This window comes from Rhinoraja longicauda, chromosome 9 (genome assembly GCF_053455715.1).
Source record: "Rhinoraja longicauda isolate Sanriku21f chromosome 9, sRhiLon1.1, whole genome shotgun sequence".
NCBI classification, from domain to species: domain Eukaryota; kingdom Metazoa; phylum Chordata; class Chondrichthyes; order Rajiformes; family Arhynchobatidae; genus Rhinoraja; species Rhinoraja longicauda.
The window spans coordinates 36,184,728-36,308,496 of NC_135961.1; the positions used below are offsets into that span (position 1 = coordinate 36,184,728).

A 123,769-nucleotide genomic window follows, 5' to 3' on the forward strand; every position below is an offset into this window, starting at 1 on the left:
AGGGATCATCATTTGCCCAGGAGACCATGTGGCGGCAAATGAGGCACCTGTGAAACCCTAGTCTTGCCCAGAAGGAGAAGGTACCTTGTGGGATACTCCTGTTTATTCACAAAATGCTGGAGTAACTCAGCAGGTCAGGCAGCATCTCGGGAGAGAAGGAATGGGTGACGTTTCGGGTCGAGACCCTTCTTCAGACTGATGTCGGGGGTGGGACAAAGGAAGGAAAGAGGTGGAGACAGGAAGATAGAGGGAGATCTGGGAAGGGAGGGACAGAGGAGCTATCTGAAGTTGGAGAAGTCGACGTTCATACCACCGGGCTGCAAACTGCCCAGGCGAAATATGAGGTGCTGCTCCTCCAATTTCCGGCGGGCCTCACTATGGCACTGGAGGAGGCCCATGACAGAGAGGTCAGACTGGGAATGGGAGGGGGAGTTAAAGTGCTGGGCCACCGGGAGATCAGTTGCGTTAATGCGGACCGAGCGCCGAGCCTGCGCTTGGTTTCGCCGATATAAATAAGTTGACATCTAGAGCAGCGGATGCAATAGATGAGGTTGGAGGAGGTGCAGGTGAACCTCTGTCTCACCTGGAAAGACTGGGTCCTTTGATGGAGTTGAGGGGGGAGGTAAAGGGACAGGTGTTGCATCTCGTGCGGTTGCAAGGGAAAGTGCCCGGGGTTGGGGTGGTTTGGGTAGGGAGGGACGAGTGGACCAGGGAGTTACGGAGGGAACGGTCTCTGCAGAACGCAGAGAGGGGAGGGATGGGAAGATATGGCCAGTGGTGGGGTCCCGTTGTAGGTGACGGAAATGTTGGTGGATGATATGTTGGATCCGCTGGCTGGTGGGGTGGAAGGTGAGAACGAGTGGGATCCTGTCCTTGTTGCGAGTGGGGGGAGGGGGAGCAAGAGCGGAGCTGCGGGATGTAGAAGAGACCCTAGTGAGAGACTCATCTATAATGGAGGAGGGGAAGCCCCGTTTTCTGAAGAACGAGCACATCTCGGAAGCCCTAGTCTGAAACACCTCATCCCGGGCGCAGATGCGGCGTAGACGGAGGAATTGGGAGTAGGGGATAGACTTTTTGCAGGGGACCGGGTGGGAAGAAGTGTAGTCCAGATAGCTGTGCGAGTCGGTGGGCTTGTAGTAAATGTCCGTCACTAGTCTGTCTCCTGTGATGGAGATGGTGAGGTCCAGAAACGGGAGGGAGATGTCAGAGATAGTCCAGGTATATTTAAGGGCAGGATGGAAATTGGAGGTGAAGTGTACGAAGTCAGTGAGTTCTGCATGGGTGCAAGAGGTAGCACCAATGCAGTCGTCGATGTAGCGGAGGTAGAGTTCGGGGATGGGGCCAGTGTACGTCTGGAACAGGATACTCCTGTTGTCATCGATGGTCTTCCCTCTGGTCTCCCGAGTGCAAGGACTGGACAAATGGCAGAGCAAAGGCAATTGCTGAGCAAAAACATCATGACAGTTCTGGGGTTTGATGGAACGCTGCACACTCCTTGTCACAACACATCAGCAGAATGTTGATGGCTTTGGTTCCTTTGGCGTTTGTGGTTCGCTGCAATTGATACAGGAGTGTGGATTGCCACGTGTGCACACTTTTTTTCTGGGCCTGCAGGAGGGCCAACCAGAGGCAAAAGCCCAAGATGAGTGCATAACATTAAGTTGGAAAGAGTGCAGAGAAGATTTACGAGAATTGCCAGGAATTGTGAGCCTGGGCTATAGGGAGAGGCTGGGCATTGGAGCGCCTGCTGCTAAACGGGTCCTGTTGCTAAAGGTTCAGTAGAGATCTTAGAAGATGTGGAGGGAGGACCTGCAGATGCTACTAGCTGTAGTAACTCGGCGGGTCAGGCAGCATCTCTGGAGAAAACGAGAGAAAAGAAATCTAAAATAAATATGTGAAGATCATGAGTGGAATAGAGAGAGTAATTGCAGAATCTTTTACCGAGAGTAGGGGACTACAAGGTTTACGGTTAACGTTGCTGTTGCACATGTCCCGGGAGAGTGCATATTACGTCAGATGTGCGACAGTGGCTGAGGTGGGGGACGGAGTGTACAGCTGGCAGGAAGCTCCTGTCAATCGTCGCCATCCCGTGGGCGTGGGCGGGACCAGAGCAGAGCCCGCAGAGCTAGCGATGGTTGGCGTGACGAGGCCCGAGCTTCCACCAATCACCACGCAGAGCAGTTTGTGGGTGGGACCAGGCCCGCGCTTCGTCCAATCATGTCGCTCGGAGGCGCAGCAGGGTCTGCTTCAGCCAATCAACTAACGCAGAGTCGGGTGGGGCAGGACCACGTCTGCGACGTAGCCAATCAGATCGCTGGGATGTGGATGGGGGCGGGAGCAGGCCGCGGTCGCTGACCAATGGTGAGGCGGGAGGGTGTCCGTGCGGGCCAGGCGGAGAGACCCCGTGAATCGAGGCGGAGCAGCGGCGGCGCGCGGGGGCTGCGGGAACCGCCATTTTGTGCAGCTCAGCGCCAGCGAAGGGGGGCCGAGTGGGCAGCGCGGCCGCACGCCCGGAGCCAGGTCAGCGTCTCTGCCGGTGTCCCGCTCATTGCCGGAGCCGCGGGCCGGGCTGAGAGAGGAAGAAGCAGGGAGGAATGGCTTAGAGGATAGTGGCCGCCCGGTTGGGTTTGGGGGGATAACAGCGCGAAACTCGAGGCGTGTCAGGGCGCAGTACTAGGCCGCGAGCCAGGCCTGCAGCCCCGGGGTGAGGGCACGGAGCCCCCGGCAGCGGGCCACTGTCCGGGGGTTGAAATGTGGCCTGGCCCGACCTCTGGGCCAGGCGAGTCCCGGCGCCAGAGGAGGGGTCGGGCTGCATCTGGGCCCGGAGCCCTGGCCGGTACCCTGTCACCTGCTCGGACTGGGCGTGGCCCGTGGGCCCGGGGCCGCAGCACCCTACAACATAGGGCGGGAAGGTCTGGCTTCCTTCCCGGCCGGGCCAAGGGGCTGCGGACAGAGCCAGCCGGTAGGGAGGGTGCGGGTTGGGGGGTACCTCGGGCCGGGGTAGGGAGTTGCGGGCAAGGAGGGGTGGTTGCGGGCAGGGCCGGGCTGCAGGAAGGGGTGGGGGGTGTTGGTGGGAGGCCGGTGTGTGCAGCTGGCAGCCGGCCGCGCCGCCTCCACGTGTTCTGACTCGCCTCTGTCTGTGTGTGTACGCGTGTTACAGATGTCCGCTGAAGCAATGGCTACCGAGCACATGAATGGCAATGGTATAGAGGAATCCATGGAAACTTCCACTGCCCTCGTTCGGTCTGAACACTACCAGACACTACTCACCGCCGGCTTACCGCGAAAGGTAGCGGATAAACTAGATGAAATTTATTTAGCAGGTATGGATTGTAGACTCTCAAAGCTATTTCATATATTATCAGTTAATTTTTCATCAGTAATAAGGAAAGTCTTGCCCCCCAACGGATGAGAAATATGCGTCTAATTACAGACAGATCTGTAAATACTGTAGGAAAATAACTGCAGATGTTGGTACAAATCGAAGGTATCACAAAATGCTGGAGTAACTCAGCGTGTCAGGCAGCATCTCTGGAGAGAAGGAATGGGTGATGTTTCGGGTCGAGACCCTTCTTCAGACTGATCTGAGCCAGATAAATGAAGTTCCAGTATTCCCAGTCTTGTACACACCTGGTCTTCACCTGAAGCACAAACAGTTTAGTTAGATGAAAAGTTGAAAATTCACCACGTGGCCCGATAATGCAGCTTTTAAATTACAGTGTAAAGCAATACAAACCGTATTTCGGTTCTTCATTTGTCAGCTGAATAGTCGTGGCCAGTGTGTAGCTGAGTCATGATCACCATCCTCAGCCTGATGGGAAAAGAGGCAGTGGGATGTTCGTGTCTGCTGTGATCCCTGTCGGTGTTCTGTGCCGGCTGTTCAAAGCTTAATCTCACGACGTGATCACTGGCTAAAGTTGCAGCAAAAATAATAGTGAATGTCATTCCAGTGGAAAGAAAAGTTTGAGCAAATTTTATATTAACTGTTAGCTATTTTTACATTGTTAACAATGCCACTCCTATTTGAGTAATTTTTATTAATTCAGTGCCTGTGAACGTAAGAGCACTCGATTTCCAAAAAGTCACCAATATATTCAGTGCCACAGACTGCGATGGAGGCCAAGTCTTGGGTATTCAAAAACCATTTGAAGCAATTTTGTCCTTTGGTCAAATAGAGCTGCGGTTTCTTGATTCTCATTGAAGATAGACACAAAATGCTGAAGTTACTCAGCAGGTCAGCTGAACGTCTCTGGAGAAAAGGAATAGGTGACGTTTTGGGTCGAGACCCTCTTCAGATGATTCTCATTGTATTGCGTTTCCAACCTGATGTCAGTAAGTTCGATAGACTCCTCCCGTTCTGGGGTTTTGGAAATACCTTGCTACTTATTTTTCTAAATTTAAGATTATTGTTCTGACTTCTATGACAAACTTGGTTGTGCGTGAATAATGCCTTGTGTTGCTCTTTGTCTAATTATGCTTGGTGTGATGATTTGGAGCACAAGGTGTTTCTACTGCAATATTTGCGTTCTTATGCCTTGGCCCGTGTAAATATCAGGCATCTCAACCTCATCGGGACTTCCACGGCCGATAGGTGGGTTGAATTTGCGGCGGGGCTCTGGAACTCCAGCCCAGCTGGAGCCAGCACATCTATCCCCATAAACCGACTTCTTTGGCCGGCTGGATAAACCAGCAAAGCTCTGAAACCAAGAGTGCCAGAAAATCAGTGGTGGAACTGTGATGAGTAAATATTAAATTTAAGTGTAAGATTATATAACTAAATTAATTAAGACGGGGGTTAAAATATAAAACACAGCAGAAAAGCCAATCACCATCTTTTTGGGCTGATTATCAATTAACTTGCGAATTCACTTCAAAATGTTATTAGCATACAGTGACATATTCACATTATTTTGTAATGTCCCTTGTTTGAAATGCACTAAAAGAGGTTTGAAACTAGTAATTTTGTGTGTATATTTTCAAAAAAGTCCCGTTTTTTTAAACCTCTGCTGTACGCCTCGCGCAAGCGCTTGGCTCTTTTTCTCTTTTTTTTCCTCACTCACATGCCTGAAATATCTTGCTTGGGGCTGCGATTCAGAATCAGGCCTTAGTACATTTGATCCAGTTGCTGCGGTCACTCGTCTGCAAGAACCTGGATTAAAAATTACTGCAATGAGTGTTTGATCATTCGGAAGTGTTTTTTCCTTTGTTAATGGAGCAAACATTTAAGCTAGATGAATTCCAGTGGCAGGGAGCTCAGTAGCTTTTTGACTGTTACTGGGGATGTTGCTTTTGAGAGCTTACTGTGTCTTATTCCAACACTATTAGCATTGTTTAACTGTGTGGGTAGTATCTGTGAAGAAAGGCTATAAATACCGTCTCATCAAATCAGTTTTCATTTGAAATGGGAATATGGCAGGGCTAGGTCATATGGCCCTTAAAGAATACTTTGCCAACCTGTATAATCAAGGCTGATCCTGTATTTCAATACCATATTCCCACTATACTTAAATACTTAGTCTCCATAGCTTTCAGTGGAAGAGAATTCCAGAGCTTAAAGTAATTTCTCCTAAACTTAGAGTTGAAGGTGTCATTTTGTGTACTGAGATTGCCATCCCTCCACCCAGAGGAATCAAGTTGGAAACTAGCATGTCCAGTTGTCAGGTTTTAAAAAAACATTTTGTCAAGATTTTCACATTCTTAAGCTCGAGTGAATACAGGCCTATTTGACCCAATCACTCACTGGCAATTGTCATCACAGGAATCAGTTTGATGACATTTTACACTACCCCAAGTACATCCTTCATATGTTTGGCGATCCACATTGGCCACAGTACTACAGAGTGGTCCTATATAATTGTAACAAGGCATTCTTGCTCCTGTAGATATAGCCTCCTGCAGTGAAGGTCAGTGTAGCCTTTGCCTTACAATGCACTACAAGAAACTGATCAGTGTTAGAAAGATTCTTCATTATAGGTCGTGTGGCGATAAAAATATTTTTAGCGGGTATATATTTCAAACACAGCTGAAAATCTCATAATGTGCAGCAATATCTGCTTAAGGTGAACAAAGTTGAACTGAGATTATAAAGAGGATGTCACTAAACTACGTCTCTTTTCTGTAGGCTTAGTGTCTCATAGTGATTTAGATGAAAGAGCACTTGATGCTTTGAGGGAGTTCAATGAAGAAGGTGCATTGTCGGTGCTACAGCAATTTAAGGAAAGTGATCTTTCACATGTTCAGGTAATTGTTCTCCAACAAATCTGAATGATGGTGATGGAGAAATTAAAATTGTATATATGTTAATGCAATTGTACTGTTCCTGGGAAGTTTTTGGAAATGCAATATGGAAACAGCCCCTTCGGCCCACCAAGTCCACGCTGACCATTCAAATCTGTTCAAACTAGTTCTATATCATCCAACTTTTGCATCTACTCGCTACACACTAGGGACAATTTACAGAGGCCAATTAACCTATCAGCACGCACATCTTCGGAATGTGGAAGGAAGCCCGCATGGTCACAGGGAGAATGTGCAAACTCCACACGGTCATAGTTGAACCTAGGTCTCTGGCATTATGAGGCACCAGCTCTACCATTGTGCTGCCCTGTTGTGCAAAACCATCTGATCCTTTTTTGGGGAAAAACTTTCGCATTCAACTTTGTTTATCTCAGATGATAGCTATGGAATATGTAGAGGGAACACTCATATTTTCAGAGGCCAATCCTTTGTAGCCACAAAACTATTTCTGAAATGTTATTCATTTTTGTGACTATAGGTTAGGTTTTTTGTTCAATGTTACAAAATGGCAGCCAATATTATCAAAGACCCACATCACGGCCATAGCCTTGTTTCGCACCTACCATTGGGAAGGTACAAGAGCCTGAAACCGTAACTTCCAGGTTCAGGAATAGAAACATAGAAAATAGGAGCAGGAGTAGGCCATTCGGCCCTTCGAGCCAGCACCGCCATTCAATATGATCATGGCTGATCATCCAAAATCAGCACCCAGTTTCTGCTTTTTCCCCATATCCCTTGATTCCGTTAGCCCTAAGCTCCACTGCCTACTGTGGCAAAGAATTCCACAGATTGCACAACTCTGGGTGAAAATGTTTTTCCTCATCTCAGTCCTAAATGGCCTACCCCTTATTCTTAAAGTGTGACCCCCGGTTCTGGAATCTCCCAACATGGGGAGCATTTTTCCTGCATCTAGCCTGTCCAATCCCCCAAGATTCCCTTATGGAATATGTTTCCATAAGATCCCCTCTCATCTGTCTAAATTTCAGTGAATACAAGCACAATCGACCCATTCTATGTCAGTCCCGTCATCCCGGGAATAAACCCGGTGAACCGACACTGCACTCCCATAATTGCAAGAATGTCCTTCCTCAAATTAGACCAAAACTGCACACAATACTGTAGGTGTGGTCTCATCAGGGCTCTGTGTACTATAGTAGGACCTCCTTGCTCTTAAACTCAAATCCCCTTGCAATGATGGCCAATATGCCATTAGCTTTCTTCACTGCCTGCTGTACCTGCATGCTTACTTTCAGTGATTGATGTACAAGGAATAGCTTCTTCCAAGCAACCATCAGGCTCTTGAACTCCACGCAACATTGACCTCAGCAGCTATAAACTTCTTTGGACCGTGTTTGGTTATATGAAGAGCCTCTTTTTTTTTGTAGCATTATGGTTATTAATTGAATTAATCTATTTGCGCTCATGTGAGTACGAATTTATGGCACTGTTATCAGTACATATGACGATTAAACACTTTTGATCTGGTTGTTGGGCATTATTTCAGTCATTGGGTGCCAGCAACTCTTTATTGACAAAAAATTATATTTCTGAGAGGACATCTGTATGATCCTTTAATGCTAGTTGTTGATGTATTATAATATCAGCAATAGATAATTTTAAATCCATGAGTTGAAAAAATGATTGTAGTTTTTGAAAGGTAAACCTTGCGTGCCAAAAGTGAGTCTGAGAAAAAAAATGTCTTAAGGGCTTTGGTTTAATTTATTGATTTTTTTCCCCTGAAGAATAAAAGTGCCTTTCTATGTGGTGTAATGAAGACCTACAGACAGAGAGAAAAGCAAGGATCTAAGGTGACAGATGCTAATAAAGGACCTGATGAGACCAGAATTAAGGTAGGGATCCAACATTAACAATGGGCATAGTACATGTTAGCTCAATTATTTTTTAATATTTTGGCATTTCTCTGTTTGGAAAGAGTGCTGCTTTTAGCAACATTATAATTTGGGGAGGGGGAAGACAGTCATCTTTGTTTTGGAGACTGATGGCTTTCAGAGGTGCTGAAAGTTCTCCACTGCCTTTGGTACCTCAGTAGTCTCAACTCATTAGCCAAAGTCATTTTGCAGTTTGCAAAAAAAGATTGTTGGGAGACAGTGAGGCTAAAAGGATTTTGTTGGCGATGAGCGCTATGGGGCATTGACCTGGTCAGACTGCTTTGGGTGAAGTTGGTTAATGTAGATCAGGACACAAATGAAAAACATTGCTTGTCTAGTCCTTTCAAATGTTAGCCAGGATTCTAATTTGTTAAGAAGCATCTTGACTGCCTTTACTCATGAGGATCCAAAGTCTTCGTAAGTAGATAAATGCTGCTAGATATTTGGCCATTCGGGGGATTGTACCAAATTATTCCTTCCAAATCAACAGCCCTTTACCTGAGTTAAAGATTAACCTAATTTTTGTTGTCCTTAATGGGGTGAAGTAGTTTTCTGCAACTATTATTAAGTTTCTTAATTGTAATTGCTGAGTTACGAAGGCTAAACTTGTTTGTGTTTACTTAGGCTCTCTTAGAAAGGACAGGCTATACGCTCGATGTTACCACAGGGCAGCGGAAGTACGGTGGTCCCCCGCCTGATGCTGTGCATTCGGGTCCTCAACCTAACATTGGTACTGAGGTGAGTTATAGTGTTTACCAAGTGGACCCGTTGGGCCCAAACCTTTCCTGCATTGGTGCAACACCCTCTTCCCTCCCTCCCTCTACTCCCCCACACTCCATCCCCCTCAGCACCCCTTATCCTCCCTAGGAGATAGATTTAAACTTTAAAATGTGAATAACTTAAAAAATATAACACCAATTTCAATGAAACTTCTTCCATTAGCACCAAAGGGATGACGGTGAATAAGGTTGGCCTAAAATTGTTGCGCTATCGTGTACCGTTTTGGCTATACTTCAGGAACAAACAAATGAGAGTTTTAGTATGTAGATTGTTAGTGATAATGTTCCTAAGTCATAGGAGCATAAATCGACCATTCGGCCCATCGAGTCTACTCCGCCATTCATTCATGACTGATCTATCGTTCCCTCGCAAGCCCATTCTGCCTTCTCCCCATAACCCTTAAGGCACTGTCCCACTTACGCGTTTTTTAAGGCGACTGTCAAAGTCGTAGCAGATCGCTGAAATTTTCTTTTACCCCACGACAATGCCGAGTCAGGTCGATACAAGTTACTTTTTTTGTGAAACTAGCACCTGGCTAAGAGATTACACCGTCTTCGGAAACATCGCAAAATTCCCACACTTACCTGACCGTTCAACTGTCGCCTCCAATGTACCTGTCAAACGTCCTGACGGTAAATAAATTGGTTAAACAAAACTATCTTCTGGTATCTTTTCTTAATTTAATATTACGTGCTTCTAAATGCATTTGCGACAACCTAGCAAACCTGGGGACAGCATGCGACAGCGCCCGCAATAAGCTATGATACCTGGCGACAAGCCAGCTGTCGCCGAGAATTTTCCATCTGGAAAATATTTCCGTGACGCGCCGAGTTCCGCTACGATTCATTGAAGACTCCTCACGATCATGCCCGCGACACCCCGCCGAACGTTCGGCGACATCCTAGTCGCCCGCAGTCACCTTAAAATCGCCTAAGTGGGACAGGCCCTTTATCAATCAAGTATCTGTCAACCTCTGCCTTAAAAATGCCCAATGGCCTCCATAGCTGTCTGTAGCAATGAATTCCAAAGATTCACCACCCTCTGACTAAAGAAATTCCTCTTCATCTCCTTTCTAATGGTATGTCATTTTATTCTGAGGCTATGTCCTCTGGTTCCCAGACCTTTCCACTAGTGGAAACATCCTCTCCACAACCACTCTATAATGCATGGGGTTTCAAGAAATTAATAATAAATGTGATTTATTCACAAAATGCTGGAGTAACTCAGCAGGTCAGGCAGCATCTCGGGAGAGAAGGAATGGGTGACGTTTCGGGTCGAGACCCTTCTTCAGACTGATGTCGGGGGTGGGACAAAGGAAGGATATAGGTGGAGACAGGAAGATAGAGGGAGATCTGGGAAGGAGGAGGGGAAGGGAGGGACAGAGGAGCTATCTGAAGTTGGAGAAGTCGACGTTCATACCACCGGGCCGCAAACTGCCCAGGCGAAATATGAGGTGCTGCTCCTCCAATTTCCGGCGGGCCTCACTATGGCACTGGAGGAGGCCCATGACAGAGAGGTCAGACTGGGAATGGGAGGGGGAGTTGAAGTGCTGGGCCACCGGGAGATCAGTGGCGTTAATGCGGACCGAGCGCAGGTGTTCAGCGAAGCGATCGCCGAGCCTGCGCTTGGTTTCGCCGATATAGATGAGTTGACATCTAGAGCAGCGGATGCAATAGATGAGGTTGGAGGAGGTGCAGGTGAACCTCTGTCTCACCTGGAAAGAATGTTTGGGTCCTTTGATGGAGTTGAGGGGGGAGGTAAAGGGACAGGTGTTGCATCTCGTGCGGTTGCAAGGGAAAGTGCCCGGGGTTAGGGTGGTTTGGGTAGGAAGGGACGAGTGGACCAGGGAGTTGCGGAGGGAACGGTCTCTGCGGAATGCAGAGAGGGGAGGGGATGGGAAGATATGGCCAGTGGTGGGGTCCTGTTGTAGGTGACGGAAATGTTGGTGGATGATATGTTGGATCCGCTGGCTGGTGGGGTGGAAGGTGAGAACGAGGGGGATCCTGTCCTTGTTGCGAGTGGGGGGATGGGGAGCAAGAGCGGAGCTGCGGGATGTAGAAGAGATCTACATCCCGCAGCTCCGCTCTTGCTCCCCATCCCCCCACTCGCAACAAGGACAGGATCCCCCTCGTTCTCACCTTCCACCCCACCAGCCAGCGGATCCAACATATCATCCACCAACATTTCCGTCACCTACAACAGGACCCCACCACTGGCCATATCTTCCCATCCCCTCCCCTCTCTGCATTCCGCAGAGACCGTTCCCTCCGCAACTCCCTGGTCCACTCGTCCCTTCCTACCCAAACCACCCTAACCCCGGGCACTTTCCCTTGCAACCGCACGAGATGCAACACCTGTCCCTTTACCTCCCCCCTCAACTCCATCAAAGGACCCAAACATTCTTTCCAGGTGAGACAGAGGTTCACCTGCACCTCCTCCAACCTCATCTATTGCATCCGCTGCTCTAGATGTCAACTCATCTATATCGGCGAAACCAAGCGCAGGCTCGGCGATCGCTTCGCTGAACACCTGCGCTCGGTCCGCATTAACGCCACTGATCTCCCGGTGGCCCAGCACTTCAACTCCCCCTCCCATTCCCAGTCTGACCTCTCTGTCATGGGCCTCCTCCAGTGCCATAGTGAGGCCCGCCGGAAATTGGAGGAGCAGCACCTCATATTTCGCCTGGGCAGTTTGCGGCCCGGTGGTATGAACGTCGACTTCTCCAACTTCAGATAGCTCCTCTGTCCCTCCCTTCCCCTCCTCCTTCCCAGATCTCCCTCTATCTTCCTGTCTCCACCTATATCCTTCCTTTGTCCCACCCCCGACATCAGTCTGAAGAAGGGTCTCGACCCGAAACGTCACCCATTCCTTCTCTCCCGAGATGCTGCCTGACCTGCTGAGTTACTCCAGCATTTTGTGAATAAATCGATTTGTACCAGCATCTGCAGTTATTTTCTTATAATAATAAATGTGACTTGGGGTAAGTTCTTAAATGTGTTTGGTTGGTTGAGAAGATATAAAGAGGTGATGTACACAATTAAATATATGCATAATGTATTGAATTTGACCATTGATTATTTCAGTCATTAGTAGAGATTACATATGCTAATTTGTTTTAGAACATCCCACTGATAGTTGGTGTTGAGAAACATTTCTACCAATTCCTTGACCTTGAAAGTTCACGTCGTTGCATATTTGATTTTTTTTTAATCAGTCCAATTTTGTCATAGATATTTGTAGGAAAAATACCAAGGGATCTCTTTGAAGATGAACTTGTTCCCCTTTTTGAAAAAGCTGGGCCAATTTGGGATTTGCGTCTAATGATGGATCCTCTAACTGGCTTAAATCGAGGGTATGCTTTCGTCACATTTTGCTCCAAAGATTCAGCGCAGGAGGCTGTCAAATTGGTGAGATTTTGCAATCGTTACATATACTGTAATCTATTCCTTTAATTAGGGTTCATAAACTGACTCAGTTGTCAAATTTTCAGTGCGATAACCATGAAATTCGGCCTGGTAAACACATTGGTGTTTGCATTTCTGTGGCAAACAACAGACTTTTCGTGGGATCCATTCCAAAAAGCAAGACAAAAGAACAAATAATGGAAGAATTTGGAAAAGTCACAGGTAAAATTGCCTTGTCTTCATACTGTTGGCCTAGTTTACGCATACTGTTAATTATGTGATCACGCGTGGTGGTGACAATGGTACAGTTTTCACTGTGATTTGAAGTTGGAAGGAGCAGGTAAACAGGTTGTTGAGTTAATTTGATAGTTCCACTGCAAATAACTTAATTTCCTAAGCTTTTAATTTGCATTTTAGACTGAAGAAGTTTAGTAAGTTCCCATATCTTCTGGTGTTTTGACAGTTTGTAAAATGTTGGGATAGCAAATGAAGCTACGTTTTATGGAATTACCAGTGGTTTGGGTTGCCTGTTTATTTCCGTTAACCACTTGTATTCATTCTGTCAAGGAAGATGCAATTTGTGATGTAGCTAGATTTGGGATTAACATAAATTTTTGAAATATCGTCCCATTTTCACTGATAACTATAAGATAAGCTTGCTCATTCTATCCGTTAATAGTGCTAGTCAATTATTCTCTTATCCTGAATTGTAAAATGTTGGCTTTGCAGGTCTCCCCTCCATCTCCGGCATTCCAGAGAAAACAATCCAAGTCTGTCCAAACTCCCAACATCTAATGCCGCCATCATTCTGGTAAACCTCCCAAAGCCTCCATGTCCTGTAATGTACACTACACTCCAAATGCGGACTTACTAAAGTCCTACGAAGCTATGTTGTCACTTCATGACTCCTCATTTTCCTGACCTGTGAGCCTTTGCCGCCTTTACCACTTTATCTACTTGAGTTGCCACTTTCAGGGAGCTGTGGACTTGGATTCCCTCTGTTCATCAATGCTGTTGAGGGTTTTACTATTAACTATATCCTTTCCCATTACATTTAATCTCCTACAACACCTCACACTTGCTTGGATTGAACTCTATCTGTCATTTCTCCACCCATACCTGTAGCTGATCTACATCCTGCTGTATACTTTTGACAGCCTTCCACATTGTGTGCAGTTCCACCAATTTTGGTGGTGTCTGCAAACTTAGTAACCAACTAATCTACATTTACGTCCAAGTCATTTATATCTATCTCTCAGACAGAGGTCTCAGCACATCCATGCAGAACACCACAGACAAATAGCCAGAATTACTCCCTTCCAGCACAATCCTTCGTCTTCTGTGGGTAGGCCAGTTCTGGCAACATCCTCATAAATCCTCTCTGTGACCAAAACTGAATAATACTCCAAATGTGGCCTTGACTCTGATCTTTACTTTGTTTCAAAATTATTCAAATAATCTGCTTCCATAGTCTTGAGCAAGAGTTCCAAATGCTCACCAACCGGGAGAGAGGAAAAGAATTGCCTCATCTGGCGTGAGTGCCCCCAAGATTCCTCTGTACATCAATACCTTTGGTCATGCCATACCTTGGTTAATGCTATTTTCTGGCTGGGCACTCAAGCTCCAGTCTACATACGTTGTGTTCTTCCTGAACACTGGTGCCTTTCACTCTACATAGATTCTGCCCTACATCACATTGGGGCAAACCTTCCACTGACAACAAGATCATCTGTGCGGTCTTTCATTGAGAACAGCTTCCTGCTGATCATAGACGGTGCAGTATCTCTTCCCAGCATAAGTGACCAGTTGCACTCCCTGAAGTTGAATGTTTTCGTAAGTCATAGGAGCTGAATTAAGCCATTCGGCTCATTGAATCTACTCCGCCATTCATTCATGGCTGACCTATCTTTCCCTCTCAACCCCATTCTCCTGCCTTCTCCCCATAGCACTTGACACACTAATCACAAATTTGTCAATCTCCTTAAAAATACCCATCGGCATCCACTCTATCCAGGCCTTTCATTATTTCGTGAGTTTCAATGAGATCCCCCCATATCATTCTAAACTCAAGCGAGTACAGGCCTAGTGCTGTCAAATGCTTATCATAAGTTAACCAAATCATCCTCCTGAACCTCTGGAAGTTTGACATTCATAGCCAAGATTTGGAAACTTGAAAAATTATATTAAAATGCAACATGAAAGAACCATAAACATGAAATCTGTTTATTTTGTCTGTTTATTCCAGTTCATTTTATTTTAGGCTGCTGTTCTTGCACCATTAAGGTGTAGGCTCTGACAGATTTTTGTTGCCCAAGAGCGAGGAAATTTGCCATTGAGGTTCAGTTGAACTGAAGGCTACATTCCATCAAATGCTTGAAAATCCCAAGCTGCTCTGTTGATTGCTTAAACAAAGACTTTTAAACAGTGACCAGATCAATTTTTACAATGTTCAGGCAATCCTGTTCCCAGCTAAATTTCAGTTTGTAAGAGAAGCCTTACTTTTGAAGTCCAGTAGACTCCTTGATAGATATGCAGTGGAATAGAGCCCGATCTTGCCAGTAAAGGTAACAGGAAAGAAGTAAACTCAGAACAAAATATCCCTTTTGCAGCACAATGTCACGTTCAGCAATCCCTTCTATGAACTTTTGCCTGATCAAGTTGTAGCATAATTAGTTTCTTTGTATCCCCTTGAGGCAGGAGAAATTTGGGGAATGTTGCTGTTATTGTACCTTTATTTCATGTATCTCAAAAAATGTATACACTTTACATAATCTCTGAGAGAATCTGCTTTATCATTTAGATAAATGTGGAGAGAGCAGTGGAATTACTTTTTTTTTGCATTTTATTTTGCCAGAGGGGCTCACAGATGTGATATTGTATCACCAACCGGATGATAAGAAGAAGAATAGGGGTTTCTGCTTCTTGGAGTTTGAGGATCATAAATCTGCAGCCCAGGCTAGACGCAGGCTTATGAGTGGGAAAGTGAAGGTGTGGGGTAACGTTGTAACGGTGGAATGGGCAGACCCCATCGAGGATCCCGATCCTGAGGTCATGTCAAAGGTACTAATCCTTGTGCATTGTTTCAGTTGTGACGTGGGCTTAGTGGTATTGTCAAATTTTAAATCCTTGCATTTGTTCACTCTATGAAAGTCGATCATTGTTGTCATCACTTCTGGCGATTATTATTGGGAACCCTAAATACACTTTCCTTCCCTTGATCTAGGATGTTTACTCAGACTGAATGCCATCGTGAAATACCCTTTAGATCCAAGTCTCGGTCTTGTTCTAATTTGCACTGCACTTGCCATGTATATGTAGTGGCTTCATTCAGTGGTGAGTGGCTCTTCAGTATCTTCAGCCAAGAGTTCCGTTGCATAATCTCCATTTGGTGTAACTTCAACAGTTGAAAGGTTTGATGCTTTCGGGAGAAAACTGTATTTAAGTAGCATTCCCCATATTTGCCTAAATATCAAATGTTCCCGATTCTCCCTTTATTTTACCAGCTTTCTAGCATGCACCATATAAAGATTGCATTTATGCAACCCTTTTATAGACACAAAATGCTGGAGTAACTCAATAGGTCAGGTAGGATATTTGGAGAAAAGGAATAGGTGACGTTTCAGGTCGAAACCCTTCAGACCCCTTTGGTGAGACAGAACTATGATTGATTGGTTGAAAGATAGAGCATGGAAACTGGCCCACTGGGTCCATGATATCCATCACCTGTTCGCACTAGTTCTGTTATCTCACATATCCACTCCCCGCATATTCAGGACAATTTAGACAGGCCAATTAATCTACAAGCCTGCACGTCTTTGGGATATAGGATATGTTTTTTTTGTTTTTTTTTAACTCGGAGGAATCCCAAACGATCACGGCGAATATGCAAACTCCATACAGGCTGCACCCAAGGTCAGCGTTGAGCTTGGGGGTATCTGGCACTGAGATGCAGCACCTAGAAGATAATAAGTAATTTCACAGAGAATGTCTGAAACTGCAGGGATCAAGTCCTTGATAACGTTTACTTTTGGGCTAATGAGCTTTTATTTGCACCAATACACCACATATTCATAGAATTTAGTTGGCAATGTTAACTCCAAAGTATCCATTGTCAACATGAGGCTTGTCTTCTTACAGCATCCAGGACAAAGTGGCATTACATGGATGACCATAAACATGCACGCACACCATAACAGGGTGGCACTGTGGCACAGCGATAGAGTTGCTGCCTTCCACCGTGGCGCCACCAGTTATGGCTGCCTCACCAACAGACTGTCCTTTCTTCTGTTTTGTTATTTTAAGTATGTGTTAAAAGTATGTTTTAGTGTTCCTTGGTCTGTTTTATGGTGGGGGGGGGGGGGAGAGTTGGGGGAAACATTTTTTTCAATCTCTTACCTCGACGGGGATGCGTTTTTTTCTGTTTTGTATCTCCGTCTCCACTGCGGCCTAACATCGCGGAACTGCTGACCTTTTGCCGGGGATCGACTGGAGAGCTCCAACCACGAGGCCTGTGGACTTTAACATCCTGAAGCCTGCGGTCTGGTAAGAGGCCGACTCGGAAGGTCCATGCCTTGGAGAGAGCTTCAACAGCCCCGACGCGGGAGTTTCAGTCATCCCGATGCGAGGGCTTCGGACTGTCGGCTGCGGGGGCGTTGATCGGGGGCCCTGACTGCAGATGGTTCAACAGTCCCGACCACGGGAGAACAAAGAGGAAGAATATTGAACTTTATTACCTTCCATCACAGTGAGGAATGTGGAATGAATGAATTAATTAATGGTTTTTTGGCCAAGTATGTGCATGTACAAGGAATGTGCCTTGATGCTCCGCTCACAAATGACAACACAAACATAAAGTTAACAATTAAGAATAAAGCATAAACACATCAAAACAATAAGGATACAACATTACGGTCTAAACATGTGGGTGAAAATAATCCAGAGCAAAAAAGAGGCTACAGACTGGTTATTGAGTAGAGCTACTACTTGTAGAAAAACAGCTGTTTTTATGCCTGTGGCTGTTTTGACAGTCCCGAGTCGCCTTCCCGAGGGAAGTGCTTCAAAGATATTGTGGCCAGGGTGAGAGGGGTCAGAGATGATCTTGCCCGCTCGCTTCCTGGCCCTTGCAGTGTACAGTTCGTCAGTGGGGGGAAGGTTGCAGTCAACAACTTTCTCAGCTGATCGAACGATCCTTTGCAGCCTCCGGATGTCGTGCTTGGTGGCTGAGCCAGACCATGATGGAGAAGGTGGATGTTTATGTTAAATTTAATTTTATGTCAAATTTAATTTTATGTGTGTTGTTGCTTTTCACTTAGTATGGCTGTATGGTAACTCAAAACTCACTGTCTTAATTAGTACATGTAACAATAAATTGATCTTGTTACATGTTACAATCCTGATTATGGGTGTTGTCTGTACAGGGTTTGTACGTTCTCCCTGTGACCATGTGGGTTTTCCCTGGATGCTACTGTTTCCTCCTACACAAGACGTACAGATTTGTAGGTTGATTGGCTTCAGTAAAAATAGTAAATTGTCCCTAGTCTGTAGAATAGTGCTAATGTACGGTGATTACTGGTTGGTGCAGATTAGTGGGCGAAGGACCTGTTTCCGCACTGTATCTCTAAACTAAACTTTAAGGCCAACCTGCCTCAGATTCTGAAACAGCGCTCCCGGTCTCAAGTAGGGTGTGCCTATGAGTATCATTCTCATGTACTCACCCCATCTTAGATTTGAAACACATTGCCAGCTTCATTGTTGCTTCAGCTTCATGCGCTCTTTGCTGATTAGCACTGTGGGGGTACCCACCCTCACCTTTTGGACAATGGTTCAAGAAGTCTGCTCATCTGCTCCAAAGGCAACTAGCAATATTGGCCTTCCAAGCAGTGACCACATGGTGGGAATAAACTAGGCAGGAGAAAGTAAAAGTTGAATCCTAAAACTGTCACAACATTGTTTTTTTATGTGCCTCATGACTAACTTCCATCTTCGAGCATGTACTTGGGTACTGCAATGTTGCTTGTTACTTTTTACTGTTACTAATGCTGATCAATAGAATGTTTTTCTTTGGATATAACTCATCTAAAAACATCTAATTTGCAGGTGAAAGTGCTGTTTGTTCGTAATTTGGCCAGTACAGTAACGGAAGAATTACTAGAAAAAACCTTCAGTCACTTTGGCAAATTGGAACGGGTGAAGAAACTCAAAGATTATGCTTTTGTTCACTTTGATGAAAGAGACGGCGCAGTAAAGGTAAAGATTCAGTAGAAAGCAGCATCAAATGAAAGGTTGGACTTTGCTATATTCCATGCAGCTGTTTGACTAGGCTTGTTAATCTTTTTTAATTGCTTATTTCCAATGGTATATACATCTGTAAAGCAGTTCCATCCAATTGCACATTGCAGGCAATGAATGAAATGAATGGGAAAGACTTGGAAGGTGAAAATATTGAAATTGTTCTTGCTAAGCCACCGGACAAGAAGAAGAAGGAACGCCAGGCTCAGAGGCAAGCTGCTAGATCTCAGCTGTAAGTACATCTGATGGATCGGCCGTTCAATTGTAGCAGTCGGTTTTTTGAAGAACTCCGTTAAAATGTAGTGGCTGTGGTGAAGCCTCAGATGGTCCAGTGGTAAATCCTGTTGCCAAGTCAGAGGTTGGTTGGTGGTATATCAGCAGCTGTTTTTAATAATTTACTGACAGCACTTGTCAGCATGTTACAAGCGTGAATCCTTTCTGCGCAAACTTGCACTTCAGTTGCTGATTTTGCCCGTTGAAATTAGAAACACTAATTTTGCTCAGTCTAGCAAATACTTTGGCCTGCAGGTGGAAGTGCTTTGGTTATTAACTGGTATGATTTTTAGCTTCAGTACAAGATGAAATTGTGTAGTAAATCTACAGGTGAACTCCTCATTCCTATTCCTTGAAATTTGGGTGCACAAAAGAACAGAAAGCTGAATTATTCTTCTATTGTGCTCTCAGTTAACTGTAGGAGAATGGAAACTTTCGCCTATTTAATATTTACTGACTTTCCCTGTGGTAGATTTGGTGGGCTTTAAATTAGCATTAATTTCATAGAAACATAGAAAACAGGTGCAGGAGGAGGCCCTTCGAACCAGCACCGTAATTCATTGTGATCATGGCCGATCATCCACAATCAGTAACCTGTGCCTGCCTTCTCCACATATCCCTTGATTCCACTAGCCCCAAGAGCTGTATCTAACTCTTAAATTCATCCAGTGATTTGGCCTCCACTGCCCTCTGGCAGAGAATTCTACAAATTCACAACTCTTTGGGTGAAAAAGTTCCTTCGTACCTCAGTTTTAAATGACCCCTTTATTCTAAGACTGGCCCCTGGTTCTGGACTCCCCCAACATTGGGAACATTTTTCCTGCACCTAGCTTGTCCAGTCCTTTTATAATTTTATATGTCTCTATAAGATCCCCTCTCATCCTTCTAACTCCAGTGAATATAAGACTAGTCTATACAACTACAGAAGAACCTATACTGAAATCCTCTCGTTATGAAGGCCAACATGCCATTAGCTTTCTTCACTGCCTGCTGTGCCTGCACGCCAACTTTCAGTGATTGGTGTACAAGGACACCCAGGTCTTGCTGCACATCCCCTTTACCTAACCTGACACCATTGAGATAATAATCTGCCTCCTTGTTTTTGCCGCCAAAGTGGATAACCTCACATTTATCTATATTGTACTGCATCTGCCAAATCATTAATATATATAGTAAATAGTTGAGGCCCCAACACCAAGCCTTGCAGCACTCCACTCGCCAAGGCCCGTCATTCTGATAAGGACATGTTTACTCCTACTCTTTGCTTCCTGTCTGCCAACCAATTCTCTAACTTTCTCTTTCAAATTAAGGATGGGGGGTGGGGGGAGATATGCCATTCATACTCTTGAGAGTTGTGCCATTTAGTTGGATCCTGGCTGATTCTGCCTCAATTCATTTGACGCGGCTTTTCTCCATGTGTCTTGCTGCATGGTGAACTGATGTGCAATAGCTAATCCATTAACCCATCCTGTTGGCTGGAGCCTAGTGAGTAGAGAGTCATCCTAAAACTATATAATCGGTGGAGATACCCCCCGCCCCCCCTGCTGCAATTGTGGTCAATCTGCTATCAAGGCCCATTGTCTTTACTAGAGATGCTGAGTCCAAAGCTGAAAGTAGTTTTCACAGCTGCAAGGCTATGTTTTTTCTGTCTTGTCCCATTCTCACTTCTGTACCCTAACCCTTGAAATGATTACGTTTTGTACCCCTGCTCTTTGAGCAATTTTTTTTGTGTAAAGTATCATCGTGCCTAATGTTGATTACTCCAGGAGATGTGTGGATATCAATGTTAAACATTATGGTAGCTCTTGAATCCATGCTGGTAGTACTTGAAGGATAGTGAGAAATACAACTAAGTGAATTTTGTCCCAACGGTGCCAACCTTTTTGTCTAAGAAAAATAATTGAACTCCATCTGCCAGTTTCACCTGCTTGTTTAGTGTATCTTGTACATGTGTAACTGCCCTGATAAAGAAATTCACACTGCAATTTGATTTTCTTGATAGCATTTATTATATTTGTGTAGTTAGATTTCCATATCTGCTGCATATACCTGTTAAATGATGAAAGTATACATCAGATGTGATTATTGCAGGAGATGTGTGGTTATCAATGTTAGGCATTATGGTAATTCTTGGATCCATTGTGGTAGTTCTTGAAGGATAGTGAGAAATGAGTACACCACTCAAACTGTTTACTTCCAGCTTGAGTACCATTCGCTATCTATGTGAACTTTATGTTATAATTTAGGAAGTTATGAATTTATACCCTGTGCTTTTAATTAAAAATTGCTTGCCTATTAATCATGCCTTCTACAAATCAAGTATCTTTTTAACTCCAGGTATGAGGATTACTATTACTACCCTCCACCCCGAATGCCCCCTCCGACACGAAACAGAAATCGTGGAGCCAGAGGAGGTTACAGTTATCCACTAGATTACTATAGTTATGAAGATTATTATGATTATTATGGCTACGATTACCATGATTATCGTGGAGGATATGAAGATCCATATTATGGTTATGATGATTATCAAACAACTGCTATAGGAAGAAGTGGCAGAAGTGGAAGAGGTGCACCTCCTGCTAGAGGTCGTGGAGTTTCCCAACCACGAAGATCTGGATTCTCACAACGTGGTCAAATGGCAGGGAGAGGTGCTCGTGGTGCAAGAGGGGGTCCCCAGGCACAGCAGAGAGCCCGCGGGGTACGTGGTGTGAGAGGTAGCCGCGGTGGAAATTTAGGAGGCAAACGGAAAGCTGATGGGTACAACCAGCCAGATTCGAAGCGGCGCCAGACCAATAATCAAAACTGGGGCTCCCAACCTATTGCTCAGCAACCTCTCCAAGGTGGTGATTATTCTGGTAACTATGGTTACAAATCTGAGAACGACCACAGGTTTTATCAGGATACTTATGGGCAACAGTGGAAATAGACCACTAGGGTTCAGTAAAATGACTGACAGATTGTCTGTACTGACTTTAAAACACAGATTAGCTTTAAATCTGATTGGCTGCCGCTTGTTAATTGGTGACATCTGGCAAGATACCCCAATGTGCAGATATGTATACTTTAAAAAATCACTTGCAGTCTGCAATGATTGCACCTGTCTGGGAATGACTTTCTTTTTGAAATTTGGCTTTTTAAATGCATTCCAGCTAGTTTAGCTGAAGTCAGACATAATTCATCATGATTTTGCCAAAAAATTGTTTTTTTGAAATCTGGCTTACTACTAAACATATATTAAGCTTCAGTGTATATATATTACTGGTAGTCCTGTTTATGTGGCTTTAAAATGCAACATTTTCAAATCGCTTGTTGCTTTTTTCCCCCCTTGAATTTCTTGTATTTGAAGTACCAACAAAACTATGTTACTAACTTGCATTCCCAGAAGCAGGCAAGTCGACCTAAATAAATTTGTTTCATGTTGAATCATTTCAAATTACTACCAGTTCTTGGTTTGACTATTCCAGAAATGAGTTTGCCAAGTTTATTCTACTATTCTCTATCTACTGTTCATGTCTATGTCAATAAAATTTCAAAACTATCAAACAGCATGAATTTAACTAAATTCCATTTTGTTCCATAAATTTTCCTTTGACAAATCATTTATTTTTACCAAAACTGATCCAAATTCTCCAATGAATTTCTAATGGAAAACCTTGGACAGTGGTATTACAAGGAAGTATTAGAAATATGTTAACATTTGCACAGTTTATTTCATTTTTGATATTGTGTATCTGAATGATATGTAACATTGAGATGAATCTTTAAGGCAGCATGTGATTTATCAATGGCTATGTCTTGCAAAATAATTTGGGGTAATTAACAAGGACACATATTAATGAATGCATATGTGAATTAAGTTTGAATTGCTGCCTTGCTGTTTTGACTATAATCTGAATCTAACAAGCACTGATCTTTTATGCCATGACAGAACTCTGCAAATGACACCAAATGGTACTTAAACTTACTTGTTCTTTGTGGTTTGTTTCATTTTTGGCATTTTTAAAGATAAAATTAAATATTCCTCAGGATAAATTTTTGAACTTTTCACAAAACATTTCTAGAATACAAATCGCAAAAAACAGATGCTATTAATTTTCAGCCCTAAATGCTTAGTGTGTTCCTTGCCTAACCTCTTAATATCTGTTTTATATGTGCATTATGAAATAACTGAAGTTTGTATAACCAATCTGTTCAAATTTGTTCTCAAAATATAAAGTGACATATTTTGATAGAATTCTCTTTGGAAACGGGAGTGTACCATTTCTTACACGTATGCTAGGAGTGATGTTCTGAAATTCAAATTAACTTCAAACACAATTTATGCACCTTGGACCCTATCCAAACAATTGCTGTAAATGGAGTTTTGGTTTTACACTGGAAACTTAAATTGAATAATGTGTCCATTCTTGGTGTGTATGTACATTAATATAAATAAGCATTGAAAGTTGTTCTTGAGTTTCAAAATCTTGCAGCATATATAAATGAAATGGTATGCTCAGTTTTTAAGATGAACTCACCTGGGCTGTACCAGTAGCTCAGTTTATTGTCTCAGAATTTAATATAAAATGCTGAAGCATTAAATTCTGCATTATTGGACCAGTAACATTATTAAAACCAGTAATATTTTCTTATCTAATTCAGTTTTAGATTTTAATTTAATGGCTTCCTTTTGTTGCCTGGCTAGCAGGAAAACGAGGTCGAGGCCGGTCCTGACCTGTTTTGATGACGACTGACTTGCAGAGGTTACACTGGAAGCTGCTAAAGGAGATGATGGTAAGACTCCAGACCAGGACGCCAAATGGAGACCAGGAACGTCAAGGAAAAGAGCTTCAGATGTCAACGTATATGGACTGTAATTTTTAAATTTTGTATAGCAAATTTACCTTTTTTTGTAATATACAGGGGTAGTGGTGGGTGATGACCATTGTTTTGTGTCAGATGGTTTCATAATGGTCACAATATTCACAAAATACCAGACTTGCGCAGAAAACTTAAAAACCATGTCCAAGCCATTGCATTCACGTCCAGCTGATTGTAGTTCTCGTGTTATTGCTCATCACTACCTCACCCTGCAGTTCAATAACTCATTATTCCTGAAGAGGACTGCTTGCAGATGGAAGTGTAATCATCAATATTTCAGGTAGTTGAGCATTCCAGAAGAATGGTTCTTTTCTGAACCTAACTTTAAAAAAAAGAGGGTTGTTAAACTCTCCTCACTAGCAGAGGAGTGGATTACCCTTTGTGTACTGTATATATAGAGAACTAAACAAGAGCAAGGCTTGTTTTCCTATATTTGCCACAAAGAAAATCTGTTATATTTTATTGCTGGCTTAGTTTTTTGTTTTAACATGTTTTACCCTTATTATTTCTGGCCAAATTAGGGTATTGGAAAATCATTAGTGGCACCCTATCTTTATTACAAATGACTGTAAACAAACCTTGCTCTTGTCTCTATTAAACTGAAACTGCTATCTTGCTTTTTCAGATACTATAGTTAACCTTAGGTTGTATGATAGTTGAAGGAGTTGTTACTCTTAAGTGCTGAAATGTTGGAAATTGGAAATTCGATACGACAAAAAACTACAATTTAAAATAAAGTACAATATCCCTTTTGATAGTTTTGTATGGGCTAGTCTTACAATTTATGAAATTGCACATATCTTTGTGTTCTAATGAAGTTGATACAAATCAGGTTCTCTAATCCACTTTGTTTGGATTTGATGTGTGTACGCTTAAGTGAGCACACTTTTTGTTACATTGCCCTGCTGACTCGGTGGCAATTTATTTTTGTAAAAGCCTTTCACAAATGTAATCTTTTGACCTAGAAGTTTTTCCAATTTATTTTCTCTGGTTCCTAAAGTCAGATGGAGTAGCCCCACAAATGTCGGTTATAAACAGGATAGGATGCTGATATACAACTATAGAAATTGAATGCATATAATTACACTTTTATTCCCCCAGGAAGTTTATCTGGTATAAAATTAGAATATGGACTCTTGGCAGGTTAGATACTTTGAGTAATGTGGAATAACGCTTTAGAAAAGGCTAAATCGTTTTTGAACATGAGTTAATAGCAAGCTTAAATTGGCGAAGATGCATAATTCATACAAAATTAGCTTTTGTAAATATCCTTGAGTCACTTGCTTTTATTACACATTTAAAAAGTTTGTACCATCCTAGTTTAATGGATACTTGTGCATTGAAGCATTATGGTTGATGCGTCAGACTTAGAAAAAGTGGCTATGGTTTTCAGCACCTGAGGATTAACCTAGTACCATGGTGACTTGTTTTTGTTCTGAATTGAACATTGTTTGAGAGGATATATTCTACATCTTAAGCCATTTTAACAGCTGAGTTTATCGGGGTAGCTGAACCATGTGGAAAATTGTACTTCATCTTTGTTTTGTGCTGGTTTCATTTGGGGTTGCAGTCCTTTGCAGCTGTGGATCAGGAGTGGAAAATCAATAGGGCTCCTCTGAAATGTAGTTTTATAGTCAATTAACATGTCTGCCTTCACTGAGGTTTGAATATTTGTCATGTAGTTTTGTGCTAAAGGATGTGAGTAACTGTGCCTTGACCAGCAATTCATAGTTTCTGGAGAAATGGGAAGAAAGTTGGTTCGGATATTTAAGAAGAAAATGCTTCTAGAAATAACGATATGAATGCTGAGGCATCAGATTTTAAAGTGAAAGATGGCTGTATTTGCATCAGTCCTACTGTACTTGCATCAGTGTAACTGAGATCTGGGAGGTTTCATGATCTTTTGTACTGATGCATTTTATCCAGTACTCATTCTGTGTTGGGATGTGAATGCTGCATTTCTGTAAATTGCTATAATCATGTAACACTGACACAGTAAATAAGAATAGCCTTGTAGTTTATTTTGCATTTGTAAATGTGCAAGGGACATGAGGATGAGTTACTACCTATACAATGGCATGGATATTTTGCCTTGTTCTGACCAGGATTTGTGGAAAATTCTTAAGTGGATCAGGACCACGTGGATGAATGGGGCCAAGAAAATGGAACAAAGGTCTAGGTAAAATTCTGAACAGAACGTGAGAGGATTTTTTTTTTTTTTTTTTTTTTTTTTTTTTTTTTAACAATTCAGATCTGCCTATTAAAAAAGGGATATTGTAGTTTAAAGTCTACCCCAAAGTTTGCAAATAGATGATGAAAGGTTAAAATCTGGATGTGAATCAATAACACTCAAGGATAAAACTACCTGATCAATCATTGCTTTCGTCCGTCTATGGAACTGGAGATGTTACTTGTCCTGAAAGGACCTTGCTGCCAAGTACAGCAAGAATTCATTGGCATTGACCATCATTGTTTCATTCCTGCAGATAAACATTGTTTTATACTGTAAGCTGGAGGTGAGTGTAACTTATTTTTGTAATAAAGATTTTGATTTTTAACCATGTTTTTCCAAATGGAGGTTTTCTTTGGTTGTCCCTGTGGTCAATTTATCTTTTAACAGAACAAGCATCCTATTGGGGAAGAAAACAGTGGTCAGGTAACTCAGCGGGTCAGTCAGCATCTGGGGAATGTGGATAGGTGACGTTTCAGGTTGTGGCTCTTCAGACTGATTCCGCAGGGTTTAGGGCGGCGCAGTTGCTGCCTTAAAGCGCTAGAGACCTGGGTTCATTGCTGACTGGGTGGAGTCTGTGCAGTGTTTGTACACTTTGTGACCGCGTAGGTTTTCTCGGGGTTTTCCGGTTTCATCCCACACTTCAAAGAAGTACAGGTTTGTAGGTTAACTGGCTTCGGTAACATTGTAAATTGTCCCTAGTGTGTAGGATAGTGCTGGTGTATGGGGTAATCAATGATCGGTGTAGTCTCGGTGAAGGGTCTGTTTCTGCGCTTTATCTCGAAGGTCTACTTCAACCCTGATCCACCGAGTTACTCTCAACACGTATTTTTGTCAACCAGCACCTGCAGTTCCTTGTGTCTCCAAGCTAACTATTGGTTTATAAATACTCAGTGAAGCGGAGGCCTCTATCCATACAGTATCAGGTGGCAACATGGATGTTGTCAGTTTCTTCTAGAAAGAAGACTTCTTTAGTGGTCAGTGAATACTTTTTTCTTGCCAGTATTTTTTTGCCCAAAGGACCTGTTAATCAGGATTCTTACGTGTGGTAATCTTTAAAAAAGGTTGTTGAATTGGTGCCATTGTAATGTTAGATATTTTGCTGACCCAGGTATCCTGTACATCCTTTCATTAGCAATCTACTGGAGAGGAGATTTGATATCTATTTTTTCCCATTTTGAACTTGCACAATTTTTCCATCACCCTAAGACACTAAAACTAAACGTAAAAGTTACTGAGTCATACAGCGTGGAAACAGACCCTTTGGCCCAACAGGCCCACGCCAACCAACATGTCCCATCGACACTAGTCGCTCCTGCTTGAGTCTGGCCCATGTCCCTCTAAACCTACCCTATCTACCTCTTATTCTTAAGCCCTTTGCTCCGCTGGGGAGCATAGGCCATTGCCAAATGTCCTCCACCTCACTCGGTTGTTGGCGGTTCTTTCGAGATCTCCCCAGTTGAGCCCACTCCCAGACATTTCTGCCTGGACACCTCTTCTCCAGCTGTTCCAGGGGTGACCCCTTTTCCTTTTTCCCTTATCTATGCACCTGTCCAAACGTTTTTTAAACGGGGCTCATGCGGTCCCTGAAAGTCCTGGAATTTGAAAGTGTTTTTCAAGGTCTTGAAAGTACTTGGATATATCATAGGTCCTTGAAAGTCCTTGAAAATTGCACCTTTTATTTTAAAAGTATTAATTCATGCAGATTAATGTGGCGTTTTTTCATCGTTTATAATGCGTATTTTTATTAAAAGTCGGGAGACATTGTTCGACTTGTCTTTGTCGCCTATTCTTCCCTCCTGGCTGCCGGCGCTCACCCTGAGGCTTCTGAACAACAACTAGAACACTTGTGCACTAGAACACTTCTTATTGAGTCGTGAATGTATAAAGTTATGGCAAAAAGATATAGTGCATGACATGAATATAGATTAGAAATGTCAAACATCAGAAGGCAAAGAGGAGCAATGAAACATGGGGATAGAGCATTTTAACAATAAACTATTGATTATGCTTGGGTATTTACTGCAGCATAGAACAGGAATACATCATATTGGATGTTGAAATGTGTGCATTAAATAGAAAAAATATATTGAATGAATCAAAATCAGGATAAAAAACACCTGGTCTACATTTGTATAATAGTGTTAATGTGCAGGAATCGCTGGTCGTTACAAACTCACGCCAACTGGCCTGTTTCCGTGCTGTATCTCTAAACTAAACCATGAGAGGAATAGATAGAGTAAATCCAGTCTTTTACCCCAGAGACAGGGAGTCAAGAACTAGAGGACATAGGTTTAAGGTGAGGGGGGGAAATTTTAATAGGAACCCAAGGGATTACTTTTTTCCACAAAGGATGGTAGCAAAATGGAATGAGCTGCCAGAGGAGATAGTTGAGGCCAGTAGTATCACATTTAGAAGGACATGGTCCAAACACAGGCAGGTGGGATTAGTATATGGGGCATGTTGGTCGGCTTAGGCAAGTTGGGCCTAAGGGCCTGTTTTCACACTGACTAATATTTACTAGGATGTATCCAGGACTCGAGCTACAGGGAGAGGTTGGGCAAACTTGGAGTGCACCTCTTTTCTGTACATTCTCTGATCATAAATATCAGTACTTTGCCACCACATCTCTTCCATCAACTTCACTCTAAACTCAAACGTAAAATATTGTAGCTACTGGAAATTTGAAATAACAGAATGGTGGAAACACTCAGCAGGCCAGGCAACATAGTTGTAGAAACACAGTTACCTTTCGGGTTAATCACAGAATGGCTTCTCATACTCATTTCTGGGTAGTCTACAATCCAAATGCAAGAACATTGAGTTTGAGTTTAGCTTATTGTCACATGTACCGACCTACAGTGAAAAGCTTTTGTTGTGTGCTAACCATCAGCAGAAAGATTACATGGTCACAATCGAGCTATCCAGTGTACAGATGCATGATAAAGGAAAGGTTAGGTAAGGGAAGTGCAGCGAGACTTGGGTGTCCATGTACACCAGTCACTGAAAGTTGGCGTGCAGGTACAGCAGGCAGTGAAGAAAGAAAGTTGGCCTTCATGACGAGAGGATTTCAGTATAGGAGCAAAGAGGTTCTGCAGTTGTATAGGGCTCTGGTAAGACCACATCTGGAGTGTTGTGTACAGTTTTGGTCTAATTTGAGGAAGGACATTCTTGTAAGTGAGGCAGTGCAGTGTAGATTCACGAGATTGATCCCTGGGATGGCAGGACTATCATATGAGGAAAGATTGAAAAGACTAGGCTCGTATTCACTGGAGTTTAGAAGGATGAGGGGATCTTATAGAAACATATAACATTATAAAAGGAATGGACAAGCTAGATGTTCCCAATGTTGGGCGAGTCCAGAACCAAGGGCCACAGTCTTAGAATGAAGGGGAGGCCATTTAAAACCGAGGTGAGAAGCAACTTTTTCACCCAGAGTTGTAAATTTGTGGAATTCTCTGCCAGAGGGCAGTGGAGGCCAAATCACTGGATGAATTTAAGAGAGAGTTAGATAGAGCTCTGAGGGCCAGTGGAATCAAGGGATTTGGGGAGAAGGCAGGCACGGGTTATTGATTATAGATGATCAGCCATGATCACAATGAATGGCCTCCTCCTGCACCTATTTCCTATGTTTCTATGAAATAACATGAAACCGAAGACCTGGGCGATAATGCTCGTGGTCACAGGGAAAGCGTGCAAAATCTGTACAGACTGGACTGCGGCCTGGAAGGCCACCAAGGCAGCCTCTGCTTGTCCTCTGAAGACCAGAGGCAGCGGTGAAGATATTGGAAGCAACAGGCGAGGAGTAAGGATAAGAGAGGGAACCCGGATCTGGCCTTGATGTTCAGCTGCGGGAGGCGGCCCTGGGACACAAAGGCGGATGGGAGAGGAAAGGCGACGGCTGGAAGCCCGCAACAGCCTGGGCTTGTTTGGATCGGGCACTATTTCTGTACACTTGCTTATCAGGAATGTGGCAATGACTAGGATGAAAATTTCACTGTGTGTTAACACTTTGCACATGTGACCATAAAAGCACCTTTATTTCAATTGCAAAGCATTTTTAATGAACCTAGAAACAGACATAGAAAGTAGGTGCAGGAGGAAGCCATTCGGCCCTTCGAGCCTGCACTGCCATTCAATATGATCATGGCTGATTATCCAACTCAGTATCCTGTACCTACCTTCTCTCCATACCCCCTGATCCCTTTAGCCACAATGGCCACATCTAACTCCCTCTTAAATATAGCCAATGAACTGGCCTCAACTACCTTCTGTGGCAGAGAATTCCACAGATTCACCACTCTCTGAAAAAAAACTTTCTCATCTTGGTCCTAAAAGACTTCCCCCTTATCCTTAAACTGTGACCCCTTGATCTGGACTTCCCCAACATCGGGAACAATCTTCCTGCATCTAGCCTGACCAACCCCTTAAGAATTCTGTAAGTTTCTATAAGATCCACTGGAATTTAGAAGGATGAGAGGGGATCTTATCGAAACGTATAAGATTATTAGGGGGTTGGACACATTAGAGGCAGGAAACAAGTTCCCAATGTTGGGGGAGTCCAGAACCAGGGGCCACAGTTTAAGAATAAGGGGTAGGCCATTTAGAACAGAGATGAGGATAAACTTTTTCAGTCAGAGAGTTGTGAATCTGTGGAATTCTCTGCCTCAGAGGGCAGTGGAGGCCAATTCTCTGAATACATTCAAGAGAGAGCTAGATAGAGCTCAGGGTTATGGGGAGAAAGAAGGAACGGGGTACTGATTGAGAATGATCAGCCATGATCACATTGAATGGCGGTGCTGGCTCGAAGGGCCGAATGGCCTACTCCTGCACCTATTGTCTATCCCCCCCTCAATCTTCTAAATTCCAGCGAGTACAAGCCGAGTCTATCCAGTCTTTCTTCATATGAAAGTCCTGCCATCCCAGGAATCAATCTGGTGAACCTTCTCTGTATTCCCTCTATGGCAAGAATGTCTTTCCTCAGATTAGTAGACCAAAACTGTACGCAATACTCCAGGTGTGGTCTCACCAATGCCCTGTACAACTGCAGAACCTCCCTGCTCCTATACTCAAATCCTTTTGCTATGAATGCTAACATACCATTCGCTTTCTTCACTGCCTGCTGCACCTGCATGCCTACTTTCAATGACTGGTGTACCACGACACCCAGGTCTCGTTGCATCTCCCCTTTTCCTAATCGGCCACCATTCAGATAATACTCTGCTTTCCTGTTCTTGCCACCAAAGTGGATAACCTCGCATTTAACCACATTATACTGCATCTGCCATGCATTTGCCTACTCACCTAACCTATCCAAGTCACCTTGCAGCCTCCGAGCATCCCCCTCACAGCTAACATTGCCCCCCAGCTTCGTGTCATCCGCAAACTTGGAGATGTTGCATTCAATTCCCTCGTCCAAATCATTAATATATATTGTAAATAGCTGGGGTCCCAGCACTGAGCCTTGCGGTACCCCACTAGTCACTGCCTGCCATTCTGAAAAGGACCCGTTTATTCCTGTTCTTTGCTTCCTGTCTGCCAGCCAGTTCTCTATCCACATCAATACTGAACCCACAATATCGTGTGCTTTAAGTTTGCATACTAATCTCTTATGTGGGACCTTGTCGAAAGCCTTCTGGAAGTCCAGATATAACACATCCACTGGTTCTCCCTTATCCACTCAACTAGTTACATCCTCGAAAAATTCTATAAGATTCGTCAGACATGATTTACCTTTCATAAATCCATGCTGACTTTGTCCAATGATTTCACCACTTTCCAAATGTGCTGCTATCCCATCTTTAATAACTGACTCTAGCATTTTCCCCACTACCGTTACATTAGCTACCCTCCAATCCTCAGGAACTACTCCAGAACTGGTCTGTAATTCCCCATTTTCTCTCTCCCTCTCTTTTTGAAAAGTGGGGTTACATTAGCTACCCTCCAATCCTCAGGAACTACTTCAGAATCTAAAGAGTTTTGAAAAATTATCACTAGAGTTGCTGCTTTACAGCGAATGCAGCGCCGGAGACTCAGGTTCGATCCTGACTACGGGTGCTGCACTGTAAGGAGTTTGTACGTTCTCCCCGTGACCTGCGTGGGTTTTCTCCGAGATCTTCGGTTTCCTCCCACACTCCAAAGACGTACAGGTATGTAGGTTAATTGGCTGGGTAAATGTAAAAATTGTCCCTAGTGGGTGTAGGATGGTGTTAATGTACGGGGATCGCTGGGCGGCACGGACTTGGTGGGCCGAAAAGGCCTGTTTCCGGCTGTATATATATGATATGATATGATAATGCATCCACTATTTCTGGGGCTACCTTCTTAAGCACTCTGGGATGCAGCCTATCTGAACCCTCCCAGTGAAGGACAACCTTGCAGCGCTCATTGGTTCCTCCCGGGCCGGGCGGCGGAAGTGACGGATAACGGAGGGCGGAGGAGAGTGACGAGTGACGGAGAGCGAGGGAGAGGGGGCGGTGACGGAGAGCGGGGGAGAGGGGGCGGAGACGGAGAGGGGGCGGTGACGAGTGACCGAGGGAGAGGGGCGGTGACGAGTGACGGAGGTCGGGGGGAGGTGACGGAGGGCGGGGGAGAGGGAGCGGTGACGAGGGGAGAGGGGGCGGTGACGGAGAGCGGGGGAGAGGGGGCGGTGACGAGTGGCCGAGGGAGAGGGGACGGTGACGGGGGGCGGTGCGAGGAGGTGCCGGGATCGGGTGCCCGTGGGCCACGGCTCCGACATGGTGGCCGTACGCCGGGCGCTGCGGCAGCTGGGCCTCAGGCTGCGGCTTCACCTGCTCCGCGACGTCGGCCGCCAGTACCCGGTCTTCTGCTGCATCCTCCTGCTGCTCGCCTCCTGCACCCTGCTACTCAACCGGTGAGGCGGAGGGGACCAGGGCCTCGGTCACCGAGATCAGTTCTCCCCACCTTCTCTCGCTTCCTTCCTACCCCCTCCAGTCCTCTCTCTCCCTCCCTCCCCTTCGGGGGGTGACATGGGGGTGAGAGGGGACTGTGGGGGTGAGAGGTGGGGTAGTGGGTGAGAATATGTAAACGTTCTCCAAATTAGTATGGATTGAACCTGGGTCACTGGCGTAATGAGGCTGTCCAAGCTGCGCCACTATGTCACCTGCAAAGTTACCTTGTAGATTTCAGTAATAGGTGTCAAAGACTGCAATATACCAGGGAGAAAATGAGATGCTGCTTTTTAAGGTAGTGTTATATTGGTGTAGATAGGTTAGAGAGAGATGAAGAATTGCCCTCTCCCGTCAGGCAAGAGGTACAGAAGTGTGGAAAACACACCTCCAGATTCAGGGACAGTTTCTTACCAGCTGTTATCAGGCAACTGAACCATCCTATCAACAACTAGAGAGCGGTCCCGACCTACCATCTACCTCATTGGAGACCCTTGGACGATCTTTAATTGGACTCAACTGGACTTTATCTTGCACTAAACGTTATTCCCTTTAAAGAGATGGCAGAGGAGTTGAATAATGTTTTTGCATCAGTCTTCACAGTGGAAGACACCAGCAACGTGTCTGAAATTCAAGAGAGTCAGGGGTTGGAAGTTAGTGGAATGGCTATTACTAGGCAGAAGGTGCTTGGAAAGCTAAAGGGCGGAGGTGGATAAGTCACCTGGACCGGATGGACTGCACCCTCAGGTTCTGAAAGAGGTGGCTTTAGAGATTGTGGAGACATTGACAGTGATATTTCAAGAATCACCGGAGATAGGAGACGTCCCAGATGATTGAAAAATTGCCAATATTACACCGCTGCACAAGGCCGGTTAGTCTAACTTTGGTTGTTGGTACGTTTTTAGAGCCCATTATAAAGGATGAGGGTTGCGGAGTACTTAGATGTTCACGATAAAATAGGCCGAAGTCAGCATGGCTTTGTGAAGGGTAGGTCTTGCTTGACAAATTTGCTGGAATTCTTTGAAGAAGTAAATAGCAGGACAGACAAAGGAGAGTCAGTAGATGGTGTTTACTTAGATTTTCAAAAAGCCTTTGCTAAAGTGCCACACATGAGGCTGCTAAGGAAGGTGAGAGCCCATGGTATCAAACGGCAGATACTAGCATGGATAAAAGGTTGGCTGGATGGCAGAAGACAAAGAGTGGCAAAAAAGGGCCTTTTTCTGGTTGGCTGCCAGTGACTAGCAGAGTTCCATAAGGATCGGTGCTGGGGCCGCAACTCTTCACGTTGTATATTAATGATTTGGATGGAGTTGAGGGGGGAGGTAAAGGGACTACACTTCTTCCCACCCTGTCTCCTGCAAAAAGTCTATCCTCTACTCCCAATTCCTCCATCTACGCCGCATCTGCGCCCGGGATGAGGTGTTCCACACTAAGGCATCAGAGATGTCCTCATTCTTCAGGAAACGGGGCTTCCCCTCTTCTATTAGAGATGAGGCTCTCACTAGGGTCTCTTCTATATCCTGCAGCTCCGCTCTTGCTCCCCCTCCCCCCATTCGTAACAAGGACAGAATCCCCCTTGTCCTCACCTTCCACCCCACCAGCCAGCGTATCCAACAAATCATCCGCCAACATTTCCGTCACCTACAACGGGACCCCACCACTGGCCACATCTGCCCATCCCCTCCCCTTTCTACGTTCCGCAGAGACCGCTCCCTCCGTAACTCCCTGGTCCACTCGTCCCTTCCTACCCAAACCACCCCATCCCCGGGCACTTTCCCCTGCAACCGCAGGAGATGCAACACCTGTCCCTTTACCTCCCCCCTCAACTCCATCCAAGGACCCAAACAGTCTTTCCAGGTGAGACAGAGGTTCACCTGCACCTCCTCCAACCTCATCTATTGCATCCGCTGCTCTAGATGTCAACTTCTGTACATCGGCAAAACCAAACGCAGGCTCGGCGATCGTTTCGCTCAACACCTTCGCTCAGTCCGCCTTAACCAACCTGATCTCCCGGTGGCTGAGCACTTCAACTCCCCCTCCCACTCCCAGTCTGACCTTTCTGTCATGGGCCTCCTCCAGTGCCATAGTGAGGCCCACCGCAAATTGGAGGAACAGCACCTCATATTTCGCTTGGGCAGCCTGCAGCCCAGCGGTATGAACATTGACTTCTCCAACTTTAGATAGTTCCTCTGTCCCTCTCTTCCCCTCCCCCTTCCCAGTTCTCCCTCTATCTTCCTGTCTCCACCTATATCCTTCCTTTGTCCTGCCCCCCTGACATCAGTCTGAAGAAGGGTCTCGACCCGAAACATCACCCATTCCTTCTCTCCGGAGATGCTGCCTGACTTGCTGAGTTACTCCAGCATTTTGTGCAACAAAAGCTGTTCAGTATACCTCATGATAATAAACTGAACAACTAAATTCAGGCACTGGGTAACTGGATGATCACTGTGCCTCCTGTGAATTGATCATGATCACACTGCAAAACAATCAGCTAAGATGCATTGGCTTCTCCTGCCAATGAGGAGGACATCAGGTGCAGTAATCTAGTTTGCAGAAATGCAGTTGTATCACTGCTTCACCTGGATGGAGAGATTAGTGGCATTTAAGAAGCTTTCGGAAGTGCAGGCAGATGAGATTAGTTTAACTGGGCATCACGTTTGGCACAGGAGCTTTGAGCTGAAGTGCTTATTCCTGTGCTGTACTGTTCTATGTTCTGGCATATGTCACAAGCAGAAAGACTGAAAGGACACAAAGTGCTGGAGTCATTCAGTGTGTCTGGAAGCATCTCTGGAGAACAAGGAATAGGTGACACTTCGGGTTGGAACCTTTCTTCAGACTGGGGTAAAAGGTTATGACTGTCTACCTCGTCTATGCCTCTCGTTTGCAGTTTGAGTACAACCCAATGATTCCTACGATAACTCTGTTTTCTGTCTATAGGTACTTGCATATTCTTATGATCTTCTGGTCATTCCTTGCTGGAGTTGTCACCTTCTACTGCTCACTCGGACCGGCATCACTCCTACCCAATATTCTCTTCACTGTTGAGCGAAAACCAAAGGTAAATACAATTTTTAAAATTATTATTATTTTTCAAATGTATATTCATTTCCGTGATTTGAGCTTTGCTGGCAAGGTCAGCCATCTTTCTGAAAAACTCATGTCTTGGTGTCCCGTGGCGGAAGTCTTCCCGAGATACCGTGGCCGCGATCCACGGAACATGACGGCGCCTGCATGTGTAAATATGCAAAACGAATTTCACTGTGCAGTTGCACATATGACCAATAAAGCGCCATTGATCGTCCACAGTTTAAGGACTTTGCCCAGAGACAGTCAAGAAGCGATGATGGATAGTGCATGATTTGGGATGATTCGGTGGTGCCTCAGCAAACTGAGGCTTTATGCTGGAAGACATGATCGTGAAGAATTCTTGCAGTGCTGTTCAGGGACTGGGACAATCACTCCATGGCTCCTCTGAACCAGTCTGACTTTGTTGTGTGCCATTGATCCTTCATGTTACCTCTAACCTCATGGGCTAGGGTGTTTCAAGAAACTGTTCATTGCATGGGCCATTGGAAATGCTGGCAAAATCGTGGCCTTGTCAGTTGGGCTTATGTCCTGGGCCTATTACATTAACATTAAGAAATCTTTTTTATTTAGTTTTTCTTTTAAGCACCAATTGCTTTAATTCTCAGCATAGTAAACCAATGAAATAAGAGTCAAGAAGAGAGAGTGAAGAATGTTTTATTGTTAATTGTCCCGAAACAGAACAATGAAATTCTTACAGATATCTAAACAAGTGTGGGATGGAACAGCAGAAGCTGGTTTAAACCGAAGATAGACACAAAAAGCTGGAGTAACTCAGCGGGACAGGCAGTATCTCTGGAGAAAAGGAATGGGTGACGTCTGGGTTGAAACCTGTCTTCAGACTAGAGTACTCTGTAAACACCATAAAAGTGCAAAGGTAAAACCAATGCCCCCCAGTCTATGTAGTTCTGAGGTTATTTGAAGGTTGTAGTGTTTATGGCCTGATGGTTGTAGGGAGGAAGCTGCTCCTGAACCTGGACATTACGGTTTTGATGCTCCAAAACGTTCTTCCCGATAGCAGGAGTGAAATAAGAGTGTGGCCAGGGTGGTGTGGGTCTCTGACGATGTTGAGTTTTGAGTATCCAAGTACATTAGATGTTATGTTTTACGCTTCTGCTCATTTTACTTTCTTTATTCACAACAGGTGGAACAGCAAGAACTCTTTCCCCAAGGCCATAGCTGTGCTGTCTGTGGAAAAGTCAAATGTAAACGACACAAGTAAGTTAATTGGTACTCAAAGAACGTTTAACCCCAAAAGGGAAACGTGATTTTTAGATTTTTAGATTTAGAGATACAGCGCAGAAACAGGCCCTTCGGCCCACCGGGTCCGCGCCGCCCAGCAATCCCCGCACACTAACGCTATCCTACACCCACTAGGGACAATTTTTACATTTGCCCAGCCAATTAACCTACAGCCTGTACGTCTGTACAGGCCAGTGAGTGCAGAGGAGAAGGCCACTATTTAATGGCTAAATAGTCAATTGTGTAAACTCTCTGTATTCCCTTAACAAGGCTTTGCAGAAACTGCAAGGCCTAATAGTTACGTTAGGAAGACTGCAGGTGCTGATTTACAACAAAAGACACAAAAGTGCTGGACTAACAGCAGGTCAGGCAGCAGCTCTGGAGAATATGGATAGATAATGTTTTGGGTCGGGGCCCTTCTTCAGTAGTTCTTTCAATGGCTTTTACTGGGTCCTGCCTTCTATAAAGTTAATCCAGTTGGTGTGCATGAATGAAACTTGTAAGATTGCTCTGCCCTTTTTTTATACCAAACTGTCCTCTGCTAAGACTGATTGCAGTGAGGCAGACAGACGGCGGCTTGGATAACTTGGCAATAAAGCAAAATGCTTCAGTATCTGTGGGTGTTAAAATTGTTTAATTGAATTGGGCCTCCATTTTGGGAGTTGGTGTGTTTTTTTTTCTGTGCACTGAATTTTGTCAGCATGTGGATGAAGGGAAGACAGGTGGCACAGTGACGCAGCTGGTAGAGCCTCTGCCTCACAGCACCAGAGACTCGGGTGCTGTCTGTACGGAGTTTGTACGGTCTCCCTATGACCGTGTGGGTTTTCTCCGCATGCTCCTGTTTCCTCCCACATTCCAAAGATGTTCAGGTTGACAGGATAATTGGCTTTAGACTTTAGAGATACAGCGCGGAAGCAGGCCCTTCGGTCCACTGAGTCCGCGCCGACCAGCGATCACCCCGTGCACTAACACTATCCGACAAACAAGGGACAATTTACAATTTGATGTAAGCCAATTAACCTGCAAACTGTACGTCTTTGGTGTGTGGGAGGAAACCGGAGCACTTGGAGAAAACCCACACGGTCACAGGGAGAACGTACAAACTCCGTACAGACAACACCCATAGTCAGGATCGAACCTGGCCAAGTCTGTGCTGCCCAAGCCTCGGGCTTCTGTAAATTGCTCCAGTGTGTAGGATGCAAAGGTGGGAAACAGAAGTAGTGTGAACGGATGATTGATGGTCAGTGTGGACTTGGTGGGCCAAAGGGCCTGTTTCCATGCTAAATCACTGAACTAAAGTACCCAGTTATGCAGTTTAAATATCAAGCTTAATTCATAATGCTGAAAATTCTTCTTCTTGGCACCAAAATTGTCTTAGAGGGAGCAATCAGTAGGAGCTATTCAGTTTTATCTTCTGCACACCCTCTCAAAAAAGAAATATAAGACAAATGTGTAAAATTTGAAAAATGTAAGAGATATTTCTTTCGAGCATGTATTTTATCTGTTGTCAGGGCTACATTGTTGCTGGAAAACTACCAACCTTGGCTGGGTTTGACAATTAGTTCAAAGGTGGATGCATCTTTGTCCGAAGTAAGTTGTTCCATCTTTGCTTATGTTCCTCAGAAATGGTCTGGGCTTCTTTGATAACTGTCTTTCTCAGACTTGATTAGCACAGAAAGAGGCCCTTCAGCCCACTGAGTCTGTGCCGACCAGCAATCACCCCATATATTAGCACTATCCAACACACAAGGGACAATTTACAATCTTCCAGAATCCAATTATGTGACAAACAGCCCTTCTGTGCCACACCTTCTGTCCTCCCTTCCGTGGACTCCATTTGCACTTCACGCTGCCTTTGGCAAGGCCACCAGCATAATTAAGAACAAGTCTCACCCCGGACGGACACTCTCCCATTAGTGTGAAAACGCATACCTCCAGACTCGAGGGGAGTTTTTGCACAGTTGTTATCAGGCAACTGAACCAACCTGTCAACAACAATCTACCTCATTGGAGACCGTCGGATTATCTTTAATCGGACTTTACTGAACTCTATCTTGCACTAAACGTCATTCCCTTTATCCTGTATTTGTACACTGTGGATGGCTTGATTATAATCATGTATCGTCTGTCCATGGACTGGATAGTACGCAACAAAAAGGCTTTTCACTGTACCTCTGTACACCTGACAATAAACTAAACTGTGCCCCTCTCACCTTAAAGCTATGCCATCTCGTCTTTGACATTTCCAGTCTGTGGGGGAAAAAGTTCTGACTGCCTACCCTATATCTATGCCTCTCATTTTATATACTTGTATCAGGTCTCCCCTCAACCTCAGGTGCTCCAGAGAAAACAATTCCAAGTCTGTCGAACCTCTCCTTGTACTTAAGTCCTCCCTGGGCTTGTAACTATCCCCAGGAGCAGAGCCAGACTTTGCTCTTTCCCAGGGTTTTCTCATCAAAAACACACGCACAGAGGGGATGTTTTCATCCAGGGCTCTTTCTGCACATAGCTGATCTGATTGTAGTTGAAGGAAGGAGGAATGATGATGACAGCATTGATAATCCTGTGTACTGACCCCTAGGTGTGCATCAGATGTGAATTTAATCAACGTGTAAGAAAAGGCACAGCCTCAAACTCTCCATTCCCTTTGCAGTATGAAATTGCAGTTGAATAATTTCATAGTTTCTACTAAATATTGTTTGATAACCCCAATGATATACTGCTATCTACATGTTTAGTTTTCATGTGTTTGTTAGCAAGTAGATAGCTTATTACGGAATATGAAGTTAGTTATAGGTAGACACAAAATGCTGGAGTAACTCAACGGGGCAGGCATCATCTCTGGAGGGAAGGAATGGGTGACATTTCGGGTCGAGACCCTTCTTCAGACTATGGTCCTATAGCATAAGTGTGCATAGGTAGTTTAGATACTATTTTGGCATTGGGCTTGGTTTTCTTGGTTTTCTTGGTTGAGCGCTTATCCTGGTGTTGTAGTACGTACCTCGTGTTTTAACAGTAAATCTTGTGTATGTATAAATGTATCCCGTTAAATGTAAAGCATTGAACAATGAACAGTAGTTCATAGTTATTATTTTAATAAAGTGGACGTCGTCTGTTTTGTGCTTACCATAGAATATTTCCTTTTGTAGATCCTGGAGTTAGTGATTGAAAACTTTGTGCACCCTTGGTACAGGTGAGATATGGGCTCACTTTCAATATCTAAAAGCAAAATATTGCAAGTGCCGGAAAAGAAATAATAGTGGAAAATGCCAGAAATATCTGGCAAGTCAGGCAGCGTCTGCGGGGGGAGAGAAAATTAGTCTATATTTAGGTCAGTAACCTGTCATTACATGAAAGGCCTATGATCTGAAATGTGATCTGTTTTTCTCTCACCACAGATGCTGCTCCCCAATTTTTTGCATTGATTTTTATTTTACTAGATTTTTGAGAATGAAGCTGTTCTGATGATTACAGAATACCTTTTTATGATTCAATAAAACATATTTATCTTTCATGACCCTAATACACACACACACGCACATACATACAAATAAATACATCTGTGGTATTGGTACTGTTAGACATTAACTTTGTAGGAGCTTGATATATGCTCGGACTATTTTAGAGATGGCCAAGAATTGAAGTCTGATTATTGCAGAAATGGGAATGGAATAATTGGCTGAGATACATGTAGTGGCTTCCTGATTTTCAACTCCATTTCTGCTACAGATTGTTCTAAATGCGAGGAGGGAGAAGTACCTGCTATTGCTGTCTGAAAGTTTAATGTGTTGTTTGAGTAAGAAAATTCAGCATGTACAATATACACACTGTTTTTCGGCACAGTGGTAGAGCTGCTGCCTTACAATGCCAGAGACTCGGGTTCAATCCTGATTTCGGGTGTTGCCTGTTCGGAGTTTGTATGTTCTCCCTGTGACTGCATGCTTTTTCTGCTTTGGTTTTGGTAAGTTGCAAGTTGTAAAATTGTCCCTGGCGTGTGTAGGTCCGTAATTGCTGATCAGCACAGACTCGATAGGCCAAAGAGTCTGTTTCTGTGCTGTATCTTTAAAGTCCAAAGGCTGTCCCTTCCCTCATTACCCCTTTTGTGCACTTGGTCTCTTGTAAACATCAACTCACCGCACCGACCAACAGTCACCCCATACTCTAGTTCTATCCCACACCAGGTATAATTTACAGAAGCCAATTGACCTACAAATCAGTACGTCTTTGGAGTGTGGGAGGAAACTGGAGCACCAGGAGGAAACCCACCCGGTCACGGGGAGAATGTGCAAACTCTGTACAGATAGTTAGGATTGAACCTGGGTCTCTGGCGCTGTGAGGCAGCGACTCTACCGCTGCACCACTGTATGGCCATGCAGGTCCTCTCCAACTACTGAGCAGAATTGGATCCAGCTCACCAGCCTTCCATGCATCCAACGAGCTTTCGCTCTTCTGATCAATGTTTAATTTAAACCTTCCATTGCATTGGAATATTTGAGTGCATCCTTTATTGATTTTTCCAGGGACTTAACTGATGATGAAGCCTTCATTGATGAACTCAGAGCGACTTTACACTTTTTTGCAGCTGTTTTAGTCCGGAGAGCTCAGAAGGTAAGAAGGAAATAGTCATAGCTTCACACAGAAACTGGCCCTTCAACCCAACTTATCCATGCTGACCAAGATGCCAATCTACACTAGTCACAACCACCTGCGTTTGGCCCACGGGCGTCTCTGGCAATGAATTCCACAGATTCATCACTCTTTGACTAAACAAAATTCCTCCTCATCTTCTTTCTAAAGGTACTTCCTTTTATTCTGAGGCTGCGGCCTCTGGTTCTGGACTCTCCCACTTGTGGAAACATCCTCTCCAAATCCACTCTATCCAGGCCTTTCACTGTTTGCTACCTCCTGTTTTTCATTGTTCACTGCCCTCAACAGAAGTTTGTATTTTCATATTTACGCTATCATTCCAATCTCCATCACTGCTGCCCATTTGTTGGGCCCTTTCCCTGACTCGCAGAACTCGATGAACGTGCATTTCATCCCTGTGAATGCCAGGAACACCAACGGCACTTTCTGTGATAGTCGTCGCAAACTCGCTGTTCGACACACAAAGTGCAAGAGGAACTGTGGGTCAGGCAGCATCTGTGGAGGGAATTGGACAGGCAGGGGGGGGGAGTTAAAGTGCTGAGCAACCGGGAGATCAGGTAGGTTAAGGTGGACTGAGCGGAGGTGTTCAGCGAAACTCAGCACTTTCACTCCTCCTTCCATTCCCAATCTGATCTTTCTGTCCTGGGCCTCCTCCATTGTCAGAGTGAGTCCTGGCACAAATTGGAGGAACAGCACGTCATATTTTGCTTGGGTAGTTTACACCCCAGTGGTATGAACAATGACTTCTCTAACTTCAAGTAGCCCTTGCTTTCCCGCTCTCTCCATCCCCTTCCCAGTTCTCCCACCAGTCTTACTGTCTCCGTCTACATTTTATCTCTGTACTGCCCATTCCCCTGACATCAGTCTGAAGAAGGGTTTTGGCCCATTCCTTCTCTCCAGAGATGCTGCCTGACGCCCTGTATTACTGCAGTTCTTTCCTAGACAAGTTTTCGTAGTTAGGATTGAACCCTGGTCTCTGGTACTGAAACGCAGCAACTATACCGCTGCGCCACTGTGCCGCCCATGGTGCATTAATTAAGATTAATATTTGCTAAATCCAAGCTGCTTCAACATCAGTTATCTTTCTCTTTTTGTTAGATTGATGTTCCAGTCATGGTAAACCGGAAATTGTTAAATGCAGCAGTGAAGCATATAGAGGTCATATCAAAAGCAAGGCAAAAAGGTATGAAAAAAAGTGTGTGTGAATGGGGGGGAAAAAATGCAGATTGTTAAGTGCATGCAATAATTTAGATTAGTTTATTATTACCACGTGTACAGTGAAAAGCTTTTGTTTGCATGCTATCCAATCAACAAAGATTATACCTCGTGGGTATTGACCTCCCCACCGTCGAAGCGATCTACAAGAGTCGCTGCCTCAAATAGGCAGCCTGCATCGTCAGAGACCCACACCACTGGCCACACTCTCATTTCACCCCTGCCATCGGGAAGGTGGTATTGGAGCCTGAAAACTACATAGATGGGGGGTGGGGTGCATTACGTCTGTGTGTTTAAAATACATAGAGAAACATTATGCATTGGAATAGAAGCATGGTTTATGCTGGAATCTTTAGTAAGAAGCAAACTGCCGGAGAAGTGTAGCAGGTCAGATGCCATCTATCGAGAGAATGGACAGACGACGTTTTGTTCGGGTCCCTTTTTCAGACTGACGTGTGTGAAATGTTGACTGTCCATGAACCTCTGCAGATTCCACCTGACGCCCTGAGTCCTTGTATCGACCTGTTACATATGTGCTCCTTTGCACATTGTGATGGTATTCTTGAGCTGGGCAGTAATCGCTGTACAAAGTTGGAGACAATAACGTTTGGCCATTTTACATACATTTTAGGTATTTCAGTTTATTACTTAGTTGTGAGCATGCCTGTCAATGGGGGTGAAAGATAGCAGCATCGAAAGATGGAGTGTTGTTAATCATGGGAAGCCGTTGCCAGTATCAAAGCTCTGAGAGGTTTTAAGTAGTTAGAGCTTGCACTGGTGTAACCAAGGCAGTTTGCAGTTTGGAGATAATAAAAAGGAATTACAGATGCTGGTTTATACCAAAGATAATAATTTGGAGTTTAGTTGGAGTTCTTAGCAATGACTCAGCAGAGCGGAATTAGACAAGACACAGCCAGCTTTAACCAACACATCATCCTTTTGTTGCACAGCAGCAAATTAGTTCAGGAAAATATTTATATATATCGCTTTGAACGCTGTAAAAATAACAGCGGTATTAAGTCAACAATGTAGTCACTTTTGCAGTTGCAGGAAACGGGCACACAAGCTCCCACATACATCATGAGGACAAAACTGTTTTTTAATTTATCCATTGTTTTAAAGTTGTGGCCACTGCAGCCAAGGCTAAAATTCCTCTTCTCCCCTCATTCATTAGGCAAGAGGGTGAAAACACACCACTCTTGATTTAGGGACAGTTTCTTCCCAACTGTTATCAGGAAACTGAACCATCCTATTAACAACCCGAGAGCGGTCCTGAGTTACCATCTACCTCATTGGAGACCCTCGGACTATCTTTAATCGGACTTTACTGGACTTTATCTTGCACTAAATGTTATTCCTGTTATCCTGTATCTGTACACTGTGGACGGCTTGATTGTAACCATGTATAGTATTTCCGCTGACTGGATAGCACGCAACAAAAAGCGTTTCACTATACCTCGGTACATGTGACAATAAACTAAACTAATAAACTGAACCTTTTAAAGAGACCGTGAAAGATGCTGTTTATAATATATTTATGTATGTATATATATTATATATTTATATATATATATATATATATATATGTGTGTGTGTGTATATATATATATGTGTGTGTGCATTTATAATTGTTTTAGTCTCCAGCTTGAAACATCCCTAGTGTGTGTAGGATAGTGTTAGTGTACGGGGATCGCTTGGTCGGCGCGGACTCGGTGAACCGCACTGTATCTCTAAGCTAAACTAAAGTGTAGTATTCCTGGATTGTTTTATCTGAAGTCCAGCTTTAGCATTGGAATAATCTGAACGTGTATTTGAGTGACTGACGTAAGCTGTTTCTTTTCTCTCCAGTAAAGCATAGTGAATATTTACAGCAGGCTGCATTGGAAGAGTATGGGCCGGACGTACACTTGGCTGTGAGAAGCCGCAGAGATGAGCTGCAGTATCTCAGGAAGTTGACCGAGCTGCTCTTCCCGTATATATCGCCCCCAAAGGCCACAGAGTGCAGGTAATGCATCATTTTCTATTGCATGCATTGCAAAAGATAGCATGACCATGACAGCTAGCCTTTTTTTGTTAAAAGACACTGTCAACAGTTTACCTTTACCTTTAGAAAGGAATTTATTTAGTCAGAGGGTGGTGAATCTGTGGAATTCATTACCACAGATGGGTGTGGAGGCCAAGTCAGTGGATATTCTTACAGTGGAGATTGACAGATTCTTGATTAGTAAAGGTGTTGGGGCTTATGGGGAGAAGACAGGAGAATGGGGTTAGGAGGGAAAGATAGATCAGCCATGATTGAATGGCGGAGTAGACTTGATGGGCCGAATGGCCTAATTCTGCTCCTAGAACTTATGAAAAGACTTATGAAGCTGGTATTTGTTTTACTTGTGATGATTTTAATTTTTGCAGCACTTAAGTTTTCTCTTTAAATTATGATTAAACATATATATTGCTGTGATCAGCTATTCCTTTTGGTCATTCCACAGTGTAATAAATTGTTCCGAAAGAGGCATAGATAGGATCGCCAGTCCGAGCCTTTTTCTCAGGATGGAAAAATGGAATAGGTTTATGGTGTGCGGAGCGATGTTTAACAGAGATGTGTAGGGCCAATTTTTTTACACAGAGGGTGGTGGGTGCCTGGAAGGCGCGTGGTGGTGGAGGCAGAGATGATAGCGGCATTTAGGAGACTTTTGGAGAAATACCAGTTTAATGCTGACCAACTGGCCATACCAGTTTACGTTTGCCACCAAAATTTCCTTTTTAAAAATCTTTTGTGCTCTGTGCTATTGCGGTAAATGCAGTGTAATGATCTGTGATGATTCATTTGTAACTCTGATAGCTTTATGGTCCCTGAGTCTTGCCCCTCATGATGAGGCTGTGGAAAGATGGTTACCAGAATGATGTTTGGATTAGTGCGTATTAGCTGCAGGGAGAGGTTGGACAGTCTTAGATTGCTTTCTCTGGAATACCGAAGGTTGAGGGAGACCTGATAGAAGTGTATAGAATTATGTAAAGCTCAGATAGGATAGACTATTACTGGGATTTACATAGAAACATAGAAAATAGCTATACATTTGAAATGGAATTACACACACTATATATTGACTAGCCTCGCTATCCAGAACTTGCAATCTTCAGTTGGAGATATACAAACAAAATGTTCTTTACTTGCATTTCCAAAATTCCCTTAACTAAGTGCACATGTTGCTCACTACCATGTCCGAGACACAGTTCTGTAGCCTGACATATTGTGGTCGTCCAGTCAGGTAGTTGGTGATCCAGATCCACCCACATCTTCAGCCTGAAGAAGGGTTTCGACTGAAATGTCACCCATTCCTTCTCTCCAGAGATGTGGCTTGTCCCGCTGAGTTACTGCAGCATTTTGTGTCTATAGACTGTCAGAACGTTTTTCTCCCCGGATGGAAACATCAAATACTATATGGTATAGCTTTATGGTGTGCGTTTAAAGGAAATGTGCGGGGCAATTTTTTTACTCAGAGGGTGGCAGGTACCTGGAATGTGCTACTGTGGAGGTGGAGGCAGATACGCTAGCAGCATTTAAGAGACTTTTGGATAGACATTGGATATGGAGGGATATGGGTTATGCGCAGTCAGATAAGAGTTGTGTTTTGGCATCATGTTCGTCACAGACATTGTGGACCGAAGGGCTTGTTCTTGTACTGTACTGTTCTATGTAAGTCTCTGGAATATTTTCCTAAATCCCCCCATCCTCTTTGACCTCACCACCACCTTTAAGATTCTCATTTTGCTCACATCCTGTATTTGCTACTGATTAGTAAAGATGCAGTATAAATTGCTGGAAGAAGGATTCTTGAATGGTTTGCCTTGGTTTGCTGGTGGGAGTGCTGCAATAATCAGTTTTATCATGCGCTTCATTGTTATAATTGCACCTTTGGGCTTATACTGGCGAGAATGTGATGATGAGTAATGGTAACAACCTAACATTTGAAAATAAATCATCTATTCTCTTTTCATTAATATATTTAATCCCTTTGCTGGAATATTGGACCATGTTGCTATCAACAAAAAATTCAACTAATGAGATAATAGCTTAATACTTTTAAGTTCTCGGATATATTGGGAAAAGAAATAGCATATTATGCAAGTACTTTGGCAGTGATTTTTCAGATCTAGATTCCACATAATATAAATAAATCTACACAGAATGTTCTACGAGTGCATTACCATCTCTTTTGTGTTATCTAGATCATTAACTCTGTTGATTCAAGAAATTCTGGCTGGCTCTGTGTTCCTTCCCTCCCTTGACTTCTTGGCTGATCCAGTAAGTACCATATTTCCTTGAAGTTGTTTACTCTCATTTTTAAATGTGCATGCAAGTTATTTAAACAGTTGAATGTATATCAGGTTGAGTCTGCAAATAAGTTGGTGCAAATCTTGCAGGCCTGCTTGACCCCAGTTTCTCAGAATCATCGCCCGTACATAAGTTTAGTTTAGGGATATGGTGTGGAGGCAGGCCATTTGGCCCACCGAGTCCATGCAGACCAGCGATCCCCGTACACTAGCACTAACCTACACCAACCAGGGCCATTTTACAATTTTTTCCAAACCAATTTAGCCGTCAAACCTGTGCGTGTTCGGAGTGTGGAAACCCGGAAAAAACCCATGCAGGTCACAGGGAGAATGTACAAACTCCATACAGATAGCACCCATGGTCAGGATCGAACCCAGGTCCCTGGCATTGTAAGGCACCAACTCTACCGCTGCGCCACCGCGCCGCTCTCCACATGTGGACCAGTTCTCTTTCTGACTGAAGCAGTGTGGTCTGGTGGGCAACTGGGTTTTTGGTGGCACAGTGAGTAAATCCCATTCCAAAACTGTACCTTTAACCCCTCCACAGCCTCATTGACCTCACATATGTTAACGTATGATGAGCGTTTGACGACACTGGGTTTGTACTCGAAGGTTAGAATGATGGAGGGGGGGACTCATCGAAACTTACTTAGTGAAAGGCTTGATAGAGTGGATGCAGAGAGGATGTTTCCACTCGTGTGAGTGTCTAGGGCCAGAGGGCACAGCCTCAGAATAACAGGATGCACATTTAGAAAGGGGATCAGCATCTGCGGATCCTTTTTATTGCATTCAGTTTAGTCGTTTAGTTTAATCTATTTCCAGGGATACAGTGAAATGCTTGTTCTGCATGCTAGACAGTTAAATCGCACCATACGTGAGAACCAATGCATCCTCTTCTGCAACAGCATGTGGAGAGTTGCTACATTACACCAGCACTTTGTCTTTTTTATAACATGTATAACATTTGTGTTTTCCATTTTAATAGGATACTGTGAACCGTTTGTTGCTGATTTTCATAGACAACAGTCCAGTGAGTATTACTGATTTAGAAAGATAATTTTCCAGAAAAAGTCTGGGACTCAAAATCATTAATTAGGATTTAGTATTCCAACTATTTGCGATCAGCCGTCCATATGGCTGTGAGCTTGTGCTTACACCAGGTAACATATTTGAAGTGTTGTAGGGCGGCACAGTGGTGCAGTGGTAGAGTTGCTGCCTTACAGCACCAGAGACCCAGGTTCGATCCTGATTCAGGTGCTGTCTGTACGGAGTTTGTACATTCTCCATGTGACCGCGTGGGTTTTCTCCAGGAGCTCCAGTTTCCTCCCACACTCCAAAGACGTGCAGGTTTGTAGATTAATTGGTTTTGGTGAATTATAAATTATAAATTGCCCTTAGTATGTAGGGTAGTGCTAGCATAAGGGTGATCAATGGTCGGCGAGGTCTCAGTGGGCCGAAGGGCCTGTTCCCACACTGTGTCTCGAAAGGAAACTAAACTAAAGCTGCTGCTACTGTTATTTTACACAAATAATGTTGTATATCTCAGGTGTTTGAGGGTCATAGTGCAGGTCTTTGAGTGCAGGTCGGGCAAAGCAGCAGCGAGAACGACCGTTGGCTGGACGGTGAGTCTTGAGTGCAGGTTTAAAAAGAGGGCAAACAGCAGGTTAGCAGTCTTTGTGTGCAGGTCGGGCAAAGCGGCAGCGAGAATGACCATTGGCTGGACTTGGTGAGTCACAGGTAGAGCAGCTATAAAAAGGGTGCAAGCGGCACTTTGTGTGCAGGTCGGGCAAAGCACATACCTTCAAGCTCATCAGAGAAAGGAAGGTCAGGAGTGAGTGTGGGAATTGGCTGAACAATAAGATCGGTAAATTGGACAATTAGTCAATTTAGCATCTGGTATAAGCAAGGCTTGCTCGAGGGGTGCGACCCTGTCTAGGAGTGCCCTGTGAGTAAAGTGCAAGTCTTTGGCTGCGAGTCTTCAGGGAGGAGGCTGAGGGAGGACGCCACACCTAACATTGCAGAGGGTGATGCAAGAAGAAAATGCCACGCAAGCTGATTCAGTGTGCTGCTTGCAGGATGTGGGAGGTCAAGGACACTGCTGGTGCCTCTGGCTGCTACAAGTGCAAGAAGTGTATCCAGCTACAGCTCCTGAAGGACCGTGTTGGGGAACTGGAGAAGCAAATGGATGACCTCAGGTTTTTTCGAGAAACAGAGAGAAAACGGGGAATTACAGACCAGTTAGCCTGACTTCGGTGGTGGGAAAGATGCTGGAGTCAATTATTAAGGAGGTAATAACGGCACCTTTGGATAGCAGTAAAAGGATGTCCAAGTCAGCATAGATTTATGAAAGGGAAATCGTGCTTGACTAATCTTTTGGAATTTTTTGAGGACGTGACAAGTAAAATGGATGAAGGGGAGCCAGTGGATGTAGTGTATCTAGATTTTCAGAAAGCCTTTGATAAGGTCCCACACAGGAGATTGGTGACTAAAATGAGAGCACATGGTATTGGGGGTAGGGTTTTGACTTGGATAGAAAATTGGTTGGCAGACAGGAAGCAAAGAGTAGGAGTAAACTGGTCCTTTTCAGAATGGCAGGCAGTGGCGAGTGGAGTGCCGCAAGGTTCGGTGTTGGGGCCTCAACTGTTTACCATATATATTAATGATTTGGAAGAGGGAATTAGAAGCAACCCTAGCAAGTTTGCGGATGACACAAAGCTGGGTGGCAGTGTAAATTGTGAAGAGGATGTTAGGAGGTTGCAGGGTGACCTGGACAGGTTGAGTGAGTGGGCAGATGCGTGGCAGATGCAGTATAATAATATAGATAAATGTGAGGTTATCCACTTTGGCGGCAGAAACAAGGAGGCAGATTATTATCTCAATGGGGTTAGGTAAGGGGGAGGTGCAGCGAGACCTGGGTGTCCTTGTACAGGCCCTTCGGCCCAATGTCCATGCCGACAAAGTTGACAGACTGGGGTTGTCGGATTTGCCTGCATTTATCCCATGTCCCTCTCAGCAACTTCCTATCCATACTGATCAAGCTGAAACGGGTGCAGTGAAGATTTACTAGGATGTTGCCAGGACTCAAGGGCCTGAGCTATAGGAAGTGGTTGGGCTGGTTAAGACTTTATTCCTGACCAGTTTGAAGAAGGGTCTCGACCCGAAACGTCACCCATTCCTTCTCTCCAGAGATGCTGCCTGTCCCTCTGATTTACTCCAGCTTTTTGTGTCTTATTTCTTGGAGTACAGGAGGATGAGGGGTGATCTTTTAGAGGTGTATAAAATCATGGGGGAATAGAAAAGGTAAAAGCACAGTGTTTTACCCAGGGTAGGGGGATTCAGTCTGTCATGTATAGCCACCAATTAATCAGGTCAGGGTTTGTACTTGACAGATCAGACCAGCATATCAATGAGAGAAGTGTCATTCTTGATTGGATGATAAGAATGTTAAAAATTAAGAGCTGTACCTTCTGGTAATTCTGATTCATTTCTGTTTTTAGCCAGAGCCTGCAACTGAACCCCCCTCTCCGCAGGTTCCCTTCCTGCAGAGATATGCTGTTCCAAGAAATAAAACTCAGTCGGTGAGAAAGTATAATCTTTGTTTTAATACGTGTTTTGTGGCTTGTATCGATTGCATTTTGCGCTGTCTATCATTTGCTTTTCTACTGGTGTACAGTTTGTGCACTTGTCACACTTGAATAATGTTTGGACCCACTTGACATTTTAATTGAAGCCTAGATCAAATTGTTAAGCAACTCAAACGAGCAGGAATATAGGAGATTACAAAAAGTGGTGGGCACTGCCCAGTCCATCATGGGTACTGACCTCCTTATCATTGAAGGGATCTGTAGGAGATGCTGTCTCAACAAGGCAGCCACTATCATCAAGGACCCACACTAGCTTGACCACGCTCTCATACACCACTACCATCGGGAAGAAGGCATCAGAGTCTGAAAACTGTGACCTCCAGGTTCAGGAACAGCTTCATCCCAACAAAGGGGCAGCACAGTGGCACAGCAGTAGAGTTGCTGTCTTACAGTGCCAGAGACTCGGGTTTGATCATGATCACGGGTACTGTCAGTACGGAATTAGTACGTTCTCCCTCTAACCCCATGGGGTTTCTCCGGTTTCCTCCCATACTCCAAAGACGTACTGGTTTGTAGGTTAATCGACTTCTCTAAATTATAAATTGTCCCTAGTGTGTAGGATAGTGCTAGTTGGGGACTCGTTAACCTGAAGGGCCTGTCTCCGCGCTGTGTCTCTAAAGTACTAAAGTAAATCATTAAGCTGTTGAACACGACAAAAATGAACTAAACCGAACTACGAATGGAATTGGTTGCCCTAGTGGTCTGATCTTAGGATTTCCCTCGTGTGAGTGATTTGATTATAAGGATCCACATCACCTAACAATGTTCTCCAGGGACCATGTTCCCGCTGATCTGCTGAGTTACTCCAGCACTTTGTGTCCTTTTGTGTAAGTTTGCAACTGCAGTTTATTGTTCCTACATTATCTCACACTTGTCTTCCATCTCCCACTACTCAGCCCAACTTCCCAGATGATCTAGGTCCCTCTCTGTCCTGAAGTTGATTCATTGAATATCTCCAAACTGATCCATATCAGGGATTGTTTTTGAAGGGTGCAAAATACTTAATCTGAAGAAGGGTCTCGACCCGAAACATCACCCATTCCTTCTCTCCAGAGATATTGCCTGTCCCGCTGAGTTACTCCAACATTTTGTGTCTACCTTCAATATACTTAGCCGATTGGCTAGCAGGGCTGAAAATATGATCACTTCCAATTATTCCATATCTTGCATTTTGAATAGTGCTGATAAACAATATGATTTCTGCAATGTATTTAGGTATATTAAATATATTTAATTACCCTGAAGATAAAGCTATTCCCATACCCATGCCAAAAGTGTTTAAAACCAAACTTCTCTTGTACCTGTTTAAGTGCTGAGATAATGAAATACTGGGTGCACGCTTTTTATCTGCTAGGCCCTCAAACTTGAGCTGAAAGAAATCAGAAGCCAGCAGGACCTGCTCTTCGGGTTCATGAACTTACTGAAGCAGGAGAGTGCCGTGCACGTACTGCAGTTCTGTCTCGCCGTGGGTAAGGTTGAGAAATTTTGAGGCAAAGTTTATGATAGTTTTACAAGAATTATTCCAAGAATGATTGGATTAACGTGCGATGAGTGTTTGACATCACTGGGGCTGTACTCGCTGGAGTTTAGATGGATGAGAGGGGACATCGTTGAAACTTACCGAACAATGAAAGGCCAGGATAGAGTGGATGTGGAGAGGATGTTTCCAGTAGTGGGAGAGTCTAGGACCAGAGGCCATAGCCTCAGAACAATAATGTACTCGTGAACAAAACAAAAATAGTGCCTGTTCTGATGAAAGTTCCACGATGCATTCAAGTTTTTAAACTGATTTTTTAATATATTGTTGCATCAGTGAGATCTTTCCCACACTTCTTGCTCCACCATCCCCATCTCTTCCCTTTAAAATGGTAGAACAGGCATCCACATTGTTGACTGCCTGCCTACTCCTCTGTCAGCATCTTTCACATGCAATACATTGTGGAACAGGAAGGGCTACAAATTACATGACAAATAGATGGTTGGATCAATGGTATTTGTGTTTAACCTGATTGTATTCATGTATGGTATACCTGATCTGTTTGGATAGTATGCAAAAGAAGACCACCATTTTAGTTTTAGAGATACAGCATGGAAACAGGCCTTCGGCCCACCAAATACACGATGATCAGACAGGAATGGCACAGTGGCGTAGTGATAGAGTTGCTGCTTTACAGCACCAGAAACTCGGGTTCAATCCTGACTACGGGTGCTGTCTGTACGGAGTTTGTATATTCTCCCTGTGACCGTGTGGGTTTTCTCTGGGTGCTCCGGTTTCCTACCACATTTCACAGACGCACAGGTATGTAGATTAATTGGCTTCTGTAAGATTGTAAATTGTCCCTAGGGTGTAGGATATTGCTAGTGTAAGTTGATCGGCGCGGACTCGGTGGGCCGAAGGGCCAGTTTCTGCACTGATCTCTAAAGACTAAAGTAAAGTCGATCACCCCATACACTAGTTCTATCCTGCACACTAGGGGTGATTTGCAGAAGTCATTTAACCTACAAATCTGCATGTCTTTGGAATGTGGGAGGAAACTGGAGCACCTAGACAAACCCATGTGGTCACAGGGAGAACGTACAAACCCCGGACAGATAGCGTCCGTCAGGATTAAATCCGGGTCACTGGCGCTAAAAGGCAGCAAGTCTACCACTGTGCCTTGTGCCTTGTGCCTTGGTAAGCATGACAATAATAAACTTTAACTTAGACAGATGAAAGAAATTCCTACATAGGCATTCAAAATCTGTGGGTATATGTACACCTACATTCAAGGTACAGCCTGTGATTGTAATTTTTGAAGGGATTCTGTGTGTTCTTACAGCTGTAAAACTTTGTACCAACAGAGGAATTCAATGACAAGATCCTTCGGCCCGAGCTGACTGATGACGAGAAGCAGTTTCTTCACAAGGAAGTGAAGGAAATCTATGAGACGTATTGTCTTGACGAGAGTGTCGACAAAATCAAATTTGATCCCTTCATTGTGGAAGAGATACAGCAGGGTAGGTTTGCCACAATAGATATTATGATTAAGATTGTAATGGGCATTTCATTTAACGATCTGTTCAGAGCTTTCACAGAGGTGTGGTGCTGATATCTTTGAATAGTTTGGGTTTCAAAGTATCTCTTTATTGAAGGATGTAATTGCTTTTAAAAACTCACTAAGTCCGTGTTTCTTACTGATTGATTGAATTGATCGGTACAGCATGGAAACTGGCCCTTTGACCCACTGAGTCTATGCCGACCATCGATCAGCTGTTCACACTAGTTCTATGTTATTCCACATTCCCATCCTCTCCCTACACACTAGCAGCAACTTAGAGCAATTAACCTATAAACCTGCCGTCTTTGGGATGTGGGAGGTAACTGGAGCACCAGGAGGAAACCCTCACATTCGCAGGGAGAACGTGCAAACTCCACACAGACAGCATGCAAGATCGGAATGGACCCCGGCTGTCTGGCACTGTGAGTCAGCAGCTCCACCACAGTGCTGCCCTTACTACCAATGAACATCCAACAGTAGAGGAGTGATCCTCTATCTCTGCCAAATTAATTCAGTGACAACTTTGCACGTTTTTTTTGTGCTTTAGAATTCGTGCATGTGTCAATTTGGTTTTGGCATTTGGATATTGGTATTCAATGTGGAATCAGTGCAGGCCAAGGAACAAAGTTGTGTTGAGTTCAAGATACAAGTTAGGATATCGAATTAGAGAGTCATCAAGTCGTACAGCATGGAAACAGGGCCTTCGGTCCAACTTACCCATGCCGACCAACATGCCCCATCTACACTTGTCCCACCTGCCTGCACTTGATCCATAACCCTCTGAACCTATCCTATCCATGTACCTGTCCAAATGTCTCTTAAACATTATGATAGTACCTACCTCAACTACCCCCATGCAGCTCATTCCATGTACCTACCACCCTTTGTGTAAAAAAAATAGTTACCCTTCAGGTTCCAATGAAAACTCCCCCTACTCTCTGCAAAAAACTATGCTTCTACCCAATGTATTCCTCTCATGATTTTATACACTTCTATAAGATCACCCCTCATCCTCCTGCGCTCCAAGGAATAAAGTCCCAGCCTGCTCAACTTATCCCTATAGCTCAGGCCCTCAACTCCTGGCAGCATCTTCGTAAATCTTCTCTGCACCCATTCCAACTTGACATCATCTTTCCGATAACATGATCCCGAGAATTGAGCACAATACTCTAAATGCAGGCTCACCAACATCCTAACTGCAACATGATCTCCCAACTATACTCGTGTACCTGATCTATTCCACTCATGATCTTATGCATCTCTATAAGATCACTCCTCTACTAGAGTTACTCTGGTTGAGAGCCAGGACACCGCCACATAATGGAGTGGGCACCTCCACTCCATAGTGGGCACCTCCACATAATGGCTCAGACATAATGGTTGCCTCCTGTGCTGTCATCTTTCTATGATTCTGTCAAAAGAATCAGCCCAAATGCATATGTTTGTGCATTTCTCTGAAATATTGTAATTGAAGAAAGCAAACAGTGTTTCAAAATAACAGAGACACAAGGAACTACAGATGCTGGTAAATAAAATAAAATAAAAACAAATAAAGACACAATGTGTTGGAGTAACTCAGCGGGCCAGACAGCTTCTCTGGAGAACATGAATCGATGATATTTTAGGTCTGGACCCTTCTTCCCTGATGGAAGGGGGGGGGGGGGGGGGGAGAAAAAGCTGGAAGAGAGGTGAGATCATGGACAAAGCCTGGCAAGTGATAGGTAGATACAGGTGAGCTACCCGTGGAATATCAGGTGCTGTTCTCGTTTTATGTGTGGCATCATTCTGGGAATGGAGAGTGCCCAGGATAGAAAGGTCAGTATGGGAATGGGAGGGGGAGTTAGCATCCGGGAGATCCAGCAAAAATGGTCGCCTAGTCTACGCTTGGTCTCGCCAACTGAAGGAGCACCTCATTCCGTTTATGTGGCTTACAACCTATCAGTATGACCATTGAACTGTCCAATTTTAAATAAATAACTGACAAACATTCTCTCCCTTATGAAGTGAGACTGAAAAAGGGTCCTGGCCCGAAATGTCACCTATCCATGTTCCACAGAGATGCTGCCTGATCTTTAAGTGCCTGTCCCAATTAGGCAATTTGTTTTAGGCGACTGCCGGCAACTGTCAAAGTCGTAGCAGATCGCAAAAATTTTATTTTACTCGACGACAATGCCGAGTCAGGTTGAGATTACAGCGTCTTCGGAAACATCGCAAAATTCCCACGCTGTCAATGCTTCTCCAGCATCCTAATTTTTGCTGAAATCACTGACAAGTCGGTAAGTACTTGAGAGTTTTGAACTATAACATCTTGTATGGGTTACTTAAAAACCAAGCTTCACTGTAACAAGGCATAAACTGGATTTGCTTCCAGTTTACTAATAGCTGTATTATAAAAAATAATTTAAAAAGTGGTTAAGTGGATTTTTGTGAAAAGTGTGTGGGCATTCTTTGAAAATGTACGGGAGATGCATATCTGGTTTCTGGGTTGCATATTTGGGTTGGGAGCCCACTTTAAATGTAATCGCTGATGGCCATAAACCTACGCTGCACGCCCTCAATAGCAAGAATATCCTTCCTCAAATTTGGAGACCAAAACTGCGCACAGTACTCCAGGTGCGGTCTCACTAGGGCCCTGTACAACTGCAGAAGGACCTCTTTGCTCCTATACTCAACTCCTCTTGTTATGAAGGCCAACATTCCATTAGCTTTCTTCACTGCCTGCTGTACCTGCATGCTTCCTTTCAGTGACTGATGCACTAGGACACCCAATTCACGTTGTACGTCCCCTTTTCCTAACTTGACACCATTCAGATAATAATCTGCCTTCCTATTCTTACCACCAAAGTGGATAACCTCACACCTCCAATCTACCTGTCAAATGTCCTGACGGTAAATAAATTGGTTAAACACAAGCATTTTGTGGTATTTTGAAATTACTATACTTATTTTAATATTATGTGCTTCTAAATGCATCTAAGAGAACCTGTCAAACCTGGGGACAGCATGCGACAGCGCCCGCAATAAGCAACGACACCTGGCGACAAGCCAGCTGTCGCCAAGAAATTTCACTATGGTTGATTTCTCAACGATGCGCTGTGATCCACTACGATTCTTGGAAGACTCCTCACGATAATGCCTGCGACACCCAGCGAGTCGCCGGCAGTCGCCTTAAAATCGCCTAAAGTGGGACAGGCCCTTTAATTTAGTTTAGCGATGTAGCGTAGAAACAGGCCCTTTGGGCCACCGAGCCCTTGGGCCAACTGAGTCCAACAATCCCCCACCCACTAGCATTATCGGAAAATTTGCAATTTACAGAAGCAAACCTATATTGCTTTGGAGTGATGGAAGAAACCCATGCGGTAATGGAGAGATCGTACAAACTCCGTACACACAGCACCCATAGGATTGAACCCGGGTCTCTGGTGCTGTGCCACCATGCCGCCCTGCTGAGTTACTCCATCACATTGTGTCTTTTCTATTGTGACTCTACTATTCATTGGCAGATTGCTACATCAGTTGTAATTTGTACGTGTAGAGAATGTGGCTGCACTCTGGAAGGGTATTATATTTAGTGGGCTCCGGTTTGACTTTGCAGTTGCAGAAGGCCCCTACAAGGATGTGGTGAAACTTCAGACCATGCGATGCTTGTTTGAAGCATATGAACACGTCATGAATCTGCTGGAGACGGTGTTTACACCTATGTTTTGCCATAGCGACCAGGTATGTAGACTCTGAGCAGCCGCCCTACATGTACTTTGCATCATGTGTACTCATTTCCACTTGAATGCCGGAATATATGTCAGGGGACTTGAATGGGAAACCACCTCAACATTGAATTCTACAATTTCAGGTAACTGACGTACTAACAACCACTCTCGCACTCTTTTTCTTCACCTCTGGTCTTTGTCCAATCACCTGCCCATCCAACCATCACCCCCACCCCCTCATCTGTATCCACCTATCAGTCTCACGAAGGCTCCCGACCTAAAACATAACCTATCAATGTTCTCCAGAGATTCTGCCTGGCCCGTTGGGTTACTCCAGCCCTTCGTGTCTTTTTTATAAACAAGCTTCTGCTTCCATCTATCACTTGCCAGCAGTACCGGATTAACCTAGTAGCAAAAGTAGCATATGCTACGGGCCCCGCATTTTCGAGGGCACCGCACTCGCTTAATCTGGCCCTGTTTGCCAGGCTTAGTCCTGCTCCCACCTCTCTTCCAACTTTCCCCACTACTATCAGTCTAAAAGGGGTCCTGATCGAAAACATCACCTAAGTTTGTTCTCCAGAAATGCCTGACTAGCTGAGTTGCTCCAACGCTTTGTGTCTTGTTTTGTAAACCAGCATCTGCACTTCCGTGTTTCTTTGTTTAAATGTTACTTAATTCACTGGGCATGATTTGGGGCTGTCTTGGCAAGTCCAGCAGCATAATCAAGGACCAGTCTCACCACGGTCACTCCCTCTTCTTTCCTCTCCCATCAGGCAAGAGATACAGAAATTTGAAAACACATACCCCCTTCTTCTTATTGTGTCCACAACATGCTAGATATTGTGTTTCAGCCAAAACTGAACACAACTCTTAGCAATATCATTGTTCTCTGCGAGAGTCCTCAGCTTTGCATTCGTGCTCCAATAGAGGACATCTCAATAGGTGCTCCATAGTTTGCGGTTCAGTGCCACATATGTAGATGACGTCTTCAGTGTCTATATAACCCCACTTCTTAAGAGTCGCTTTACAACGATCAGTACCAGCTCTCAGTCTGTTGAGACATTTCCATTCAGCCCAGCTTGATTCGGCACCAGGAGGAAGTTCTTCCTTGGCGCTTATGGACATGGATGTCGTGGATGGGAGATTGGCTAGTCTCTCTTCCCATAATGCAACTCTAGTACCTTCAGCTTCAGCATTTGGTTCAACTTCGTTGAGGAAGCTTTTCCTGGATTTTAGCCGACTCTTTGCGGGTTCATGGCCGAATAGGGATGTGGTGCATCTGTGGTCTGGCGAAGGTCTTCTCTACTGCTTACTGCGCTGCGACAAATCTGGTGGCGCTATACCAAATAGTATGTATGGGCTATCAGTTGATGTGGGTCTAAGACATCCAGTGATAAGGCGGCAGGTTGTATTGATGGCTGGATCAATCTTCTTAGCATGGGCTGATCTTTCCCAGACTGGGCATGCATACTCTGCTGTTGAGTAGCAACAGGCCAAGGCAGTTGATCATGGAGTGTCAGGAATTGCGCTGCATCTTATTCCAGTAAGTTTGCTGACAATGGTGTTTCTTGCACAGACTTAAGCTTTTGTCTTCTCAACATGGGTCTTGAAGGAGCGACAATGATCTAAGGTGGCTCCTAGATATACTGGGTGATCGCAGTTTTCTAGAGGGGTACCAGACCAGGTGACGTTCAGTCAGCGTTTGGCTTCTCGGTTGCGCAGATGGAATGCACAAACATGTGTCTTTGATGGATTTGTAAGGAGGTGGTTCTCTTCGTAATAAGGTGTTAATTTGTTGAGGGCATTTGGGAGTCGTTCTTCAACAGCACTGAAGTCAGTGTCTTGGGCAGCTACACCAAGGTCGTCTGTATAGACAAAGCGAAATGTACCTTCACTTCTAGGTTGGTCGTTAGTGTAGATGTTGAAGAGTATTGGTGCAAGCACACTTCCCTGTGGTAGTCCGTTCTTGAGTTTCCGCCATCTGCTCTTCTTACTACCCAGTTCGACAAAGACGTACCTGTTCTCGAGCATCCTTTCAATCAATTCTGTTAGACGGATGTCCTTGGTAAGCTCCAGGATCTTGTGGAGAAGGCATCTATGGTTAACAGTGTCATAAGCAGCTGAGAGGTCGACAAACACAACACCACAAACACATACCCCCTGAATGTATAAGACTTGTTGCCTTCGAAGAGGTGTTACTGTGTCATAGTCATTTCTTGGCTCCTCAGGTCCTGCCTGGCCGTGTTGACAGCTTGGTAATCTGTCTACTTGAAGCAAACTGTTTCTTCTTCAGACTGATTCACGTTCGCCAGAGATTCCTGACCCGCTGAGTTACTCATATGGGTAGGTTTCAATGACACCCTCCCCCTCTCATCCTTCTAAACTCCACCACATACAGGCCCAGAGCCATCAAATGCTTTTCATATGTTAACCCGAAAAAAGCTTTTCACTGTACACATGACAATAAGCTAAACTCAACTCAATCATTGCCTGAGCTGAAATGTGGGTTATAAGTTGATGTGCTCCACAATTGATATGTTCACTTTTTCCTTCTCCACAGTACTTCAGATATCTGTTGACGGGGGCAGAGTCACCCACACGCAACTCCAAGTCCAATAGGTGAGACTAGCTGAGTTAATGCTAAACACAACTAATGGCATGTGGTTTTGATTTCACTCTGCAGTTACTGATGTGCTTTCTATTGCCTGTGAGCTGCTGAGGACTATCTGTTCTTCATAAATTTATAATCAATGACCAAACACTGCAAATAAATCTAACCTTCAGGAAACCTCAAACAAAGTTAATGGAATTCAGCACTCAAAATTCAGCGCATTTTCAGAGACAAAGATCAACAAAGTGCAACTGATTTGCTCTCATAAAAAGACAAAAAGTGCTGGAGTAACTCAGCGGGTCAGGAAATGATCATATTTTCAGCCTGGCTATCTGCAATCCTTTACATAGCAATGGATCAACTTTAGAACAGAGAGGGACCTACAGTGCCCCCCTTAATGTTTGGGATACAGACCCAACATTTATTTGCCTCTTTACTCCACAATTTGGGATTTGTAATAGACAAATTCACTTGTGGTTAAAGTGCACATTGTCTCGGGTTGTTTTGAGTTGGGATCTTTCTTCAGTTTGATTGTGTGTGTGTGTGGGGAAGAAAGCTGGAAGAGAAGTGGTGCAGGACAAAGCGTGACAGGTGAACACAGGCGAGGCGGGAGGGATGTTTGATAGGTAAATGGTTGGACAAAGGCCAGAGATGAAAAAAGGAGCAGGTGTAAGACAAAAGGGTTGAAGAGTTTCCAATTGGGATGACTGAGGAAGGAATGTAGGTGGAAAGGAAGGGGGGTGGGATGGGGGGGGGGGAGATATTGGTGCAGGTCCAGGTGGACCACAGGGGAGGGGAGGGGGGGGGGTGTATGGGGGAGAAAGGGTATGGGGAGGGTGCATTGTCACGTGCACATACATCCACTAAGAAGCAAGATCTGCTGGAGGAGCTTAGTGAGTCGAGCAGAGACTGTGGAAGGATTGTTGCTCTAGATTCCAGCATCTGCAGTCCCTTGTGTCTCCAGAACAATTCAGACCTTTCCCATGTCATCGATTTCCATACACAGGTTATGTTTTTGGTCCTTAACAGATCTTTCCTTTTCTCTTGCTCTTTATGATCTAACAACATATTTTTGATCTTTTGATTTTATTTTCATACCCTTTATTTGTTTCTCTAACTTCTAATTTCACCCCCAGCTTTCTATGTACAGATCTCTGGGTCTGTCACAAGCTTCCCTTATTTTTGTCTTACCCTGCTCACTGCAACTTATCATCCAACTTAGCCCAATGAATTGAGGTTTCAAAGTTTACAGAAAGCCAAAGTTACTCCGTATTGCTCCGAATAAGACTTTAAAAAAGTACAAGAAATTGTATAAACTTTAAATGTCCATTTGTTTCGCTCATTAATTGTGTACTTTTTTCATTTTGTGTGCGTGTGTGTGAATGCATGGGTTGGTGTGTGTGCGTGCGTGAGTGGGTGCGTGTGCATGTGCGTGTGTGTGAGTGTAGTGTGTGGGCGTGGGTGGGTGGGTGTACATAGGCGGGTGTGAGCGTGCATGGGTGGGTGTGGGCATGAGTGTGTAGGCGTGCTTGGGGCCGCTTGGGTGGTGGTGTGTGGGCATGCTCGTGGGTGCCTATGGGTGTGTGGGTTGGTGGGCGGGTGTGTGCGTTGGTGTGGTTGTGGGCAGGTGTGTGCGCGCATGGGCGGGTGTGTGCGTACCTGGGTGGATGGGTCCGTGGGTGTGCACTGGGGTGTGGGTGTGCGCTGGTGCGTGCGCGCCTGGGTGGATGGGTCCGCGTGCGTGCCTGGGTGGATGGGTCCGTGTGCGTTGGTGTGCGCTGGGGTGTGGGTGTGCACTGGTGCGTGGGGAGGTGTGTGCGCACCTGGGCGGGTGTGTCGCACCTGGGTGGATTAGTCCGTGTGTGTGGGGGGGTGTGTGCTGTTGTCTTGTCTTGGTGTTTGTCTTGTGCTGCGTGATGTCTAACTCCTTGTGCCTGTTGCAGAAGTAGCCTCAATTTGGATGATTTTCGGTAAGTATACTTGCAGCATGTTGAGAATATATCTTCTCCTTGAATGTCACTTGATCGCAGCAATCACACACTTCAGATCACATGCCATTTTTGCAGAGCACCATTGTAATGCTTACTACAGCTTCTGCCTTTATAACAAGCTGAATATATTTTTGCAGATCAATTTTAAAATATACATTTTCAAGTAAAATGCTAAAGATATTTTCCCTCTGGCTTTGTTCTCTGTAACAACTTGACGAATCTAATGTATAATGATAAAAGTAACGCACATTGAGCACCTCTATCCTTGAATACCATGGAGTGTTTGAAGGCCCTGTACTTGCTGGTATTTAGAAGGATAAGGGGGAATCTCATTGAAGCTTGCCGAATAATGAAAGGCCCGGATAGAATGGATGTGAAGAGGATGTTTCCAGTAGTGGGAGTCTTGGACCAGAGGGCACAGCCTCAGAATAAAGGGACTTGCCTTTAAAGCGGAGGTGAGGAGGAATTTCTTTAGCCAGAGGGTGGTAAATCTGTGGAATTCATTGCCACGGACAGCTTGGAGGCCGTCAGTGGGTATTTTTAAAGATGTGATTGACAGGTCCTTCATTAATGTGGGAGGCAAAGGTTACAAGGAGAATGGGGTTGAGGAAAAAATAGATCAGGCCATGATCGAATGGCAGAGCAGACTGAATGGGCCAAATGGCCTAATTCTGCTCCTGAACCACTCATTCAGTAACAATGTCACTTTATCAATGTATCGGCAACCAGAACCACAGGGGTGAATCATTTTTATGTCAAATAGTCCAGCAACTCGGGACTTAATAAAAACATGAAACCAGAGAAGAGTAACTAGCATCATGTAAATTCAGATGCACATCTGTTCAGCTCAGCAGAAGTGCACTGCTTGGTATGGTTTGCAGCCACAAGGGGCTAGATCGTGTGTGGAGCACCTGCAGTCAGGATTGAACCTGGGTCTGCCGCAGTTGTTCTTCTTGCGTTTGAGGCAGCAGAGGTTATGTAGCCCTCCAGGCGCGGTAGCCAGTGCAATGTGCTGTTGTCGAGGGCCGTGAGGTCTACCTCTCCACCAGGAGGATGGAGGACAGTGCAGTCGAAAATGATGTGCTGCCCTGTTTGCTGGTCTGCTCCACACACGCAGACTGCTGATGAACGCAACCCCCAATGATGCATGTTGGCGTTGAACCGGCCGACCCCTGTGCAGAGCCGGTTCAGGGTGAACGACTCTTTGCGGGGCATGTCCGAGCCGGGTGGGGCTGTGGTGTTCGGTGCGACAGTGAATTGAGGAGGTCGCCATGTCTGTTCCCAGCTGGTTCTCCATGCTCCTAGTATGTTGAAACCGGAGCCACAGAGGGTCGCTGCATGATGGGAGAAAGGGCGACGAGATGACAGGCGTTGAGGTCCCAGTTGCTGTGAATCCTGGGCGAGGTGGTGCAAAGGATGTTTGGTGTCCGATGGGTCTTGCACACCAGCCTATGAGTGAAGAACTCTCTGCGCAGCTTGGCGGGTGCGATACCTGCGAGCACCGGCAGGAGATCCGTCGGAGTAGGGCGTAGGCAGGCAGTGATAATCCGCATGGTGTGTTGAGGGTGGCGTCTAGCTTGCTAGTAGGAGCGCTGCGGCACCATGCTGGGGCGGCGTACTCAGCGGCGCTGTACACGAGTGCAAGAGCACTGGTTCGAAGAGTAGATGTCCTGGCGCCCCATGATGATCCGGCCAAGCAACGCAGGAGTTTGTTCCGTGCTGAGACTTTAGCACGGAGAGCTTCAAGGTGTCGCTTGTAGGTCAGCTGCCGATCTAGTTTCACCCCTAGGAATGTAGGAAATGGGTTGTAGTGTAGGGGTGACCCATTGAGGTGATGCAGTGATGCAGCGGCTCTACCAGCTATGCTACTTACCGCCTTTTTTCTGTACAAGTTTAGATTTTTATTAATGAAAGAACAGGGAAGTGTATTGATAAGTTTACTGGTAAAAAGTTATAGCCTGTTATAAAGGCAGAAAGCTTTGCAGCCTGAATGTCTGTCCCCAGAATGTACATGAATGTGGAAGCAAGCAGCTGGCCTTAGACCACTCTCATTAATGAATGCAAGTGCTGACGCTAACATGTATCTGTTTCTTTCTTACTGATTAATGCTGCCTGTTGGATTCTATATTAAAAAAATTGTGTGTTAGCCCTGGACAGGAATTTAAGCAGTGCACTGAGTCTGCATCTCTAGGGCAAGCTGCCTCCATGAATCAAGGGCCTTCATCTGCATCTGTTTTCCCTTATGTCCAGTCAATTCTAACACTTCCATCTGGCATTTTACCTTCTCTCCCTGCTGCTATAATGTAAGTCAGGGTCCATTCATCCCGCCTGCATTTGTCAAGACTGTCTCATGCCAAACATTAAAATGTACATTTTCTATATTGAGGGTTTCATTGGTGATTTGCTTTTTTGGTAAATGGCTTGGTTAAAGCTGAAGGTTTGGTTTATAATATGTACTTGTCTTTATTATTAAAGTCTAAGAAAGCAAAATGATCGGAATTGCGGTTGAGGGTTCCACTGGGTCATTTTATAGAATGATAATTGATGGCTACTTTCTCATTTGGGAGGAGATACTCTTGAAATTCGGGGTCTTATTTAGGCCCGAGCAACATTAACCCGCCCTGTGGAGCTTTCACAGCAAACAAGCATTTCTCTGAATCATTTAGCACAGAAGAAATAAGGAAATGCAGATGTTGGTTTACAAAAAAAAAGACACCAAATCCTCTAGAATCTCAGCAGGTCAGGCAGAATCACTGGATTCGCCCCCCCCCCCTCTGGAACCCCCTTCTCACCTGTATCCACCTATTGTCAGGCTTTGTCCTGTCCCTCCTCTCTTCCAGCTTTCTTTCCACACCCCCTCCTCCTTTGTCCTGATCTGAAATGTCAATTGTTCATGTGCTAAAGAGATGCTGCCTGAGGTACTCCAGCACTTTGTGTTGTTTTTTTTAAGCACAGGAGAAGATCATTTGATTCTCTTTGACTTCATCTGTTAGAGTTTTACAATTTGACCCCCTCTCTTTCACTCACAGTCAGGCAATTTTGACCACTGCCCTTTGTCTCGGTGGACACCAGATCAATGTGTAGGAAGGTTTATAACAAAGATAGACACAAAATGCTGGAGTAACTCAGCAGATCAGGCAGCATCTCTGGAGAAGTAGGATGAGTGACGTTTTGGGCCGGAACCCTTCTTCAGACTGAAAGTAGTGATGAGGGGAGCTAGAGGTAGAAAAAGGCCAGAACAAAGCAAGGCCGGCAGATGACCAAGGACGGATGGAGTCCATAATGGCCCATTTTTGGCTGGGGTAATAATGAAGGGATACAGGGATGCGAACAGTGGAACTAGTAGGATGTCTAGGGTGGGCAGGGGGTGAAAAAAGGGAATGCAAGGGTTACTTGAAATTAGAGAAATCTATTTTCATACCACTGGGTTGTAAGCTGCCCAAGTGAAATATGAGGTGCTGTTCCTCCAGTTTGTTTGTGGCCACAAAATGACATTGGAGGGGGCCCAGGACAGAAAGGTTAGAATGGGAAGGGGAGTTAAAATGTTTGGCGACTGGGAGATTGTGTCTATTTGTATATAGAAAAACTCATATCCACTCGGGTTCCCTTGGCAGTTGCCTGACAATAAGCGGAGCAGACTCGATGGGCCAAACGGCCTAATTCTACTCCTGTGTCTTATGGTATTTTGAGCTTTAGCTTCTTGCTGGAAATTCCTCTGCTTGTTTGTTGAGGTGGTTTCTAATTGATACCGACCAGCAGATTGCAAATTGTTGCCTGTGTGCCAAGAATTAGAAAAGTTGTCTATACTTTTAATTTAGCATTAAAGTGTGACATGTGAAAGAAGACATCAGCTGAATTCTGAACTTAGTTATGCTGCAAGGATTGGAATAGTGCCTCTCCTGACTACCAGCTGAAGATATGGGGGTGCAAATCACTTGAACCAGCTGAAGGTTTTAACTGAAGGTTCACACAAAAAGCGAGAGTAACTCAGCAAGTCAGGCAGCATCTGTGGAGAACATGGATACGTGACGTTTCGGATCGAGACCTTTCTTCAGACATTTATTCTTCAGACATTTATAAGGGTTAACTGTTTGTGCAGCCAAGTAAATACATTGCTGTACAAATTGAGAAAATAAAGAATGACTGAAACTGACTATTAGATCTTGTATTAACCTTAGGCGGTGGCCAAGAATAAAACCTTTTAGTTTAGTTTATTGTCATGTGTTAAGTGAAAAACTCTTTGTTGTGTGCTCTCCAGTCAGTGGAAAGAGAATACATGATTACAATCAAGCCTTCCACAGTCTACAAATACAGGATCAAGAGAATAACGTTTAGTGCAAAATAAAGTCCAGCAAAGTCCAATTAAAGATAGTTCACGGGTCTCCAATAAGGTAGATGGGAGGTCAGGGCCGATCTCTAGTTGGTGATAGGATGGTTCTGTTGCCTGATAACAGCTGTAAAGAAACTCTCACTGAGTCTGGATGTAGGCGTTTTCACACTTCTGTACCTCTTGCCTGATGGGAGTTGGGATAAGAGGGAGTGACTGGGGTGAGGGAGGGTGAATTACTTGAACCTGGTTTCCAATGGATGTGTTTTGGCAAAATACCTAAAAGGAAATAATAAATATGAAGTAAAAAAAATAGACAAAGTGCTGGAGTAACTCAGTGGTCAGGTCACATCTCTGGAGTGACATTGTGGGTCAGGACACTTCTTCAAATGTCACCTATCTGCTGCTGCCTGACCCGCTGAGTTACTCCAGCACTTTGTGTCCTTTAGTGTAAACCAGCAACTGCAGTTCCTTATCTATATACTAAAACTCTTGTTTGTTATCTTGTATGTGACTGAACTTCAGCCAAAACGGCACACGATAGCACGACAATTTTAGGCCCACCTTACTCACCATTATCTCTTTAGTGATAATGCAAGTAGTTTTATTGAAATCGGTGTTATATTTTTAAAGTTATTCACATTTTTAAGTTTAGAGGGAGGGGGGAGGGGGAGGGGGAGGGGGGGGTTGAGGGGAGGGTTGAGGGGAGGGGGGTGGACAGGGTGCTGCACCAATGCAGGAGAGGTTCGGGCCCAAAGTGGGTCCACTTTGCCTAGTTTCTACATAAATGTGAAGTAATTTAGTATCAAACCCCACCTGTGGAAAGTTAACGGAAATACGTTCCGTTTATTAACGCAGTCCACTATTTTGAAGTCAATATTGTGGCTCAGTATGTTTTAGAAAATATTCTAGTCCATTTGATAACTTGTTAAATTGTGATTTTCTTTAAAATATTTATTTTGGGGATACTGATTAAAAAATGTATTTAGAAGTGCTTTATCAGATGCATGTAGTTGGAGCAGATGCAGCAAATGCAAAACGTGTACTCGAATGACCTAGTTGATAAATTAATTTGTGTGCTTAAACAGCTGTTGATAATGGTGCATGCAGATGGATGGAAACTTCAGACACCAGCACGAGCTGAAGTTCATTGCATTGCATGTTCTACAGTGACCCATGATTGTGCTAATTTCAGCTAAAGGACTTACTGATCGATTTTCATCTGGTGTCACCCAGGGGTTCCAATAAACGAGGCGAGACTTTTGGAATAAGTCGGATCGGTAGCAAGATTAAAGGAGTATTTAAAAGCACGACGATGGAAGGAGCCATGTTGCCTAATTACGGAGTGCGGGAAGACGATGATGATTCTGTGAGTAATGCTGGGTCGTTGGCATCTAATGCGGAAACTGTTTCAGAGATACAGCGTGGGTACCAGCCCTTCAACCCACCGAGTCCGCGCCGTCCAGCAATCACCCATACACTAGTTCTATCCTACACACTAGGGACAATTTACAAAAGGCAATTGGAATGTGGGATGAAACCAGAGCACCCGGAGAAAAACCCACATAGTCACAGGGTGAACATACAAACTCTGTACAGGCAGCACCATAGCACGGATCGATCCTGGGTCTTTGGCGCTGTAAAGCAGCAACTCTACCGCTGCGCCATTGTGCCGCCCTTTTTTCAGGTTTTACTTGTGCATTTTGGTATTTCTAAACTAAACAACGAGAAGAAATACTTTATAGTAAATACATACATGCTTTTTTGTAAATACCCACAAGATGTTGATGAATAGAAACGTACTGCGGCTTCCCACTGGTTCAACAGATTATGATATCATATGCTATCAAAATGGATGTGTTTCCAGAATGGATCTGACACCATGTACAAAGGTTCGTGTTCATCTGTTATTGGAAATCCAAATATTCTCCAATCTAGAAATTAGAAGTTGTCAAACCTCTCTCCTCTAGAGGGCTCTCCTGCACAAGTGCTCCTCCTTGCTGTTCCTCTGCCATGATAAGCTTTCTTTAACATTGCTTGTGTGATAAGATTGTTTTCTTTATCGCAGCAAAGGGTTTATACCTCTTACTTCATTTGCTTCTCTAATTTCCTTCTAAAGATCTGGACTCCAGGGATAAGATTACACTGACCAGTAGAACCCTCCCTGATTCCATGCGTGTGCTAAAACAGAGATGGCCGCATGTTCCACAGGAGTGAGGGTAACACAGAGCCTGCCTTGAAACTTACTGGACACTTCCCAGAAATGCCATGAATAGCCATATTGAGCATGAACTTGTGCTGACCGTTCTTTCCTTTCAAGACCCTGTACCTTTGATGCCATCTGATAAGGAGGAGATAAGACTTTGCCTTCCATCACAGTGAGGGTATGCCTAGAGCAATCACTGTGATGGCTGTTTTGTGTAAAAAATTGTATCTGTGTGTCTTGTGTTCTTTAATGTCTACTGCCGGACCCTGACGTGAGAGGACGCTGGCGTTGATTATTCGCCGCTTTTCCGTCAGGATAGTTTGTCTGTTTGTCTGTTTGTTTCTATGTTAATTGTATTTGTAAAGCGCTTTGTGCATGTGTTAAGGCGCTATATAAAATAAATATATTATTATTATTATTATCTGTATAACTCAGACATCCATTCATTCTTGCTTGGAAAGTTCTCTTCTACAGCTTATGATATCATAATCTGTTGAACCAGTGCGAAGCCACGGTACATTTCTATTCAGCAATATTAAGTATAGGTGAATGTGGTTATTTGCCATGAAGCATTTCATCTTTGTTTAGTTTTAGTTTTGGAGATACAGTGTGGAAACAGGCCCTTCAGCCCACGGAGTCAGCGGCGACCAGCGATCACCCACATGCTAGTTCTATCCTACACATGAGGGACAATTTTCAGAAGCCAATTTACCCATAAACCTGTGTGTATTTGGAATATGGGAGGAAACCGAAGCACCCAGAGAAAACCCATGTGGTCACAGGGAGAACGTACAAACTTTGTACAGACAGCACCCGAGGTCGGGATCGAACCTGTGTCTCTGGCACTGTAAGGCAGCAACTCTACTGCTGCAACACTATGCCGTCCAGTTTAGAGCTACAACATGGAAACAGGCCCTTTGGCTCACCAAGTCCACGCTGACCATCAATCACCCGTTCACACTAGTTCACTAGTTCGATGTTATACCACTTTCTCATCCACTCACTGCACATTAGGGGAATTTTTTTATGGAAACCAGTTAACCATCTTTGGGATGTGGGAGGAAATGGGAGCACACAGAGAAAACCCGTGGGGTCAAAGGGAGAACATGCAAACTCCACACAGACAGCACCCAACGTTGGGATCGAACCTACATCTCTGGCGCCAGCTGTGCCACTGTGCCACACTTTCATAATTTCATAACTTCCACCATGATTTCACAATGTTCGTGTTTTCTAGGAGATGAATTAAACCATTTGTCCCATCAAGTCTACTCCGCCAGTCAATCATGGCTGATCGATCTTTCCCTCTCAACCCCATTCTCTGGATATTTACCTGCATGTTTTTGGTGGACGTTGATATTTGATGATGATTGTGCCCCAGCATAAGATTGACACCTCCTTCAACCCTCACTGTTGCAGGTGGAAGAGGCAACAGTGGTGTCGGAGGACGATTTACTTGAAGAACTGGCAATAACTCCCAATGCTCACCGCAACCTCTCTGAATGGAAAATAACTATTCCATATGTAGACTTTTTCTTTGACAACAAAAAAGAGAAAGTTCCAGTCTTCTGTATCGATGTTGAACGGAATGATGAAGGGTCAGGTAAGTATCGACTTTTTAAACTTGATACTGTGCAGAAACAGACCCTTCGGCCCATCAAGCTGGTGCTGACCAGCGATTGTCCCGTACACCAGCACTACGCTACACAGCGATGGTGATCTGTACGGGCAAATTGGCAATGATCAGAATAGCTTCACCACCTTACAATGTGAAACCAGTGAGAACAAATCTTACGGAGTAACTCAGCGGGTCAAGCAGCGTCTCCAGAGAACATGGATAGGTGATGTTTTGGGTCTTTCCATATTCTCCACAGATGGTGTCTGACTCGATGAGTTACTCCAGCACTTTGAGTCTTTTTTTTGTAAACCACCATTTGTAGTTCCTTGCATCTACAACAGATTTTCTTGTTGGTTCACAGACTTTCAACTGTACATAATAAAACCTTTTGACACAAACGTAATTTATTAAGATAGAGGATTTGGAAAGGAGTGAATTTGCTGACTGCACTGTTGCAATTGTTGTAACCGAACTGTGGCCCTGTTCATAAACCAGTCTTGGGGGAGCAACCAGAATTGAGATAGAGCTGGAGGAACATAGAACAGTGAAGCACAGGATTTCATCCACAGTTTCTGTGCCACACATGCCAAGACATTAGACGTTAGAGATACAGTGTGGAAATAGTTCCCTTAGCCCAACGAGTCCGCACTGACCAGTGATCACCCCGTACTCTAGCTCTATCCTACACACCAGGGACAATTTTACTGAAGCCAATAAATCTATAAACCTGTATGTCTTTGGAGTGTGGGAGGAAACCAGACCGTAGAAAACCCATGGGGTCACAGGGAGAACGTACAAACTCCATACAGACAGCACCCGTAGTCAGGTTCGAACCTGGGTCTCTGGCGCAGTAAGGCAGCAACTCTACCGCAGGTGCCACTGTGCCAGAGGACCAACTCTTCAGGAAGTAGAAACAAGGAACTACAGGTGCTGGCTTACACAAAGGAACAAAGAGTTAGGTTAACTCAGTGGGTCAGGCAATCTGTTGTAGAGAACGTAGATAGGTGACGTATTGGGTCGAGACACTTCTTCAGACAGGAAGTGATGAAGTTGTACATCCGTGACTTCGCTCGATCTCCGGTGTCAATGAAGCAGCTATAATTATATCCACAAGAATTATTCTTTTTGAATGAACTTATTTTGCCTTTCTCAGTAGATTTCTTTTTTCTTTTCAGAGGGACGTGAAAGTGAACGTTGCTCTGTTTACCGGAGATATTTTGAATTCTACGTCCTGGAGTCCAAGCTGACAGAGTTTCATGGTAAAGTGTGGTAGAACACTTAATGAATCCAATCAGTAACTTCACTCGCGTGTTCGTAAAAGGACAGTATAGTGGCGTGCTAATATCAGTGTAAAGATGTAATCTGCTTCATAATTACATCCAGGTTCTGAGGTAGTGATTCCCATGTTTGGTTAAATCTGTGCATGCTGCTATCTCACTTTAAAATCAACATTCATGATAGACAATAGGTGCAGGAGTAGGCCATTCAGCCCTTCGAGCCAGCACCGCCATTCAATGCGATCATGGCTGATCACTCTCAATCAGTACCCCGTTCCTGCCTTCTCCCCATACCCCCTCACTCCGCTATCCTTAAGAGCTCTATCCAGCTCTCTCTTGAAAGCATCCAACGAACTGGCCTCCACTGCCTTCTGAGGCAGAGAATTCCACACCTTCACCACTATCTGACTGAAAAAGTTCTTCCTCATCTCCGTTCTAAATGGCCTACCCCTTATTCTTAAACTGTGGCCCCTTGTTCTGGACTCCCCCAACATTGGGAACATGTTTCCTGCCTCTAATGTGTCCAATCCCCTAATTATCTTATATGTTTCAATAAGACCCCCCCCTCATCCTTCTATATTCCAGTGTATACAAGCCTAATTGCTCCAGCCTTTGGATGGTCGCCTGTTCCTCAAGAAAGTATGTTGGGAAACTTGCTATATTTGAAGGTTCATGAATCGGAAGGAAAGACACCACAGGAATTTAACGCCGAGAATGTTAGCAAGGCTGCAATTTATTTCCCCGGATTTAGAAATGTGGTGGAGTTACGTCAAGTGTGTTTAATTGTCATAGGTACCAGCACAATGAAAATCTTACTTGCAGCAGCTTAATGGGCCTGTAAATGTAATACGCACAGACAAATAAAATTAGTTTAGTTTGGAGATACAGCACGGAAACAGGCCCTTCAACCCACCAAGATTTAATTTGTAGTAGCTTAGCAACTGACTGAATCAGATGTTGACTGAAAAATGTAGAGCTGAGTATGTTTTGCTTAGTATACTTTATTTCACATGTGCACTTAGTTAAGGAAATTTTGGAAATGCAAGTAAACAACCTTTTGTTTGTATATCTCTAACTGAAGATTGCAAGTTCTGGATAGTGAGGCTGGTCAATATAGTTTGTGTAATTCCATTTCAAATGTATAGCTAGTTAGGTGAATCAGTGACTAAATAGTGACTTGACAGAATCTTTATAAATGCCACTTCAGATCCTTCAGAAAACAGTGAGCAGACGATATTGTTTCATGAGGAGTTTGGGTTTTATAAACTGTCTAGATGGCTTCTAAACAGTATCTAGTTTGAGTAAGTTTGATGTGCTTAAAGATTTGTCTCTGATGGGTTCATTTCTAATGGGCATCACACAAATTCTTCCGTTTCGCTAACATTTCAGGTTGAAAGCTGTAAAGATACAGAAGTGTTTGTGCTTCATTTTTTTGTTTGTGTTCTACTAGGATCTTTCCCAGATGCACAGCTTCCTTCAAAGAGACTTATCGGACCCAAGAACTGTGAATTTTTGAAATCCAAGCGAGAGGAGTTTCAAGAATATCTGCAGGTACGTCCAGAATAACTTGCACGTACCTTACAATTTGCTAATAGGTGCTCCAGTTTCCTCCTACACCCCAAAGACATGCAGGTTGGTAGGTTAGTTGGCCTCTGTAAAATTCCCCCTAATGTGTAGGAAGTGGATAACATAGAACTAATGCGAATCAATGGTTAGTGTGGATCTCTAGGCCGAAGAGTCTGCTCCGCCATTTGATCATGGTTGATCTATTTTTCCCATTCTCCTACCTTCTCCCCATAACCTTTGACATCCTTACTGATCAAGAACCTGTCAATCTCTGCTTTAAAAATATCCATTGGCTCACCCTCCACCACAGTCTGGCAATGAATTCCACAGATTCACCATCCTCTGGCTGAAGAAATTCCTCCCATCTCCACTGCAAAGGTACATCCTTTTATTCTGAGGCTGTGCCCTCTGGTCCTAAACTGTCCCACTGCTGTCCCAAACATCCTCTCCACATCTACTTTATCGCGGCCTTGTGGTGGGACATCCCTCTCTGAAGTTGTTGAACAATCCAAAGACGTACAGGTATGTAGGTTAATTGGCTGGGTAAATGTAAAAATTGTCCCTAGTGGGTGTAGGATAGTGTTAATGTACGGGGATCGCTGGGCGGCACGGACTTGGTGGGCCGAAAAGGCCTGTTTCCGGCTGTATATATATGATATGATATGATATGAATCCGCCCCAGGAGATGAATTTGCACCTCAGTGAACACTGAAGAGTGTGACCCCATTACAGGAAGGATGTGCAGGCTTTGGAGAGGGTGAAGAGGAGGTTTACCAGCTACCAGGAACCCACCCATACACCTGGAATATTCAATGTCTGTCTCGGGCATCATCTGTTTGCCCTGCTCTTGCTTTCAGCCATTCTGTTATTCTCTCAACCCTTCTTGCCTTGTCATCTCTCTCTTTCAAAAAGGCGTTCCCTTGAATACATGTACGTTTAAAGGACTGTAAACACAAAATTGTCACTTATCTTTGAGGTATCGCTTGGCTCCATATCTGATGTCTGATAATGTTTTTGGGATCCACCCTAGGGCGTTTTTCTGCTGATTGCTGATTATTATTTGGGCTTTGAACATTGCTCCCAATCTCACCTGTGCAGCAAGATAACCAATGGCCAATTCCACTTCCTAGAGCTCGCTGATAGTGCAATGAATAGCTCCAGATATAACTATTTTGGACCATTCTTTCCATTTATCTGTCACGCACATGGAACTATAACGTGGGCTCCAAGTACAGTTTGATGGCTGGACCTGCTTCAGGTATTATTCTAAACCCAGCACAAACCTTGGGAGCATTGGAAACAAAGCAGGACTCTGGGGAGTGGTGTAGGGCAGAAGAATCTAAGAGTGTAGGAACAGTTCCCAGGAAGTGGTGTCACAGGTAGATAGGGCAATCAAGTCGGCTTTCCACACGTTGGCCATCATTAGTCAGGTTATTGAGTGTAGAAAATAGACACAAAATGCTGGAGTAACTCAGAGGGTCAGGCAGCATCTCTGGAGAAAATGGACAGGTGATGTTTCAGTCGGGATCCTTCATGGGGGATATTGTAAGCTGGAAAGCGTGTAGAGAAATTTCACGAGGGGAAATAGGACAGGGTGAATGTAGAGTCTTTTTTTCAGAATCGGGGAATCACAAACCAAAGGATGTAGGTTTAAGGTAAGGGGAGAAAGATTTAATAGGAACCTGAGGGGTAACTTTTTCCACACAGAGCTGCCACAGAAGTAGTTGAGGCAGGTACTATAACAGCATTTAAAAGACATTTGGACAGGTAGGTGGATAAGAAAGGTTTTTCAGGATATGGACCGAATACTGGCAGGTGGGACTAGTGCAGATGGGGTAGATTGGTCGGCATGGGCAAGTTGGGCTGAAAGGCCTGTTTCTGTGCTGTATGACTCAGTGAGCCATGCAACCTCTTGCACCTTTGTGTAGACTATGAAGATTAGCCAGGTTTTAACTCTCAACACAATGCAGAGTAACTGCATCTACCAAACCTTAGTCTACAATCCTTGATGCCTATCTGAGATTCAGACATTTGGCTGACGTGGTCTTTGGCAAAGAAAATTTGAGATTTCTTTGGCGATGGAAATTTGAGAGTTCCAGCAGACATGTGAAGAATGCTTCTTGACAAAATTTTAACGTCGTTAATCTTGTTAATCATGGTGGTGCAGCTGATAGAGCTGACGACTCACGGCGCCAGAGACCTGAGTTCGGTCCTGACCTCGGGCGCTGTCTGTGTGGAGATTGCACGTTCTCTCTCTGACCACATGGGTTTTCTCTGGGTACTCTGGTGTCCTCCCACATCCCAAAGATGTGCAGGTTTGTAGGTTAATTGGCTTCAGTAAAAATGGTAAATTGTCCCTTGTGTGAGTAGGATAGTGCTAAAGTACGGGGTAATCTCTGGTTGGCGTGGACTCAGTGGGATGAAGGGCCTATTTTTGCGCTGTATTTCTAAAGTAAAGTGAGAAGTGAAACAGAACTAGTGTGTAGGTCAATGGTCAGTCCGGACTCGGTGTGTCAAAGGGCCTGTGTTCGTGTTGTATCTCTAAAGTAAAGTGTAGTATGCAAGAGTGAGATAACATAGATAACATAGGGCCTGATGGTCTGCATCCCAGAGTACTTAAGGAGGTGGCTCTAAAAATTGTGGACGCATTGGTGATCATTTTCCAATGTTCTATAGATTCAGGATCAGTGCCTGTGGATTGGAGGGGAGCTAAAATCCCAGTTTTTAAGAAAGGAGGGAGAGAGAAAACGGGAAATTATAGACCAATTAGTCTGACATCAGTGGTGGGGAAGATGCTGGAGTCAATTATAAAAGACGAAATTGTGGAGCATTTGGATAGCAGTAACAGGATCGTTCTGAGTCAGCATGGATTTACGAAGGGGAAATCATGCTTGACTAATCTTCTGGAATTTTTTTGAGGATGTAACTAGGAAAATTAACAGAGGAGAGCCGGTGGATGTGGTGTACCACGACTTTCAGAAAGCCTTCGACAAGGTCCCACATAGGAGATTAGTGGGCAAAATTAGAGCACATGGTATTGGGGGTAGGGTACTGACATGGATAGAAAATTGGTTGACAGACAGAAAGCAAAGAGTGGGGATAAATGGGTCCCTTTCAGAATGGCAGGCAGTGACTAGTGGGGTACCGCAAGGCTCGGTGCAGCTATTTACAATATAGATTAATGACTTGGATGAAGGGATTAAAAGTGCCATTAGCAAATTTGCAGATGATGCAAAGCTGGGTGGTAGTGTGAACTGTGAGGAAGATGCCATGAGATTGCAGGGTGACTTGGACAGGCTGTGTGAGTGGGCGGATGCATGGCAGATACAGTTTAATGTGGATGTGTGAGATTATCCACTTTGGTGGTAAGAATAGGAAGGCAGATTATTATCTGAATGGTGTCAAGTTAGGAAAAGGGGACGTACAACGAGATCTGGGTGTCCTAGTGCATCAGTCACTGAAAGGAAGCATGCAGGTACAGCAGGCAGTGAAGAAAGCCAATGGAATGTTGTCCTTCATGACAAGAGGAGTTGAGTATAGGAGCAAAGAGGTCCTTCTGCAGTTGTACAGGGCCCTAGTGAGAGCGCATCTGGAGTACTGTGTGCAGTTTTGGTCTCCAAATTTGAGGAAGGATTGAGGGCGTGCAGCGTAGGTTTACTAGGTTAATTCCCGGAATGGCGGGACTGTCATATGTTGAAAGACTGGAGCGACTAGGCTTGTATACACTGGAATTTAGAAGGATGAGAGGGGATCTTATCGAAACATATAAGATTATTAAGGGGTTAGACACGTTAGAGGCAGGAAACATGTTCCCAATGTTGGGGGAGTCCAGAACCAGGGGCCACAGTTTAAGAATAAGGGGTAGGCCATTTAGAACGGAGATGAGGAAAAACTTTTTCTGTCAGAGAGTTGTAAATCTGTGGAATTCTCTGCCTCAGAAGGCAGTGGCGGCCAATTCTCTGAATGCATGCAAGAGAGAGCTAGATATCATATCATATCATATATATACAGCCGGAAACAGGCCTTTTCGGCCCACCAAGTCCGTGCCGCCCAGCGATCCCCGCACATTAACACTATCCTACACCCACTAGGGACAATTTTTACATTTACCCAGCCAATTTACCTACATACCTGTACGTCTTTGGAGTGTGGGAGGAAACCGAAGATCTCGGAGAAAACCCACGCATGTCACGGGGAGAACGTACAAACTCCTTACAGTGCAGCACCCGTAGTCAGGATCGAACCTGAGTCTCCGGCGCTGCATTCGCTGTAAAGCAGCAACTCTACCGCTGCGCTACCGTGCTCTTATAGAGCTCTTAAGGATAGCGGAGTCAGGGGGTATGGGGAGAAGGCAGGAACGGGGTACTGATTGAGAATGGTGGTGCTGGCTCGAAGGGCCGAATGGCCTACACCTGCACCTATTGTCTATTGTCTAAATACAGGTGATCGATGGTCAGCCTGGAGTTGGTGGGCTGAAGGGCCTGTTTCCATGCTGTATCTCTAAAAAAAAATAAACAAACCTGAATGCTGAATTGAATCTGTAATGTTGATTTTTTATTGAATATCTATTACTAGAATCTGCTGAAGCACCCAGAGTTAAGCAACAGCCAACTCCTAGCAGATTTCCTCTCTCCGGACGGCTGTCAGTCCCAGTTTCTGGAGAAAATCCTGCCGGACGTAAATCTGGGTGAGTAAAACGTTGTATGTTTTGTGACTGCCTCTGTAACCGGTGGTATGTGTCGGAAGGAACCACAGATGCTGGATTATATGGAAGATAGACACAAAATGCTGGAGTAACTCAGCGGGTCAGGCAGCATCTCTGGAGAAAAGGAACAGGTAATGTTTCGGGTGACGAAGAGTTCCAGGCCGAGCACCTATCTGTGTTCTCCAGAGATGCTGCCTGACCCACTGAGTTACTCCAGCACTTTGTGTCTATTTCCAGCATCTCCCCCATTATAACCAATAGTTTATCCCAAAATGCTCCAGCCCCAGGTTTCATTGTTCCTCTTTGCCTTCCTAAACATTTGACATTTCTAATCAATATTCTTATTATGCACTCCTCACTCTCCTTGCCCTCACTTTATTCATCCACGACTCTAAGTATTAGTCTGCTTTAACATTTCCTGTATTTCTGTAACTAGTTTTTACAAAAGATAGGCAAAATGCTGGGGTAACTCAGAAGGTCGGGCAGCATCTCGGGAGAAAATGGATAGGTGACGATTTGGGTTGGGACTGTGTTCCGACAAGGGTCCCATCCCAAAACATCACCTATCCATATTCTCAATCTGCACCTTAAAAATATCCAATCACTTGGCCTCCAGCCTTTTGTGGCAACGAATTCCACAGATTCACCACCCTTTGACTAAAGTATCTGGTTACACTGTCGTCTTTCAATTGTAATCATGTATAGTCTTTCCGTTAACTGGATAGCACGCAACAAAGAAACCTTTCGCAGTACCTCAGTACACATGACAATAAACTAAACTAAACCTAATTTATAAAAATATCAAGTTCCTTACAAGTAAGGTTGTTAGGGAGTTGGAATACAGTTCACTTTGATGGATTGAATTGAAAGATACAGAATGGAAACAGGCCCTTCGGCCCACCGAATCCATTCTGATCTGTTCGCATTAGTTCTATGTTATCCCACTTCTGCATCCACTCCCTACACACTAGGGGTAACCTACGGAGGTCAATTAGCCTACAAACCTGCACGTTTTTGAGATGTGGGAGGAAGCTGGGGCACCCAGAGGAATCCCACGTGGACCCAGGGGGAACGTGCAGATTCCACACAGACAGCACCCGAGGTCAGGATTGAACCCGGGTCTCTGGTGCTGTGAGGCAGCAGCATTTCATAACAGGTTGTCACCAAGTTTGTACTCTAAACATAGTGTTTATTATTAGTCAGGTGAATTAGCACCCTTCAAATGTAGTTATGTTCTCTTTCTATCATAGGGAAAATTATCAAGTCTGTCCCTGGAAAGTTGATAAAGGAGGTAAGTTCCAACCATTTTTCATAGACCATGCGGCCAAGCTTGAGCAGATAACTGTTGTCGAGATTTCTGATGGGCTGCAAGGGAAACCCAGAAATGAATTTATCCCTAGAATTATTTATTCTCACCGCACAGTTCATCCTGTTTTTCCCACTGGATATGATCGGAATCCACTTGAAACCCCCATTGGAATCTGATTGGAGGCAATAATACTTTCTTCCTAAAAATTGGAAAGGAAGTCTCGAGCTGGTCACTTTGTCCACTTTTAGACTTTAAAGATACAGTGTAGAAAACAGGCCTTTCGGCCCAACATGTCTGCACCAACCAACGATCATCCATACTAGCACTATCCTTCACACTAGGGACAATTAACAATTTTATCGAAGCCAATTAACCTGAACGTCTTTGGAGTGTGGGAGGAAACCAGAGCACCCGGAGAAAACCCACACGGTCACAGGAAGAACGTACAAACTGTACAAACAACGCCCTTAGTCAGGATCGAACCCTGGTCTCTGGCGCTGTAAGGCAGAACTCTACTGCTGCACCACTGTTAGGTCACCCCTCATCCTCCTAACCTGCTCAACCTCTCCCTTTCACTCAAGCCCCCTAGTTCAACCAACATCCTCGTGCACCTCCCTGTACAAAGTGCTGGAGTAACTCAGCAGGTCCAGCAGTATCTCTGGAGAACACAGATAGGCGAGGTCCAGACTGTTATAATTGGGGTTGGTGCTAGAGTAAGTTTGGAACAAGGATTGTTCGACATTACCCACAAAAAAGGCAGGCATGTAGAAGCAAGAAACTGCAGTACTGGTTTACCAATAAAAGACAAAAGCTGGAGTAACTCAGTGGGTCAGATAGCATGTCTGTTGGACTTTTTGATTGGGACCCATAGCTGGGACCCATACGAGTGCCCACAGCTACACCCTTGACTTGAACTAAATGAGAGGTGTCAAAAGAGAAGTTGTTGAGGGTGAGGGCGTTCCGCCAGGTGGAGGAGAGTGTCGGTGGAGGCGGACTGATAGGGTCTCTGTTCAAGGAAGAACCGGAGGCCCTGACCTTCATGGTGGGGAATGGGGGTGTAAAGGGACTCAGACGCCCAGACGCTTGAGTGGGGGAGGATTGTATCTATTTGGAATCATTGTGGTATCAAGAAAGATCTTATCCAGATAAGTTTCTTTAAAATTTGTAAGAATCTCAATAAATTCCAGTTTGGGTTTTTCTGTTCTGCTGCAGTCTTCATTAAACATCTTCTCCAGCTCGCATTCTCTGTGTAACCTATGTATTGCTCTCCTGTTATCGTTGTGTAGAAGGGTCAGCACTTGGAATCATTCCTGACGGCATTCATCATCTCCTGTGAAGCTCCCAAACCCAAACCGAGCCGCCCAGAGCTCACGATCCTCAGCCCCACCTCTGAAAACAAGAAGAAGGTGAGTCAAGGTGCAGTGAATCCTGACAGGAGTCTGTCGAGGGAATTGGTCAATGATATACTGCAGGGTATCACTGATACACTAAAATGATTCACAATACTGCAGTGCTTTCTTCATAATAAGTGTGACAGTGCACACCTCCAGATTCAGGGACAGTTTCTCTTCCCAGCTGTTATCAGGCAACTCAACCATCCTATCACCACTAGAGAGTGCCCCTAACCTACCATCTTCCCCATTGGAGACCCTCGGACAATCTTTAATCAGATTTTACTGGATTTTATCTTGCACTAAACGTCCTTTATCCTGTATCAGTACACTGTGGACGGCTTGATTGTAATCATGTATGGCTAATTAGCACCCAACAAAAAGCATTTCGCTATACCTCGGTAATCTGAACGAAACTAAATAAAAGTTTGGAATCATTTCTATTTTTAATTAGCGACAAATTTAGGATTATATATAATTTTGAAAGGAAAAAGGATAATTTTAATGAGTCTTAATTCCTTAACTCACACCAGCTCTGCAGTGTTATTAAACTACTGCAATGGCAAACCGGTTCACTGATCCCTGAGCAGCGGCACAGTGACTGGTGGAGCTACTGCCTTGCACAGCCAGAGAGCCAGGTTCCTGACCTCGGGTGCTGTCTGTGTGGAGGTTGCATGGCTTTTCTCCGGGGTGCTCCGGTTTCCACCCACATCCCAAAGACGTGCAGGTTTATAGGTTAATTGTCCTCTGTAAATTTCCCCTACTGTGTAGGGAATGGATGAGAAAGTGGGATAACTTAGAACTAGTGTGAATGGGCAATTGATGGTTGGATGGACTCAGTGGGCCAAATGGCATGTTTCCATGCTGTATCTCTAAACTGAACTAAGAACCAGACAACGGGTGCTGCCTGTGTAGACATTACCCCTATGACCACGTGGAGTTCCTCTGGATGCTCTGGTTTCCTCCCACATGCCAAGGGCGTGTGAGTTTGTAGGTTAATTGACTTCTGCAAATTAGCCCTAGTGTGTAGGATAGAACTAGTGTATGGGTGATCGTTGGTCAGCATGGACTGAAGGGCCACATATATGTCTACAGTGACCTCCAGTTCCAGGCATTCCAGTTGGGAACAGCATCAACCCTGAGTCTATGTCATCGAGCCCCATAAGAATTTAATTTATCTTAATTGGACCATTTTTCCTATTCGTTTAATTTAGTTTATTGTCACGTGTACCGAGGTACAGTGAAAAGCTTTTTTTGTTGCATGCTAACCAGTCAGCAGAAAGAATATACATGATTATATTTTAGCCATCCACAGCGTACAGCTGGTAAATGTACACATGATAAAGAGAATAAAATTTAGTGCAAGATAAAGTCTAGTAAAGTCCGATTAAAGATGGTCCAAGGATCTCCAGTGAATAGATAGTAGCTCAGGACCGCTGGGAAGAAACTGTCCCTGATTCTGGAGTTGTGCGTTTTAACACTTCTGTACCTCTTGCCTGAGGGGAGAGGGGAGAGGAGGGGATAACCGGGATAACACTTGTCCTTGATTATGCTCCTTAAAGGGGTGTATATTTGCTGTATGCAATGTGTTAATCCTTAATTGTTCTCAATCAACTGTCATATTTCTTAATATCGTTTCCCAATGAACTGTTACTTAGTTTAGATGCAAGATCTGTGTTAAGGTCAGTGGACAGGCGATGTGGTCTAGTGCAGTCTTTCATTCCCAGAGTCTTGCCCAATTTCGCAAGTGACTCAATGTCTTAAGAGTCATAGTTATACCGCACGGAAACAGGCCCTTCAGTTCAACTCACCCATGCCGATCAAGATGCCCCATCTAAGCTATTGCCATTTGCCCACACTTGGGCCATATCCCTCTAATCCTTTCCTATCCATGTACCTGTCCCAATGTCTTTTAAATGTTCTTATTTTTCCATGCCTCAACTACCTCCTCTGGTAGATCATTCCATATACCCACCAACCTCTGAGTGGAAAAGGTCGTCCCTCAGGTCGAAATTAAATCTTGCCTTCTCACCTTAAACCTATGTTCTTTGGTTCTTGATTCCCCTACTCTGGGTAAAAGATTGTGTATTCACCCTTTCAATTCCTCTCATGATTTTCTACACCTCCATAAGATCACGCACCTCTGTAAGATCACTGCAGCTCAACAAGACCGATGTACCTCTATACGTCTTACTGAAAGAATCATAAGAAATATGACTGTCACTGGTTTCTGTTTTATAAGGGATCATATACCTGTGCAAGTAAAAAGCACGGTGTGTCTGTGTGTGAATTAACATGAATTAACTGTGTTATGGAAGAAAGGATCAGATGGTTGTTATTTTTGATGAACTCCTATCTTTCAGCTCTTTACCGACTTGTACAAAAACAATGCAAATCGCTCCGAAAGCACCGAGAAAAAGTACAATCAGAACTACTTCTTGGAAATGACGACATTGGATGGCATTTACGATTACATGATGTACGTGGGTAAGTAAGTATTTGGACTTCGCTAGAGAATTGTGACTAGCAAAGTGTACAAAACATGAGAGGAGTAGATCGGGTGAATGCCCAGAGTCTCTTGCCCAGCGTAAGGGAATCGAGAACCAGATGACCCAGGTTACGGTGAGGGGGGATAAATTTAATAGGAGCCTGGGGGTAAGTTTTTTACATAAAGGGTGGTGGGTGTATGGAATAAGCTGCCGGAGGAGATAGTTGAGGCAGGGACTATCGTAACGTTTAAGAAACATTTAGACAGGTACATGGATAAGATAGATTTAGAGGGATATGGGCCAAATGCAAGCAGATGGGACTAATGTAGAAGGGCCTTGTTGGTCAACATGGGCAAGTTGGGATGAAGGGCCTATTTCCACGCTGTATGACTATATTTCCATCAAACCGGCCCAAGTTCCCCAGTCTTCAGGTTTTGCTCCTCGGTAAAAACACAGGAGTATTAATCGCTGCTCCCCTCCTGCAGCTCCACACATAAAATGACCGCTTTAGTTTCTGGGGGGGGGGGCTATTCCCTGACCAGTCACCTAGTGAATGGCATCAGATTTGAGCTGGTGGCTGCCAATTCACCAGCCAGAGGAGAACCAGCCATTGCTAATTTATACTACGAATGGCATCTGATTGAGCCTGTGGCTACGACTTCTCCTAGAAAGAGAACATTTTCTTTCTAGGTAGAAAGGCTGTGGAGGACAAGTTCTGCTCCTGCAACTTATGAACTTATGAGAGCATGAATGCAGCTCCCTAGGAGTTTGGTTAGGCCGTATTTGGAATATCGTGTGAAGTTCTGCTTGCACCATTACAAGAAAGATGTGGAGTGAGCAACAATCAAGGAAAGAACCGGGGCGAGTGAGCTGTGGGTGACAACTATGTTTACCATGCTGACGGTGGGACTTTGCTCTGTTTCACAGCCCGGGTTGTTTTCCATGTCCCGGACTGGCTGCATCATTTGCTGATGGGTGGCCGGATTCTGCTGAAGAACACGCTGGAGGCGTACGCTGACAACTACCTCCAGCGTAAGCTGGATCAGCTGCTCCAGGAGCATCGAGTGGTCTCCCTCATAACTCTGCTGCGAGGTGAGTCAAGGCCATGTGTGCAGGGCATACGTTGGACCACAGAGCCCACCTCGGAGATCACTACTGCCTGGTTAACTCTACCTCTCCCACTCAACTTCTATCCAGTTACAGTTTAGTTTATTGTCACGTACACCGAGGTACAATGAAAAGGTTAGTCGGGAAGTGGTGTTAGGTAAATTAAATGGATTAAAGGCAGATAAATCCCCAGGGCCAGATAGGCTGCATCCCAGTGCTTAAGGAAGTAGCCTCAGAAATAGTGGATGCATTAGTGATAATTTTTCAAAACTCTTTAGATTCTGGAGTAGTTCCTGAGGATTGGAGGGTAGCTAATGTAACCCCACTTTTCAAAAAGGGAGCGAGAGAGAAAACGGGGAATTACAGACCAGCTAGTTTAACATCGGTAGTGGGGAAAATGCTAGTCAGTTATTAAAGATGGGATAGGTGCACATTTGGAAAGTGGTGAAATCATCGGACAAAGTCAGCATGGATTTACCAAAGGCAAATCATGTCTGGCGAATCTTATAGAATTTTTCGAGGATGTAACTAGTAGAGTGGATAAGGGAGAACCAGTCGATGTGTTATATCTGGACTTTCAGAAGGCCTTAGACAAGGTCCCACATAGGAGATTGGTGTACAAACTTAAAGCACACGGTATTGAGGGTTCAGTGTTGAGGTGGATAGAAAATTGGTTGGCGGACAGGAAGCAAAGAGTAGGAATAAACGGGTCCTTTTCGGAATGGCAGGCAGTGACTAGTGGGGTACCGCAAGGCTCAGTGCTGGGACCCCAGTTATTTACAGTGTATATTAATGATTTGGACGAGGGAATTGAATGCAACATCTCTAACTTTGCGGATGACACGAAGCTGGGTGGCAGTGTTAGCTGCGAGGAGGATGCTAGGAGGCTGCAGAATGACTTGGATAGATTAGGCGAGTGGGCAAATGCATGGCAGATGCAATATAATGTGGATAAATGTGAGGTTATCCACTTTGGCGGCACGAACAGGAAAGCAGAGTATTACCTGAATGGTGACCGATTGGGAGAAGGGGAGATGCAACGTGACCTGGGTGTCATGGTGCACCAGTCATTGAAAGCAAGCATGCAGGTGCAGCAGGCAGTGAAGAAAGCGAATGGTATGTTGGCATTCATAGCAAGAGGATTTGAGTTTAGGAGCAGGGAGGTTCTGCTGCAGTTGTACAGGGCCTTGGTGAGACCGCACCTGGAGTATTGTGTGCAGTTTTGGTCTCCTAACCTGAGGAAATACGTTCTTGCCTTCGAGGGAGTACAGAGAAGGTTCACCAGATTGATCCCTGGGATGGCGGGACTTTCATATGAGGAAAGACTGGATAGACTGGGCTTGTACTCGCTGGAATTTAGAAGACTGAGGGGGGATCTTATAGAAACATATAAAATTCTTAAGGGGTTGGAGAGGCTAGATGCGGGAAGATTGTTCCCAATGTTGGGGGAGTCCAGAACCAGGGGTCACAGCTTAAGGATAAGGGGGAAGTCTTTTAGGACCGAGATGAGAAAACATTTCTTCACACAGAGAGTGGTGAGTCTGTGGAATTCTCTGCCACAGAAGGTAATTGAGGCCAGTTCATTGGCTATATTTAAGAGGGAGTTAGATGTGGCCCTTTTTGCTAAAGGGATCAGGGGGTATGGAGAGAAGGCAGGTACAGGCTAATGAGCTGGATGATCAGCCATGATCATATTGAATGGCGGTGCAGGCTCGAAGGGCCGAATGGCCTACTCCTGCACCTATTTTCTATGTTTCTATGTTTCTAAAAGCTTTTGTTGCATCCTAACCAGTCAGCAGAAAGACAATACATGACTACAATCGAGCTATGATTGCAATGATACATGATTACAATGTGTTTACACCAAAGATAGACAGGTGAGGGGGGGGGGGGGGTTGATTGGTAGATGGTTGGACAAAGGCCAGAGATGAAGAGACAAGAAGTGTGAGGTAAGGAGAGAAGAAGTGCAAAATGTGAAGCCAGAGGAAGGAAGGAAGAGGATAAATGGATTCAAACCCAGGGGGGACATAGGGAAGGGGGAGGGAGGAGAAAAGAGGAGGGGGAGTTGTTAGTAAGTTGAAATCGGAGAATTTGTTGTTCGTACCACTGGGTTGTAAGCTACCCAATGCGGAATATGAGGTGCTGTTCCTCCAATTTACGTGTGACCTCATCCTGGCAATGCAGTCCTTCCAGGACTGAAACGTTAGTGTGGGAATGGGAAGGGGAGTTAAAATAGTTAGAAACCATGAGATCCAGCAGGTCTTGGTGGACTCTACAAATCATACCTCGTGGATTACTGATGCACTGACCTGCTGATCCCTCTATCTCAGATATGGTCTCATGCTTTGCACGTGTATCATGCTCCATCGTTTCAATGAATTCACAATTTGTATTACAGTGTAGTTTGTGTTCATGGTGATCAGGTGAAGATTGGAGGCTGGTGTTTTATGCTGTTTCTAGATTCCTCCTGCAGTAAATTATAGCTGTGAACTACATCAATGCTTGAACTGCATCTGAGCCAGATCAACTTACCACAGTGGCGCAACTGGTAGAGCTGCTGTCTCACAGAGGCCCAAGTTCGATCCTGACCTCGGATGCTGTCTGTGTGGAGTTTGCACGTTCCCCCTGTGACCGCATTGCTTTCCTCCGGGTGCCCCAGTTTTCTCCTACATCCTAAAGACATGCGGGTTTGTAGGTTAATTGGCCTCTGTAAATTACCCCTAGTTTAGAGATACAGCGTGGTAACAGACCCATTGTCCCATCGAGTCTCTGCTGACCAGCGATCCCTGTACACTAGCACTATCCTGCACACTAGGAACAATTTACAATTTTACCAAAGCCAATTAACCTACAAAACTATACATCTTTGGAGTGTGGGAGGACACCGGAGCACCCTGGTGAAAACCCACATGGTCACGAGGAGAACGTACAAAAGCACCTGTACAGAAGCACCCATAGTCAGGATCGAACCCAGGTCTCTGGAGCTGTAAGGCTGCAACTTTACCGCTGCGCCACCGTGCCGCCCAAGTCTGTGGGGAGTGGATGTGAAAGTAGGGTAACAGAACTAATGTTGAGAGAGTGGATTCAGTGGCCCCTCTCTAAACCAGCTTATTTCCTTCTGATTGTGATACTTCTTGACTACCAACCTCAGCCGGGTTTCTGTGGGAGACTGAAACGTGGTTTATTGTATTACAGATGCGGTTTTCTGTGAGAATACTGATGCTCGCTCCACTAAAGACAGACAGAAGAGAGCAAAGCAAACATTTGATGAAATGATGAATTACATTCCAGGTAGGAAGTTCGAGTGGTTCAGGGCTAGCAAGCCAACAGTGACAAAAGCTGCTACTTCAGGGGCAAAGGGAACTGCTGTCATGAAGTTGGCCATGGTATGCAATTCAATTTTATTGTCATTAAAACATCAGATGATTTTCGAAATAAAAGCAATTCTAGGTACTTCCCCAGCGGCCACAATATGAAGTGTGGCAGAGCTTCTATGTCCATGTTATTCAGTCATACAGCATGGAAATAGGCTTATAGTACTGAACATCTGTGTTCCAGAAATATGCTTTTGCCCAAGTTATAGAGTCACAAAGTTATACATCACAGAAACAGGCCCTTTGACCCAACTTGCAACTGCTGACCAAGATGTCCCACCTGTCTGCGTTTAGCCCACATCCCTCAACCTTTCCTATGCTTGGCCCTGTCAAAGTGTCTTTTCAATGCTTTTGCGCCTGCCTCAATTACTTCCTCTAGAAGGAACTGCAAGTGCTGGTTTATACCGAAGATGGACACAAATTGATGGAGTAACTCTGTTGATCAGGCAGCATCTCTGGAGAAAAAGAATAGGTGACATTTTGAGTCTGAACCCTTCCTTCGATTGACTCAGAATGTGTCTGAAGAAGGTTTCTGACCCGAAAGTCACCTATTCCTTTTCTCCAGAGACGCTGCCTGACCCACTAAGTTACTCCAGCATCTTGTGTCTAGGTCATTTTTTATACCCACCATCCTTTGTGTGGAAAAAGATGCTCCTCAGGTTCATACTAAATCTAGCCCCTCTTACCTTAAACCTATGTCGTCTGGTTTTTGATTCCTCTTCCCTGGGTAAACGACTCTGAGTTGTCACAAGGCAAAAGGAATTGCAGTCTTCAAGTTTCTGCTTTCAATTTGAGCGTTGTGAGTGAGTTCTGTGATGCTCAGCTTATCCATACCACCTTTTATCACTGCGATAACTTACTCAGAACACCTCATTTCAATTTAGTTTATTGTCACGTGTACACTGTACAGGTACAGTGAAAAGTTTTTTTGTTGCATGCTGTCCAGTCAGCGGATTGGATAGCACACAATTTGGTAGTCTATTCGCCTTTTGCCATGATGCTGTGGATGGTAAATATACAAAATGAATGCAAGTAAGGAAGCAACTTTCACATTGGACATTTGCATTAAAACTTTATATGATTTGGACCTACACGCCTAAAAGACCGTCACTATGCACTAGCACTACTTACATGCCATGTCCTGAGACAAATCAGACAGAATGTGCTGTTCTCTGTTCTCCTCTTTAGACTTTAGAGATACAGCGCTGAAATTGGCCCTTTGGCTCACCGTGCCTGCGGCGAGTGACGATCACTCCATACGTACACTAGCACTATCCTAAATTGTTAAGAACAATTTTACAACTTACCAAAGCTAATTAACCTATAAATCTGCACGTCTTTGGGATGTGGGAGGAAACCGGAGCACCCGGAGAAAACCCACCGATCACGGGGAGAATGTTCAAACTCCATGCAAATAGCAGACGTAGTCAGGATTGAATCCGAGTCTCTGGCACTGTAAGGCAGCAACTCTATCGCTGTGTCACTGTGCCTATTGACTGAGAATAGTTTTGTTTGCTGCCCGCGTTATTCAAAGATTGGGATGTAACAGTTTTAGCAAAAAATAACTGAGTTAGCAACAGTTGAGTATACTTAATTTCTGAAAATCTCCTGTAAATAGTGTTCATTGTGAGTACCTTGCGAGGGGATGGGGTATGGGGATGTGGTGAGGATGGTTGACACTGCTGGATTATATAATTAATCTCGTATCGCTGAGACTTAGAGGGGAAGACCAGAGACATGGACTATCACAGAAGCCAATCTTCAGTCAATTTAGACAATAGACAATAGACAATGGGTGCAGGAGTAGGCCATTCAGCCCTTCGAGCCAGCACCGCCATTCAATGCGATCATGGCTGATCACTCTCAATCAGTACCCCGTTCCTGCCTTCTCCCCATACCCCTTAACTCCGCTATCCTTAAGAGCTCTATCCAGCTCTCTCTTGATTCAATCCCTGTGTTATTGGAAGTGTTTGAGTGCACTGGATACAGCAGAGGCTTTGGGACTAGACTTTGGGAATCCCGGTTATAGTTCCAAAGATCCGTGCTTCAGAAATATGTTTTTGCCCTAGTTATAGAGTCATCGTGTCATATAGCACAGAAATAGGCCCTCTGGCCCAACTTGCCAACGCCGACCAAGATGCCCCATCTATGCAAATCCCACCTGCCCACGTTTGGCCCATATCCCTCTATCTTTTCTATCCATGAACCCGTCCAGTGTCTTTTAGATTCATTTATGGGACCTTATGTCCAAGTTTCACAACAGAGAGATAAGACATTAATTGCTGAATATTAATTTTTTTCCATACTAGGACATGCACAGATTTCTGGCAGAGGCTTGTGTGTTGCTTCCTCTCTCCACAGAGCATTCTTTCAATGCCAGCAAAACTGCTCAGACAAAATTCCTAAAATTTAATCAGATATGATTAAACAGAATCATGACCTTGTACATACAATTTTTTCTGTCACGTGCTCTGCACAAAAGCAGTACTTTGGACTTTAGAGATACTGTGCGGAAACGGGCCCTTCAGCCCACTAAGTCTGTGCCGACCAGCGAACCTGGTCTCTGGTGATGAAAGGCAGCAACTCTACCACTGTGTCACCCAATTAGTATAATGAATGCTGTGCACCTGAGGGCCTTTACTATTAGATTGCATGTTTTTTTTTAATTGTTCATATCGTTCTTCATATCTTTGCAACTGGGAGAGTCTGGTCACACCAGCATTTATCTCACTCCCTGAACTGGCCTTCAGAAGTTGTTCCTTTGGTCCACATCCCCCCCTCAAATCTTTCCTATCAATGAACCTGTCCAAGTGTCTTTTAAATCGGGGGCCTCCAAACTTTTCAGCATGAGGGCCACATTATATATTTGGCACATTTTTGCAGGCCGTAGGAAAAAATAAAGAAGTGTGAGTTTTATAAATTTAATGAACTCAAAGTTTAGACTAGGTTACATTAGATTAGATTAAGAAAGGTTAAACTAGCTTAGGTTAGATTAGGTTAGTTTACATTAGGTTTGTATGGCAACAAATAAATAATATTCAATTTTTAAAAAGAGCTTGAAATATTGGAATATATATATACCGTAGGTATACAATTATAAAACAGAAAAAATACAGTGACCACCACTGGGGGATAGAGGGAGAGAGAGGGGTGGGGGGAGAGAGAGTAGTGGGGGGACAGAGAGTAGTGGGGGGACAGAGTCAGGGTAGAGGGAGCAGCGGGTGAGAGCGGGATCATGGGGAGGGTGTCAGAAGGTCCCGTGAAGGAGCGCTGCCACTTGTGGGTGCTGCTCCCTCCCTCACAGTTTGGAGATCCCTGTTTTAAATGATCAAAATAGGCACAAAATGCTGGAGTAACTCAGCGGGTCAGGCAGCATCTCTGGAGAAAAGGAACAGGTGACCTTTGGGTCGGAACCGTTCAGACTGAAAGTGGAGGTGAGGGGTAGGCGAAGAAGAACTGAAAATAGGAAAAGGCCAGAACATATCAGCAAATCCTGCCATTTGTTGCTGTCCCTGATTTGACCTGGCGTTTTCATACCTCCAGTTTCCCCCCGCCGCCCCTCAACTTTCACTGAAGAAGGATTCTGACCTGAAACGTCACCTGTTCCTTTTCTCCAGCGATGCTGTCTGACCCACTGAGTTGCTCCATCACCTTGTATCTACCTTCTGTGTAAACCAGCTACTGCAGTCCCTTTCTACACGTTTTTAAATGTTGTTCTAGTACCTCAACTCCCTCCTCCAGCAGCTCATTCCATACCACCACCACCCTCTGTGGGAGTACATCAATGTGTACTCAGGTGGTCTTCACAAAAACTGGGCTTATTATGGCCCAGTCTACTCAGTCAGCAGCAGAATGATAGAAGTTGTCATCGTGGGTACCAAGTATCGCTCACACTGCATCTTTATAGGGCCTTTCATAGGCTGCATTTGGAGTATTGTGTGCTGTTCTGCTCGCCCCATTATTGCTGGAGGTTTTGGGGAGGCTGCAGAAGAGGTTTACCTGAATGCTGTCTGGATTAAGGCCGAGTCTCACCCCAGTCACTCCCTCTTCTTCCCTTTCCCATCAGGCAAGAGGTACAGAAGTATGAAAACGCACACCTCCAGATTCAGGGACAGTTTCCTCCCAGCTGTTATCAAGCAAATGAACCATCCTACCAACAACTAGAGTGCAGTCCCAATCTACTATCTACCCTCAGACTATCTTTAATCAGACTTTACTGGACTTTATCTTGCACTAAATGTGATTCCCTTTATTCTGTATCTTTATACTGTGGATGGCTCGATTATAATCATGTATTGTCTTTCTGCGGACTGGTTAGCACACAACAAAAGCTTTTCACTGTATTCCGTACACGTGACAATAAACTAAACTAGAGGGTATTACCTAGAAGGAGATGTTGGACAAATTTGTATTGTTTTCTCTGGAGCGTTGGAGGCTGAGGGGAGACACGACAGGTTTATATACTTATGGGAGGTCTAGATAGGGTAAACATTCAAAGGCATTTTTCCAAGGGTGGGAATGTCAAAAACATAGGTTTAAAGTGAGAGGGCTAAAATTTAAAGGAGATGTGCAGACAAATGTTCACCACAGAGAACGGTGGGTGCCTGGAATGTGCAGCCAGGGGTGGTGGTGGAGTATTGTTTATGAGGCTTTTAGATAGGCACATGGAAATGTAGGGCATGGGGGAATGTGGGTCAGGTGCCGGCAGAGAAGATTAGTTTATCTTGGCGGCATGTTCGGCACAGCCTGTTCCTGTGCTGAACTGTTCTGTGTTGTTCCATGCACTCACCATTTGCCTGCGCACTGATGCCCAGCTTTAATTTTGCCAAGAACATGTAGCTCCAGACATGATTACGACCTTGGTTCCAGAGCTGAGGTTAACGCCAATGCCCATGATAGCAGGCAGTATTTGTCCATTTGTAGATTGAAGTAAGCCTAATAAATGCAATGGTGCTTTTAGTGTCACATGTGCGAAGTGCAAATGCTCAGTGAAATTATTTTCTTACAGACTGTCTACTAGTAGAGTATTGCCAAACCTAAGCACAATCCTGCATGCAATAGGTGTCATGGTTTGGCACCGTTTTCAGTCCAGTCTCCCTCTAGCTGTTATGAGCGGCGCCTGTTCCAGGCAAGTCCCAGGCTGCTGCGGGCCACCAGCCATCGATATCCTTGGACGTGACGTCCCTCTCCTCGCCCATCCACCTTTGTTCCCCAGGGGTGCCTCCCGCAGCCGACCTCAAGGGGCACTGCAGGCCAGAACCTGGTTCCCTCTCCTCCCCTACTGGCCTTGCTCCTCGCCCATTGTCCCAGGTCGCTGATCTTGGGGACGCGCAGGGGTTGACTGGGCAGCTTCCCCCTGCAGGCCGCGGTCTGCTGCGTCTTGCCTTCGGCCAAGCAAGGGTCACGGCCCTCTTGGAGCTTAATTGTGAAATTAAGAGGAAAATACTCCTGACATGAAAAATATGTGTGCAAATTTGAGAATGATGGTCAGATGTACATTCATTGTGTGGGAGGGAGGGCTTGAGATCAGATCTTTTTTTCGGAAAACTGCCAACTGAAAACGACCTGCGTTTGTAATGAACAAATCCTACTTCATAAGTTATAGGAACAGAATTAGGCCATTCAGCCCATCATGTCTACTCCACCATTCAATCATAACTGATCTATCGTTCCCTCTCAACCGCATTCGCCTCCCCATACCCCTGATACCTGTGCTAATCAAGAATCTGTCAATCTCCATCTTAAAAATATCTATTGACTTGGCCTCCACAATCGTCTGTGGCAATGAATTCCACAGATTCACCACCCTCTGACTAAAGAAATTTCTCATCTCCGCATAAAAGGTACGTCCTTTTATTCTGAGGCTATGACCTCTTGTCCTAGACTCACCCACTAGTGGAAACACCCTCCAAACATTCACTCTATCCATGCCTTTCACTATTCAGTAAGTTTCAGTGAGGTCCCCCCTCACCCTTCTAAACTATTGGCCAAAACTTTGGCTTATTGGCATTAATAAATTCACACCAACGCCTCCACTTCCCTAAAAGACTGAGGCATGTCTCCAGTAACTCTTACAAACGCCTACAGACGCCTACAGATGCACCATACAAAGCACACTGTTGGGTTGCATCACAGTTTGGCTTGGGAACAGCTCTGCCCAAGACCACAAGAAACCAGAGCTGTAGAAGTAGCCCAGTCTATCACATCGACTAGACTCTCCACTAATTACTTCATCTACACCATGCTGCCTCGGAAAAGCATAATCAAAGACTGATCCCATCGCTGTTATTCCTCCCTCTCCCTCGATTTCCTTATTGTACTTAAGTTTGACATAATTGTATTAATGTATAATATCTGAACCTGGATGCATGTGACAATAATAAACCTTGACACGGTACGGGTTGATTGTGTGATGTGTTATTTTATTGGTGGCTAAACCTGTTTCTTTACTTGGCAGATTACTTTGTGAAGTGCATTGGAGAAGAAGCGAAGTATGAGGGGGTTAGACTGCTGTTTGAGGGGCTGCAGCAGCCTGTTCTGAACAAACAGGTCAGTGCATCGCGGTCGATCGTTAAAGTCTTGTCTCACATTGCACACAGGCTCTGATCAACCGCACACCACAGTGTTTGGGCTAAGCAGCGGAATGCATTTCCCACGCATATTCCGTCTTACAGCTATGTCAATGATTCATCGATGTTTGTGAAAACACAAAAGCTGGGTTGGGGTCCATTTTCCAAAGACAGTTGTTTTAAGGTGGATTCAGGATGGCTTTGTACTGAACTAGTCAAGAGTGTTTTATTGTCCTATTTCCCAGATAGAAAAATGAAATTCTTACTTGCTGCAGCCCAACAGAATATGTAAGCATAGTACACTGTAAACAATATGATAAACGAGAGAGAACAAAATGTTCAGTGTGTATACACATAGTATGTATACACAGTGTGTATACACATAGTGTATATATATACACATACTACTCACAAGCACACGCGCGCGCACACACACACACACACACACACACACACACTCAAAAAACAAACAATAGTGGTGCTATAATAATAATAATAATAATAATAGTATATTGTAGTTCAGAGCTTATTTGAGGTTGTCGTAATTAATAGCCTGATGGCTATAGGGAAGAAGCTGTTCCTGAACCTGGACGTTACAGTTTTCAGGCTCCTGTACCTTTTTCCCGATGGCAGTGGTGAAATGAGTGTGGCCAGGATGGTGTGGGTCTCTAATGATGCTGGCTGCCTTTTTGAGGCAGCGACTCCGATAAATCCCTTCGATGGTGGGGAGGTCAGAGCAGGTGATTGACTGGGCAGTGTTCACAACTTTTTGCAGTCTTTTCCGCTCCTGGACGTTCAAGTTGCCGAACCAGGCCATGATGCAACCAGTCAAAATGCTTTCTGCTCTACACCTGTAGAAGTTCAAGAGAATCCTCTTGGACATACTGAATCTCCTTAATCTTCTCAGGAAGTAGTGGAGTTGATGTGCTTTATTTATAATTGCATCAGCTGGATCCAAGAAACATCTTTGGAAATATGCACGCCCAGGAATATGAATATCCACCATAATACCATTGATATAAACAGGATTGTGGGTTCTCATCCTTCCTCTTCCAAAGTCCACAATCAGTTCATTGGTTTTACTGATATTGAGAGCCAGGTTGCTGTGCTGGAACCATTTGGTCAATCAGTCGATCTCATTTCTATACACTGGCTCATCACCATCTGTAATTCGTCCAACAACAAGTGGTGTCGTCGGCGAACTTGAAGATGGAGTTTGTACTGTGTCTGGCTACACAGTCATGAGTATAGAGTAAGTAGAGCAGGGGGCTGAGCACGCAGCCTTGAGGTGCTCCTGTACTGATTGTTAATGAGGAAGAAGTATTTCTGCCATTGGACATTAATTTGCACAATTATTGATGCAGTCAGCTTTCAAACCCAGCTTGAAAGTGCAATAAGGAGAAAGAAGGCATTCTCGCAGTGAGAAAAATACAGTGCACAAGGCTGAAGATGTGAAGTTTTAGAACAGGAATTGTCCCTTAATAATAACTGACAATATATAATATAATAGTAAATAAGACTATATAAAATAATATGTTTAGTTTTTAGTTTTAGAGATACAGCGCGGAAACAGGCCCTTCGGCCCACCGGATCCGCGCCGACCAGCGATCCCCCGTACATTAACACTATCCTACACCCACGAGGGACAATTTTTACATTTACCAAGGCAATTAACCTACAAACCTGTACATCTTTGGAGTAAATAATAATAATTAGAATTAAATAATGAATAATAATAATCCCTTAAGAATAAAGTGATATTTACAAGTTTGTAAATGGAGATTTACACAGGCTGAAGGGAGACCTGGTAGAAGTACATGAAGTTATGAGTGGCTTTTTCTCAGGGTGGAGATGTCAAAGACTAGAGGGCATAGCTTTAAAATGACAGGGGCAAAGTTAAAAGGAGAAGTGCGGGGCAGGTTTTTTACACAGAGGATGGTGGGTGCCTGGAACACCCTCCCTCGGGTGATGGTCGAGGCAGATATGATAGTGACCTTTAAATTGCCTTTAGATAGGCACATGGATATGCCGCAAATGGAGGGATATGGGACACCTGTAGGCAAAGGAGATTAGTTGATCTTTGGCCTACAATGTTTGGCATGGACACTGACAAAAGACTTGTTCCTGTGCTGTACTGTTCTATGTTCTGGAGAGAAAGAAGGCTCTCTCTTAGTGAGAAGAATTGTACTGCATAGAGATGTGAAGTTTTAGAACAAGGCAAATTTGTTTCGTTTATCATGTGTACCAAGGTACAGTGAAAAGCGCTTTTGTTACATGGTATCCAGTCAGTGGAAAGACGATACGTGATTACAATCAAGCCATCCACAATGTACAGATACTGGATAAAGGGAATAATGTTCAGTGCAAGGTAAAGTCTAATTAAAGATAGTCTGAGTGAGGCTCTCTAAGATCAAGTTCTGAAAAATGTTCATGACATTATAATTGGAGATTTATTTAACATTGGTCAAATGCAGCCACAATACCTAATACTGTTTGCCACGCTAAACAAAATATATTTGAGCCTGTGCACGTGTGGGATGGGCATAAATAATGTCAGGCTGCTGACTGATTGGGTTATTAAAAATCATCATCACTAAATCATACAAGTGGTTGCAAAACAATGTGCAGGAATGTTTAAAAAGGTTCTTTGTTTACCCAAACTGGTAGATGGTTAGGATTTGAGATGGACACTTACTCAGTTACCTTTTCTTTCAGCTAACATATGTGCTGCTGGATATCGTACTCCAGGAAATGTTTCCTGAACTCAGTAAGGTAAGGAGGCACAGTATGTCAACCTTTTACACGTGTCGAGTCTTGACAGTATTATCAGGAAAACCTTTTGGCAGGACGGTGGAGCAGCGGTAGAGATGCAGCCTAACAGCACCAAAGACCCGGGGTCAAACCTGACTATGGGTGCTGTCTGTACAGAGTTTGTACGTTCTCCCTTTGACTGTGAGGTTTTCTCCGGGTGTTCTGGTTTCCTCCTACACTCCAAAGACACAGGTTTGTAGGTTAATTTGCTTATTAGGATATTTTATTAAATTATAGAATGTGTCAGGACTGTTCCCCCCCCCCCCTTGAGAAGTCATAGTCATAAAGTGTGGAACAGGCTCTTCTGCCCAACTTACCCACACCTACCAACATGTCCCATATGCACTAGTCCCACCTGCATGCGTTTGGCCTGCATATCCCTCTAAACCTGTCCTATCCATGTACCTGTCAAAATGTTTCTTAAACAATGCATAGTACCTGCCTTAACTACCTCATCTGGCAGCTTGTTTCATACACCATTCACCCTTTGTGTAAAATAAGGTACCCTTCAGGTTCCTATTAAATCTCTCCCCCCTCACTTTAAACCTCTGGTTCTCTATTCCCTCTCACTGGCAAGAGTCACTATGTGTCTATCCAATCTATTCCTCTCATGATCTTATACACCTCTATAAGATCATCCCTCAGCCTCCTGCGCTCCAGGGAATGGATTCCCAGCCTGCTCAACCTGCTCAAGCCCTCGAGTCTTGGCAACATCCTCGTAATCTTCTTTGCAGGTGCCTCGACTATTCTCCATGCACATGGAAAATTTATTTGGGTATTTTATTATATCGTAGAACGTTTCAGTGGTGAACGGGCAAGGACTTTTTTTCTATACCTTTTACACACAAAGGATGATTGGTGTATGGAACAAGCTGCCAGGGGAAGTAGTTGAGGCAGGTACTATCGCATTGTTTAAGAAACATTTGGACAGGTACATGGATAGAACAGGTTTAGAGGGATATGGGCCAAAAGCAGGCAGGTGGGACTAGTGTAGATGAGACATGTTGGCCGGTGTGGGCAAGTTGGGTCGAAGGGCATGTTTTCATGCTCTATGACTCTAACGTAGGAGGAGGAGGGGAAGAAATAGATGCGAGTCCAGGTGGGCATAGGCAAGATGGAGGGGGTTGGAGAGTAAGAAGGGGAGGGTGTCCCCAGAGATGCTGCCTGACCCGCTAAGTCACTCCAGCACTTTGCGTCCCATGTTATGAATCCATTTATGGGCTGTGTTTTTCTAAGTAATCTTCTGTGTGTTACAGGTGCAGAAGGAGACAGGCTCTGCATCCACGTGGAAGTGAAGAGTATTGAGAACCATTTCCTGTTTTTCCAGGAGCTGGAGTGCAATAGAACCAAGCTGTGTATTTACCGTGGGGGAGTTTAATTATGTACACGGATTACCAAGTGATTTTAGTGAGATTGGTGTGAACGTGGACATCAGTTTTCCTTGAATGAAAACGCTGATCTTATTTCTGAACCTGTGTGCGTTGCTTTGGGCAGCAACAATAAACAATATGCATCATTGCACCACAGCAGCTTGGGTGCTCTGATGACTTTATCACTAGGTAGACCAGGCGGTAGATTGCTTGCTTGGAGAGCGCGGGTTTTGCAAACCGTTTTCTAACATGCCCAGTGCAGACTTTTGTTGCTGTGTGGACAATGTGCAGGCGTAACTCTGTGCTGTGGAAAAACAAGAATGACCTTTCAAGCACTGGATTAAGAGCTCAAACCAAAGGCCACTGGAGTGGTCTCAGTAAATTTTGGCCAGATCACTCCCGATATTAGCCGCAGGTGGACAATCTACTTTGTGTTCAACTGGATGAATGTGCATTTTCAGTAATGTGGTGATGTGATTACAGCAATGACCTCAACTGTAAATAGCAACCCGCACACCACTGGATTCTCAATCACAATAACGACACTTCTGGCCAAATGGAGGGAAGGGGTTACAGCTGCAATCCTAGAGTTACACAGCATGGGAATTTCTGCCCAACCTGGCCATGCCGACCAACATTCCCAATCTGCACTGCTCCCACCTGCCCACATTTGGTTCATCTATCTATCTATATATTACTAAAACTCTGTTTATTTGTGTGTATGTGTCCACCTTTATTGGTTCGCACAGCCAAAACGGTACACCATAGCGCCACAATTTTTGCACCACGTTACTCAGCATTATCCTGGCCATAATATGAACCTACACTTTTAAAGCAAGAGAGATTTTAAATTTTACAAAAATCCCTTTCTAACCCATTTCCTGAAAGTGCTCAGCGTATGACGTCACAATGGGCCACGTTTGACTTCATTTGCAACTCGCTCACCAAAACAAGATGGCCACCGCCAGCGGGGCCGCCCGCGCTCAGTCCGCCCCTCTCACCTTGCCTCTCGCCCAGCCCCAGGGGAGATACGCACGTCGGCAGTCAGCATTGAAAGCACGGGCAGTGCCTTTCGCCGCCAATGGCTCCATGGAGGGGAGTGGGCGTGGCAGCCGAGTGGGTGGAGGGAGAGAGAGAGGAGGGGATGGGGGAAAGAGAGAATGTGGGTGGGGGAGGAGGGGAGAGTGGGGGTGAGGGGAGGGAGGTGGTGAGGGGAGGGAGGGAATAGGGGTGTGGAGGGGGGAATGGGGTGGGGAGATGGGGGCGGGGACGGGCAAGTTGGGGTGGGCTTGGGGGAATGGAGTGGGGGGGGGGAGGAGGGAGGAGGGGGCATAAGGGGGATTGAGTGGGGAAAGGGAATTGAGGGTGCTACACCAATACAGGAAACAGAACATCACATATCCATGTTCTCCAGAGATGCTGCCAGACCTGTCGAGTTACTCCAGCACTTTGTGTCCTTTTTTGAACTAGTGGGTCCAAGGCTCACTCAGACACACCCTCTCCCCTTCCCTGCCCCCCCCCCCCCCCCCTACGAGGAATGGACCCAACGGGTCCACTTGGTCTAGTATATCTTTCTAAACATTTCCTATCCATGTACCTGTCCATGTGCTGTTTTTATTAGTCATACCGCGTGGAATCAGGCCCTTCAGGCCAACTTACCCACACCGACCAAGATGCCCCATCACTAGTCCCACCTGCCTGCATTTTGCTCATACCTCTCTAAACCTTTCCTATCCCTGAACCTGTCCAAAGTATCTTTTAAACACATAGTACCTTGCTCAACTACCTCCTCTGGCAGCTCATACCCACCACCTTCGAAGTGAAATGTCTCAGAATTATGTTTGTCTGAATGTATTTCTCACCTAGGGTATCTATTACCATTCTTCATAAGTTCTAGGAGCAGAATTAGGTCAATCGGCCCATTGAGTCTATTCTGCCATTCAATCATGGCTGATCTATCCCTCTCAATCCCATTCTCCTGCCTTCTCCCCACAACCCCTGACACCTATACTAATCAAGAATCTGTCAACCACCGCCTTAAAAATATCCATTATCCGCCTCCATAGCCGTCTGTGGCAATGAATTACACAGATTCACCACCCTCTGCCTAAAGAAATTCCTCCTCATCTCCTTTCTAAAGGTACGTCCTTTTATTATGAGGCTATGGCCTCTGGTCCTAGACTCCCACTAGTGGAAACGTCCTCTCCACATCCACTCTATCCAAACCTTCTTGTCTTTGTTCTTCTAGTTAAAGTACAAACTTTGTTACACTTTAATCCAAACACTGGATAAATAAAACAAAAAATCTTGTCACTTCAGCGTGGCACAGCTGGTAGAGTTGCTGCCTCACAGCTTTCGAGACCCAGGTTCAACCCTGACCTCAGGTGCTGTCAGTGCGGAGTTTGCACGTTCTCCCTGTGACTACGTGGGTTTACTCGGGGTGCCCACACATCCCAAAGGTGTGCGGGTTAATTGGTAAAATTGCCCTAGTGTGTAGGGTGTGGATGAGATAGAAACATGGAACTGCAGATGCTGGTTTACAAACAAAAAGACGCAAAGTGCTGGAAACGGAACATCACTTATCCATGTTCTCCAGAGATGCTGCCAGACCTGTCGAGTTACTCCAGCACTTTGTGTCCTTTTTCGAACTGGTGGAAACGGGTGAAGGATGGTCGGCGTGGAAGGGCCTGTTTCCATGCTGCATCATTAAACTAAACCTCAAGGGGATATTTGGCCCATCGCATCCATTCCAGCTACTGGGGAACAATCCCATTTATCCCACTCTCCCTCCCTCCTTATTCCTTTCCCTACACTTTATTACGCCGCACACTCATCCTTCGATAAACTCCGCTCTGATCCTCTATCATCAGGCTGCACTGTGGGGTAATTCACAGCGACCATTTAACCCAACAGCGTGTGCTTATGACGGGAGAACAATCTGGAACACACGGAGGAAGCCCAGGGAGCGTGTAAACTCCGCAGAGACAATGGCCAAAGTCAGTTCTGAGCCCAGCTTGCTGCCACACAGACATCATTCTCAGAATGTTTCCGAATCGATGATGTGCATTTATGTTCTTAATCCACGCAGCGATATGTTTCAGAGCCTGTGCCTGCACTGAAGCTTGTTTAAAGACGTTGGGTATTTTTCAGGTGATTTAATAGGTTCTTGATTAGTATGGGTGTCAAATATTTTGAGGAGATGGTAAGAGAAGAGAGGGAAAGATAGATCAACCATGGTTGAATGGCGGAGTAGAATCAATGGGCCGAAAGGTCTAATGCTCCTACGACCTATGAAGTTTAAATTTGAACCTCTTATTCTGCTTGGGTAGCTTATAAGATCTAGGAGCAGAATAAGTTCATGGCTGATCTATCCCTCTCAACTCCATTCTCCTGCCCTCCATTTTACCCCTGACGCCATTTGCTAATCAAAAATCTGTCAATCTCTGCCTTAAAGATATCCATTGACTTGGCCTCCATAGAATCACCACCCTCTGACTAAAGAAATTCCTTCTAATCTCCTTTATTAAGATACTTTCTTTTATTCTGAGACTTTGGCCTCTGGTCCTGGACTCTCCCAATAATGGAAACACCCTCTCCACATTCACTCTATCCAGGCCTTACAATCCAATGGTATACATATTCAATTCTCCAATTCTAGGTAACCTCTAACACCCTTCTCCCTACGTGGCCCGCTTGGACTCGCACATAGTTTTAGGCCACCTCTAATACTCCCCTCCCCTGGACTTGCACCTATTCCTCCCCTTCCACCTACATTGCTTCCTCTAGCTTCACAGTTCACAACTCTTCATTCTTTTTGTATCACACCTTCTGTCTTGTCACCTCTGCCCTTTAGCCAACCTCTACCTAGTTCACCTGATATTTGCAAGACTTTGCCCTGCACCCCTCTTCCCTTCCAGCTTCCCCCCCCCCTTTTACAATTAGTCTGAAGAAGGGTCCGAGACGTCGCCTCAAGTGTTCTCCAGGAATGCTGACTGATCCGCTAAGCATTTTGTCTTGTCTTGTCTTGACCCGCTGAGTATTTTGTCTTGTCTTGACCCGCTGAGCATTTTGTCTTATCTTTTAAAGAAGTTGAAAACTGGCAAGGCTAGGTATGGTAGCTCATGAAGAATGAGAGATCCTTTATAAAAGGATTACAAAACCCTGGAAGTTATGCACTAACTTGAGAAAAAAAAACAGGTGTCAATTCTGGAGGCTCCGTGTTAGAAAGGTGAAAAGGCAGAACCATTTCATTGGAACACCAGCATTTTGTGTCAATCCAAGTCTGTCCAACCTTTCCTTGTAGCTAATACCCTCTAATCCAGGTAGCATCTTGGTAAGAAGGAACTGCAGATGCTGGTTTAAACCGAAGATAGACACAAAAAGTTGGAGTAACTCAGCGGGACCGGCAGCATCCCTGGAGAGAGGGAATGGGTGACGGTTCGGGTCAAGACCCTTCTTCAGACTGAAGGGTCTCAACCCGAAACGTCAACCATTCCTTCTCTCCAGAGATGCTGCCGGTCCCACTGAGTTACTCCAGCTTTTTGTATCTATCTTTTAGCACCTTGTTAAACCTTTTCTGCACCTTCTACAAAGCCTCCACGTCCTTCCTACAATGGGGCAACCAGAAGTGAACACAATACTACAAATGTGGCCTCTGGTAGCTCAAAGCCAAAACCTCGTTGAGTATGTGTTCCCTCCTCCACAGCATCCCCCAGTTCACAAGTTATTGGAGTAGAATTAGGCCATTCGGCCCATTGAGTGCACGCCACCATTCAATCATGGCTGATCTCTGCCTCCTAATCCCACTCTCCTGCCTTCTCCCCATAACCATTCACACCCGTTCTAATCAAGAATTTGTCGATCTCTGCCTTAAAAATATCCACTGACTTGGCCTCCACAGCCCTCTGTGGCACAGTCCACAGATTAACTACCCACTGACTAAAGAAGTTCCTCCTCTCGTCCTTTCTAAAAGAGTGCCCTTTAATTCTGAGGCTGTGACCTCTGGTCCTAGACTCTCCCACCAGTGGAAATATACATTCTGCATCCACTCTTTCCTCCTGGCCCCTCCACTCGTGGCCAACCGCTGTCCCACCCCTGGCTACCGTCAGTCACCCGCTCAGCAGTGGTCGTGGAAATGCTTGGCCTCAGCATCCCACAGGCAAGTAGCGGACCTCTGACCTTCACGGCAGTTGCCAGCATTAAACCTTGCAGCGTGGCATAATTTCCACTCCCGCCCATCCCAGCCCTGTCACACAATCTGTCCCAGTGCTGTTTACCTGTAATTTGTCGCCAAGAGCTGCATGGTCTAAGGGTTAACTGATCGTGCCCCTTTGTTATTACATAATACATGACCTTTAAGGTAAGTGAATAATATTTTGATTGTTCATTCCCATCACACATTGGCCTAATCGTTTGATAAATAAGATGGTATCAGAAGCCTCAACACCAGCTTTCCTGCTTCACGGTTGACACACGCTGTGTCATCGGCACGCTGCAGGGTTGGGATTCCACACCCACAGTTCAGTGTAAGTTTATTTAGTTTTAGTGATGGTTTAGGTTTAGTTTTACTTCAGTTTTAGGTTAGAGATACAGTGCGGAACAGGCTCTCTGGGCCACCGAGTCCACGTCAGCCAGCGATTCCCACACACTAGCACTAAGCTACACACACTAGGACAATTTACAATTTTACCAAAGCCAATTAACCTACAAAACCGGCACGGCTTTGGAGTGTGGGAGCACCCAGAGAAAACCCACGCTGTCACGGAGAACGTAAAATTCCATAGACAGCACCCGTAGTCAGGATCGAACCCTGGTCTTTGGTGCTGCTCCACTGTTGTCCCTAGTTTTAGTTGTGTTGCCATGTGTACCGAGGTACAGTGAAAAGCCTTTTTGTTACATTCTATCCAGTCAGTATACATGATTACAATCAAGCCGTCCACAGTAGCAGGATAAAGAGATTACCAGCATCCAGGAAACATAAATAAAATCCCGTCAATAGTGAAGTCCCCCCACCAAATCAACATCTCGAGTCCACCGTCCATGGCTCGGGGCTCCCCACTGACGTATCTGCTTCATTCAAGCTGTCCCCGACCCCTTACACAGATACTGCACAGGGCGCAGCGGGTAGACCTGCTGCCTCACAGCACCAGAGACCGGGGTTTGATCCTGACCTCGGGTGCTGTTTGTGCGTTCTCCCTGAGACCGCGTGGGATTCCTCTGGGTGCTCCGGTTTCCACCCACATCCCAAAGATGTGTGGGTTTGTAGGTTAATTGGCCCTCTGTAAATTGCTCCCCTAGCGTGTGCAGGGAGTGGGTGAGAAAATGAGATAATATTTGAACTAGTGTGATCGATACAACAGAAAATACAGCCCCAAAACAGGTACTCTAGCCTAAAATGTCTGTGCTGATCATAATGAAGAGATAAACTAATCTTATCAGTTTGTATATGATCCATATCCCTCCATTCCCTGCATATCTATGTGCCTATCTAAAAGCCTTAAACACCACCTGTGTCACACCAATCTATGGTGCTTTATTGTCACGAATGCGCTGCACAGTGAAATTCTTTTTGCATAGTTCACACGTGCACAAGTAGCCATATTTTGGCAGCATTTACAAAAGAAGAAGTACACAGTCCACATGCTGGATGTTCAGGAGCGCCCCTAATCCAGGTAAGCCCCAGACTGCTGCAGGGCCTCCACTGCCATCACCGTTTGGCTCCGTGAGGGATTCCAGGAGCTTTCCCTGGCAGCATGTTCCAGGCACCCACCACCCTCGGTATAATCACTAAAACTCGCTCTGCACGTCTTTAGACTTTACCCCTCAAACATTTCCTCCTGTTTTGACATTTCCTCCTGGGCGGGTGGTTTTACTGATATTGCGGTTACCAGAAATGTGAAATAACGGCTGCAACTTGGGCAATGTGGAGAGAGAAGCGGCCTTGACGCTTCTGGTCACCATACTCCCACAGTGACTAGGCACCTTTCTCAGTGCACGAGGAACTAATTTGCTTCCAGTTGACCGCTAACAACTCTATTTAAGTCTACTTTAGCAATACTTTGTCTCCATTTGGCTTAGTACAGCTTCCTGTCCACATTGAAGACATCCCAGTTCAGAACTGTGACTATTTTTTAATTTCTGGAACATCTCTAAACCCAGTCGTGCATTTCCTTGCCATTGACATCTTAACACACCGGGTGCCACAGTGCCCTGGATGATGATGATGATGATGGTGCTTTATTGTCACATGTACAAATGCACAATTAAATTATTTTCTTACACACAGTCCAGTAGAGTATTACCATACCTAAGCCCTTCCACCCCGATTAGCAAGTGTACAGAAATAGTCCTCTGCACCCGCATACCAGAGGCGCCAAATTTCTAGCACCATTTTCAATGTCCAGTCCGTACTCTGGTTCTTATGAGCTGTGCCCAATCCAGGCGAGCTCCAGGCTGTTGCAAGGCCTCCAGCCATCGCCTTCCTTGGACATGTGGGTTGAGCTGCTGCCTCAGGGCATTAGAGACCCGGGTTCGATCCTGACCTCGGGTGCTGTCTGTGTGGAGTTTGCACGTTCTCCCTGTGACTGTGTGGGTTTCCTCTGGGTGTCCCAGTTTCCTCCCACATCCCAAAGACGGGTGGGTTTGTAGGATAATTGGCCCTCTGTAAATTGCCCCTAGTGTGTAGGGAGTGGATGAGAAAGTGGGAATACATAGAACTAGTGGGATAACATAGAACGAGGTGGAGAGGTACCCTGAACCAACATCTCAAAACGGGGGAAGAGAAACAGACGAACGCAGCGGCAGACAAGCGGGCACGCAGAGAGGAGCGCAGCAACATGAACAGACCAGAGACCACACATAAATGTGACTTTTGCGACAGAGACTGTCACTCCCGCATTGGTCTCTTCAGCCACAAGCGACGCTGCTCAAGCAGCCAACTAGGATGCATCACCCACAGTCAGCCATGACTGAGGGGGCCTAAGAAGTGTGAACAGTTGATCGATGTTCAGCCTGATGGGCCAAAGGGCCTGTTTCCAAGCTGTATCTCTAAACTTAACCATACATGTTTTTGCACTGAAGGATATTTCCAGGTCTTACCTACAAATTACCAATCTAAAGTGCGGACATCAGCTCCACAATGCTATTCCTTAAACGTAATTGATATTTTGCAGTAGTCGGCTGCAGTGAAAAGCTTTGTTTTGCATGCTATCTAAACAAATCAGATAAGACTATACATAAATCCAATTAAATGTACACTGAAGTGGTCTACAGAAGGCCCCCGACCTGAAACGTCACATATCCATGTTGTCCAGAGATGCTGTCTGACCCATTGCCTTACTCCAGCACTTTGTGTCTTTCATTGTTTTACTTTGTTGAGTAGATCGATTAAGGAAACATGGCATGTCTCCAACAACTCTTTCCAACTTTTAAATACACTGTAGAAAGCGTATTATTGGAGATAGACACACAGTGCTGGAGTAACTCAACAAGTCAGGCAGCATCTCTGGAGAAAAACGATGGGTGACATTTAGGGTCGTGTCTGAAGAAGGGCCCTTACCTGAAACGTCACTCATCCTTTTTCTCCAAAGATTCTGCCTGACCCGGTGAGTTAATCCAGCACTTTGTGTCTATCTTTGGTGAAAACCACATTTGCAGTTCTTTGTTTCGACATACGTATCATCGGGTTGCATCACAGCTTGGTTTAGCAACAGCTCAAAACTGCAAGAAATTGCAGAGATATGTGGATGTTGCCCAGTCTATTCCACAGACCAACCTCCTCGCCCCTCTATGGACTCCATCTATTCTTCACCTTGCCTTGGCAAAGTAGCCAACACAATCAAGGATCATTTTCACTTGGTCATTCTTTCTTCTCATCTCACCTGTCAGGCAGTAGATACAAAAGCTTGAAAGCATGTACCACTAGATTCAGGACCAGCTTCTTCCCTTCTGTTATCAGATTACTGAATGGTTCTCCCATGAGCAAGGGGGTAGTCCTGATCTCCAATCTACCTCACTGCACCCTCTTGCACTTCTGCTTTTTCTATAATGCTGTAACACTGTGCGACACAGTGGGAGAACTGCTGCCTTACAGTGCCAGAGACCCGAGTTCAATCTCAACTTTGGGTGATGCCTGTGCGGAGTTTGTACGTTCTCCCTGGGACTATTTGGTTTCATCCCACATTCCAAATACGTGCAGGTTTTAAGGTTAATTGGTTCCTGTAAAAATTGTCCCTAATGTGTCGAATAGAACTAGTGTATGGGTGATAAAGTGTGGTCATAAAGTGTGGAAATAGGATATTTGGCCCAACTTGCCCCGTTCAACCAACATGCCAACCATGACTATACTGGTCCCACCTGCCTGTATTTGGCCCATCTATCTATATATTATCTATATATATTACTAAAACAGTACACGATAGCGCAATAACTTTAGGCCCACCTTATTCACCATTGGCCTGCGGTTCAAATGGCAGTTATATTTTAAAGGTTATTCACTTTTTAAACTTTAAAAATCACTTTATAAACTTTAATAAATCCCTTTTCCATTTACTCTGCCCATCAGCCACGTTCAACGTCACAATGGAACACCCAACAGGTCTGTACCTGCGCAATTGGGGCCTGTTGATCTAATACTTACATGTTCATCTTGCAATCCGCGCGTGCACAGTTGGGGGAGGATTGCCATTTTGAGATCGCCAGTCTGAGATCGCCATTTGATTGGACCCCACGTGGGGTTCGGCCCATCCTGATTGGGGTCGCGTGATTGGCTCCAACCTCTCGCTCGACGCCCGGTTGGTCGCTGTTCTGGGTCCCATGTGGGGGGAGTGCAGCTGCCTCTCTGATTGGTCGCCGGCTCTTCCTGCTCAAAGTGCGCAGGTTGTCTGCCAGGGCTTCTTCCCGCTCAAAGCAATGGCCGTCGCTGTTGAGCTGCCGCTGCTGCTGAATGAGGAGACAGTCGCCGTCAAGTCACCGCCACCTTGAGGGGGGATGGAGTGGGTGAGGGGGGGTTGAGGGGGGATTGAGTGGGGGAAGGGGGGAGGTGGGGGAGGGTGCTAGACCAATGCAGGAGTGGTTTGGGGGAGTTTTTAGGGGGGTTGAGGGGTGATGGAGTGGGTGAGGGGGAAGGGGGTTGAGGGGGATGCAGTAGGTAAGGGGGGGAGGGGCGGATAAGGGGGATGGAGTGGGTAAGTGGGATGGGGAGGGGAGAGTGCTAGACCAATGCAGGAGAGGTTTGGGAGAGTTTTGAGGGGGTGGAGTGGGTGAGGGGAGGAGGGGGGATAAGGAGGGTTGAGGGGAATGGAGTGGGTAAGTGGGGGGGGGGGAGGGTGCTAGACCAATGCAGGAGAGGTTTGGGGGAGTTTTAAGGGGTGTTGAGGGGGGGGATGGAGTGGGGGAGAAGGGTGGGGAGGGTTAGAGTGGGGGAGGGGAGGGTGCTGGACCAATGCAGGAGAGGTTTGGGCCTAACGGATCCACCCTGTTCTAGTATATATATATCTATCTATATATATCTATCTATCTATTATATATATGTATATATATATCCGTATGTAAATATATGTATTTCTGTGCTTTTGCCAAAACGATAAACCATAGCGCCACAATTTTTGCACCACCTTAATCACCACTCTCGCGGCGACTGTTTATAACAACTTTATTTAAATCGGTCGTATATATTTTAAGAAACAGACATTTTAAAGTTCAAAAATCTAATTTCTAAAGACCTTTTTCCAAGGGCTACTGTGCGTATAACGTCACCATAGGGCACGCACGGCCTCTCTTCACTCGCACAAACAAGATGGACGCCGTTAGTGGAGCCGCCCGCCCGCAATCAGGGGCTCCTCTCTCCCCTCTCCTCCACAACCGCCGCGTGTAATTCCAGCTCGGCGAGGCCACAGCCGCCGCCACGCTGCCCGTCTCCAGTAGTCCGCCGCTCCAGTAAGAGTGGGGGGGACGGGGAGGGTGGGAGGAGGAGAGAGTGGGGGTGGGAGGGAGCGTGGAACTGGGGAGGGGGACTGGGGGTGGGGGAAGGGGGGTTGGTGGTGGGGGGAAGAGAGAGTGGGGGAAGGGGGGTGGTGGGGAAAGGGGGGGTGGGGAGGAGAGAGTGGGGAAAAGGGGGGTCGTGGGGGAGGGAGGGTGCTGCACCAATGCAGGAGAGGTTTGGACCCTATTGGTCCACAGCAGCCAGTATCCCACTAAACCTGTCGTGTTCATGTACCTGTCTACATTTCCTAAACATTGCCTCAACTGTGGCACAGTTGATGGTGGCACGGTGGCATCATAATAGAGCTACTGCCTTACAGCGCCAGAGTCCCCGGATTGATCCTGACTGTAGGTTCTGCACGTTTTTGTCCGGAGTTTGTATGTTCTCCCTGTGACCTGCATGGGTTTTCTCCCACACTCCAAAGACGTACAGGTTTGTAGGTTAATTGGCTTGGTATAAATCTAAATGTCCCTAGTGAGCGTTGGATAGTGCAGTGTGCGGGGATTGCTGGTCGGTGCGGACTCGGTGAGCCCAAGGGCCTGTTTCCATGCTGTATCTCAAACTAAACTAATCTACCTTCTCTGGCAGCTCGTTCCATATACTCACCGCCGTTTGTATAAAAAAACGTCACCCCTCACCTTAAACCTATGGTTTTCCTACTGAACCTATGATTCCCCTACTCCAGGCAAAAGACTGCATTTACCCCATCTATTCCTCTCATGATTTTGTGCACCTTTAGATCAGCCCTCAACCTCCTGCGCTCCAAGGAAAAGAGTCCTAGCCTGCTCAACTCCCTATAGCTCAGGCCCTTGAGTCATGGCAACATCCTTGTAAATCAGCCGGTGCGGACTCGGTGGGTCGAAGGACCTGTTTCCACGCTGTATCTCTAAAACTAAAACAGGTCCAGGCTCCCAAAATTTTCTCTGCACAGCTTGACAAAGAAATACTTAACACGACTGTGAGAAAAAAAAGTAAGGTTTGAATAAAAACCGCTTCCAACTAAATAAAAAATTGTGATCTATTAAATATAATTGGAATAAAATTAATTTTGCTGCTCAAATCAATTTTATAAGATCATGTAAAATTACATTACATCATATTTTATTCATAATCGATGTCAATACAGCAAATCTTCGCAATAACAGACCATGGGGGGAGAATGCTACCGTTAATGCTGATTGTCCACCATCACCGAGTCATGGATTCGCACCCATCATCTAGCTGACATGGGTGTTGTGAAGCAATGAAATGTTTTCAGATACTAATTCATTAACACCTAAAAATGTTTTTTTGTTACCGCAAGCGACAAATAGGAAAGCCTGTTTGTTACATTGTTTAAAGAGAATTAAGTGTGGATCAGAGCGATTGCTTGCCAATTTCAATGCCGTGCCAATTTCAACAGCCTCGCATTGCAACTAGCAGACCGTTCTGAAAGAGATAGTCCGTTATAACTGAAATCCATTATAAAGAGGTGTATAATAACGAAGGTTTATTGTATGTACATCCAGTGACCACCAATCAAAAATGTTGTAAATCAACCACTTTCAATATGAAACAGTATAATTACACCTGTGCCAACAGTGATTTCCATTTATCTACATGTGTCTTTGGTAAAACACAAGCTTTGTGCTTTGATTAAAGTGACCTGATCTCAAAGGAAGGGAATTCCTTGTGATCCACAGTGGGTGACAGTCTTTGTGCCTCGGAGTTGTGTCGCTGTAAGTTCTGCTGATCCCACCACTAAGGGTCTGTTCGAGTCCGTGCTGTGTGTTTGTAAAGTCGATCTTCTCGTGATCTCAGTAATAGCTCGATGTCAGTCGGCTTCCTCCACACTCCTGATCTTTGGTCGCCCGGTACGGCAGGGGGAGGGTCGATTGGAGGGGGGAATCTCCATGTATGTTTGCTCCTGGGCCTGGCCAAGATGGTCATGAAATGGCCCAGGCATCGGGCAGTTGAGGTCGACTGCCTGCCCCTCTTTCCATGCCCTCGATTCCTTGGAGAAGAATGACTTGGTGTCCACGGGGCCTTTGGAGGGTTCGGTGAATGCGGGTCGCCGCGGGAGGTCATGGCCATGACTGTCAATGTTGTAATTTGATAGTCATACCGCATGGAAACAGGTCCTTCAGCGCAACTTGCCAAGGCCGACCAAGATGCCCTATCTACACTAGTCCCGCCAGCCTGCATTTGGCCCACATCCCAGGTGTCATCCATGTGCCTGTCCACAGTACAGGTTGATGTTTGCAAACTGCACAAATAGCAGTTTTGATTAATGCAGTACTTTGCAATATGTTAAATTTGTAATAGAAGCTTCTTGTTCAGGAAAAAGTAGGCTTCCTTCCTGGATCAGTAACTTTGGGATTCAAACCTCAGCCTAGGAACGTGAATGCTTACACGGGTGTGGGGCAGGGTGGGAGGGCACGGCACTTTCACAGCAGTTGCCGTTAGCATGAGGCGTTCAAACCAAGCCTCCTCATCTGCTGCGCTTTCCAGAGACGAGCTGGGAAAGGGTCAACGCTTCCAGTAACTCAGCGCTCAGGCCGATTCTTCTCCCTCCCGCTAAATCCAAGGTCAGATAAACCAGTCACCTAACTCACTGCCCTGTCAACAAAGCTCTGTGCAAATTGGTTGCTGCATTCCACCACGTTATAGCAGCAACAGTTCTCTGGAGAAACTACAGTGGCTGTAAAGTGCTCGGGACTTCCTGAGGTCAAGAACGGTGATAAGTAAATTCAGAACGAGACACAGAGTGCTGGAGTAACTCAGCAGGTTTGCAAGGGTCCCTGTCACGATTTATTCCGAACAGCTCAGTCTCAGAGGATTCTGTGATTTACGGACTGTTCCCAGGGACGCATTCAGAGACTGACATCGATTGCTGCTGGAAGGTCATCAACTCGGTGAAAGACGCTCTTTGGTCTGCCCGAGCTTTGTTGACCTCCCAGCGGAGCGAGATGTCTGTCGGGGATGTTGCCGACTGGCCCACAGCAGACTGCAGGAGTACGTGCTGAGGGACGCACTGAAGCTTGGTGCAGCCATCACCATGGCTTTGTGGGGGAGGGCCGCAGTCTAGGGTCCTTCTGCTGCTGGACATGGGGGGCAGGGTGTGGGGGAGATGCCCCTCAAAATAAGGGAAGGGATTCCACGCCAGTGGGCCACATGAGTGGCAAGGGCGGTGGGTAATTTTGTGTAATTGGTGTATTGAATGTATGTATTGCCTCCGAGAATGTCGGATGGAGTTTTGGAAGGAACATGTTTTGTATATATTTATTTCTTGAATAAAGTATTTTTTGATAATTAAAAAAAGGTTGGGCAACATCTCTGGAGAATCGTCTATGCGCTCCACCTTTCCAGAGGTCAACAATGGGTCATTATGGCTTCACCCTTCCTGGGGTCATCTGTTGCAAGCACTGATTTGTTCTGGTCTCTCCTTGTCTCCAATTTTTTTCACCTCCCCCACCACCTCTATAAGTCTGAAGAAGGGTCCCGACCCGAAACGTCACCTATTCCTTTTCTCCAAAGATGCTGCCTGGCCCACTGAGTTACTCCAGCACTTTGTGTCTGACTCTGGTGAATATGGATCGGGGATGTTTTGTGTCAGGATCCTCCATCATGTCCACCATTCTTGAGCCTGAAGCAGGAGCCAATGTCTTCAATGAGGTAGGGGTGAATCAGACTTTACCTCCGTTTATGGAAGGACTATTCAGAAACCTGATACAGAGGGGAAGAAGCTAGCTGTCCCTGAGTCTGGTGGTGTGCGCTTTCAAGCTTCTGCATCTTTTGCCTGAGGGGAGCGGGGAGAAAAAGGAATGACCGGGGTGGGACGTCTTTGATTATGTTGGCTGCTTTACTGAGTCAGCGTGGAGTGTAAATGGAGTCAATGGTGGGGGGTCGGGTCTGTGTGAAAGGTCCCTGTCCATCGCAAGCTTATAAAGGTGCTGCAGTACTGTGTGCTGCACTGCAGGAAGGATGCAGGTGTGCAGTGATAGTGCAAGGGAGATTCACCCAGTCTGAAGAAGTGACACGACCCAAAACGTCACCTATTCATGTTCCCCAGAGATGCTGCCTGGTCTACCAAGTTACTCCAACACTTTGTATCTCTTTATGTCCTGCCATTCCTCTCTTCCAGCGTTATCCCTCCTCCCCCCCACAATCAGTCTGAAGAAGGGTCCCGACCCGAAACGTCACCTGTCCATGTTCTCCAGAGATGCTGCCTGAACCGCTGAGATACTCCAGCACTTTGTGCCCTTTTTCCTTTGTTAAACCAGCATCTGCAGTTCCTTGTATCCTTCATAAATAACAGGATTTTGCAGTTGAATTAGGTGAACACACTGCTATCTCAGAAACCTCCGGTGTCTCTGGATCCCACAGTCAGGCTGGGGATTGACCTGCTGCTGGCTTGGAAGAGAAGATTGGATTTGTTGCTGTCATTGTGTCCAATTTACATTGATTTTTTTAAATTAAAAAAGGCAAGCTGATATTTCCCTGAACTCTTCCGCAATGACTTGCCGGGATCTACAAGTGCAGGAACCCGGCTAGAATCGAGAAGAGAGGCAATGCGAAGTGCAGGTTCATGGTGGGGAGTGTACCACTGCTTTCCATGAACACGATCCGTCCTTCAACCGCAGGGTAAATAATTTTCATCTGCTTGATGTAAGCCGAGACCACCGATATATCCGTGCTGCCTAGAATGGCCACAAAATAAAAACACCCGTTAAAATCAGCGCTCATCAAGGCCCAGAGGAGGTTAACGGGAATAATCCTGGGGATGATTGGGTTAACGTATGATGAGAGTTTGACGGCTCTAGGCCTGTACTCGCTGGAGTTTAGAAGGGGGGTAGAGCTGCTGCCTTTTGTTCATTTCGGTTTGGTTTAGAGACACTGTGCAGAAACAGTCCTCTCGGCTCTCTGAGTCCGCGTCGACCAGCGATCCCCGTACACTGCGCACAACGGATGATTTACAATTTTTACCGTAGCCAAATTAACCTATGAACCTGTACAGCTTTGGAGTGTGGGAGGAAACCCAAGCACCCGGAGGAAACCCACGTGGTCACAGGGAGAACATACAAACTCCGTGATGACAGCATCCGTAGTCAGGATCAACCCTGGGTTTCTGGCACTGTAAAGCAGCAGCTCTACCGCTGTGCCACAGTGGCACCTTACAGCACCAGAGACCCAGGTTCAGCCCTGACTACGGGTGATGCCTGTACAGAGTTTGCACGTTCTCCCTGTGACTGAGTGGGTTTCACTGGGTGCTCCGGTTTCCTCCCACATTCCAAAAATGTACAAGTTTGTAGATGAATTGATTTTGGTAATTCGGTAATTGTAAAATTGTCCCTAGAGTGCAGGATAGTGCTCGTGTATGGCGATCGCTGGTCGGCGTGGACTTGGTGAGCCAAAAGGCATGTTTCCACGCTGTATCTCTAAACTAAACTAAGATGAGGGGGGATTTAATTGAAACTTATTTAATAGTGAAAGGCCTGGCAGAAGTGCATGTGGAGAGGATGTTTCCACTAGTGGGAGAGTCTAGGACTGGACCAGAGGCCATAGCATCTGAATAAACGGACATACCTTTAGAAAGGAGACGAGGTGGAATTTCTTTAGCAAAATGGTGAATTGAAACATAGAAAATAGGTGCAGGAGTTGGCCATTTGGCCCTTCGAGCCAGCTCTGCCATTCAAAATGATCGGCTGATCAACCAAAATCAGTACCCCGTTCCTGCTTTTTCCCCATATCCTTTGATTCCATTAGCCCTAAGAGCTAAATTCAACTCTCTCTTGAAAACATCCAGTGAATTGGCCTCCACTACCTTCTGTGGCAGAGAATTCCACAGATTCATAATTCTCTGGGCGAAAAAGTTTTCTTCGTCTCAGTCCTAAATGGCCTACCCCATATTCTTACTCTGTGACCCCTGGTTTTGGACTCCCCAACATTGGGAATTTTTTTCCTGCATCTAACCTGTTCAATCCCGTAAGAATTTTTATATGTTTCTATAAGATCCCCTCTCATCCTTCTAAACTCCAGTGAATACAAGCCCAGTCGACCCATTCTTTCATCATATGTCAGTCCCGCCATCCTGGGAATTAACCTGGTGAACCTACTCTGCATTCCCTCAATAGCAAGAATGTCCTTCCTCAAATTAGGAGACCAAAACTGCACACAATACTCCAGGTGTGGTCTCACCAGGGCCCTGTACAACTGCAGTAGGACTTTCTTGCTCCTAAACTCAAATCCTCTCGCTATGAAGGCCAACATGCCGTTTGCTTTCTTCACTGCCTGCTGTACATGCATGCTTACTTTCAGTGACTGATGTACAAGGACACCCAGGTATCGTTGCACCTCCCCTTTTCCTAATCTCATACCATTCAGATAATAATCTGCCTTCTTGTTCTTGCCACCAAAGTGGAAAACCTCACATTATCTACATTATACTGCATCTGCTATGCATCTGCCCACTCACCCAACCTATCTGTCACCGCGCTGCCTCATCACAACCTCCTTGCAGATCACACTGAATCTGTGGAATTCATTACCACAGAAGGCTGTGGAGGCCGTCAATGGATATTTTTAAGGTGCAGATTGACAAATTCTTGATTAGTACGGGTGTCAGGGGTTAAAGGAAGAAGGCAGGAGAATGGGGTTGAGAGGGAGAGATAGATCAGCCACAATTGAATGGCAGAGTAACTTGATGGACTGAATGGCCTAATCCTGCTCCTAGAACATATGAACTCATCAGCAAGGTTGGCTGGAAATGTTATGGTTACCTGTGTCGTGTTTCAACTTCTCGGTTGCAAACATTGAGAATCCATCTCCCCCGTTGGCGATGTAGGAGCTGGTAACAATTTTGTAGATCTTGTTTTCGATGAGAGGTTTGTACTGAGGCACCCGGCAATCCGCACACAGCACGTCTAGCTGGACTACCCGGCTCCCTGAAGGTCTCGTCACATCAAACTTCACATGGACACCTTGGGAATGCAGCACGCCAGTCAGTCACAGAGCCAGACGGTACAGGGACAAGCCCTTCAGCCCATCATCTTACCCCCTCTCCCACTCCCGTCAGGTGAGAGGTACAAAAGCTTGAAAGCGCGTATCGCCAGATTTAAGGCGCAGCGGTAGAGTTGCTGCCTCACAGCGCCAGAGACCCGGGTTCGATCCTGATTACGGATGCTGTCTGTATGGAGTTTGTATGTTCTCCCCGTGACCTACACGGGTTTTCTCCGAGTGCTCCTGTTTCCTCCCACATTCCAAAGACATACAGGTTTGTCAGTTAATTGGCTTGGTGTAATTATATATCGTCCCTAGTGTGTAGTTCAGTGCTAGTATACGGGGATCGCTGGTTGGCATGGACTCTGTGGGCCGAAGGGCCCATTTCCGCACTGTATCTCTAAACTAAACTAAAGATAGCTTCTTCCCCTCTTTATCATACTACTGAAGCCTCCCATAAGCTAGGATGTGGTCCTAATAATCCAACCAACCTTATTGGGGACCTTGCACTTTAAATAAATATTGCATTTTTTCTGCTACAAAGCTGTAAATCTATATCTGCATTATTCTAGTTTATTACCATTGTCAGGACCCCTTTCCTATCACCAACGAGAGAGCGGCTGAACCTACCATCTGTCTCATTGGAGACCCTCGGACTATCCTTGATTGGATTTTAACTTGCGGTAAACGTTATGCCCTTCATCCTGTATCTGGACTGGGGACGGCTTGATTGTAATAATGTATATATTCACAAAATGCTGGAGTAACTCAGCAGGTCAGGCAGCATCTCGGGAGAGAAGGAATGGGTGACGTTTCGGGTCGAGACCCTTCTTCAGATAATGTAATAATGTAGTCTTTCCGCTGACTGGATAGTAAGCAACAAAAAAGCTTTTCACTGTACCTCGGTACACATGACAATGAACTAAACTAGATAACCTCGCAACTATGATCTGCTATGGACTGTGTTTTGCTTGCATTATGAATTTTGGTTTTGCACTGCTATGCTTACCTGGTAATAATGATTATTAGTTTATTGTATCACAGATTATTGTGTAAAATCATGAGAGGAATAGATCGGGTAAATGCACAGAGTCTCTTGCCAGAGTAGGGAAATCGAGAACCAGAGGACATAGCTTTAAGGTGAGGGGGGGAAAGATTTAATAGGAACCTGAGGGGTAACATGTTCACACAAAGGGTGGTGGGTGTACGGAACAAGCTGTTGGAGGAGGTATTTGATGCAGGAACTATCGCAAGTTTAAGAAACATTTGGACAGGTGCATGGATAGGACAGGTTCAGAGGGATATGGGCCAAGCACAGGCAGGTGGGACGAATGTAGACGGGGCATGTTGGTCGGTGTGGGCACGTTGGGCTGAAGGGCCTGTGTGACTCTGACTCTCTAGGCAGAGGCACACGGTGCCACCACTGATGGTCCTCACCTGAGACCTGCAGGAACTCGCCGGTGTTCACTCCGTACCGCCTGACCGAGTGCTCGAATGCCGCTCGGAGTGTGGAACCTCGGATCTGCAGCAGGTCCACGGTGCTGCCGAACGGCAAAACTGTCAGCAGGTTCTGCACCTGGATCGTCCCTGCGTGGAGCGAACCAAACACATGTGTGTTACACCATCCGGCATCGTGTTCCCTGACCCACCTCTCTACTCCCATCCCCACCTCCTCCAGGGATAATTGTCACCCTACTGAGAGGAGCCATGTGGTCTTCCAGCACAAACATAGTGGGCCGAAGGGTGAGGGAGATTACAAAATGTGGAATCAAGGAGATTACAACGAGTGGTGGACACTGCCCAGTCCATCACGGGTACTGACCTCCCCACCATCAGAGATCTACAGAAGTTCAACAGAATTCAACGGAGAACAAAGGGGTTTAATTAGGAGGGGGAAAATAGAGCATAAATGAAAGCTTGCGGGGAATATAAAAACTGACTGTAAAAGCTTCTTTAGATATGTGAAGAGGAAAAGATTAGAGACGACAAATGTAGGTCCCTTACAGTCAGAGACGGGTGGATTTATAATGTGAAATAAGGAAATGGCAGACCAACTAAACAAGTACTTTGGTTCTGGCTTCACTAAGGAAGACACAAACAATCTCTCAGTAATACCAGGGGACCGAGGATCTAGTGGGAGGGAGGAACTGAAGGGAATCCACATTAGTCAGGAAATGGTGTTACATAGGTTATGTTACATAGATAAACTGTTGGGACTGGTGGCAGATAAATCCCCAGGGCTTGATGGTCTGCATCCCAGAGTTCTAGAAATCGTGGATGCATTGGTGATCATTTTCCAATGTTCTCCAGGCTCTGGATCAGTTCCTGTGGACTGGAGGGCAGCCAATTTAACCCCACTTTTTATGAAAGGAGGGAGATAAAACAGGGAATTATAGACCAGTTAGGCTTACATCGGTAGTGGGGTAGATGCTTGAGTTGATTATTAAAGATGTAATAGCAGCACATTTGGAAAGCAGTGACAGGGTCGGTCAAAGTAAGCATGGATTTATGAAAGGGAAATCATGCTTGACTAATCTACAGGAATTTTTTGAGGATGTCAAAAGTAGAATGGATAAGGGAGAGCCAGTGGATGTGGTGTATCTGGACTTTCAAAAAGCCTTTGACAAGGTCCCATACAAGAGATTAGTGTGCAAAATTAGAGCACATGGTATTGGAGATAGAGTATTGACAATGGATAGAGAACTGGTTGGCATCCAGGTAGCAAAGAGTAGGAATTAACGGGTCCTTTTCAGAATGGCAGGCAGTGATGAGTGGAGTGCCACAAGGCTCAGAGCTGGGATCCCAGTTATTTACAATATATATTAACGATTTAGACGAGGGAATTAAATGTACCAAGGCAGATGTAGTATAATGTGGATAAATGTGAGGTTATCCACTTTGGTGGCAAGAACAGGAAGGCAGATTATTTTCTGAATGGTGTCAGATGAGGAAAAGGGGAGGTGCAACAAGACTTGGGTGTCCTTGTACATCAGTCACTGAAAGTAAGCATTCAAGTACAGTAGGCAGTGAAGAACGCTAATGGTATGTCGGCCTTCATTGTGAGAGGATTTGAGTTTAGAAGTAAGAAGGTCCTACTGCAGTTGTACAGGGCCCTGGTGAGACCACACCTGGAGTACTGTGTGCGGTTTTGGAGTCCTAATGTGAAGAAGGACATTCTTCTTTTTGCGGGAATGCAGCGTAGGTTCACCAGGTTAATTTCCGGGATGGCGGGACTGACATGTGATGAAAGAATGGGTTGACAGGGCTTGTATTCACTGGAATTTAGGATGAGAGGGGATCTTATAGAAGCATATAAAATTCTTAAGTGATTGGACAGGCTAGATGCAGGAAAAATGTTCCCCATGTTGGGGAAGTCCAGAACCAGGGGTCACAATTTAAAAATAAGGGGTAGGCCATTTAAGACTGAGATGAGGAAAAACTTTTTCAACCAGAGAGTTATGAATCTGTGGAATTCTCTGCCACAGAAGGCAGTGGAGGCCAATTCACTGGATGTTTTCAAGAGAAAGTTAGATTTAGCTCTTAGGGCTAACGGAATCAAGGGATATGGGGAGAAAGCAGGAACGGGGTACTGATTATGGATGATTAGCCATGATCATATTCAATGTCGGTGCTGACTCGAACGGCCGAATGGCCTACTCCTGCACCTATTTTCTGTGTTTCTATGTCGCTGCATCAAAAAAGGTAGCCAGCATCATCAGATACCCACACCACCCTGGCCACGCTTTCATCTCGCTACTACCATCGTGAAGAAGGTAGAGCCGCCTGAGAACCATGACCTCCTGGTTCAAGAACAGCTTCTGCCCAGCAATCTTCAGGCTCTTGAACGCTACACAACACTTTAGGGTAGCACAGTAGCACAGCGGGTAGAGCTGCTGCCTCATGGCACCAGAGACCCAGTTCAATCCTCAGCTTGGGTGCTGTCTGTGTGGAGTTTGTACGTTCTCCCTGTGACCACGTGAGTTTCCTCTGGGTGCTCCGGTTTCCTCCCAAAGACGTGTGGGTTTGTAAGTTGATTGGCCTCTGTAAATTACCCCTGGTGTGTAGGGAGGGAGTGGATGTAAAAGTGGAATAACATAGAACTGGTGTGAATGGGTGATCAATGGTTAGCATGGACATGGTGGGCCGAAGTTTGTACTTTAAACTTGTTTAAATTTAAATTAATCTCATCCCAACCTCAGCAATGATTTACCATGGACTTTGTTTTGTTTGCACTAGACTTCAGTTTTGCTCTATTATGGTCTGATTACCTGCTATTACTGAGAATTAATTTATCATTCCTGATGATTGCACATTTATCTATATGATATTACATTAATGGGCCAATCAAGCAGCAACAAGAAAACATTTAATCGTTCAGTTGCCAGTAAATATGACATAAAGCACTCTTGACCCTTGACTACCTTGTAGGGCAGCACAGCGGTAGAGTTGCAGCCTTATAGTGCCAGAAACGCTGGTTCAATCCTGACTATGGGTGCTGTCTGTACGGAGTTTGTACGTTCTCCCGGTGACCACATGGGTTTTCTCCAGGTGCTCAGTTTGCTCCCACACTCCAAAGACGTACAGGTTTATAAGTTAATTGGCTTCAGTAAAATGGTAAATTGTCCCTAGAGTACAAGGCAGCACTAGTTTGTGGGTGATTGCTGGTTGGCACGGACTCGATGGTCTGAAGGGCCTGTTTCCACGTTGTATCTCTAAAGTTTGTTCAAAGTTTATAAACAGAAAATGCAAGTTTCAGTTTTATGGTGTTACCCACTTGCATACTCCTTTACTCTCTCTACACCAACCACTGCACCTCCACAGACTCCTCTGTCAAGCTCCTCAAGTTTGCGGATGACACTACCCTGATTGGACTGATCCAGGATGGGGAGGAATCTGCCTACAGATGGGAAGTGACACAGCTGGCGTCCTGGTGCCATCGCAACAACCTGGAGCTCAATGCTCTCAAGACAGTGGAACTAATTGTAGACTTTCGAAAAGATCCCCCTCCCCTCCCCCCACTCACCATCAACACCATAGTCACATCGGTGGAGTCATTTAAGTTCCTTGGAACCATCATCTCCAGGGACCTTAAATGGGGGCCACCATCGACTCCACAGTCAAAAAGCCCCAACAGAGGATGTACTTCCTGCGGCAACTGACGAAACACAAACTGCCACCGGCAATGATGGTCCAATTCTATACTGCTATCATTGAGTCCGTCCTCACCTTCTCCATCATGGTCTGGTTTGGCTCAGCCACCAAGCACGACATCCGGAGGCTGCAACGGATCGTTCGCACAGCTGAGAAGGTTGTTGGCTGCAACCTTCCCCCCCATTGACGAACTGTACACTGCAAGGGCCAGGAAGCGAGCGGGCAAGATCATCTCTGACCCCTCTAACCCTGGCCACAAACTCTTTGAAACACTTCCCTCTGGAAGGCGACTCCGGACTGTCAAAGTAGCCACAGCCAGACATAAAAACAGCTTTTTTCCCCACGGGTGATAGTTCTACTCAATAACCAAAGTCTGTAGTTTCCTTTTTGCTCTGGTTTATTTTCACCCACACGTTTAGACCGTAATGGTATATCCTTATTGTTTTGATGTGTTTATGCTTTATTCTTAATTGTTAACTATATGTTTGTGTTGTCATTTGTGAGCGGAGCACCAAGGCACATTCCTTGTATATGCACATACTTGGCCAATAAACCTATTCATTCATTCATTCATTCATTCATGTGGGAGGGAACCGGAGCACCCGGAGGAAACCCACATGGTCACAGAGGGAACATGACTCTCAGCGTTGGGATTCTGGATTCATTGAGGAGCAGCAACTCAACCTGCTGGTCTGTTTAGTGTAGTTTAGAGCTATAACACGGAAACTGGGCCTTCAGCCCATCGAGTCCGTGCCAACCATTGATCACTTGTTCATACAAGTTCTATGTTATCTTTACTTTAGTTTATTGTCACATGTACCGAGGTACAGTGAAAAGCTGTTTTTTTTGTGCTATCCAATCAGCGGAAAGACAATCCATGATTACAATCAAGCATCCATAGTGTACAGAAATAGGATAAAGGAATCTTTATAAAATACCTCACTTTCACATCCACTGCTTACACAATTTCCAGAGGGCCAATTAACCTACAAACCCTGCACGTCTTTAGAATGTTGGTGGAAATCAGAACACCCGGAGAAAACCCACGCAGTCACAGGGAGATCGTGCAAACTCTACACGCAGAAAGCACCCGAGCGAGGTCAGGACTGAACCTGGGTCTGTGGAGCTGTGAGGCAGCGACTCTACCCACTGCACCATCGTGCTGCCCGCTCTATTTATACTTTGCTGAGCGATTCCTTATGTTACGATACTCGACACATTTTGGGTTATTGATTTTGTGTACATCCAAGAGTATTTTTAGGTCAAGTTTTTATAAAACCACGCTTTGAAAACACTGTTCAATTGTGGTGGTTCATGACAGATTCTTTGTTTAATAAAGTGTAAATTAGCTCAGCCGAAATAAATGTTGTTTTCAAAACTGACGCAGCTTTGGGTGGAGCTCACAATTGGATAACTGGTGGGCATAGCTTCAAGGTGAGAGGGAGAAAGTTAAATGGTGATGTCAGGGGCTGTTTTTTTTTTTAACACAGAGAGTGGTGGGGGCCTGGAATACATTGCCAGGGGTGGTGGTGGAGGCAGATACGATATTGGCATTTAAGATGCTTTTGGATCATGGGATATGAATGGAGGGATATGGATCATGTCCAATCAGGTGAGATCAGATTAACTTGGCATTATGTTGGGCACAAACGTGGCCGAAGGGCCCATTCCTGCACTGTTCTATTTTCCCATAACCAGCTTGAAGAAAAAAGTCATAGTGCTGGAGTAACTCAGCAGATCAGGCAGCTTCTCTGGACAACCTGGAAAGGTGACATTTCAGGTCAGGACCCTCCTTCAGACAGAACCAGCTAAAAACCAGCTTGGTATTTCCCTGGTTTAAGATTGACCGGAGCAATACTACAGACCTGATGCAGGCTTATTAATGAATACAAAAATAATTTTAATTTAGTTTAGTTTAGAGATATAGCATGGAAACAGGCCATTTGGCCCACCAAGTCCACGCCGACCAATGATTCACATTTTGTTCTATGTTATCCCACTTTCTCATCCACTTACTACACACGAGGGGCAATTTATAGAGGGACAATTAACCAATAAACCTGCGTCTTTGAGATGTGGAAGAAAACTAGAGGACCT

At 45.0% G+C, this 123,769-nt stretch overlaps 3 protein-coding genes across 9 annotated transcripts in view; 2 read left to right on the forward strand and 1 right to left on the reverse strand.

Annotated features, from left to right (window-relative positions):
• The first annotated feature begins 2,409 nt into the window (after positions 1-2,409).
• Positions 2,410-26,352, forward strand: LOC144596616 (heterogeneous nuclear ribonucleoprotein Q-like). 4 transcript variants are annotated; one of them, XM_078405146.1, is made up of 12 exons: positions 2,410-2,520; positions 3,161-3,323; positions 6,122-6,240; positions 8,040-8,147; positions 8,811-8,924; positions 12,197-12,373; positions 12,457-12,592; positions 15,225-15,430; positions 18,467-18,616; positions 18,769-18,890; positions 21,269-21,774; positions 23,622-26,352. In XM_078405146.1, the coding sequence occupies exons 2-12, from the start codon at positions 3,161-3,163 to the stop codon at positions 23,645-23,647; spliced, it is 1,827 nt and encodes a 608-aa protein (XP_078261272.1). In that variant the 5' UTR covers positions 2,410-2,520; the 3' UTR covers positions 23,648-26,352. The 4 variants fall into 4 exon arrangements, with proteins under 4 accessions (XP_078261272.1, XP_078261273.1, XP_078261275.1 ...); XM_078405147.1 differs by having other exon boundaries at positions 21,269-21,632; positions 23,619-26,352; XM_078405149.1 differs by having other exon boundaries at positions 21,269-21,632.
• A 6,227-nt stretch (positions 26,353-32,579) lies between these two features.
• On the forward strand, positions 32,580-99,274 carry snx14 (sorting nexin 14). Of its 4 annotated transcripts, none has more exons than XM_078405144.1 (29): positions 32,580-32,598; positions 35,870-35,990; positions 37,161-37,234; positions 38,770-38,848; positions 40,408-40,451; positions 41,779-41,866; positions 43,004-43,088; positions 44,969-45,125; positions 47,348-47,423; positions 48,438-48,482; positions 50,950-51,030; positions 52,451-52,565; positions 53,938-54,093; positions 57,730-57,854; positions 60,402-60,460; positions 62,396-62,422; positions 68,007-68,139; positions 70,396-70,579; positions 71,770-71,853; positions 73,322-73,422; positions 78,013-78,124; positions 79,393-79,433; positions 80,738-80,857; positions 83,206-83,329; positions 84,259-84,423; positions 87,634-87,729; positions 94,270-94,361; positions 97,097-97,153; positions 98,449-99,274. In XM_078405144.1, exons 2-29 carry the CDS (start codon positions 35,886-35,888, stop codon positions 98,485-98,487), a joined length of 2,664 nt encoding a protein of 887 aa, XP_078261270.1. In that variant the 5' UTR covers positions 32,580-32,598; positions 35,870-35,885; the 3' UTR covers positions 98,488-99,274. The 4 variants fall into 4 exon arrangements, with proteins under 4 accessions (XP_078261270.1, XP_078261267.1, XP_078261268.1 ...); XM_078405141.1 differs by lacking the exon at positions 32,580-32,598 and adding an exon at positions 32,706-32,898; XM_078405143.1 differs by lacking the exon at positions 32,580-32,598 and adding an exon at positions 33,065-33,803.
• An 11,385-nt stretch (positions 99,275-110,659) lies between these two features.
• The window catches only part of nt5e (5'-nucleotidase, ecto (CD73)), a 45,136-nt gene continuing 32,026 nt past the window's right edge, over positions 110,660-123,769 (reverse strand). Inside the window, 3 exon segments of the mRNA XM_078405969.1 lie at positions 110,660-114,222; positions 116,302-116,502; positions 117,959-118,108. Coding sequence (XP_078262095.1) covers positions 114,053-114,222; positions 116,302-116,502; positions 117,959-118,108 — 521 coding nt within the window. The 3' untranslated portion in view covers positions 110,660-114,052.

Coding starts and splice junctions, on each gene's coding strand:
- snx14 (XM_078405141.1), top strand. CDS start 32,762: ATGGTGGCCGTACGCCGGGCGCTGCGGCAGCTGGGCCTCAGGCTGCGG. Junction 48,483..50,949: donor TTTTCATAGACAACAGTCCA/GTGAGTATTACT, acceptor TTCTGTTTTTAG/CCAGAGCCTGCAACTGAACC. Junction 68,140..70,395: donor GGGAAGACGATGATGATTCT/GTGAGTAATGCT, acceptor TCACTGTTGCAG/GTGGAAGAGGCAACAGTGGT.
- LOC144596616 (XM_078405145.1), top strand. CDS start 3,161: ATGTCCGCTGAAGCAATGGCTACCGAGCACATGAATGGCAATGGTATA. Junction 8,925..12,196: donor AACCTAACATTGGTACTGAG/GTGAGTTATAGT, acceptor ATTTTGTCATAG/ATATTTGTAGGAAAAATACC. Junction 18,617..18,768: donor AAAGAGACGGCGCAGTAAAG/GTAAAGATTCAG, acceptor TGCACATTGCAG/GCAATGAATGAAATGAATGG.